At 41.0% G+C, this 113,264-nt stretch overlaps 4 protein-coding genes across 9 annotated transcripts in view; 2 read left to right on the top strand and 2 right to left on the bottom strand.

The window, feature by feature from the left end:
- Nucleotides 1–14,790: 14,790 nt before the first annotated feature.
- Nucleotides 14,791–47,291, top strand: slc41a1 (solute carrier family 41 member 1). 3 transcript variants are annotated; one of them, XM_069171221.1, is made up of 12 exons: nucleotides 14,791–15,099; nucleotides 16,663–17,813; nucleotides 22,952–23,059; nucleotides 29,684–29,755; nucleotides 30,666–30,686; nucleotides 33,022–33,166; nucleotides 34,959–35,105; nucleotides 37,277–37,424; nucleotides 38,801–38,880; nucleotides 39,076–39,210; nucleotides 40,293–40,441; nucleotides 43,202–47,291. In XM_069171221.1, the coding sequence occupies exons 2-12, from the start codon at nucleotides 17,328–17,330 to the stop codon at nucleotides 43,385–43,387; spliced, it is 1,677 nt and encodes a 558-aa protein (XP_069027322.1). In that variant the 5' UTR covers nucleotides 14,791–15,099; nucleotides 16,663–17,327; the 3' UTR covers nucleotides 43,388–47,291. The 3 variants fall into 3 exon arrangements, with proteins under 3 accessions (XP_069027322.1, XP_069027502.1, XP_069027412.1); XM_069171311.1 differs by lacking the exon at nucleotides 14,791–15,099 and adding an exon at nucleotides 16,502–16,522; XM_069171401.1 differs by lacking the exon at nucleotides 30,666–30,686 and having other exon boundaries at nucleotides 14,793–15,099.
- Nucleotides 47,292–48,385: 1,094 nt separating this feature from the next.
- Nucleotides 48,386–57,850, bottom strand: LOC138199560 (EF-hand and coiled-coil domain-containing protein 1). Its single transcript, XM_069151734.1, has 9 exons — nucleotides 57,059–57,850; nucleotides 54,971–55,412; nucleotides 54,751–54,885; nucleotides 52,783–52,853; nucleotides 51,382–51,523; nucleotides 49,990–50,128; nucleotides 49,036–49,149; nucleotides 48,766–48,835; nucleotides 48,386–48,683 (listed from the first exon to the last, which is right to left on the bottom strand). The coding sequence occupies exons 1-9, from the start codon at nucleotides 57,672–57,674 to the stop codon at nucleotides 48,508–48,510; spliced, it is 1,905 nt and encodes a 634-aa protein (XP_069007835.1). The 5' UTR covers nucleotides 57,675–57,850; the 3' UTR covers nucleotides 48,386–48,507.
- Nucleotides 57,851–70,069: 12,219 nt separating this feature from the next.
- etnk2 (ethanolamine kinase 2) lies at nucleotides 70,070–87,318 on the top strand. Its single transcript, XM_069171096.1, has 9 exons — nucleotides 70,070–70,492; nucleotides 76,079–76,216; nucleotides 76,314–76,435; nucleotides 77,376–77,516; nucleotides 79,170–79,312; nucleotides 80,481–80,564; nucleotides 80,821–80,981; nucleotides 81,112–81,185; nucleotides 82,944–87,318. Exons 1-9 carry the CDS (start codon nucleotides 70,346–70,348, stop codon nucleotides 83,014–83,016), a joined length of 1,083 nt encoding a protein of 360 aa, XP_069027197.1. The 5' UTR covers nucleotides 70,070–70,345; the 3' UTR covers nucleotides 83,017–87,318.
- A 6,427-nt stretch (nucleotides 87,319–93,745) lies between these two features.
- Nucleotides 93,746–113,264, bottom strand: part of sox13 (SRY-box transcription factor 13) — a 48,530-nt gene continuing 29,011 nt past the window's right edge. For 3 of the 4 annotated variants that reach the window (XM_069170807.1, XM_069170716.1, XM_069170895.1), the window contains 11 exons: nucleotides 112,883–112,969; nucleotides 111,720–111,892; nucleotides 111,285–111,353; nucleotides 111,003–111,117; nucleotides 108,182–108,258; nucleotides 107,390–107,555; nucleotides 105,401–105,525; nucleotides 102,379–102,484; nucleotides 101,344–101,514; nucleotides 97,810–98,026; nucleotides 93,746–94,320 (listed from right to left, as the gene is read on the bottom strand). In XM_069170807.1, coding sequence (XP_069026908.1) covers nucleotides 94,041–94,320; nucleotides 97,810–98,026; nucleotides 101,344–101,514; nucleotides 102,379–102,484; nucleotides 105,401–105,525; nucleotides 107,390–107,555; nucleotides 108,182–108,258; nucleotides 111,003–111,117; nucleotides 111,285–111,353; nucleotides 111,720–111,892; nucleotides 112,883–112,969 — 1,586 coding nt within the window. In that variant the 3' untranslated portion in view covers nucleotides 93,746–94,040. The remainder of the gene's footprint in view (nucleotides 94,321–97,809; nucleotides 98,027–101,343; nucleotides 101,515–102,378; nucleotides 102,485–105,400; nucleotides 105,526–107,389; nucleotides 107,556–108,181; nucleotides 108,259–111,002; nucleotides 111,118–111,284; nucleotides 111,354–111,719; nucleotides 111,893–112,882; nucleotides 112,970–113,264) is intronic. The other variant, XM_069170979.1, reaches the window with a different exon arrangement.

Raw genomic sequence — 113,264 nt, 5'->3', positions numbered from 1 at the left:
CTTTGCTGGGCAGCAGCATTTAGAGCAAAATATACTTTTCTATGTTTGCAAGGAACAATTTTGGCTTTTATTTGATTATTACATTTACTGGAACCTGGTAGCAGCATGTTCTTCTCCTTGTACTGTTTAATGGCGGTTGGCAGACATCTTTTAGGTGCATTAATGCCATCTTCTGTTAATGCATTGCTGCCAGGCGCCAGAAAAAAACTAAAGAGAAATAAGTCAAAATGATAGTCACATTTCATTTTTAGATTTTTTTTTTTTTAATGAACATTTGAAAATCAAAAAACGTATGACACATCCCCTCCTGGGCAGCAGATTTATTATTATTTATTATTTAATGCTAAATAATTAAAATTGTATCATGCTAAATATCTATTATAAAGGAAACATTGCCACAACACTGCACTTTATTCATTTTAACTGTTTTACACAGGAAGACATTTAAAAATTGTTTTTTGAACCAATTGAAATTAAATAAAGTTCTGAATTTTTGAAGTCCGTCTTCAAAATATTTAAACAGGTTTTGCTTGCTGTAATCATTCTTCTTGTTTATAGTGGCCATGAAGAAAGGGTGCCCGATTAATTTCCAAAGTGTGGGGGCCAAAAAGCACAAATAATTTTCTTTAGCCTACAATACTTTACTTCACCCCAAACATCCCATGCACACGTCATTTTACAAATGACAGGGATTAAGGGTCATTGGACAAACAAATTAGCATTTCCAAACGTGCTGTCTTTCTTTTAATTTTTTGAGAAAAATGCGACCAAATGATATGAATGATAAAACGTGCAGTTTTGGAACTTTTCAATCGAGACAAATAATGATTTATGAAACAGGCTATATCTTTCAAAGCTACAGTTTTTGGTGCAAGACTCATTCTTTTTTCAAAAGTCTGACTGCTTTGGGCTCATATTTACTTCAGACGCCTATCCGAATCCATTTTTACATGACAACCTAGACGGAAACAAATATAAACTTTTTTGTATTTAAAATAAAGTAAATAACTAAACTAAACTCTAAATTATGTAATACTGTTTTCTCTTGTATAAATTCATGCTGGATTTAATAAAGTTTAGTATGCCAATGAGAATTTGACATTTTGAGGATATTGTTACACATCTTTTATCTTTGTTCCTATCTTCTACACATTTTTGGCAGGCAAAGCAAGCCGGGATTAAAGAGGCTGCCGGGGCCAGGTGTTACCAAACCTGCAGACTTCCCCGTCTCAGATCTGGTGCCCTCGACACCAGGTCTGAGGATGGCTCTCCTGACGTGTTCATCATGTAAGACGTACTCTTTTTCGTGGGCAGTTGGCTATGTTAAAGCACGTTACTTATTGTTAGTTATTAAACTAGTTTGTCAATTGGTTTGGTGTTTAATTGTTCTGTAATAAATATTCTCGTCAGCAGTAAAAATGCCGCCATTTTGTTTTTGGTGGAGCCGGAGCTGGTGCAGGAGGTGGAGCGGTACAAGCTGTATATAGTCGGGCTCACCTCCACGCACAGCACTGGGTCTGGAACCGAGCCCCCGGAGAAGGGGCTGGACTTTATCCTTTTCTGGAGTGGCCCAGGGTGAGAGGCGCCGGGCAGGAGTGCGGATACTCGCGAGCCCCCGGCTGAGCGCCGACGTGTTGGGAGTTCTCCCCGGAGAACGAGAGGGGTCGCCGCCATGCGCCTGCGGGTTGCAGGGAGGAAGACTCTTGACTGTTGTTATGCGCCGAAGGGCAGGTTCAGAGTATCCGGCCTTCTTGGAGTCGGCGGGGGGAGTCCTGGAAACGGCGCCGCCTGCCGACTCCATAGTTCTCCTGGGAGACTTCAACGCTCATGGGGGGCAACGACGAACGAACCTGGCAGGGGGTGATCGGGAGGAACGGCCTGCCCGATCTGAACCCGAGTGGTGTTTTTTTTTTTAATTTTTATTGGACTTCTGTGCTAGTCACGGTTTGGCCATAACAAACACCGTGTTCGAGCACAAGGTGGCTCATAAGTGTACCCGGTACCAGAACACCTTAGGCCGGAGATCGACGATCGACTTTGTAGTCGTTTCATCTGATCTGAGGCCGCGTGTCTTGGACACTCGGGTGAAGACGGGAGCAGAGCTGTCAACTGATCACCACCTGGTGGCGAGTTGGATCAGATGGCGGGGGAGTCGGCTGGAACGACCTGGCAAGCCCAAACGTGTACACGAATATGTTGACATACATAGTGCTTTCAAGTTTTTAAATTCAAGTTCATGGGGCCTCCGAGATTTTAGCTCGCTGTCTTCTGCCCCCTTCTCTATCCACTGCCAGCTACAATCACCTCTTCGTGAACATTTCTGCTTCGTGATCAGAAGCCCTCGATGTCAGTGGGTTCTTCCTTAGGGCAGCTGACGTGGAAAGAAGTTTCCAAAGACATTCGAATTTCAGTTGGTACAGACAAACAAAAGGAGGTGAAGTTCTATCTGAGCTATGGGGAGCATTTACCGATTCCGACTGTCTTCAGTTGTAGGGAAGCCGTGGATGCTTTCCCATTCACTCCTCTCCAATTGGTTTCCTTCGCAAAGGTGTTTGAGATGATGTGCTTCATTAAACGCCGAACTGTATCCTTGACATCACTTCCGCCAATCAGGCTGAGGTGGTTTATCTAAAGTATGAAAAAAATAGTGTACACGTGTGCCTCTTTTGTAAGAAAGAATACACACACTCGCCAGTTTTGATCAAAAGTCAGATTCCTGAAGTTGGATTTCAAAACTTTGGCCTTGCTGGTCGAAGACCCTCATCCATTTACAAGTGAGATACATCTTGTTTTCTTGCATGTAGAGTCTTGTAGGGTGTTTATTTGGTGCTTTGTGACTCACAACTACTGTACTGTCTTGTGGCCTTTGCAGGGTCCTTTGATTTTCAGGCTTTTGATGCTCCTGAAAAGCTTTAGTTCACATGAGAAACATGTCGAGGATGTTATCAAAACATCAAATAATGTCATCAGGGAAATGAAGAATAACCATATTTGTGTCAATTAAAACATTAAGCAAGACGCAGTTTGTATAAACACTTACATTCAAACTGTTGAAGCCACTGATCATGATTATGAAGTCTGCAAGCTGTTCCTATGGTATCCTGCATGCTAGTAAGGAGAGCAGGAAGACTGGCATATCAGCTCATCTTCCAATTCGTTTTGCTTTAGGCCAGCATGGGTTCGATGAGAGGTCTTACAGTGGAGAGTTGTCAGTTTTTTTTGGCGGGCTGATTGATGGAGCATCATTTAAACCATTGTTACGCTGCTGTAGTCCCGACTCATCCTCATTATCCGTCAGATAAGTGTTGGCAGTTTGTAAAAGCCGGCTACTTGGTTTATAAAGATATTATATTGAAGACTGTAGTTAAACGTGAGCTGTCCCAACTTTTTTGATTTTGAAATAAAAACTTATTGGAATAAAAACTAGGTAGATGTGCTATTTTATGATGCGTATTTAACTGGCAGTCGGTTGGACAAGACAACATGCATTTTGTGAAATGTAGACGTTGTGCGTCCATTCGGGGCGGGCCGTAGTTAAAAACGTCATTTTCCCCGCCGCACCTCGCAATTAAACAAATGCCGCGTGATTTTGGTGTGGTCGGTTCTGGCCCAGCGACAACATGTGCACTTCACAGCAAGTGGCATTCCTTCAAAGTTGTGGGCCATGACCTATGTAACGACCTTTGGCCCGGTAATAGCTTTACTGCCAAATTATTGTAATGCCAATACCAATACCGATCACAGATAATCTGTCCGTCAGTGAGCCGACACTGGCGGAGGACAAGCCAGAGTTGGCCCAGAACTGACTGCTATCCGGGACGGGACTGTAAGTTTTTGTCATTGTGTTTTCTTTTTCTTTTTGTGTTTTGCACCTCAGAACCACAGATTTTTTTTTTTTTTTTTTTTGGGGGGGTGGGGGGGGGTTTGCATTTTTCTTTTGTATGTATGTGTTTGTTGGCTGTAAATCCTGATTCAGTTCATTCAGTAACTAAAAAAAATATCATCGCTGGACAAACGATGTCTGAATAATGTAAAAATTCTTTGCACGGGTGGAAAAAACACGTTCTCTACGTATTCTTTGTTTCCCCCCGGCGTACTCCTTCTCACCACAATGAGATCAGCCATCTCTCCGCCCGATCGACACGTGCCCTTCAGTCGTACTAAAATACTCACACCATCACTTCTCCTATTTCTACTTTCAGGTTTAGTAAATATCGTTGCGGGTGCTAAATTTATCTAGCCTGTTTACATGTCCTCCTCCCAGTATTTTGCACGTCCAAGTAGAAACGCACAATATTACATACGCATTCAGGCAAACACGCAATATTGTCAACGTCAGTTAAATGCACCTCGTTGGAAGATCAGCTTGGACTTTTTTTTTTTTTTTTTTTTAGCATTTCATAAAGGTTTGAGAAATTGATACACTGCAATGGCCTGGTGCTGTGCATTGACTACAGCCCTGCAGGAATGCAGCTATAGAGAATGATAACTAACGGGTAGTCCTTAAGAAGATTAAGGAGCTAAGAGGATTCATTCTCTTAGTACATGATACAGTGTTTAATGAGCCGATGAGAGTCTTTCTTTATTAATTTCTATCAAGATGACCACGTATCTGCATAAAAAAAAATGTTGATCCTGGTAAGTATAAAAATGATGTTCTAAAATATATAAAAATAAAATGTAGTTATGCACATGTTGTTGTGGCTTTGACTTAGTATATGGCATTTTAATTGTTTACAACTCCAGGTACCCAACTCACCTCCCTATCCAGAGGGGGATTAGCAGGCAACTGGGGAGATTTATCTGCTATTGTTTTACCCTTTACTAAAACAGTAAGTAACGAGTTCACTTAAGTTTCAGCAATTGTAATTGCATTATTTCATCTAAAAAAAGTGTTACATTAGAAGTTGCAGCCAAAAGAAGTGGAATTACAGTAATTATGAAATGTTAACTGATTAATTATCCAATATCATGTGTTACTGGGACAGGAAGTTAAAAGACAAAACAATAAAGTCAACCTGAAAAGTAAACATTTCTGAAGACATTTACACTTTGCTCCCTCCAGCGCACAAAGCACACCTTGTCCACTTTGGAAACCAATTGTAGGAAAACACAAAGAATTATTAGTCTTTGTTATTTTGAAGAAAAACATTTAATAACAATATTGGATGGATGTTTCTTTAGAGTGAAGAAAAAACTTAAAATAAAAGCCATGCCACTGACTGCCAGTGACAACAGAAATAGCCAGCTGAATGAAGATGTGTAGGTCTGGTTACGTTTGAACATACATGTTTAGTATGGGGGTGCCTCTGGTGGTTAATGATCCTACAGCCTCCTATTCCAAACCAGGAAGTGAGGTGAGAACAGAAGACAAAAAGCTGCTGGGCCCCAGCAACACCTCGGCAGAGTGGCTGCCCTTGGCAACGCACAGGCGGTCTGTGCCAGTTTTGGGCTACTTCTGTCCCGGGGCTTCTTTGAGCTCAGAATAATGTCGGTGGGGGAGATTTGGAAACCTTCCCTCAGCTCAGGATGAATGGATGTCCCTTACACGCTCTCCCATCCCATCCAACCTCCCTCATCTACACACAGGAGCAGCAGAAAACTGCAACTAGCTTAAGCTGGAGTGTTCACTTCTTCTCCTCGCTACATCCGATAAGTGAGAGTTGCTGTCACTAACATCATCCAATTATATCATTCCATCAGATTAATTAAAGGGTACAAAGGAAAAGGTTTATCACAACTTGGGTCTTGTTTTTTTTTTTTTTTTTTTTTTTTTAAGTTTTCACCATCATTCCTCCTGTGTTCAAAGTGTACTCGGCAAGTTTATTACAGACTTCTGGAAACCTGGCAAAATTGCTTAACCCCCGTGTTGTCCTTGGGTCAAAATGACCTGCAGCTGTGTTCGACCAAGTTCTATTTTATTTCTATATTTTCATATTTTTTGGGATCATTGGTGACAAGGATGCTGTGAGGGTTTCTTTAAACCAAAAAAAAAAAAAATCCCCAAAAATATAAAAATATAGAAATAAAATAGAACTTGGTTGAACACAGCTGCGAGTCATTTTGACCCAAGGACAACACGAGGGTTAAAAAGAGAGACAATCCGGTTTCAAACATTAAGTCTCTAAACTATACTCTTAAACTTATCTGGATGAAAAGAACTAAGGGAAACCGAAGGTGGAAATATCCTTCAAACTTCCTGTTGTAAGTTACTGTAAGAGATCGTAAACGGGCACAACCATTAGCCGGCTGATGTGCGAGCATATTTGCTGTCTGGAAACCACCGATGGCAGCCCTAATGCCGCATGCCTTATTTGGTTTTTAACATTTTATTCATGCCAAGTCCTCTTCAGATTTAGGTATCGCCTCAGCTAGCCATTGGGTTTTTGGTTTTTTTTGACCTTGCACATCAATTAGAGAGAAAATGCTATGATATTATGTCGATTTTGACAAACTAATGGAATAGATATTTAAATGTTTTTGTTTTTTTTCAAAACGCAATTCATCATATATTTGTTTGTTTGTTATGCTGGGTGTAAGTTAATATAATTTGGAGGGGATGTTGGCATTCTTCAAATATTTGTGATTTACATTATTTTTTGAAATTCATTACTAGGATGAGTAGTTTTAATGGGATCATTTTAAATTAAATACCCTTCACTCAGCTCCTTACATTACATTTTTAAAGAAGAAAAACTAACATAGTGTTAAATTTCCAGGCATTAATGGTTTGAGAGATTTTTGTAGTTTGAAGGCAGACATGATGTAAACTTATTGTGTTTTAAAATATGTCAAGATAAGTCCTGGTTGTTTGTTGAAGCTGTGCTAACCATGATTCAGCCCCTATCCCTGTACATTTGTAATGTAATTTATTATTTTTAGGCATTTCTTAGATAGATGAGGAAACAAAGCAGGGCAATGATATGCAGCACAGCATATATAACTGTATACTACCATGAATCACAACAGTGATTGCTTCTTCTACTATTAAAAACCCTGAATTGGCTCAATCTGGGATCGCAGTGCAGACAAAAAGTCTGTGTCCTGACCTGTGACCATTGGCTCTTGTAATGAAATGAGCTTCAACCTTCCAAATGGGTGTTCCTGCAGTGAAGTGCAACATAAAGCCAGACTTTGAATATGGAAAAATAATGCCAAACCTACAGTGAGCAGTGTGATGATTAAATAAGTTAGTCAGACAAAAGCTCTGCAGACTTGCTGTCAATGGGAGAAAGCAGTTAGAAAGTGACACTCAGCCGTACACATTAACTGTCTTTTACTTGTACGTGGTTCGGTCTGAGTGAGCGTGTGTGTGAGGAGGTATGGGTGAGTATATGGTTCACCCATTATACAAAACATCATCACTAAAAATCACATCAGGGGGAAATGGAAAATTTGAAAACTAAGAAAAATTGTCTCAGGTCAAGAGAGGTGCGGAGTGGGACCGGTCCGGTGACCAGGAGCCTAATGTCTCTTATCCGCTCTTTCTCTCCTCTTCCCAAGTTGATAGGGAAACTCCACCGAACCCTCACCGGATGGGTGTGCTCAGCTCTGGTCCGGGCAGGATCAGGTGGGGCCGTAGACATGGCAGGCAGGTCAGGCAGGCAGGCAGGCAGGCAGCTCCAGAGGTCCTACGAAGTGCCGGAACAGGTCCACTGTGTTTGACGAGTCCGTTATCTGAGGCTATTAAAAGGTCGTTAGTAACTTTCACCAGAGCTGTTTCTGTGCTATGATGAACTCTAAAGATGAAAATCTTCAAACAGATCATTCCTTTGTAAATAATCACAGTTGATTTGCAACAACTTTTTCAAGGATTTTAGAAAGAAACGTCAGGCTGGAAATTGGTCTGTAGTTTTCTAAAACAGCTGGATCAAGAGTCGGCTTTTTAAGTAAAGGTTTAATTACAGCCACTTTAAAAGCCTGCGGTACATAGCAGGTTACAATAGATTGGTTGATCTGATCTAATATGGAAGTATTAATTAAAGGGAAGACTTCCTTGAGGAGTTTAGTTGGGATGGGATCTAACAGACAGCTAGAGGATCCAGATGAAGAAATAATTCTAGTTAACTCAGAGAACTCAACAGGAGAGACATTTCCCAAGTATACATCTGGTCCTACAGTTGCTTTCAGGGCTGCTGTGCTTAACATCACATCAGTGACGGTGGCAGGAAGGGTCTGCCCGATTCTCTCCTTAATAGTAAGAATTTTATTGGTAAAGAAGTTAATGAAGTCATTACTGCTGAGAGCTGAAGGAATAGACAGCTCAACAGAACTGTGACTCTTTGTCAGCCTGGCTACAGTGCTGAAAAGAAACCTGGGGCTGTTCTTGTTGTCCTCTATTAATGATGAATAATATAAAGTCCTGGCCTTACGAAGAGCTTTCTTGTATAATATTAGACTATCCTTCCAGGCCAGGGGAAATTCTTCTAAATTAGTGGAATGCCATTTCCTTTCCAGCTTTCTAGTTGCCTGCTTAACAGAGCATAATTGTGAATTGTACCAAGGAGACAACCTCCTCTGGTTCATGATCCTCTTCTTCAGAGGGGCGACATCATCTAGAGTTGTGTGCAAAGAGGCTGGAGTGTTTTCTACAAGATGATCACACTTGTGTCGGACTAAAGTCAACGTAGCTATCTTCCACTAGGGGAACAAACTGAAGCCGGACTTCAACTAAGCCAAAAAAGAAAAATTTAAAAACCGCACAACACATTAACGTTGCCTAACCACTAGCCAGTAGCACTAGCACAGAACAAGCTGCTCGCTTGCTGGCCTGCAAATTTCTCAATGACTCTCTGGTTGAAGTCATTTATCTCAATCACCAGCTTCTTTTCCATTGACAGCATGGCCAGTCCTGGGTCATGGTGTTTCTGAGAATTATTTTCAGGGTTGAAAATTAACCAAAAGAGTCAAAAGTTGTTCTTAATTCTTATGGATGCTGGACACTAACAGAGTGTGTGTCTGTGTCTGAAGCATGGACTGTGGTCTGAACCTGCAACAGTCTGTACAAGGAGGTGGGGCTGTGTGTGCAGCCGGCCTCAGTGTGTGCACACAGCTAGTGTCTGTTAGAAGCCTTCATCAATACGGATTGACACATTTACTCAGATGATACTCGTACTCGTCAAAAGTACATTATCGGGGCCGGATACTCGTTTCAGCCGAGTACTCGTCTCATCCTTAGAAATAACAGAATTTTCCGCAGTTCCACTTTAAGTTGCCGTTCCACTGCCAGTCAGATAGGAAAGAAACAGGAGTAACCGTGTAATTACGTAATGGCTGATGTAAGGTGACCCTGAAAGACGGGTCGAGAGTTGTCCAATCACGTTAGATAACAAATTTTTTAAACAATACAGATTCTCTGCCAATTAAAGAGGGAAGTGGAAAATCTGGTCCAACCAATTGAAGAGCAGCCTCAGGCCCCATGGCTGCCAAAAGTTGAAGGACTTGCAATCAATCTCATTTGGCTGGCGCCCTGCACCAGGAAGTGTATGTATTTACACAGAAATTAACTATATACAATTTGTTAACAGTTTTTATTGAATGCTTACAGGTGCTGACAGACTACCAGGTGCATTTTATGAGCAAACAATTATAATATATATTTTATATGTTAAAGTAGTATTTATTTCCACATTGGAGGAGGCGGTGCCCCATATAAATCAGACGGACACATCCGGGAACCTTTTCTTTCAGCACGTACTCTCCCCCTCTCGCCATAGACTTCAATGTAAAGAAGAAGAGGGCAATATAGTGCTTTAATAGGCCCAAATTATGTTGACTTTTTGGGTACTTTTACTTTCTCCATTGAAAACAAAGAATGTGTTTATGTTCTTTGTATTATAGTTAAAGTCCTGTACTGTTAATCTTACTCTTACCTGGATCGTTAAGTGGGTGTCACTCGTTCAGGTTGATAACTGTAACCCCTTTGTGTCTCTGCTGCTTTGCCAGGGCAATTACTTTGACCAATTTAATGTGGAAAAAACCTCAACGAGAAATAGACCGGCCACAGAGAGCGGCCATAGACACAAGTCAGCCTCACTTGAATGCAATCAACACATTTTAGACTGGATGATGTCAAAGTGTGTGTGTGTGTGTGTGTGTGTGTGTGTGTGTGTGTGTGTGTGTGTGTGTGTGTGTGTGTGGGTGGGTGAGAGAGAGAGGGAGTCATTTATAGAATAAAATATAATTATTAGTGGGCAGCAGAAAAAGCCTCACAGACAAAATCACCACAGCTATAGAGGAAGCAGTTAATAAGCATTACCTAAATAATGCCGATGAAATGCCAATGAAATGAAATAGACCGGCCACAGAGAGCGGCCATAGACACAAGTCAGCCTCACTTGAATGCAATCAACACATTTTAGACTGGATGATGTCAAAGTGTGTGTGTGTGTGTGTGTGTGTGTGTGTGGGTGGGTGGGTGAGAGAGGGAGTCATTTATAGAATAAAATATAATTATTAGTGGGCAGCAGAAAAAGCCTCACAGACAAAATCACCACAGCTATAGAGGAAGCAGTTAATAAGCATTACCTAAATAGCCCTACAAAGCATTACTAAATCTGGTTGTACCACTTAGAGTGCAGCAATTATTGCTGTATCACATGAATTCTGTATGAATCACTGCTGATGGACCACGACCATTTAGTGCCTGTTAACTTACTGCTTTCAAGCAGTGCCACATATGAAACAGATATACAGTAACGTGGCCAATTGCAAATCTGGAGTTTTCAAATAAAAACCCTTTTCCAATGATATGATTTCAAACAATGAAACTACACGTGAGGAGAAAGCATATGACCATGATGTCAAAATAGTTTTCAGTATTTTTCTAAAATTATAGAAATCACAAAGGTTAAAAAGAATTGGCCAAAAATGAGTTTGGACTACGCATAAAATGCTAGAGGGTTTTTAATTTAAAACAGACACCTGTTGCTGTATTTGGCAGACCAAAGGTGTAAATACATACCCTAGTTCACACCTGGCATTAGAATGCATCTCAACATGCATCCCGAGTGATCAGATATCACTTCCCTGCTCTAAATGAAAATAAACATCTACTTCATAAATAAATAGATAAACAAATATGTGAAAATGCACAGAAATGTGTGAAGATATGAGTCAAAACAATAGGGTTTTTTTTTTTAACAAAAAAATACATCCTTGTTCAGTGAGCCTAATTTTAATACTCTGTCTATGTGAAACTGATGACGTATTTCACACTTGTAAATGTTTAAGTAGTCATGTTAGCAATTCGGAACCATAACCTTCAGCCTTGACTAATTACATCAGTTCAGGGTCTAAAAAGGTCAGGCTCTGCGCAGCAGTGAATAAATGAACTTCGCAAGAGCGTGCCAGCGCATTCATAGCTGTAGGTCTGATGTGTGCCAGGAGTTACTGACCAGGTGAATTAAAAGAAGAAAAAAAACAAACCCATAGTCTTTGGTGAAAGAAGTGTCAGGTAGACAGCCTGTGTTTTTATTCAGAAAACAGCTGCTTTATAGCCAGCAGTTTAGTTTGCAGGAGGTAAATCTCTCCTATTTTCTATACAATTCAGCTGACCTCCACAGAATGACGCAGGATATGTTTTATATTGGACATTATTTCTATTGCCTATGCAGAGGATGTCAATTGAGAAGCAGGGCCTTCAATGTGGCCAAGGACACATTTAGTTGTTGTTTTTTTTTACATTTTTGACACATTTGACCATATGCATATCATAAATGATTGTTAGTGTAGGTTAATATGTAAAACTAAACTATTTTGTAAGGTCTTCGTCTTCCCACTGCACAGAAGCAAAAATTAGAAGATTAACAATATAATAATCGCCTGACACTTAATGAGACATAATAGCCTGCTGTAGGTTCTTCCCTGTCTGACTGAGGTTCACCTGTTTGTTAAAAAATTTATAAAACAGACATGATTTGGACTGTATGACATGAGCATCAGATATTGTTGTATTTATAATTCATAATGAACAGTCCAATGTTGATGTAAGCAAATGTGTTTGTAACAGAGGTCTGTTAGCACGGTGGGTTCTCTCAGCACAGAACGACGACAAGCAGCTCCGGTACTGTTCAAAAGGGTGTTTATTTTACCAACAACAATATCAGAACGGCAGTGTGCTCCCCTGCCGAGCATCCGAGCACACGACATACGTCCGTCCTGCAGCCTCCCTGCTGCTCAGTGTCCGCCGGAGTGAGAGCCGTCCGGTGTCCTGCTTGTGGCTTTTACGGGGCAAGAAAGATAACCTGTTTGTTTTCGTTGTAAAGTCAATCACTTTTGTTGATAGTCTGGCTATGAAATATTATTTGCTTTAAAGGCTAGAAAGTGAAAAAGAATGGACAAGTAGTCAGGAACCACTCGCTCCCGCCACACAAAACTTGGACCTGCGTTCGTGCTGTGCCTAAATTGACCCCAAAAAAAGAGCCCTAAGTGCTTTAAGACCTTCAGTTCAGATGCAAAAAATCTCCCCAAAGAAACTTGAACTGGAAAAAAAAAAATTGGACCTCAGTAAAAGTAACAAAGGAGTCATCTTTAATTGTGTAGTTTGCATGTACAAATGCAAGAATGACCAATACAGAGATTGAAAATCTGAAAATATAATCATAGTAGATATAAATAAATCTCCAGAAGGTGCTTTATGTAGACCATCTCACAACTGCTTATTTGACAATGTAATTTCACTTTCTCACAGTGTTATGCAAACTGTGTGAAGAGAGATCTTTTCCAGGAAGCAGTTCTTCCTGGTTATCGGAAAAGCATTTGCTGATTAAAACCCACAAATGCTTAACTCTATAACGAGGTCTTCCATAAGAGAGAGAGAAAATAAGCCCCAGTCAATTCACTTGAAACCTTTCTGTCATACATCAGGAAATCAGAGCAATATCAAATATTCACTCGTGTAGACGAGTGATTCTTAAAAAAAAAAATAAATGAATAACAAGGCTCAGCTTTCAATCTGTAATGGCTGATAACTTATTACAGGGGAGAATTTCACCTGCATGCAAAAAACCTTGAAATAAAAGAAGAAAAAAAACACCATTCTGGGATATGGCAAAAAAAATAAATATTGGACTGATGTCCCTCATGTCTGCACAAGTATGTAGCAGCAGATTACTTGCTTAGCTTAGCATTCATAACGTCGCTTAACACTAAAGAAAAGAGCAGTGGGAGAGGGGCAGCTACCCCAGCTTGGAGGCACTGATTGGTTGATTTTGTTACCTTTGGAGAGTCAGACTAGCTGTATCCCCCCCCCCACCCCATGTCATCCAATTAGTCTTTGTACTAAGCTAAGTTAGCTGCTAGGCTGGTGGTATACTGAATTTACAGATAGGAGTAGTATCAATCTTCTCATCAAACCGTTACCGTTACGTTGTCAGACAGTCATTACTGGATTTTTACACTGTGTGTAAACAGGCACAGCTCAGGCGTAGGGGGCGGGGGGGGATGGATGGATTGCAGTCTTTGCCCACTGGGTGCTATTGGAGCTGCTAATGCTGAGCCGAGCCACTGCTGTATAGCAACAGGCGAACAGGACAACAAAGCTGCAGGTCCATTGGGGACGTTGTCAGGTGCTGTTCTCGTGGCAACAGCATAAGGAGGCTGAGGTAAATAGCACCTGAAACACAACCATGCTTTGCTATCCCTTGGTGAGAAGGAGTCTTGGTATTCCTAGCCTAAATTATGTAAATATACAAATTAAATATGATCATGGTATTACAAAAAAAGTTGATATTAATTATTATTAATAATAATAACAATAATATCTAAATTCAGTTTTGCTTTTTCTGCTTCCCCACAAGTTACTTTATCACAATCAACTATGCAGTTTTAAATTTTATTTCTGAGGAATGATTTACAGCAGTTTCAATCTGGTTTTTAAAGGACACAGGGTTGAGGAAAATGCCCAGTAACTTTTAAAGGCCTACAGTTTTTTTTTTTGTCTGTGATCAGGTGAACAGAGTTAAGGCAAATCCAGTCATTGATTTGTTAGGTTCACTTATGAAGAGAACACATGGTATTATAGTCGTTAGGTAAGAGACTAATGTAAATTTGAGTGTTAATGTCTGTTTTGTTTGTTTGTTGCCCAAGGATTGAGCCTTTGAAACTACACCGGTGGGTTTATATACCCACTTTAACCACACTGATGCAACAAAAAGTCTGTATATGATTGGAATAAGATTATTGTACAATTAGCATGGTGTTATTGAGCAAGGTCGCTGTTGAATATGGGAGGACTCATCCGGGGTCCTTACACAAATGTTTTAATAATAAAATTAAGTTTAATAAGGACGGGTATCTGTATGGATATTATGGCATTTTACAAATATAAACATTATATTTGTTGATCTCTACTTTAGGTCACATTGGTGTTATTACAAAACGCACACTTGTGTAAGACCTGCATTTATTTGTCCTCCATGCTGGTGAATCAATGACTGAAATCCTCCCCATTTTAGTTAGACTGTACTCTTATGCGTGTGTGCCCATTCATTCTGGAATCTAGGCCTATTGTTAAATTAAAACTTCTATCTCAGTCTTCTTGTAGTAAATTAGTAGGCTTGTGAAGGAGACTGGCATAGCAGGGGCACACATTTCCACACACGATGACAGAGGGAGGGGGCGTGCTTGTGCGCAATGGAGACGAGAGGGGAGGGTGGTGGTGGTGGTGGTGGTAATTGTGTGTGTGTGTGTGTGTGTGTGTGTGTGTGTGTGTGTGTGTGTGTGTGTGTGTGTGTGTGGAGGGAGGGCCCGCCTTGTGGCTTCCTGGCCCCCTGCACCGGACGGGTGTATTATAGATGCGCATCCAAGCAGCCGGGCGGCGGGGGCCACTGGACGGGTGCAATGTGACGAGATCGGGAGAGAGTGGGACGCAGTCTTTACCACGCTGGAGGGTGGGATTAACCATTAACCACCATTAACCATTAAGGCAGCTGTGCTGAACCGGTACCGTACATAAGGCGTGCGCACCGGCGTCCACGCTTCAGCCTGAGTGTGTTACCCAGAGGTGGAGGATACATTCAGCGAGTCACACGGAGTCATTGCGCTCATGCAGACCATCACTCCGGTTTGTCCCCCCACTGGAACAGTTGACACTAAAAGGTAACCAACCCGAGGATTTTATTATGATTACTGACATTTGAGCTGTAATGCCATATCAGAGAATAAGTGAAAGTCGCGTAATGCCTTTTACTGACGGAATGTTTCACTTGGCGACACAGACTGCAATGTCCCAGCTCCTACCCTAGATATATAGCCTATCTGTGGCGGTAAAGAACGGAGAGTTATGGTGCGTATGCATTCATTTTCACGAGTTACATACTCGTGGTGATAGTGGCAGTGACATGGTCTCAAGCCCAGCGTTGGAACAAAAAGCTCTCTGCCCCTGTTTAAATGGGAAGTAGAATAGAATAGGAGGGCTCGTCTATTCAGCCTTGACGAGGGGAGCACTAATTTACGCCTTTGCCATGTTGGGTTCGGGTGGTATTGGTCCTGACTACTAAACAGAGAATTGTTTCAGCGGGGAAAGCCAGAAACTGCGAGTGTCGCATCGTACTGCAGGATAAAAGATGCGTCCAGCTATAAACAATGCAACTGGAAGCTAAGGGATTGATCTTCAAAATAAAAGCCAATTTAAAAAAAAATGTTAATTTATAGTGTTAGGAAAAAGTTGAACTTTTATCTGATCACATTAAAGATCACAGCAGATATCATCCAGGCTCATTATTACCCCCTTAAATTGATTGATCGCTTCATTACCAAACTGTCAATATAAGAAGTGAGTTTTGTTGAGATGAATTCATGTGGTTTCTCCAAGTTACCGGGAATGGAAACGAGGAAAGATTAGAAGCCCTATACACTTCACCGCGAGACTATTACAATTCAGTCCCTCTACATCCTGTGCTTAGTGCCATTGTTAGAAGTTGGAGGACTATCTGTCTCCTGAGAGTTTTCAGCTTGTCAGTTATTGGAATCTATACTTAGTACTTGGCTGAAAAGGGGTCTCTGCTGAAGTTTGTTTTCAAATTTATTATGTTGGTGAATATTTCCTTAAATGAGCCTGATATGTTTGGTGTTGCACTGGATTTGAAAAAGGTGAGAGTGTTTATTTTGAAAGGCAGGACTCAAATTGTTTTCTTTGTGTTGTATTTGCAATGACAGTGGTGTGACACTGCACTTCCAGAGGATGGGCACAGAATCCCTGTTACAATATCTTTAGAGGAGGAGGACATTTCTCACTGGATGAATCGTTCCTCAACGTTGCCACAATGTCAGTGGAGAGTGAAGAGCTTTTGGCTGGGCTTGTAAACTATGATAGTTGCTTGCTATCTGAGTTTCAGCCCTCTAAATTTGTTTTTACTGTGATTAGCTGTAATATTCCAACAACAATTTTACGTTTACCTGTGGGATTTTATTTCTTTACTAAATTCTGATGAGTAAAATGAAAATGCTGCATAAAGAAGTAAAGCATTTTTCAAAGATGGAAGCCTGAGCCAACTTTTGGTGCCGTTAATGCCGCTGTCCTGTAGGCAATTAAGACAATATTGTAACATTGATAAAATCATTGGTGTACCAGGTTGTGACATTTGAAAATAAACCTGAAATGGGGTTGGAAGAGGTTTTAAAATGAATACTGAATGTTTAATGAATTTATTCTCTTCCCAGGTGACTGTCCACTCTGGTTGGAGAGGAACCTTTCCACAGCGGGTAATTCAATCCTTAAACTGCAGACCTTTAAATATCTGCTTTGAAAACCTCCCAGCAGACACGTGGTGTAAGGTGAGACATTCCCAGCCCAGTGCACTAACCAGTCTGACATGATCAGTGGACTGAGAGCATGACCATGCTGTGCTGCAATCTGGCCACAGCAGACCTCTGATTTGACTGTTTCTTCAGCTTGTATTAATCTTTAAAGGACTGTTAACAAGTGACTGAAAGGGATTTTTTTTTTGTACCCCTAGTCCATTGTTTACCTTTCTCTTTTGTTTTGAACCAGTATGCCTTCTTTTTTTTGCCGGCCTATCCTGAGCACCCTGCAGTGAATGGAGAACATACTGGTTCTGCTCCCGAAGCACCGACAGGAACACGGGCTCTGCAGACACACGGCTGCGTGTGCCTTGCTGCAGGTTTTTTCCTACGGAGCAGTTTTCTCCTGGTCTTTAATAGCGACCTTCACTCCCTGTCAGCCTCTTTAATGGGATAAATCAATTGGACTGATCAGGTTCAAAACCAGATCAGGTGGCCAACTCCATTCAGACTTCCCCAAAACCACTACGCCGAGGCACGCTGACCTTTTCTTTTCAAGCCAACTGTCTTCCAAAGGCTTCCGCATGGTACTTTGGTCGAAAGAACAAGACAAAGTCCCCGACATCGAGATGTCCTCCGGGGCCATTGAGATGAAGAAAGAGGGAGGCCCCATGACCCCAGCCTTCCTCAACTCCAACTGTACCGTCCACCCAGTGATTCTCACCAAGGGCCCTGAGGAAGTGAGCCCGGGGACAGGGGGCGAGTTTGAGCTCACAGAGGTCACATCTTTTACAGAGAGGGCCGGTGAGACTGGGGAGGATGAGGAGAGGTCAGAGATTGTGGTGGCGCTGGACTGTCGGGCAAACAACAAAGGTCAGCGGGAGGAGGATGCTCTCCTGGAGAATGCAAGCCAGAGCAACGAGAGCGACGACACCAGCACCGATCAGAGCCCCGAGCCACCAGCACCTCTCAAGGAGACGTCTTTTTCCATAGGCCTGCAGGTGGTCTTCCCCTTCCTGCTGGCCGGGTTTGGGACAGTGGCAGCGGGAATGGTGCTAGACATTGTCCAGGTGAGTGATCCTAGTATTTCTTCTGTATTATATTCTTAAATATATGAAAAGTTGCAGCATGTTTTGCTTATGTTAGATTCTGATCAGCAAATCTGAATAAAGGAACCCAGACTGGTTAATTCCCTTTGATGCAGTCTTGAACAATGTATTTGCAACAAATGGTGCTGTTGGACAAGCCTAAAACACTGAATATGGAGACAGAAATGGCAAGTTCCATGTTTTAGTAGCTTTGGAAGATGATATGAAGTGGGAAAAAGTTTTGGGCAAATATATTTTTATCTTTCATATTTTTCAGGACAACCAAGATTCCGAAATCAAGACATTAATTGAATCAGTTGAACTCCACTCTATTCTGTTTTGTTACAACCCAGTTACCTGTGAAAAACAACGGGAGCTCTGTCATATTTAAAACGAGAGACAAGTTCAACTTCCAAATATATTTCTGACCACAGACGGAGCTCCGGGCAGACCATGTGCACGGAGTCACATTGTGGGACAGACTTGCCCTGGAACATTTAAATAAACTGGTTTAGCGAGGCCTGTTCGCCTTGGCATGTGTCAGTCATTCTGTTGCTGGCCTATTTGGTGGGCTACCTTTGGGGATGGACAAATGGGACAGTTGACACACACCATGGGTTATTTTCATAACCTTTTCCTCCTCTACGGCTGCCTTTCCACAGGGATGGCACACGCTGGTACACACTGTGTCTTCTAATGACCTGTCACACACCCTTCTATTTAAATCTAACATATTTGGATACAATAGAAACACAAATTCAAGGTGTGTACTGTAGTGCAGTGCATAGCCAGGGACCTGCTGGATCCACTTAGCTTCTGAGAAAACAGTTTAACTTAACTTATAATTACTTCTTCTTTTTTTCCCCCCTGTTGACTCACTGTATTCACTGTCTTGCTCTGAACATTTCTAAGAGTGCATTGTAGAAATACTGGCCAAAGTCATCCTGACAGGTCATATATTTCTTTAAAGTCAGCTTCTAGTGCAGATAAAGCTGAAGGTGTCAGGCTGCCAGGAGACCAGTCCGGGCACATTGTGTACACACATATTCATGCCAACATTGGTGGACCCCAGAGACTCGGCACAGAGAGGAGGGGGAGAGCAGGAGAATAAGTTTACTTGCTTTGAGCACCTGAAATGGAGTCATGCTTGAGTCACGATGAAAACAACATACAATGTGGCGTCGGAGCCTCAAATAATATGTAGTTAGGTATCTTCACTAAACCAGGAATGCAGAGGTTTGAGGTTAAACGTTTTCACGCTGCCTCAATTTAGGCACCATGCTGGTGTGCTTTCTCTAATTTCCAAAACACTCACTTCACCATTTCTTGTAGAGGTGAAAAGGGGAAAGAACTCACTTAGAAGGTACAGGACCTTTTAGTTCCCTACCAGTCTGCTGCACTTGTGGCTGTGGGCAAACCTGCTAGAAATCCTTGCACTGTGATGTGAGGTGAGGCTTGTCTCGGACAACTCTTCCAGCTGAGCAGGTTGTCCTGCTGACTAATTCCTCCTCCATGACACTGTGGAATGCTAACTCAGCTAATCCCTCCTGTCTTGCAGGAAGGTAATTATCTAATATAAGGTGTGTATTATAGTGCAGTGCATAGCCAGGGACCTGCTGGATCCACTTAGCCTCTGAGAAAATACTTGAACTTAACTTATAAGTTATCTCAGGCTCTCTCTCTCTGTCACTGGTTTGGTCAGGGTGCACCAGTTCCTCTGCTAAAAGTGAGCTTGAAAACTGTAACATGCTCTCGCCTTTAGTTCCTGTGTCTCCCTGGCCTGAGTTTCTAAGTCTTGAGCTGGTGCATGACTTAGCTTTTTTTGATTGCTTTCTATAAGGCCTCTCTGAAATGTGACCTCGTTAACATTGGTCACTTTAACTATCTACAGCACACACACACACACACACACAGCACACACACACACATACAACCACACACACATACACAGCTTCTGGCCTTATTCCCACACGAGGTTGGCCCAGAAAGGACTGTCCAGGCTGGTATATAGAGGAGTGAGACGTCTGCATAGTTCTGCTCAGTGACTTGGCAGCAGAATGACCTAAAACTGTCAGTCTCTTACTGCCAGGGCCAGAAACTTTGAGGGTGACCGGCTCAGTTGGACTGGTTACATGTGGTTTGTAAAGGTCATATAGTGTAGTTTTCATGGTAATGCCAGAGTCAAAGATCAAATGAGTGCTTTTAAGTCATAAAAAAAGTTGTGATGGGTCCCTCATTTCCAAAAACTAAAAACCAAGAATGCAAAAATCCCCAAAATGTTTGCACAGTATATTATCATAAACATCAGTGTGTGTGTGTGTGTGTGTGTGTGTGTGTGTGTGCGTGTGTGTGTGTGTATGTCTGCTTCCGAGTTTAGCCATCTGTCCTGGACTGCGGTGTCTGTTAAACACCAAAATACAGAAAAGAAGTAGGACACAGCTTCAGCCTTAAAAACAGTCTAAAAATACAGGCACCAGTAAACAGGAAATCGTACAACAAAGATTTTACACCAGCCAAGCCCTCACTGCTTACCCAATACCATTTCGGTCCAACCACAGCCACTTGCCTCCTTTTCACTCAGGAGCCGTTCCGGAATCAAAACATGGGCTTAATTCCCTGAAACTAAATCATGTTTTAAACTACTGGCTTCATACCATCGCACTGCTGGAAAAAGTTGCATCAGCTTGTGCTCAAATGTACATAATTCTGTTCTATTTCTTCCAGGAGTTGTCTCAATAATGCCACTTAAAGATTGAAATATGTGATTTAAGAACACAAATCAAGTATGTTTTTCAAAATATTTAATGACACCATACCGTCGGCATCTCCTGTTGCGCTAATTAACTGCTTGTCTTAGATAATCTGCTCGTTTTGGTTCAGTTTTTTCCATTTGCTCATGATCTTAATGTCCTGACAATCATTAACAACATGTCTTCTCACAGTTTTAAAACCTTGACAATAGCCCAGACAGCTACTTGGTTTGGATGTGAGTGACAGAGGCTGAAAGGATTAGCAGGTTAGAGTACTTTTGTGTTGCCCCAAGTCCTGGCTAATCTTTCACTGTCAAGAATCCCTAGGAAAAAGTCCCAGGTTGATTATTTGTTCTCTCACTGGTCAAATAGTTTAGACTTTACCCTCATTCCATCTTCATCGGGTCTGAGGATGCACCCAGCACAGGTCTCAGGTTTCTTCAGGACTTAGTTTAAAGTTTGATCAGCTTTTTGAGGGAGCTTCAGTGCTTCTTATGATAACTTTGTGTCTGAGAAGTCTTACACATTTTAGCGACTCAAGGAAATTTCAACTCTCCTTAACCCCCAAGACAAAAACTACCTAATCTTCGCCAAAACCATTCTGCTTTGTTCATCCATTTCAGGGTAATAGGGTCTTCTTCTGTTGCTGATGTTCATCCTCGGCTGGATTCCCATGTGCCCTTATATTTTGACCACAGCTATGTCACTTTGAACCTGCATGTATGTGTTTGCACATGAAGCTGGACAGTCCATGCTGCAGCACCAGAAAAATGAAACCACCACCACTTGGTGTATTTTCTGTGACGCTGCTGGTGTTGCATTGACGCTATCAAGGTTCAGTTTCCTACTCAGTACAGCGAGTACAGTTATCACAAATAAAATGGGGCCGTGTTACTCAACTGGGCAACCCGACCCCCGGTGGGGCTTGCATACCAGAGCTCCTATAGGTCTGTACACAGAGGTACTGGGGTTGTCCAGTACAGTTCCTAGAACCGAGGAGGAAGGGCTTGTTTGGCTCAGAGCCAGTCTTCCATGGAGACAACAACATATATCACCACAGGGGAGGCAAAGAGGGAGATAGGGCAGTGAGACAGAAGTAGAGAGAGAGAGAAGGCTTGAAAACATGCGGCTGTGAAAGAAGAGAGGAGTGCTCACAGAGATGCTCACAAGGCTGCTGGACTGGCAGGGGGCAGTGAGCCAAGCCGAAGGCCTTGCTATTGGAAAGGGGCTCTGCTTTGCCTGAGAACTACTAAGGGAACAGAGAAAGGGAGTTTCTCTCATCATTCGGTGCCATACGTATTGATACAACTCATACTGAATTCTAAATGGAACATTTTATCTTGTACATTTGGAGGTAGCAACCCTGTGTAACAGAAATGGAGAGTTTGCTTGTATGAGAAATGCAGCCCAACAGTGCTCGTATGTAGCGTCAGCGTTAGCTGCTCCTCTGTTTACCACCTCTCGTCCAGTTTTCCCTCTTCTTCTCTTTTCTAAACTGTGTCAGCCTCAGTGAATATTGATCCAGCTTGGGGTACGCTGGACTGCAAGTGCTGGGGGCCTGCGAGACCGGCCCCAAAGATAAGCACTTTTACTGGAGCTAGATCGATAGCCTCAGCCTCAGCAATAGCTTTTTTTCTGGCCACAGTAGACCCTAAACCTGCACTCACAGCATGAAGTCTAATGGAGGCAGTAATTCACTACAGTGACAAGCCCCGGGACTCGCATGGATCCCACCTCTCCAGGGCTGGCCAGCAGCCAAGGAGGAGGTTATCGAGGGTCGGGCCTAATAACACCAGCTATTTGTTTAATTCTAGGCCATCTATTGGATACATATGCAGCTGAGCAGAGACTTTCTCTTGTGCATGCGAAATGTTAATTGAAATTCTGGTAAGCCCACCACCCTGCAAGTTTTTCTCTAGATTTAGCTGGTGTAGCTCCTGGCTGAATTTGTTTCAGGCTATGTATTTGGTTGTTGGAGTAGCATATACAGCAAAATCTTGCTTTTTTTTATGCTAAAGTATGAGCTAGCAAGCCAGGCCTATCAGGTGGATGAACCTAGAAGAGGAGAGTGATACATCATTTCAGCATGAAGTCCCACTCACCTTGTTCTTGTTGAAGGATAGGTGGCATGATAAATTGTGTGAAAGGTCCAAAGAGACCAGACTATCTGCTCCATCATACAGGTCTGGTTTCACCACTGAATCAATATTCAAAGAAAGTTGCAGAAACCCAGAGACACTCTGCCCCCCCCCCCCTCCCCCAACTACAACTAAAGCCCATCTATGTAGGCAACAGTGTCTATATGAATACCATTTCATGTATTCACTGTATTGATTTTTTGTTACTGATAGTGCAGTCTTGTCATTGCAGCACTGGACGGTGTTTACGGAGGTGTCAGAGGTGTTCATCCTGGTTCCAGCACTGCTGGGGCTCAAAGGCAACTTGGAGATGACACTGGCCTCCAGACTTTCAACAGCGGTAAGAAACTAATGTGTGTGTGTGTGTGTGTGTGTGTGTGTGTGTGTGTGTGTGTGTGTGTGTGTGTGTGTGTGTGTGTGTGTGTGTGTGTTAGTTTTTGAGACTGTATGGGATTGTCCGTGTGTTACCTTTATCCCTCTCTTCCCATACCAGAGTACCAAATTTACAGTACGTGACAGATTGAATTCTCTTCTATTGTATTATATGATTTTGTGGCATTGATTCTCACATAGTCCCTGAAAGAATCTGTGTAAGATTTAACTCAATATCCACGTTGTTTTCAGTTATATGCAGGGCACAATGCTAACCGTTTTCCCAAGGAGCACATGAAAACGCAAAGAAATGTAGGATCACAGTTAAAAATGTTCAAGTAACACAGTTTCTTAGCAAAAAAAATAAATATATATACATATTTATACTGCACACGCATCTGTGTTTTTGCTTCTTCTCTTTGCGTCCAATTATGTTGCGAAAATGGAGGTCTATGGAAGTGGAAGATTTTAGTATCTACTAACACAAGGCATGGGTCTTAAAATATTGACAAAGCTTTTTAAAACAATTAAAAAGAAAAATTCTCACTGGTGAGCATTTACCAAGGGACACACATCTGTGCAATAATCCATACCACCATTCAGCGTCACACTTAGCGTCACTGTTAGTGGGCCGTCGGGCAGTGTCTGACTGCAGCCACTGTCATCACTTCACACTTCACTCAAGATTAATATCAGTTGTCTGGTGTTCAGCTGATAGGCTACATTACATTTGTAACAAGAGATTATGGGAGGTTTGTCACCTTTACTCGCACACTGTGCTTCTAAATTATTTTTCCAACCCACACAAAGCTATTTTTAGTTGCATATGCGAGTGATTTACTTGCACTGCAGAGCCCTGATATGCTGTGTTAGTCAAGGTGAAGGGATGCCGCAAGTACCTTTAGATGCTAAAGGTAAATCTAACATCAGTCAGTGTTTGCTCCACTGAGCTCTGGGCTTTAACAGCTCTGCCTGAGCTCAGACTACCATTGTCCATGATACAACCTGAGTGGTGACCTGACAGCATTGCCAACCCCAGGTTCACAGCACGCCCATGATTTAGCCCAGTGTTGCTCTTAAGCACACCAATCCTCACATTATTTCCACTGGCCTGAGGAAAACAGGTAACAAAGCTGATTAGCACTGCAAACAACGGCCCACCCAGTACATAGACTACTCATTGACAATAATATTCCTAAGTACACATGCAGACATAGCCTAACAGTTTCCAAGTCACAAAACAAGCAAACACAGAGATCAGATACTGTACATACATGTGTTGTCTTGGAAACTTTCCACAGTAGCCTAATCCCTTTGACTCCAAGTTACAGCTAAATTTCTAAATCCTTTTGGTATCAACTAGTAGTACAATGGTTAGGGCATCATTTTATACCCCATTTACAAAAAAGTTGGGACTCTGTAAAGTGTACATAAACACAGAATGCAATGATTTGCAAATCCTATAAAGTCATATTTAATTCAAATTAGACCAAAGACAACATATCAAATGTTGAACCTGAGAAATGTTATTGTTTTATGAAACATATATGCTCCTTTTGAATTTGAGGCCAACATCATGTTTGAAAAAAGTGGGGATAGGTGCATGTTTACCATTGTGTTGCATCACTTCCTCTTTTAACAATACTCTGTAAATGTTTAAGAACTGAGGAGACCAGTTGCTGGAGTTTTGAAAGTGAACTGTTGTCTCACTGTTGCCTTAATAGGATTTCAGATGCTTAACAGTTCGGGGGTCTCTTATGTCAAATTTTTCATTTTACAATGCACCAAATGTTTTTAATCGGTGACAGGTCTGGACTGCAGGCAGGCCAGTTTAGTACCTGAAGTCTTCTATGATGAAGCCATGCTGTGGTTGTGCGTGCAGAAAACGGTTTGGCATTGTCTTGCTGAAATAAGCATGGCCTTCCCTGAAAAAGACATTGTCTGGGTGGCAGCATACGCTGCTCCAAACCCTGTATATGTCGTTCAGCATTAATGGTGCCTTCACATACGTGCAAGCTACCAATGCCATGTGCACTAATGCCTCCCTATACCATCACAGATGCTGACTTTTCAACTGTGCGCTCATAACAACCTTTTTTGCCCAGAAGACCCAACATCTATAATTTTCAAAAATAATTAAAAAAAAATTTATTTGGTAACAACACAGAACAGTTTTCCATTTTGCCTCAGTCCATTTGAAATGATTGCTGGTCCAAAGAAGGCAGCGTTGTTTCTGGATCGAGTGCTTGGTTTCTTCTTTGCATGGTATAGTTTTAACCAGCATTTGTGGATGCAGCAATAAACTGTCCACAATGGTTTTCAGAAGTGTTTCTGAGCCCATGCAGCAATTTCCACAACAGAAATATGGCTGTTTTTAATGCAGTGCCCTCTGACAGCCCAAAGATCACGGCCATCTTTGTTTTTGGCCTTTTCCTTTACGTGCAGATTTCTCCAGATTCTCAAAATCTTTTAAGGATATTATGTACTAAAGACGATGAAATCCACAAATTCATTGTAATTTTACATTGAAGCACATTATTCTAAATTGTTGCACAATTTGCTGACAGTCTTTCACAGAATAGTGAACTCCTCCCACTTCTCTTCACTGCTGAGAGACTCTGCTTTTTTCATACCAAATTGTACTACTGGCCTGTTGCCAGTTAACCTTATTAGTTATGAGATGTTTCACCATGTGTTTCTTTTAGCGTAACACAACTTTTCCAGTCTTTCCTTTACCCTGTCCCAACTTTTTTTTTGTTGAATAATCTTTTAATTCCAAACAGCAGATAGTGTGTGTCAGCCATGTTACTGAAAGGAGCTGCGTGTAGGATTTTGTGGCATCTAACGATGAGGTTGCAAATTGCCCCTTCCAAGCGTGCTGAACAATCTATGGTGGCTGTGAAATTCAAACTGAAATTCAAGCAATCTCTGCAAAATTTACGTGAGCTTGCAATTTTTCATAATTCCTGCGAATGTCCTTAACAGAAACTCTGCCTAAAATATTATGACATAAAGGAGTCTTTCCAAGCAAAACTCATTTTACGACCAGAATAAACTCATCATTTACAATCAGCACAGCTCAGGTCCCTCTCCTTTCATCACTGAAACAAGCTGCGTGCCAGCTACTTGTGAAAACCAGAACAAGTGGAAAAGAACTTGAGTGACGGGGTTTGTGGGAAATGTGGTCTTATCATTGGAATGAGGAATACTGTATGTTTGATTAGTTTTATGAACACTTCAAGTTGTAAGAGACCGCACTTTTTGTTTTGTGCATACAGTAGGGCAATGTGTTGAATTAATAGTCATTAAATAGTATTTAAGGCTCTTATTTTTACTGCAGATTTAGCCTCTGTATTCTATATAACAGTCCTGAATGTCTGTCTGTTTTGTAAAGCTACGTCACCTTTATGAATGTTTTGTAACTTAGAGTCCTTTGGTTCTCTAAGTGCAACAAGAAAAAAAAAGAAAAAAAAGATACGAAAAAAAAGATTATTATCAAAGGAAGTGATTATATAATACACTTTTTATATTACTTAAAATCCACTGTAAAGTCAAGCATTTTTAATTACCAACAATCACAAAAACACGCCACGAAATCTTGGAGGGACTGAATCATTTACAGTGTCAGGTGAAAATACAGCAGCAAAAACATAATTATAAAAATTATATTCTATTTCTTCCAATATATCCATCTATATCCTACACACTGCACACTTCCGTGTTGTTTCCATAATAATTCAGAGTGCAGCGTGTGATGGTATATGTCAGATTCTGAAGTTGATTAAACAATATTGTAGCAGAGCTTCAACACTTATTGAAACATTTGTCAATATTTATTGAATGTCCGCATTCAAACTAATAAGACTGAATTGCCGCTTACAAAATTATTACTTCAAAATATTATATTGATTTTACATGGAGCTATATGACAAAAAACAACGTCAATATAATACATTCAACTTTTTGAGTCTGTTTGTTTTCTCTTTGGGCTTTTATTGTGAAAGGCAAGTTGAAAATTATATTTTCAGCCCCTGTTAGACTTGAAAGTGCAGTTTTTAGTTCATCACAAAAGGATTCTCACATCCATTGTCACAAAGTAGGCCAGAGTCCAGTGCTTGTCCTGAGACATTACTGTAAGCTCTCTGCTGGCTGCCCCCAGCAGGACCACGTTTCTTTCCATGCCGCCGCTAATTATGAGCAGATTAAGACCACTGTAAATTTCCTAATGTGCTTATTACTGAAAAAAATAATGTAATCCCTAGTACTGGCAGGCCGTAGGAGTTTTCAGTTCACATGACCGCGTTTCCTTTTGCATTTTTTTGCATTGGTCTTTTTTAACCTGTTTGTCTTTCAGTATTTTACTGAGTTGATTAAAGGAAATAAGCAGCTGTTTTGTCAGACCGTCTCATCCCTTCTCGTGTTATTGAGCCTAATTGATTCATTGTATTTGGATCATGATTTATGGTGGATTAACTTCAGCAACTGGATAATCGGAGATTACAACAGCTACAAAAGTCTACTTTATCCTAATTTTATTTGTAATAAAATGTTGAACATACTCTCCACATATTTTCAGGTTCCAATGTTGTAAACAGCAGATTTGCTCCACAGTTAATGACTGAAAGTGAATGTGGTTGAAAAATTTAGCTATGCTTGTGAATTCCAAGGTATTTCAGCCTCTCGTGCATTTTATGTCATCCATAAATCAACGTCTCTGTGATGATCCAAACACCACAAATCCAGCTGCCCACACACACACACACACACACACACACACACACACACACACACACGCGCACACACGCACGCACACACACACACATAGTCAGAAAGTTCAGTCTTTGGCATCGTTATCACAGATCATCACATAACACCAGGCTAGGTTTCTGTGAATTGCTTAGGCTCATCTGCGCTCTAGATCAGTTTACATATTGCTCCCAAAGGCAATTTTGTCAGAAATTGCAAAAGCCTTTCAACCTTAATTACATTAATATATAACTGACAGGTTATATAGCCAAAATCTGTCTTTGAAAACAACTTGATGACTTCCGTTGCATGTGGAGTTCATGGTTGCCCTTTCTCTTATCTGTCTGCCTTAAACCTTATCAGTATTTGTGGCAGTCTGCCCTCTCAAAGTGACAGCATGACTGCCATAGCAGCAGACATCTGGTCACATGCTTACATAGCGCTGAAGGTCGAGAAGTTGACGCATAGGTCTACAAACATGAGGCTTGACATACCGCCAGATATGTTGGATGGTGCTTGAAAGTGCAAAGTGTCAGATGAAGAAATATATTACACACATTAACACTCAGTCATGGACACAAATCCCGTTGTGGCTCTTCATTATTATTCAGTTCCAGGCTTTGGTGCTCTTTAAAACAAATACTTTTAACATTAGTTTGTTACCATGTATGTATGATAGGCATAATGGTTGATTGTAGTCTATACAGTGCTACAGCATGGCGCACCTTCAATGTTTCGCCCTACCTTAGTGTCTCTAATGCTTAAAGTTGCATTTGTAAATTTTGACTCTTCTTTTTTATGAAATAGTAAAGGATTATAGTCAAGTCAGCTAAAACGAATTACTTAATACTTGATTACAAAATAATAAAATACTATAATAGTTTTAAGAGGAAAAAGATGCATTGCAACTTTCTTTAGAGGAATTAATGGAATAGTTCAGCAATATACTATAAAATAGGCAGGTGGTTAAAGACAAAACGAACAATAAAGGGCATTACATATATTACAAAACCAGGAAAATGTTAATTTAAAAAAAAAAAATTTGAGCAATAAAAGCATTTGGAACCATACAATTTGAAGACATTACATAAAAGCCAGGCTAAACATACTTTAGAAATGTCAACACTTTGAAAGGCTGTTCCAGTGGCTCACACGTCTAGGCTGAAAGCAGCATCACCAAAGTTTTTTGTTCTGCTTTTTAGAACAGCTAAATAAAAACAGCCAGAGGATGTGAGGAGCCTAGATTGGTCATATATTAAAAGTGCGACCATGTAGGAATTAGGAATTAATTCTTCTTCCACTGGTATATTAAACCCAAGCATAAAGCAGATATTGTCGCAATCAGTTTTCATGTGTCCAGATGTCTCTCGTCCCTCTGCCTATGTAAATGATAGAGGACAGAAAGGAAGAGGAGATTGTCTGTTTGTGTCCTCTCACTGAGGATGGGCATTAAGATCATTGCTCTAGACACACAGTAGCCCACTGTAGTTACAGCCACTTGAAGCTTGAGACCATCTGTGTGTGTGTGTGTGTGTGTGTGTGTGTGTGTGTGTGTGTGTGTGTGTGTGTGTGTGTGTGTGTGTGTGTGTGTGTGTGTGTGTGTGTGTGTGTGTGTGTGTGTGTGAAAGAGGACAAATGAGATAAGTGGAGTCGGCCGCAGGGTGGGGGATCAGATCAGAATGTCTTTGTCCTGAGAACTGACATCTTATTGTTCTGATGGGACCAAGAGGCAACAACATGTGCCCACGCTCTACCCCCCCCCCCCCCCCCCCAGACACACACACACACACACACACACACACACACTAACACAAATATGATAATGATGTGTGTTTGTGTCTTTCAGGCAAATATTGGTCAGATGGACACAGCCAAGGACATGTGGAAGATGATTATGGGGAACTTGGCCCTCATCCAGGTAATTGCAGCCATTGTTTATCTGGTGTCATGGAGCATATTTGAGCACACTTACAACAAAGCAGAACCAGATCATTAGTTTACACATGCTTCAAATCGGTGGACACATCAGTGGTAGATGAATGATGAGTATCATAATGAGACAATAATGTACAAATACTGCATTACCACAGGTATAGTGATGTTTATTTAAGTACCAGAGTGCACCCGTGATGCACGGTTAAGTTGTAGCTGTTTCTAAGGTTGTGTAACCACCGTTTACTATGGTGGCACGTTTACATTCACAGACATACTGTATGTCTATATTCCCTCACAACACGTTCCTGCAAATGTTTCAAACTAAAGGTCTTGCTAAGAAATGAAAGGTTTCTGTCTTCTAAAATGCTAGATGGCTTTTAATATGAAACAGCTGCAGAAAGTGTCACGTTTGTAACAGTGAAAAGGTCTATGTGCTTGACATTAATATACATTAATACAGGAGACAGTCAGTCAAACCAAAACAACAAAGCTTAGTGAAGTCAGGTCAAGGGTGCATGCCATTTGAACTGCTAAATCAGAATCTCCAAGTTCACAGTGGAAAGTCTCAACCCAACCACCCTCTGAAGTCAGATTTCTTACTCAGAAAGTCGGATGAACCTCAACAACCTTGATTTCAAAATCCAAGAATGCTGCTCCTTACATTAGCAGGAGTGAAAGCTGTCGTGATACTGTTTATTAACACCTTTGTCTCATTAAATCATTGTTACTGGTCATACAGTACAGTCTAACAGCTATCTATCGACATGTTGCTCTGGTGTTTATATACTCATTCTTCGTAATGCGTTTTTATCAACTGTTCTGCTAACAAAGGATAATCTGGCTTTTCTTGTTGTACTGGAGTGCAATAAACTTGGCTGTGACGTTATTCCCAGCTTCAGTATCAGATGTCAAAGGTAAATGGAATGCATCATAAGTGACAGTAGCATGATTTTGTTCCCGGAAATCCTGCACAAAACAAACAAACATGAAAACCTGATTACAGTCAGACACGAACAAATAGTAAGGCTTCTTCTATTCTTCTTAAAACTGATGAATGAAACTCAGTTTCTCTTTCATATGACACTTCAAAGAGTCAAGTTACCTGAAACAGCTGGGTGGTGTAAGTGCACTTTGTGTAAAGTAAACACAGTGAGCAAACATTTTTTGGAACAGCAAGCACACTTGCGTAGGTGATCCCACTTATTGTCTGGTCTGACCGCACCCTCAGAAGGACGAAGTTGTAAACTGCCCCACCTTAACAAAGAATCAGAGAGATGTCAGTCAAGCATGTGGTGTACACTTAATGTCCGTCCACTCACTGCAGCCAGGCAGCATCACTCCTCATCAGCTTCTGTTGTTTCACAGTGCAGTTACTGTTCATACAGTAAATAAGATTATGTGCAAATAATCTTTCCAGAATGAGATGTTGGCCCTGTCCCTGATGGCAAACCAGCTGGAAATGTTTTTCATTTCCAAAAATAAGCGGTTCTTTTGGTCTCCGCGAAGCAGCCCTCTCTCCCGACGATCTGCCATTTGATGTGGGCTTGTGTTATATGTAATATTTGGTGGGTCCATAGTTCCTGGAACACTTTAAACCAGAGCTGTCCAGGTACCGACACAACCTCCTATTCTGGGTCATGGTGCTCTCTCATTGGGTCACACTGGTGCTCAAAGACAGTTAACACTGAAGCTGCTGATATGGTGAAACTATTACTTATTGTGGTAATCGGATAGTTGTGACAAACTACTGGCACTGTGTGTTTAGAGCAGGGGTCTCCAACCTTTTTTCCCTCTGAGAGCTACTTTGGCAAATTGAAAGTGTCTGAGAGCTACTCATGTAGTCATGTCCTACTCCAGTTGCTTTCAGACACTGTAACTGTGAACAATAACAAATTGATACTCAATGCACATATTAACCAGTGTTACTACTGTGGTCGTGTTGTCGTTTTTCGGTGATAAATGCTGTACTGTTCTCTCCATGTGTTTTACTTCCAAAGTGTTCACAGAGATAAACAGCCAGCCAAACTTATTTTCAGGAGCAAGGAATCTGTGCATGCTTGCTCCTTCGATGACCTCATACAACAATAAGTCAGTTTGACAACATTGAATCGGAGTGAAACTAGAAAAGAAAATACAAAAAACGTCTTAATCGACTGCTATATGAGTATCATTAATATAAACAGCCTCATGTTCACCTTGTTGAACACTAGTTGCATAACAGGTAAATGTCTGAAGACTAATAAAGGTCAATTGAGAGAGTAGCAGGATCGTGTTATATACCGATAACACATTACGCTACTATGTTCATATAAAATGTTGAAATGCTTATAAAAGTCACCATTCTTAATCATTCAACATATAAAACACTTACAGCCATTGCTTTCTGAGGAACATACACGAAGGATTACTTTGGATTAAACACCGGATGCCACACAGCTGCGACCGTGCTCCCTGCAGTTTACAACTCTTGCAAATTTCTACTTCCTGCGTCTCACTTCCTGCTTCATTACAGGTGTCAAATAATTGGGCTCTGGGCTGATGACATGCTGCTATTTAAAGTCCAAAGATGATGCAGCTCTGTCACAAGGCAATTACCATCTCCCTCAGAGGCCAACCAGCCACATAGCACACAGCTTCCATTTTCTGTACTTTTTGGTCTTAAGTTAGGTGTTGGAGTTTGTAGGGGTGAGCTGCCATTTACTTTCACTGTTTTCTCCTGTTTCTGTTAGATAGGGAGGTAAGACTTTGTGTTCCCTTTATTGATCTTGGTTTAGGTTATCAAAGTTATTCATCAAGATAGAATTGTTTTGTTGTTTGTTTTGGCCTTAGCTCCCCCCAAAGATATTCTGTGTTCACTCCACTTTATCTTGATGAATATTGTAAATAAATTGCTGTTGGCTGATATCAATTCATTTATTCCTTTGGCTTCTTGGGACCTGGGGAAGATGTTATGTCTTGGCCACCCTTATACGGGGCATAACACCAGAAGCTCGCAAGCGACCGATTTGAGACCCCTGGTTTAGAGACAGTGTATTATATAGTATTACTGTATTTATAGATCGATTATAGATCGACAGGGTGCAGATTGAAAAGTTGTCCAGATGTAAGAGCATAGTCTCATCCATCTAGAGTTTGCTTTAATCAATAGCGACATGAACCATTTTAATTTGTCTCTGTGTGTGTGTGTGTGTGTGTGTGTGTGTGTGTGTGTGTGTGTGTGTGTGTGTGTGTATTTATGTGTGGGTCCAGGTCCAGGCCACTGTGGTGGGGTTCCTGGCCTCCATAGCTGCTGTGATCTTTGGCTGGATCCCAGAGGGACGCTTCAGGTTGGGCCACGCGGTGCTGTTGTGTGCCTCCAGCGTGGCCACCGCCTTCATCGCCTCCCTGCTGCTAGGTACAGTCACCATACAGAAAGTGCAGCATGTTCACAGTGAAAACATCCACTGATCAGGCACATCAGGGTTTAATGTGAGTTTGACTTGCAGGGCTAAAGATAGTGAGCCTGAGTTGCAACTCATGGAAGCTTCAGTTTCAGCTAAATGTTTGGCACAAACATCGGACTCAAAGATAAACAGATTAAACTCTGGTGGCCAAAGGTAACTGTGACTTCACAAACTAATTTTGTGGTTATAACTCAAGAATTCACACACTAATTCTGATCAAATTTCACACCAATATCTACTACTGGCATTATATATCCAAAAGAGTTACACTTAACTGTAACATCACAATGTTTTGCAAAGACACTTTTCTGATCATTATTCAACCCCATAACTCTCACAGAAGGTGAGACTGTGACCATATTTCACATTTGGTCAGATACTGAAGTAGTGACACTCATTTTGGGTGTCCACCTTGAAACTGTGCTGATTGCAAAGATCTTTAGTGCGGTTGGATTGAAGATATGTGTGAAGTATCCTTAGAATTTGCATCTTCTTTGCGGCAACTTCCATAATTGAAGCCTTGTCTACTGCCCAGGCTATAACTATGCTCGATAAGAAACTGCTCTCTTGGCCATACAAGGAATTTGACTCGTTTTTTTTTCGTGTCGATCAGTGTAATCGTCACTCCATATTTATGAGACTGGACAGACATGGATGTAAACTGCAACTTGACTGCTAGATAGAGGCATATAACTGCATAGTGGTGATTATCAACGTTAATGTTAAATTAACTGGTGGAGCTGGTCTCACAAAAGGAAAAACATCACATCTGTTTAGAGCGATAAGGAAACTGTAATCGTACTCAAAGTAATACATGAAATTAATAGAAATGTCTATTTCCATTATGTTTCTTATATTCTTTGTTACTCTTCGAGGTTTGACCGGTACTCTTTCAATTCATCCACTTTTTCACATCACCCAACTATATTCAAAACTAAGCTGTTTTGCTTAGTTGAAGGGAAATGAGTATTAATTTGAATTTCCTCTTGTCCATGTTTTTTTAGAATTGAAATTTGTTGTACACTTTTGACCATAACAACACTAATATACTAATGTTAAACAGGTGTAATGTTTACGCCTTCCATCATAGTTTAGCGTGTTAGCATACTAATATATTAGACCAAGTACAACGAAAGACACACAGAGTGATTGGTCTGAAACCGAAGTTTTGGACAATTAAAAATGTTGGCCTGATAAAAGTGTAGGGGATTACCAAAGTGATGACAGTTCAACTTGATAAGGAATTGTTTTGCCTGTACCAAATTACACAGAAATGGAGCCAACAGATGTTGAAATATTTCAATTAAAACATGTAGCGTTCATCTTCTGGGCACCATGGATGTCTGTTTGAAATATACTATACTGTCAGTCCAGCAGATAAATTCTATAAACATCCAATGCTCATGTCAGACAGGGGGCCACCAGAATCAGTAGGATTTTTCCTCTGGGGACCAAGAATGTTTAAACAAAATTGATTTGTTGACATATTGCAGTCTAGACAAAAGTGGTGGATCGAATGACTTTACCATCTCTGGAGCTGCGCCAGCAAAAATGAATGTTGATCCTAAACTTTCAGCTGAAAATCGAATAAAAATAGATTAAAAAAAAAAAAAAAACTTTAGTACCCACTAACACTGATGATGTTACACTTTAGAACATCATATAGCAAATAAACGATCACATTTTCAAATGTGGCTTCAGGTGTTTTCCATGTTGTGATGCTTCTGACCTGAAATCCCACAGGTCTCATCATGATCGGAGTGATCATCGCGTCCAGAAAAGTCGGCATCAACCCTGACAATGTAGCTACGCCCATTGCTGCAAGCTTGGGAGACCTGATCACCCTGTCTCTGCTAGCCGGCATCTCCACAGGACTCTATAAGGAGCTAGGTAAAACAAGTCACAGTAATGGTGCTTATTAGTGCTAACACAAGTGTCCAACATCATGTCTTTAATATCCTCTGATCTTTCAGCTATTATTATTAGTTGCAGCTGATCTAATAGTTAAAAATGATCTGCAAATCTCTCTGGGGTCTTGGTCACTGTTTTCATTTAACTGCTGCCTTCGATTTTTTTTTACTGTATACAATTTTTTTATAAATTCAGTACTGATATTATCTGATAGTATATTTTAGAACAGAATTTGAATTTATTACATTGTATTTGTTTTCCAACACAAAAAACCTACATTAGTGCATTTTATCTATTGTAGCCCAAAGCCTCATGTACAGTAACACAAGTATCAATACAGCACACACAACCAGAGAGACCCCATTTGCTTGATTGTACTTGAATACTTTTACTTAAAAGATACCTGTGGTTTATTTTACCCTGGCCTATTTCCAATTAATGGGCCAAAAGTAAACAATTTAGTCACCTGAAACTGCAAACTGAAACTTTTAATGCAAAGTTAACATTGTTTGTGACTTCTTTGATGTTTTTGTTACTTAACAGCAACCGATACATTACCTGTCAATTTTCTTTGTTATGTCAACTTAACTAACTATCCCTAACCCCCAACTTTAAATATAGGGTTTATGTATGTTATGTAATGTAAGTTATGTCGTCTTGGTTAATGTCAAGTTGTCATACGTTGTTATCTCAAACAATGTCAACATTTTATTAAAAATGACATAATTGACACTAAATGACAACAGTCATACACATTCATAAAGACTCCTTCATGTTCATGGCAGGTGTCACGTCAGTTTTATGGACACCTCTTTAAGTAAAGTGTTACCAGGGTCTTTAACCAGGGACACCTGCCATTTGACCTAAGCACCTTACATACTCATTCGAGCACACCGGATCAATTCCTTTTCAGTCGGCTGCATACACAACTAATTTAAAGTGAGCTTCTATATGCAGTAGTAACTGCAGATAACAATCAGAGACAGAATCATTTCAAACATAATTTGTGCACCAGCAATTCAGTGATAGTACCGCAGTTGCCAAACTTGTCACGAAGCTTCAAAAGCTCTCACTGATGTTGTAAAAGGGAGCAGCATGTGTAAAATATATGGAATGTGGCTCTACAGTGAATAAGGATGAAGCCGCCCACGCCTAACCTTGCTGCGTTTTAGGGTGCGAAACTCCACAGCTATTTGGCTCTACTGTTTGCTCTATGATGGTATCTTCACCAGTGACACACCCAGCTTCACTGAGCTCCCCACTGCTCCAGCATTTCCACACCAAACACAGACAGGCAAACCTGACCAGAGTGCGGAGTAATCCTGTAACGCCTGTCTGTCTCAGTCAACACACATTATAGTCTTACTTGATTTTAACACCACAGCCGGGGCTCCATCGAGCTTATTTAGGATATTTTGTCCCAGACACACAAACACGGCTGGTGTCTAGGTCTTATAAGTAGTCGGTCAACTTTAATGTTGTTTGTGGTGGTTTGTATCCTGCGGCGTCAGTTGAACTGTAACACTGCCTTCTAGAGGATAGACCAGGCATTTATTGGCAGTCCAAATCCAGCCCTGTTCGGTCCTCATCAGTTCAAGGCTCTTATATTTCATGACTTTACAACATCTAATATGTGTCTACCACATATAATCAGTGACCAGGTTACAAAGTGTTTCACACACAAAAAAAACTACAAATACAGTATGGAATTTCACATATTTCAAAGAAAAAAGAGACATTACAACAATTATTTAACAATTTCTAGATATTGGGATATTGAAGATTTGACTCACCCTGTGATGGACTGGTGACCTGTCCAGGGTCAACTTTGGGCAAATTGCCTTTGCCCAAAGTGAGTTGGGATAGGCTCCAGGACCCCCGTGACCCTGTTCAGGATAAAGCGGGTATAGATAATGGATGGATGGAAGATTTGACTCACTGTTTCTAATTATACTCAAGCCAATAAACCCGAACGCTGTAGGCAATACAAATATATAATCACTAGAATCACTACAGTTAGGTGTTTCCCGACACGTGGATATTTGACTTCTCAGCAGAGAGTGGAAATCATCCACAGATATCTTCATAATAACCCTTCCAACATGTGGTTTGTGAATCCATCTTTCTCTGTTTTTTTCCTTCCCACTTAGATTACAATGACTATGCCAACCCGCTGGTGTGTGCGGTGTTTGTGGCGTTGTGCCCCCTATGGGTGCTAATAGCCAGGAAAATCCCATCCACCAGAGAGGTCCTCTACTCCGGATGGGAGCCAGTCATCATCGCCATGGCCATCAGCAGGTAGGGCTCATTGTCTTTATTTAAACTTTATTTAATCAGACAGACTGCAACACACAGTTTACATACAATACTGTACACATCCTGTCAACACACATTCAGGTTTTTATATAACCTCGTTTCCAAAAAAGTTTAAAGGCTGTGTAAAATGTAAACAAAAACAGAATGCAATGATTTGCAAATCATGTAAACTCATATTTAATTAAAATTAGACTTGGTTAGACAAAACCAAATGTTGAAACTTAGAAATGTTATTGTTTTATAAAAAAAAAAAAAAAAAAAAAAGAATTGCTTATTTTTGAATTTAATACTAGCAGCATATTTCCAAAAAGTTGGAGCAGGGGCTACAAAATACTGTTAAAGTTGTGTGATGCTAAGAAATAGAAATGGTGGAACATCTCAACTAATTTGGGTTAAGTAAGTAAGAAAACATTTTCATTGTCAGAACATTATACCCTAATTCTTAAAATGTTTTCAATATCAAGTTATTAATGTTTCCCAGAATGTTATTGTTTAAAAGAAGAAGAATTTGCTTTCAAGACAATATATACATGAATTGTGTTTATGTTCTTAAATTATTTTTTTTTGGAATGTTTCTAGCTGAGGGAAGCAAAGTCATTGAACAAACAAATTAGCATTTCCCAACATTCCTTCTTCCTTGATAACTTTTGAGCATGAAGCAGTCAATTTAAATAAACCCAAGTGATAATTGACTATTACTACTATAAGTCCTGCATAGACCCCTGAAAGCTTTTGGGCACTGATGTGCTGCACCACTGTTAGATAATATTATATAAGAGTTGAAACAGTTTAAACGTTGTGTGTTTAAAAGTGCCTCCCAAATTCCTACTAAGCTAAGACTGAACTCATGACTAAAGAAAAGACACACACAACAAGTAAATGCCTGTAAATGCCTGGTCCGACATGATAAAGCATATTATACGGTGACCAGTAAGCTGTAGAACAGTTTAAAATACAACACAATACAATAAAAGACGACAACTTGATGTGCAAGAGTCGCAATGTCCTTACATTGAAGTAGACATCCAAATTAAATAGATCAATTTACAGAGTACAGCATTCATTATCAGCCATTTTTAACAATATGAAACAAAACAAACAACTGTGCAACTGATAGAAAAATGGCACAGGCTATTTTGCAGGTTGCATTTCCTGGATTTAACGTATTCCACAGGGTAATAGTTTATACTCAGAATATAAGATATGTCATGGGTCCTTCAGTGTTTTGTATGCTTGCCTGATCACAGTTATTTCATAGACAGATTTGAGGGGTGGGGATAATTTTTCCTCTCTCATAATCATATCCATTTTCATGCAATATAAACAGTTTTTTTTTTTTAATCTTTTCTGTCCTTCAGTGTTGGTGGTCTGATCCTTGACAAGACCGTCACCGACCCAAACTTTGCTGGCATGGCTGTCTTCACTCCAGTTATTAACGGTGAGGTGTCATGAAATTTAAGAGTAGATTGTAGATTTTGAACCATTACTGGTATAAGAAGAATGTAGAATCCTTTATTTCATGTTCGACAACGCCAGAACTTGAAGTTAAATGCATTCATGTATCTACATCGGTTTTAATCAATACTCAGGTTATTTTTAAAGTTTCCATGTTTTCTATCTATGTGTGTACCAGGTGTGGGAGGTAATCTGGTTGCTGTTCAGGCCAGTCGTATCTCCACTTATCTCCACATGAACGGTCTATCCATGGGGGATCCCAACCTCACCCCCAGAAAGTGCCCTACTCCCTGCACCTCTTTCCTCGACTCCAGTAAGTTACTGGGCAGCTATGGAATGTTCCACCATTGCTGTACACGCCTTATCTCAGAAATAGGTCTTTCCATGCATGGATGGTCTACTGATCAGACCCACTAGGCCCAGGGACCCACCTGATCAGAGAGTATATGATGGGTCCTCTATTTAAAATTGACAACAAAAACATGCCAAACAACTTCATAATTACTGCAGATTTTAAATGATCACATACACATAAAAAAAGTACAGATAGATGCAAACTGACTACAATGAATAACAACTACAAAGAAACACAATACAACTGTACAGACAAAACAACTGTACAAAGAAACAAAACAAAAACTGCAAACAGATACAATATAACTATGGACACAAAACAACTACAACGAAACAAAAATAACTACCAAGACTTAATGCCACTAAATTTACAAAACAACTACAACAAAACAAAAAACAACTACAAAGAAACATAAAATAACTACAAAGATACAAAAAGCAACTGCAAAGAGACATAATATAACTATAGCGACAAAACAACTGCAATGAAACAAAAAACAACTGCAAAGAAACAAGTACTTACTGCAGAAACACAAAACAAGTATAGAGAAAAAAAACAAAGACAGAGACACAAAAAACAACTGCAGAGACAGAACAACTAGAGACAAACGACAGCTACGAGACACCGTAACTGTACAATGAAAAAAATACTACAAAGGCAAAAAGCAAATACAATGCCAGAAAACAACTACAGACCCACAAAACTAAAGACATAATGCACAACAAACAAAAAAGACAAAACAACTGCAAAGAGACTCAGTATAACTATAAAAAGACAAAAAAAATAACTTTAAAAATACACAAAGCAACAAAAAAAATTTAACTACAGAGACAAAACAACTACAAATACTCAAAATACAACTGCCAACAACCTACAAACGATACAGCTTTATCTTGTGATCCAGCCATCTTTCCATCATGTCCCTCCCATCCTATATTTTGAGGGCCAGCATCTGTCATAAAAGAGCACAAACTAAGCAACAAACTAAGTTACATCTTAGCAGTCTTTAGTAAATGTTCCTCTCTGTCTTCCTCCTCCAGCTGTGAACTCTCGGTCAGCCCGTGTGCTCTTCCTCCTGGTCGCCCCGGGTCACCTCGTCTTCCTCTACACCATCAATTCCTTGAGAGGAGGTCACACCACCCTGACACCCATCTTCATCACCTTCTACCTGGGTGCTGCACTACTGCAGGTATAAATGCATTTGTCACATACTTGCATCCTAAGTACAACCCCGTTTCCAAAGAAGTTGAGACACTTGGCCCTATTTTCGTTCCCAACGCAACGCAGACGCAACGCATTCTCTAGCGCATTCCTATTTTGGTGACAGATTTTCCACATTTGCACCAAGATGGGCGAAACAGTGCAGCAGGGGTGAGTCATTGAAGATAGGCCGGTGTATTGCAATTTTGGTATCAACTTTTAAGTGGCCTTACGCCTCCGACAGCTCCGACCACGTCTAACTCAAATGACGAGCTATTTATTTAGCTTCAGTGGGAAGAGCGCACATGGACAGACCTGTCCAAAATCCCACAGGCAGGTTTGGTGGATGTCCCATGTATTTCACCCATTTACATAAATAATTAAAACTAGTTGGGTTTTTTTTCATGCAACATTCCGATTCAGTTAATTATATGAAAAGAGGACTTTTGTCTGTTGAATCAGATGTTAATCGGGCAGTTGACGCGCATCATTAAGGAGCAGCCAATCTCAGCCATAAAATATAAAAGACACTCTGGTTAACTACAAATGAATTGTAATTAAATTACACATGAAGGGGTAACAATTTCTTTACCTTTCCATCTACACATCTGGTTTAGTAATCTAGATGGTCCTGGACATCCAGGATCGAACGGTCCAAACACTGACAGACAGCCTCAACACTGGTTACAATCCCAGAGACACTTCAAGAAATTAATTAAAAATTTAAAAAAGTAATAAAACACTGAAACGTCTATGTTTCTTTTAGTGATGTGTTTCCTTCTTGAGATTATTTATAATATATAAAGTATCACACTGTAAAAATTAAATACATTTTCAATTACTAACATTTAATTCACTGCTGTCAAACTTGGAAAGCAAAGCTGTTGTCCGGTCATCATAGTGTTAGTGTCGTGTTTATTCCAAACCATGATGCTTTGTAAAGTAATGAACTTTTTTTTTTCGCATTATGAATTATAAAGAAATATCATCTTAGACTAAATACTATAATATTGTACAAGTGTAGAGTTGAGGACAAACACATTTACCAATTATTTAGGACAAAGATGTCAGCACTCCGATGTGCTTAAGTGTGCTCTCTAGTGCATAGATTTTGTTGTTACCGAGGAAAAACACCCCAAATAAGAAAACATTGGTGAATGCCAGAATCTTCGTAAAAACTGTGGAAGTCGGTTTTGAGAAGAAATTTATTTTTAAAAACGGTTAGTGAATGAGGCCAAATGTTCCTCAATGTAAAATTGCAAACAATATGGGGATTTAATCATCTATGGTACATAATATCATTAAAAGATTCTGAGAATCTAGAGAAATCTCGACACAAGGGACAATGCCAAAAATCAGTGTTAGAGGGCCTTGATCTTCAGGCCCTCAGGCGGCGCTGTATTAAAACAGTCTCAATTCTCCAGTGGAAGTCACTGAATGGAATCAGGAACACTTCCGAAAACCATTGTCTGTGAACACAGCTCATCGCTACATCCACAAATGCAGGTTAAAACTACCATGCAAAGAATAAGTCATGTATAAACATGTATGAACTCCTCCACCTTCTCTGGGCTAAAGCTCTTTAAAGATGGACTGAGGCGAAGTGAAAATCTGTAACTTGCATATCTGGGAAGGCGCCATTAATGCCGAACAATATATGCAGGTTTTAGTGCAATATGCTGCCGCTCAGATGTCTTTTTCAGGGAATGACTTGTTTATTTCAGCAAAACAATGCCAAACCACCTTCTGCACATATTACAACAGCACTGCGCTGTAGTATAAGAGTCCAGGTGCTAACCTTTTAACTAACCAGTTTCAACATTTGATATGTTGTCTTTTATAATCATCACAATCTGTTTTTATTTACATTTTCCACAGCGTCCCAACTTTTTTAGAAACTGGGTTGTAATATTTATTTCATTGATACCCTTTGTATGTCTCTGCATAGAGTTTGACATAATACATACAGTGTAAATGTATAGTAAACGGGGAGCTTGACAATTGATATCTGTTTTTTTTTTATTCTATTAGTCAGATGTATGAAAACACAAAAAAAAGTGTTTGATTCGTTTAGTCAGACCAGCCAACCATAGGAGAGGTTTTACAGTACAGTCTATCTTCCCTCCCTGTCCCCACACATTATCTTACACACATATGGTAATAGAGATAACAATGATTTTTAAAAAGTTGTCAGACTGTTGGAGCCCAAAATTACAGAATTTTAAGAACAAGCTCAGACAAGCTTCATAAACCAAGTGGTTTTAGAAGTTTAAAACAACACGGGTTAACTTTTACTGAAGAGGTGACAAGTGCTGCTTACAGAACAATGGTCAATGTTCAAATCTAGTGAAAAAGCATGCACAGCAATATTTAACAAAGTGCCCCTGTGCCATTAGCTATGGTCATACCAGACCAAGGCAAGCTGTAGGTCAAGGTATGTTTATTGCTCATGAATTTAACTTTTTATTTGTCAAAGGAAGTCTGTGTTATTTCATCTTTCTAATGTAAATGTCAGCATTGTTCCAGTTTAACCATTTGCAGTGGAAAAATCGCAGAGATGTAAAAAAAAAAAAAAATAAAAAAAAAATTGCAAGATTGGGCAAAGTATTGTCAGATTGGTCAAATTACTTTTCATTGTAAACACTATGATTAACTGTAAAAACTGACTAAACTTGCAAACAAGAAAACCTTCAATCTGCAGTCAGTTTTTGCTGTAAATAAAGTTTGCTTCTGCTTTGTCTTCTTCCAGGTCCTAATCCTCCTCTACCTGGCAGACTGGATGGTCCACTGGATGTGGGGCCGAGGCATGGACCCCGACAATTTCTCCATCCCCTACCTGACTGCCCTTGGTGACCTGCTGGGGACTGGCTTCCTTGCCCTGTGCTTCCACATGCGCTGGTTCCTCGGGGACAGAGACACTAATGCGGGCAACTAAACCCATGCACAAAAAGAACCCTTCACAAATACTATATGCTTACACGCACGGACAGTGATAACCATCACCCGTATGCCTGAACACTATCTAAAAGTGGACATCTAGAATAAAAGGGCTAATCTCTTGTAGGGCTCTCAATGATGGTATAGTGCACATAGCATTTCCTCTTTAGGATATCAACACTCTGTTGAACAACATCAGTGGCTCAGAAATCCCCTACAGCCCCCCATCAAAACTATGATGGATCCAGCCCATAAGACGCCTCTACTTCCCCTAAATTTTACTTAATAACTGAGTCCTACTACTTTTGTAATTATTATACTATGGACAATGATTATTTTTGTTGGTAAATAATGCATTTGATATGAATCAATATCTGTTCTATGTGCATGGCCAGTCCTCATTATTTTCAATGGGGACTTTAGCCCTCCTGTTTTTAAAGATCAACTTTTAACACTTGAAACCACAGGACAAAAGACAGCAAAAAAATATATCCAAACAGGCCTAGAATGCTTAATCACTAAGTGCTACGTCATATAAAAAGAATGAGTATTATATGAAATCTAATGTCAGTTCAGATTTTGTAGAATGCCTAGGTTTTGCCTTTGCGTGGAGGGGGGGTGGGCAAGGGTACGGAGGACTGGACCATTGAGCAAAATACTTCTTTTTTTTGCGCTGGTTCCATCAGTGGATGACTTAATTTGTGTCAGAGCAGAAACAGGAAGTTACAAGGCTGTACAAGATTGCTTGTTCCCCTCACTTCTGGGATCTAAGTTAAGGAATATCAGATCTGAGGTCAGTCCAACAAACGCTTTTGTTAGCTACTACAAGAACAGATTTACCTCTGATTCTGAGAATTTTAAGCATCAGCTCATTAGTTTCTGTTATTGAGGATTGTGTTTAATTGAGTGTGTTCATTCAGCCCTCTAGAACCCACTGAGGTTACACTATTTCTGTTTTTGGCCCAAAATCTACTAAATGCGGCCGTTATGAAACGTTCTCATTCAGAGAAAAAGTAAGCAACACATGAAACTTCGGGGATATAGTATGTGTAAAATGGCCGCGTGACAGTTGTTGTGTTTTTGTATGTCGCCCACGCCTGACATACAAAAACAGATCACACTGTTTGCTGCAGCTCACTGGTGGATGTCAAGAGGTTAGGGAGGTCTTATTTTGCTGTGAGCTGCCCCCCTGCTGAAACCATCTGCCAACCCTCTACTTTAACAGGCTGGGTGTTATGTTTCCCAATCCCGGTTTACAGTAAGTGACAAGAGGCTCAACATGCTGCAATGCATCAGCACAGAGCTCAGCCAGCTGAACAGCACTTGTGTTCGCACAAAATACAGAGTGTGAAAGTGATTCACTAACTCAAGTCCATCTGACACAGTCGGACGCCGGATTAAAGGTACTGACGGGTGATACTTTGTGTGGATGTCGCTGGAGCACAGAATTCTTCCAGTGAAAGAAAGACAGGCCAACGGCATCGTCGGGTCACAGGAAGCCTCGGCAGACCTTCTTCAGCATTCTAGTGTTGATTGAGATTCATCAAAAGATCAGCGTAGTTCCTCAAGCTGTCCAAGATCCCGGTCACACCAGCAATGACTAAGACCCAACATACTTCAAAAAAAAAGTGTTACGCCTTGACCCGGGCACTCAAAAATAGAGGTAGCCCAGCTACCATAGCGTTTTTTTTTTCTTTGCTGCGCCATCTAAATACATATGATGTACAATCTAGAAAGATAAATTCCAGGGAGAAGGAAGAAGCAAAGTACATAAAGCAAAAGAAAGAGAAGCCAGCCGCACATGCAGCTTTTAGATGACGTATAAAGAATTTTGGTACGTAAATTCTCCCCGTCCTAACAGGGCTGACCATACAGGAAACCAGCAGTTTTAACTGTGCTGGTTAGTGAGACGCCCAAGTTTCCACCACTTTCTCGAGGACAGGTGAATTGATTTTGCTGTTTGGTGTGACCGGGGATTATCACGCCAATTTCTTTTTCTTTCTTTCTCTTTTTTTTATTTTTTTTATTTTATTGGGAAAACTGTGATTTTTCTTATCTTCCCACTCATAAAATGATAGGTGATAATAATCGCTCTAAGCAGGAAGGAACCTGAAATTTTGTAAATGAACGACTGGATGATGTTTAATCAAGGGGTAAAACCTCAGTGACACAACCACATAAACTGTCTGGCATCGATCAGCTGACTCTTCTTTGAAGGCTTACAGGTGAGGAGGAGATTGAAAAAGTAAGTTGTGAGCCATTTTGACAGACTGTACTGAGTACATACGATATTGGCCGGGGAGATACTCGCATGTGATGCTTGGCTTATCTGGCGTGTGTCTGTTTCAAAAGGGGGCCAGCAGAAAGCATTTGCAGGGCACATACTGTGAACATGCAAAACTTGATTATTCTATCTCTTAAAAATGGTTTGTTTTTGGTCTTACTGATGCTTTTTTTTTTTTTGTATTCATTAATTATGTTCAAGTTGTGATTATTTGTTTTTCTGTGTTCCTTCTTCCTTCTCCTAATCTTTTTAACGTTTCCTGATTATTGTTTTGTGTCATGAATATAATCCAGCAAACAACCACTGTAAACATGAAGTAACTTCTCCACGCTGGTCAAATGCAACAAAGTACTGTAATCTGTGAAACCACCACCAGAGGGCGGCGCAGGGATTCTGTTAACTGTTCAGCTTCTGTGTGTGTTCTTTGGATCAAACCCACACATATCACACTAGAGTGTCAATTATCATTTTGTCTGCTTTTCTACAGCGTTTACCTTGTTGTAAAAGTTGCATCGTCCACCTCGTCACTCTAAGTGTGTATCCCCCACCCTTTTACTGACCAGGTGCCAGCGTTGTTCCTCTTAAGTCAGTGGAAAGTTGTGAATACTTCTATAAAGGGGCAAGTAATGCTTTTGTATATTTATTTTGAGAAGCACACAAAGCAAATTGTACATACTATATATTTATTCTCTATATAAGGTTGTTTATTTTGTCATTTAATTTTGGCTCTGTTTCTTTGTCACCATGTTGTTTTAAATTTTCTCTTCTCTTTTTCATTGCAAAAGGCCAGTAGAGCTTTTTGGCACTCGCCTCAATAGAATGGTGGTGAGACTAGCGCGGTGCCTAATACCAGTCTTCACACACCTCACACATATGCACACACACCCTGTCTCATACAGGGAAAGCATACTTATAAGACATAGAACGGCCTTAATCTGTCAGAGCCAAGCTCAACTCAGAGTAACCAATCAGGAGCATCTCTTTAATTAGCTTTGATTAATAAAAGATGTACAGTATGTTGAATAATGATGTGTAATGTAATAATGACTTTATATGACGTGGTAATGGAAAGGAGGGCTGGTAGCTTCAGTTTTTGTTCCAGTGAATCAGCAAAAACAAAGATTGGGAAGCTGGAAACCCTTCAGCAGGCTGATGCGTAGGGCGTCTCGGAAGTCTGGATTCAGGTTAGGCATTCGTAGAAGTAACATTGAAGTTGAAAAATGCACCAGAAAACCTAAAAGACCTTATGATTCCAGATGGTCCCTCCCTGTATCTTACATACCTAGCCTTTAAAACCCGTTACCCACCTACTGCCTTGTTAACCTCAGTGCTGCAAACCCTCAAGCCCCTGAACTCGCGGGTACCACGCTGACTCTCAGGCCGCCAACTTCCATATTGAGATGGAGCCTTTGACCCTTAGCGTCCCAATCAGCTCTGCTGCTTTGGAGGAAAACTGATGTAAACATGTGTACAGTCTTACTGGGGCAGAGGTCTCTGCGTTCCCTGTGTGTTTTTCTTGTTAAAGCCCTCCCTCTGTTAGGCTGGCGGGAGGAAGGTATTCTTGCTGCAGAACTTGGTAAATTGCTGGAAATAAAAGACTATATTATTTCATACCATTCCTCTGTCGTTATGTTGTTGTTTTTCTCTTGTTTGTTACCTGCTAAACGTTGGCCAACCTCCCTTTAATTTGTAGACAGCTTTTTACAGGCTGTAAAAATCCAAAACTGAAAACTCTTTGATAAAAGTAGTCCCCAAAGTCTGTTCAGGTTTATCCTGTTTAAAATGCACTTTAATAATGCTGGAGAAAGGTATAGAACTTGATTGGAGTCCACTTGTGGCAAACTCGTTGAGTGGACAGAGTTTAAAAAGGCTCACATTTGTGCATGAAAGTACCCACATTTCAGTGCATGGAAGGACAAAAACTAAAAATGTCCGGATTTGAGTTTGGCTTTAGTTTTTTTTTACAGGGTAACTGTTTTAACTGTTTTGCAGTCTATCTCACATAGTCATGGCTTTAATTTATACAATCACTGTGTTGCTGGTTTTTATACTATAGCTGGTTTAAAGTTGTAGGTATTTTTTGTTATAATGGCCTTTTTTTTTATGTGAAGCACTTTTTAACATGTGTTCAGAAAAGTGCTGTTTATTAGATGATGATGATTATTATGATTATTATTAATCTTATTGTCATTTTCATCGAGCCCTGGGAAATGTTTTTTCTAAATTGGAGTTCCAAAGGTCCAGATATATAAAAGCTTCACAGATACATAATATCACAAACTTTGGACACATATCGAAAATCAAGAGTATTAAATATTCCACAAACATGGCAGGAAAACGTGGCTTTAAATATTGACGTTGGCCGCTGAGATTTGCTTGGCGTATGTGCGTGTGTAGTAGTGTGACGGTGCTTTAGAATGGTTTAAATCAATACATATTTTACACGTAAAGCTGAGAAACAGATCCACAGTGTAGATATTCCTCATGGCAATATGTGTGTGTCTTCAAATCAGACAATACAAACACAATACTTGTGCTCTGTGCATTGTCCAAATACAGACACTGATGGAACACCCAGATTCTGCAGTGAAATGTTGCTTCATCATGTCACACCTCTCTGTATTATCTATTGCACAAGGGACAAATAAGGCTGGATGAAAATATTTAATCTTTGAAATTAAATAGATAAAAAATAAAACTATAACAGCCTAAATGAAGTTTAATTCATCTTTGAATACAATTAACTATTTTCTAAAATGGGAAATTTACATGGGTGCAAACAAGCCAAAGATAGAATACAGATTACCTAAAACAGTAAGTACCACATTACTGATCTAACAGGAGATGAGCTGAGGGTTGATGTTGCTGGTTTTACGCCTCGGAGGAGGAAGCAGAGCTTTCTCATCGCTCTCCCCTCCTCCCTCATCATTCCCTCCTCCGTCTCCAAGGAGCTCGCTGGAGGACAGGCGGACGCAAAGGCCATCAGCAATATGCAGGACCTGGGATGGACCTGGATCAGGAAACATGTGATAAGAGTGCAACATGAGCAATGCTAAACTGTGAACATCTGTGAATACGGAGGGTAGACATACCATCTCCACCTCTGCTGCACACATCCAGAGTGTCCATCACTATTTTTTCCAGGATCCTGCGGGGCACGTTCTAGAGGAAAAGACAGAGCTTTGTTGCTGTTTTTAATGAAAAATATGAATGAAATATGTGTGAGGTCAACTTATAAACAATGAATGATGGAGACCTGAATAAAAAGGTATGTGTGTGTGTGTGTGTGTGTGTGTGTGTGTGTGTGTGTGTGTGTGTGTGTGTGTGTGTGTGTGTGTGTGTGTGTGTGTGTGTGTGTTTACCTTTTTGTGAATCTGCAGCAGCAGTGAGAGGGAATCTGCGAGTTTGTCCTCCAGCAGAGCCAGACATGTCTTCTCTTTCTGCAGTCTTCTCCTGTCCTCCTCTTCCTTAGGCCTCTAGCAAAAATCAGGATAGAAAGAAAGACACCCCAATAAATTAAAAGCCTCTTCTAGTTCAGTGTTTTTTTTTTTTATATACCTCTGTTAATCCTGACACATTAAACACTTCTCAGAAATGTTGATTGCTGATAATGCAGAGGTCTCAGAAACTGAGGGCTTCCACCCATCCATTATCTATACCCGCTGTATCCTGAACAGGGTCACAGTGGGGCTGGAGCCTATCCCAGTTCACTTTGGGCGAAGGCAGGGTACACCCTGGACAGATCACCAGCCTATCACAGACAGAACAGACAGAAGCAAAGACCATTCACGCTCTCATTCACACCTAAGGGCAGTTTTTCAGAATCACCAATTAACCTGACATGCATGTCCTTTGGACGGTGGGAGGAAGCCGGAGTACCCGGAGAGAACCGACGCAGGCACAGGGAGGACATGCAAATGCCACACAGAAAGGCCAACGGCCAAGGGCCAAGGTTCGAACCCAGAACTTTCTTGCTGTGAGGCAACAGTGTTAACCACTGAACCACTGCGCTTGAAACTGAGGGATTATTTTTTTTTTTTTTTAGTTTAATTTTCTGTATTTATACAAGTAAGTTTCAAGAAAATATTTCCTTTATTGTTCTTTTTATGTATTTTCTTATAAACACAAAATAATGTTTCTTCTAAAATCAAGACCAGAAATGCGCAGATAGTCAGATATAACATATCAATAAATAATACAAAATAATTTTAAAAAATGTCATTCCGGCGATATTATAAACAATTTCATGCATTCTGTTATAGTTGTGATCACTTTGAATGGAAAACTGATGAAAATCCATCTTCTCTTTCCCTCACCTTCTCTTCAAAGCCTCCGCTTCCCTGTGGCTGCTCTTGGTTTGCTCCCTTCCAGCTGCAGCGCCTCCTGTTGTCTGTAGAAGGGCTGCTGGTGTTTTTGTCAAGCAGGTGAGGATGAAGAACTGCATGGTTCTCACATCTAGAGTAAGAGACAAGAGAGTTAAGGCCTCTTTGCATTGTGCAATTTTTGGCTGTCAAAGTATGACGTTGACGTATATATGGTAAATTCTGTTTGTCAATTCAGAACGGTTTTCTAAATGCACAATCATCCATAAACAGCTGATTAAGCTGTGGTGACCAAAGGAAGTCCAGGGAAACTTTAAAGTAAACCACCTGTTTGAATGTCATTACCATCCACATTTATGTCTAGAAACATGATTAGATAGTAACATGCAATAAAGTCACATGCTTGTTATTATCACACAGTCTACAGGCATCTTTAAGGTGCCTGTGTGTGCATGTGTCGGTTTGTAATGCTATCTTTGTGAGGACCTATTTAAGTTTTAAAAATTTTGATTTTGATTCATTTCTGATTTTCCTTTTTTGAGCAATGGGAACCAAATCGATATCATTAGCAACAAGCTTACACTGCCCTACAGTAAATATTGGAGCAGTGCAGCTGAGAAATAAAGCATTTTCAGACTAGAAGCAAACTGTACAATAGACACATAGGTTGTATTGGCCTCTTTTTATGTTGTTTTTTTTTCAGCTGGCATAAAAGTCACCAAAGAGCTTAAAAAATGCTGATACTGCAATCTGCTTTTGGATAATCTGCAGAATGCTCAGAGAAACTGCATCATCTACCAACAAACTGTTCTCTAAGCTCTCTGATCCAGTTTGTTTAAGATGATTAACTTCAGCTGTTATTAATTGTCTGTTGATTATAGGACGTGTTTCTGCTTCTCTGTGTTTGTATGAGTAATTGAAAAAAAAAAAAAAAAAAAAACATATACATATACATTTACAATCAAATACATGGAAGTTAATTTGATCTGCTATGATCGTCGCTCGCCGGCTTTTTTTCTTCTCCACAATGAACTGATTTACCAGCTGCCTTATTTAATTATGTGGAATAAAAAAAAAAGGTTCCATGGCAGAGCGCAGTAAGTGTGATGATGAGCACTGCAAATTTAAAAAGTTGTTTTCACTGCATGTATACATTTCTATGCCTTAATATTTTCATAAAGCAAAACAGGTGTCAGATAGATAGACAACAGCTGTAGCTGTATTTTGCCTTTGTAGGGCAGAGCAGATATTCACTACCATCCAGGGTTGATATGTTACAAATACCGCACAGGCAGATGAGGTTACAAAAGTTACCAAGAAGGGTGATGTAGGTTAGATTTTGATGTAAACAAGGAAATGAAATGACTGTTGTAGATGTTAACTAACCCTTTGCCGCAGCAGTGCAGTCGACCCATGTGCCTCTTCACCTCCAAAAGGCAACACTTCCCCTCTTCCCTCTTCCCCCTGTCCTCCTCCTCTTCATCAGACGCAGCTCTTCCTTCCACTGCCCTCTGAAGACACTCGGCATCTGCAGACAGAGAAGCTGCATAATTTACTGCCCAAAGACACATTTGTGCATGAAGGTCAAGTGTGTAGGATTCAGAGGGGGGGGGGGGGGGGGGGGGTAGAAATAAAATGTAATATTCATAATTCATAATAATTATTTTTAGTGGATAATCATATGAAACCAGGGGTGTTGTACTGGAGCACACCTGTTGTGTCTCATTTCTAACTAGTTCAATAGGGTGACAAGTTCACATAAAATAGTCAAAAAATTATATTTCCAGTGCTTTCATTTGATAAAGTCCACAGTATAATCACACTATTGTCATGGTAGTTCTGGATTACTCATCTAAAGTGTTATCATCGAATTTCACTGACAGATATTCTTGCAAGTGTTTCACAGTGACAGCCTTCTTAAGAAATGAAACGTTTGTGTCAGTGTAATGCAGTAACAGGACAAATGGGGGCAAACCCAAAAAACTGCAAACATTTTATTTCCTTACTTTGGACTAAAAATGTGTCAGACGGTCATTGCAGTGCAACACCACACCTAAGAATGGTTGTGTTTTGGTTACCTTAGAATGAGCCCTTCATATTTACTGAGAGAGCGTGCCAGGTTTGCACCACCATGTTTCTACAACAGCCCTGAAAGGGACAAACCAAACACTGGCTCTACAGAGAGCCTTTTTGCGTTTTTCAAAGGTATTCTTAGACACTCGGAAGAGGAGCGTGATGAGAAGAGTGTTCTTTTGGATGCAATTTTCAATCTCACCATAGATGTCACTAAATCCTACTCACTGCTTCTTTAAGACTCCACCTGTGGATTGGTACTTCCTTGTAAAAAAAATAATGGTGACTTAGATGTTGTGTTCCAAAGAATTGTTGAATGAATGAAGTTCTTTACTATATGGACCCTTTTCACAGCAGATATTTTGGCATGTCATAGAAGGTGTAACTGATAACATTAACTACAACTGCATTCTATTTACATGAACTAGCTTCAGGGTTCTGGTGTTGAGACACTTAATAGGAATCAGTCATATTAATTAAAAAAAAAATGTCACCTATGATTGTCCTACTGTGACAAATTGAAATGTCTGCCTTGAAAAGGGGTCTACTGAAAAACCTTGAATCAGGTTATGTCTCAATAATCCCTGACAAACATGCCAAATGGGCACAAAAGATGTTCTCAAAGGCCTAAAATGTTGCTCAACTTTAGAAGGAAAACTAGTTCCTTTAGAACACAATCCTGAGCCCTCTTTCATGAGTTTTCCAGTCACCTACCTGTCTTATTACAGGTGTCTTCAGGTTGAATTTGTTGACTTCCAGGGTCAGGAACACAGGTGCAGTATGTTCTGAGAGTGGTAAAGGTAGAGAATATACCTTTAAAGTATGGCCAGTCAGTAATACTGTGGACAGAGACTCCCGTAACTCTGTCTCCTGGAAATTACTTTATGTATATATAAATTGTTTTCAAATTACGTGACAAACGTAATCACTGGCTCACTGCAAACGTTCCTTAACCTTAACCAAGTGCTGCGAGCACATACATAAACATAATTAGTTAATAATATTATTTAAAAGTCTAATAACACAGTAGTCACTAGAAATATATATTGTACTGCAAGATCTGCTATTTTGACATGTACAAAAAACTGCGAGGAGAATTTTACTGGTACGTTCGGTTTTAACATATTTGTGACTTGACAAATACGTTAATTGTTACAATAAAAAATATGATCCAGGAGCAATTACATTTCTTTTACTATATATTTGCTGTTGTAAATTATCTGAATACAAATTTCATTTCTAGAAGACAGTGTTGCATGAATTCTCACACACACTGGATCCATTGTCTTGGGATAAAATATTTTTTTGCCCATCACTTATTTTTTTTTCCCTGTTACCTCCCTTGTTGGATTCAGGCCCTTTTCCAGTCAATACTGTGTGGGTATTTTATTGAGATTTGTGTGTGTGTGTGTGTGTGTGTGTGTGTGTGTGTGTGTGTGTGTGTGTGTGTGTGTGTGTGTGTGTGTGTGTGTGTGTGTGTGTGTGTGTGTGTGTGTGTGTGTGTGTGTGTGTTTTTGCCTTTAACTGACAGCCAGCAAACTTTAAAATGAGGGGAAAGAGGGGTATGACATGACATTACAGTTCCCCAAGAATCAAACACTAATCATGTAGTATGGGGCCTAACCATGCAAAATGGTTGTTCCAGGCGGCCACTATTTGTTTTACTTTCAGGCAGACCTGAAAAAGAAATGTTAAAAATGATTAATGTAATAATCAAATTTTATGGAGGTGGAGCTGCAGGGAGCTTGTGCGAGTCGCACCAGTAAACACTATTTACATGCTGTTTTGTATGAATCCTTGTTTTTATGAATGCAGAGTTAGCATGATCCACAGAGCCACAACAGCCACACATTTTACATATACACTAGGTAGAAATAAATCTGGGTTATCCTTTAGGTGGGATGCAGAAATTATAGCCGGTGTGATGTAGTTCAGGCGACTCAAAAACTGAAACGTCAAGGTCTATTTTTGTGATTCCATGCGCACGCGACCCTGCAGTCTCATGCCCTTTTACAGGCATTGGCATTGGCAGGGCGTTTATCTATGCTAATTAGAAACAACTGACGTGCGCTCTCAATTTACGAGAACTGTGGGATTCATCAATATAAGAGTATTGCAGTTTAAGAAAACATCAAGAGTCTGACGTAGACTTTTCTTAGAACTTTTCCTAAGAACAAATCTAAAAAACATTGGTGAATGAGGCCCAATTACCTGAAAGGCACCCATAACATGCTGTGTAGCTGAGAGGAACTGGAGTCGGGTGACAATTCACACACACGATCACAATATAGTCATTTGATTAATTTCTAAATACAAAAATATTGCTTATTGCAGCTTTAATATTTGTGCTTTATTCTGTCATTTATCTCTCAGAGCAGGTCCGTGTAATGTCGAGCATCATCGGCACACATGAAAATGATCTGAGTACAATCTGTCCACCGAAGGAGGTTTAAAAGATAGTCTTTTAAAATCTAACACAGTGATGTTGGCTTTGGAAACCCGTTTTTAACAAATCTGTTCAATTCAGATCAAGAGAAATTTGTTGCAACTTAACCTGTGGGCTTTAGTGCATTGAATTTCAAATCAGCAAAGCACGGAGGCAAATGATGTGTAAATGGATGCACAAACACACCCATGTACTTAACTCCTTCGCTCACTAGTGAGCACACACCATGTTCGTACCTGTACTGGTGCAGTTCAGTCTCCAGCCGGGTGATCCTTGACTGGAGCTGCGGCACAGATTGAGCCTGCTCCTGGATCATCCGAACCCTCTGCAGCCCCAAGCTCAGGGCCTCTCTGGCCTCCTCCGCCCGCCTCCTGACGGAGATCATCAAAGATTCATGACATAATTTTCCCCAAATCATTCAAACATCATACAGTTAGTTTTGAAAAAGCTTCCAACCTGATCTGAGCATTCTCCCTCCTCAGTGCAGACTCCATCCCCTGCAGTTTGCGCACCTGCTGGTACGCCCACTGCAACTCCTCCTCCAGACGGTTATTGAATTTGATGGCCTCCTCCAGCTGTCCATCACGCGAGGAACGGATCAGCTTCAGCTCCCTCAGAAGGGGGTCTCTGATGTCCCGTCTTCCCACCACCCTCCTCACTCCATCTCCTGCCGCACCACTCAGCTGTCCTTTAATTCTGTGAGTTGGCACCAGTTTTCCCTGTACGAGGGTGATGGAGGTCACATGGTTTGAAACAGCGGAGGTGTGGTGGGACAGAGAAGGGAAGGTTCTGCTCCTCTCCCGTCGGAGCGCCACCTCCAGGGCCAGGCAGCGAGCATCGCTCCCCTGCAGTGCTGAGCGGAGGTCCTCCACCAGCTCCCTCAGAGCTGCTACCTCACCTGAAGAAGTCAGGAGAGAAGCACAGAAAGTGAAACCAAATTGCTGCTGAGTTCTAGTGTATGGATCATTTTTTTTGTCACTTAAACACGGACACACCCACAGGAACACATAGTTAATACTTCACTCATTATATTTTAAAGAGAAGTATTACCATTATTAGTTATTTTTTACAATATGTAAAAGACAGTGAAGACAGGTGAAGTTGTTTATTTTCAGTGTGGTAATACAAAGTAGGCTGTGGTAAAAAGTAACTGAGCCACACGATATGACACCAAAGCATTTAATACCCATGTTAGTGTCTGTCACACTTCATGTTGCCTAGGCGTGAAAAGTGATGTACCTTTGGTTTAGGCACCCAAAAAAAACAGTTTGGGTTAAAGAATAGATCGTAATTTAGGTTAAATGTTACACAGCCACTATTTGGTAAGGTTTAACCACCAAAACTAATTGGTTAGAGAAAAAAAAAATCATGATTTTGGTTAAAATAAGTAACTGTAATTAAGATTACGTAAATTACATGAAGTTAAATAAATTACATTATGTACATAATTTACTCACTTTACTTGAAAGAAATGTACATTTGCTTTTTGCTTTTTTTGAACCACACCTACTTCCTCCCTATATGGACTTTATCACTCTTCGTACTTGACCTCCCTCTTAGACACTACTCACACATGCATGTACTTTTCACACCTAAGCGAGACTAAATGTTTCACTGACACTGTATCCTCTATCGTGCACAGACAGGTGTATTACACTCTTTGGAATGATGCAGAGTTAATCTGAGAATGTTGACATACACATTCTTTCACTGAGTAATTCCTTTTCATGCTGCTGTATATTTCTGTTCCACTAAATTTCAGTGGAAAAGATCAATTTTTACTGCATCTATTTGACAGATTTACAACAGACAGGTACACATTTTACATCAAAAAATATGTATCTACAAAATACAGATTAAACAATTTCTATCCTTTTTGGGATGTGAATTTTACAAAAGTTTCATGTGCCAAAGAGTTGTTGGCAGTTCCACTAAAATTATGTCATGGTTTTATAAGTATTGTTTGAGGCCTAAAGAGGTCAAATGTTCCCATATTTGACCACAAAAGCACAGAAAAGTCCAATAACTGCGCATCTAGTATTCAAACTTAATCAGTTTCTTCTTTGCTGCGTCATTATGACTCCTCAGATGATCTCGTGGCCACCTGGAGGGGCCCTAAGCCATAGGTTTTATGAAGTAGGTCACACTATAGCTCCACCTAAACCAGTGCTGATTACACATTGACGCACCAGTAAACGATCTAATATCACGCACATTGTTCCGTTTTCTCCATGATTTCACACTTTAAGTGTTTAGCTGAAAATACTCGTAGGCTTTGGCTTGTAAAAGTGCGTTTTTACAGTAATTACAGTCAGTAAGAGAATGAATAAAACAGGCGAGGGAAGAGGTGGAGAATGATTCAGCAACGAAAACACCAAACACAGTGAAGTGGGGAAGAAAAAAAAGACAAAAGGAAATGTTATAACAGCAATACGGCTCTATGTCTCTCTGTTCAGAGATAAGTGAATGGCGTTCTGTTCACTGTAATAAGTTTAATGTGTAACAAGTGAAATATAAGGGCTTTAAATGCACACTCTGCTGTACCTGGCTCTTGGTCTTCCATGCTTCGAGCTTTTATCGATCTATTAATGGGTCCACTCTGATCCCCCGTCAGATCAAAACTGACACACTTTCTGCGCCTGACACGGGGCCACCTGAGCCGGATCTGCCTCTCCACCAGCTCGGTATCCTCAGTAATTGGGAGGCGCCACGCCATGGGAGTACCCCCAGTATCTCGACGCGCACTATGCACACGGAAATACCCGCAGAGTCGCGAGTGAAAATCTTTGAAAGATAGCTGGCAGGGGAGCCCAGAACACACATCCATAAACTCTTCAATGTCCTCGTCTTTTTCTCCATCTCCTGCTGCTTCCTTTCTTTTCATCGTCCTCTTCCCTGTCTCGGCTACGGTGAGACCCATCACGGCGCAGAGCGCAGTGAAATCCTCCGCCGACACCGTATCGTCCTGATTAGGGTAGGCCAGGTGGTGAAAAACCTCCTGTAGGTATTGGTCTATCCCAGTGGCCAAGACGACGATTTCGTTCTCTGTGCCGGGATCGGGGCACTGGTGGTGAGCCAGGGCGCTTCGGAGCCACTCGCTTTTACGCGCTGCTCGCGGCGAGGGCAGCACGCGTCCCGGGGCCAGTGCGGTTCGCTCCATGACTGTACATAAACTAGGTTGTTCGTCTGGATGTTACCAAACAAAAGCAGGACTGAGCATCAGATATGACTTGAAAGAAAAAAGTGACTAAAAGACATGGCGGTGCGGTTTCAAGCTGCGCGATTAGCCTAGCTGGAAACCTTAGATTGGAATCTTTACCGGGAATGAAATAAAGATCCCCGGCGTTGAAAAAAAAAAAAAAAGCTTCCAAAGCACCGACTCCACCCTTTCGTGTGCACACTGTGAGCGCATGTGTTTTTGTTTGTGCACATGTCTTTCTATAGCTGTGAGGACCAATTCAGGTAAAAGAACAGCAACCACATATTTATGAGGAAAAACACACGAACTTAAAAGTGCAATTTGAGAGTTAACTTTGCACCGCTTTTACTTAAATATGCAATAAAGTAAGCTGTGGGTGTTTGACTAGGGTTACAGAAGTGGATCAAATGTCAGTTTCTGCCAAAAAACAAACAAACAAAAAAACAGTTGAAAATAATGTCAATAATCTGTAATTTCTCATCTTCTTACAAGTGAGTTGGCAAATTTTGGTAAATGATACGATCTTCAGGGACTTGGGACATGTGGCTATATGCCATCCAGTGGCTAAAACGAACAACAAAGCTCAGACCTGTTTCAGTTTACAGCTTTACAATCTGACTCACCTTGTGTGGCAGATACAACAATAAAGAAAGACAAAATGACTCCTGTTACCCTGCACCTTATGTCCACTGTTCTCACTAACATCAGGCTCACATACCTTCCCTTGAAAGTCAAATGTGAATTTGTTTCCAGGGAACTGAAGAACTCTGAGCGGAAATACCCTTCCCCGCTCTGACCTCACCACTATCACACACATCACAGCCAAAACAAAGAGGACTTCTTGACTTCACTCACCTGCATGGGCAAGACTAGGCCGAAGGCCACAAGAAGTACATATTAATTACATTCCACTGCAGTGTGTAAATGGAGATTTACACACTAATAATTAGTCACACATCAGAACTCAATGTCAATTGAGAAAAAAATACCAAAAAGAACACATGTACAATCTAATGAAACCCTCCACCCATCTTTATGAAGCTCACATATACAGCGTATGGTGACTTTGTCAGAAATGTATAATTGCCTCTGTTTTAAAGATTGTTTGGTACTGTACTGCATTTCACATTTTACATAAACATTTTCAACATTTCAAAAACCTGAACATGATGAGCTTTGTAAAGATAGATGTTTTGGCAAAACTATTGCATCACATCGCATTAGATTGTCAAGGTGTTTAGTGGCCAATAAGTGTAAATTAATTAATTAAACATTATTTGACTGTAAAATAGACAACAATTGAGTGAGTCAGCTGAGCTCATACCTCAGATCTTGTTTAGTCTTTGTTTTGGTTTCCAGTACGAATCTGAATAGGGGCCGAACGGCAGTGCTCGCCAGTGATTCCTCTGGGACTTTGAACTTAAGGTGTGTTAGGGCACAGTTTCAGTCAGCGCCACTTAAATACTACAAATCTTACACTTCCACAAGACAAACAAATGTATTCTCTGGAATGCACACTACCCATCTTGAAGATATATAAAAACACTTATCACCAGGGTCCTGTTTCGTGGACATGTGGTGGCAGGCAGAGAGGTAGTAACCAGTGATTGATAGATCAAGCTCTTTAATATGTATTATTATTTTTATTAATTTTATATAACAATGTGTTGGAAGCAGTCTGTGATAAAACAGTCAGTGTTAAGGCATGCACTACAAATAGAGCCTATAGAAACAAACATATATTAATGATTATTAAAAGCACCAATGCACTGCATTGCAAAACTACTGTATAACCCCTCGTTGGTGTTTCTCATGCAAACACTGGCTATTTTAAGTAGAAATCACAATGCACACTGTCCTAAAAAAGCAAAACACACTACATATCTGGGCAAAAATGACTTACAAGCCTGTGTCTTACACCTATTTTCCTATATAGAAAATATTGCCAGAGAAACTAACTAACTACACAGCTAAATACATAGAGAGAAAGCCAAAGGCTTTAACAAGTGACAGCTTACTGCTGAAACAGCTGCAGATAGCCGCGACTAAAACCAAAGTTAAGTTTAGCGATTGATTTCCCCGCAGTTGTTTATCTGTAAATTAGAAATATCAATGTTTATGCACTTTTATGACATCTTGGTTATTTAATATAATATCCAATATCATTTAAATAAGGCAGCAGCTCAATCAGTTATTAATGAAAGGGAATAAAATAACAGCTGATGTCCTTCTAAAGGTAGCTAGCTAGCTTAGCATATCTTAGCTGTCACCTTTTTTTTTTTTAAATCACACTGCTGGGACAGAACATGAGAGAGAATACAGTTTGTGGCAATAATTTGGTTGTTGTAGTTGTTTTTTTTCATAACAAAAAACTCAAACTAAACAAAACAAAATGACAGCTAAAATGAAGCTACTACATTCTGCTTTTTTTTAACCAGTATGGTTCTATCGTCTTGAGTAAATAACGGCCCCTTAGTGCTGTTATTGCAAGTAATTATTAGCTGTCAGACTCTCTCCAACTTGCAGCCACACATCCATACCCAACAGCAACAGGGAACAAAAATAATGGGTTGTGCAGCTCAGTCGTCATAAGGGTTTTCAGAAAATTTCATTTAAGATGTGAGAGCCTTCCTCTGTCTTGACTGGAATTGCTTAGGAATTAAAGGACTAGTTTTTCCATCAAATATGCATACAAGCAGACTAGTTTGCCTCAGTCCCTTTGTTCAGTCTCCCTCTGAGAGACAGTCCTCCATCTGCTGCCTGCTCAGGGTGAAAGAACCTCATCTGAAAATGAAAGGATGGGAAGCATAAAGAGGGTGCTGTAAATGAAGAGGAGGGTGGAGGTCTGGTGCCCTGTGTGTGTGTGTGTGTGTGTGTGTGTGTGTGTGTGTGTGTGTGTGTGTGTGTGTGTGTGTGTGTGTGTGTGCTCACCCAAGTGTCCTGTTGTTCACCTTTGAGAGGAGGAGTGAGGCAGTATTAGTATTGACAGGAATTGGGTTTAGCTTTGTGTTGTGGTGCCATATGCTCCTCGGAGGGTCAACACAAAGACAGCGCCATACACTCCCAACACATACACACACACACACACACACACACACACACACACACACACACACACACACACACACACACGTATCACATCTTTGAAGTGGTGACACTGACCAATATAATGTGTCCAGCATAGTATGTGCGTCTTTGTGAGTGGCTGTAAAAGGTGCATTATCAGATGCTACTTCGATATTCCCCTGGTCGCAAAACCTTCGTTCAGAACAGTATGATGTTGAGGTCAAATGAAAGCAACTAAAGCCTCAAATTCCAAAATGTGTTTGAATCCTGAGATAAACACTCAAGCAAAGTTTCTCCACTCAAAGGAAGTTCTTCATTAATTTTGTTTTCTTTCTTTCTTTTAGTAAAAACAATTAAATGTATAGTCAGTAAAAGTTATCTTTGCTGAGAATAGAAGTGTTTTCCTGTTGTTTTGGGGATTTTCAGATTAGTTGAGGAAGGAAAGAAAGTAAAACATGGGAGAAATCAAGAAAAATAGTCTCTAATGATTGGACATCTATGTTGGACTCACTGAAGAGTTTATTAAAAAAAATACATCAATGTAGTAGAATCAGTATTCGACATAATCTTCTTCCTTGACAAAATCTTTCGCCTACATTACCCTCAATACAGCTCAATTTATACATCTTTAAATTTAACCCCTCGGACATTGAGCATACTGTGCACACCTCGTCTCTGTGCACAGGCTGCTCCATCCACCAGAGAGACAGAGTGCCAGTGGGACATCATGCATAAAGTCACAGAGAGGTTGGATGTCAGTGGGGAAAAGAACTGCAGCCACAGGACTGTCATACAGAATACTGAACACCTTCCAGCGAGTGGGCGGAGCTTCAGCTCCTTCAGGCGACACGCCCCCTCAGACAGAACCAGGCTCAGAGAGAGCAGAGAGAGAAAAGGGCAGCATAGTGACCCAAAACATGAACTGTTGGTGACGCCGACAATCAGAGCAGAGACGTGCAGTTCCATGGCCAGGGACGTCTGCAAAAGAAAGAACAGAAACTACGTGAGCGAGGGAACTGAACGGAGAGGCAACAGACAATAAGCAAAAACTATTGGAGAGAAAAAGCATGAAGTTAATTAGATGTAATGGTGAGATATGAGTGTATAGAGCAGGGGTGTCAAACTCATTTTAGTTAAGGGGCCACATATTGCCCACTTTGATCTCAAGTGGGCCAGACCAGTAAAATCATAGCATACATAATGACAATATTTCTCTATGTTTAAATCACTGGTGAAGGTTTTTGGTTGATAAACCCTATTTTAAGGTCTTTCTACAATAAACTAGAAACATAAAGACCAAAAACTCAGACATCAGCCCACTGTTTATCTGCCTGGGCTCTCCTCTGCAGATTCCCTCGCTTTGTGACGCGTTTGACGTCAAACGCGTCACAAAGTGAGCAGCGAGCTTCTGCCTGTGGCAACAAGCGCTTCTGCCTCCGGAGCAGACATCGCATTTACGCTGTTTTTGAAGCAATTACTGGATCGATTAAAAAAATTACAAAACGTTTGTACTCATAAACCTCCATATTCTCATAGAAATGCAATTTATGTCTTTCTGTAATTTTCACACTTAGCAAAGTCATCCGGCGGGCCGAGCTGGACCCCCTGGCGGGCCGGATCCGGCCCGCGGGCCATATGTTTGACACCCCTGCTATAGAGAGTGAAAAAGTGAGAGGAAAGAGGCTTAGTGCATCACGAGGTCCACCAGCAGCCTCGGCCTATAAGGCTCTCCCTCCCATTCTACTTTTGGAAACTCTGGGAACCACAAGCAGGCCAGCATTCTGAGAGCGAAGCGCTCTGTCAGGATTATATGGTTCTATAAGATCTCTGAGATAAGATGGAGCCTGGTCATGAAGAGCTTTGTAAGTCAGCAGGAGAATTTTAACTTCTATTCTTTATTTAAACGTAAGCCAATGAAGAGAAGCTAAAACAGGAGAAATATGATCTCTCGCTAAATCCTGTCAATATTCTTGCTGCAGCATTTTGGATTAACTGCAAGGTTTTTAATGAATAATTTGGACATCCTAACAACAAGGAATTACAACAATCCAGCCTGGAAGGAACAAATGCATGAATTAGCTTCTCTGCATCACTCTAAGGCAGGACTTTCCTGTTTTTATTAATATTACAGAAGGCAGTCCTGGAGACTTCCTTTATATGGTGTCTAAAGGACAAATTCTCATCAAAGATGACTCCAAGGTTCCTCACAGTGGTGCTGGAGGCCAAGACAATGTCATCTAGAGTAACTAAGTGATAAGAGAAAGAGTTTCTGGGGTGTTTAGGACCAAGTACAATAACTTCCATTTTGTCTGAATTTAGAAGCATGAAATTTTGGGTCATCCAGGTCCTTATGTCTTTCAAACATTCTTCAAGTTTTACTAACTGATTTATTTTGTCTGGTTTTATAGAAAGATATAGTTACATGTCATTTGCATAACAATAGAAGTTTATGCAGTGTTTCCTGATGATATCTCCTAAGATATCTCCTTTGTAAGCATGTACAAAGTGAAAAGTATTGGGCCTAACACTGAGCCTTAAACTGTACTTAAGCCTGTACTGAACAAGTACAGAGACAAGTCCTTTGTCTGAGACTATTAGAAGATCATTCAGTAGGTTTTGAAGATTCACCAGTACTGTATCTGTGCTATGATGAACTCTGAAGCTTGACTGAAAAGCGTCAAACAGACCATTCCTCTGTAAATGATCACAAAGTTGATTTTCAACAACTTTTTCAAGGCTTTTAGAAATAAATGGCAGGTTGGAAATTGTCTGTAGTTTCCTCAAACAGCTGGATCAAGAGTCGGCTTTTTAAATAAAGGATTAATTAGAGGTACTTTAAAAGCCTGTGGTACATAGCCGGTTGAAAGAGATAGATTGAGCAGATCTAATATGGAAGTACTAATTAAAGGGAAGACTTCCTTGAGGAGTTTTGTTGGCCAATCCAAAAGACAGGAAGATGATCCAGATGAGGAAATAATTGCAGTTAGCTCGGAGAGCTCAACAACCTCGATGGGGTATTGGACGTTTTGGGCAAGTGACAGTTCTAAAGAAGCTGCAGAGGAGTGTGTAAAACTGTAACTCTGCCTCCTGGCCTCAACCCTGGGATGTCATGTTTTAGGGGTGTAGAAAAAATAGCTGCACCATCCATGGGATGGATGCTGTCTCTCCAGATCAGACCAGGTTTTCCCCAGAAAGTGTTCCAATTGTCAATGAAGCACACATCGTGAGCTGGTGGGCTTTTTATTAAATTGTGAAGTATTAAAAGTCTAAGAGCTTCAATCTTTGATAACAGAAATAAACCAATTTTCTACTTATCCTGTGTGAGTCAAGTTCTGTAAGATGCAAAATAATATTTAAATACAGATATCAACAGTATTTGATGTGAGTAATACTCAGCCGCAGCCAGGCTAGAAATTGGAGTGGAAATTGTGATAAAAAGTCTTTATTACATGGGTTTAAACACATTTAGTTGTGATTATGTTTACAATGTTTTTAACAGGCTTCACTACAGAATTACATGTAGCCATATTTTTGCTTCGGACATTGATAAGAGAAAACAGTAAGAAGACAATAGGGTTAAAAACTGACCAATAATAAATATGTCCTTCAGTCCAGCGAGTTAAAAACTGCCCAGATGGTCCTTGAATGACCTTCCCCTCACTCATTCAGTTGTAGATCATTAACTGTACACATTGTTCACACACTCAAGAGACAACTGTAAAGCCAACCAACATCGGTGTGAGTAAATGTTATGAAGCTGTATATTAAAGTTAACACTTCTCACATGGAATGGTCACTCTTTCCAACCTGTCCCAATTCACTCTAACCATGCAATCTGTCAAAAACGAGGAGTGTGTCAACATGAGCCTTGACATGACAAATTAGGTTCGACAAGAGAAAGGCTCAAAGTTCACACCCACAATGGCGATGTGATTTATTATGTGTGGTGTGTGTCACTTTGTGGAAAGCACTTCAGTGTGTGGCAGTGTAAACATTTCCTCATTCCTGAGATATCGAAGGAGCGGTGGTCTATCTTTAAGCTGTCCCACCTTCATGCAAGGTCATGGCATACAAATTCAACCACCTAGCCACTACGCACCTACTGAACCGACCCTCAAAAAACACGCACACAAACACACAAACACAAACACACACACACACACACACACACACACACACACACACACACACACACACACACACACACACACAGACAAACATGCATGCACAATTTACCAAAGGCATTCCTGAGAACCAGCGATGAGCCTGACTGAAGGTGAGTGAGAGCAGACCAGGCATGTGGCTACAGGTAGAGCTGCAGCTCTGAGCTGCTACATTCACACTGAAACAACAGTGCCTTAAAGTGACCATACATCCCACTGTGTCCTGTAACAGCTACAAGCTATTTGTCATTTCTGCACCTTTAGTTTGGTTGCTCATTATGTTTTGGTGTTAACAACTTTTATATGCACTGCTTGTTGTTTTCATTCTCACTGTTGTCTCTTACGTCCACATTGCATGAGCTACTCTGTCTCACACCAGTTTGAATCATCATCTGGGCACAGGACTTTTTACTATTTCAATTATTTTGAATTTTATATTATTTGGATCTAATTTGACAAGTTTTGAACTTGTACATCATTAGGTTGGGCCCCTCATCCTCCAACTTGTGGCCTTGGTCCTAGAGGGACTCTGCATTAAGTGTAAACTAAACCATTAATTTTAGTGTTTATACTGAGCTCATTTGTTGTAAAGTTGTCATATAAATAAAATACAGAATACAGAAAGTCATTCGTAGCAGAATTGTAAGGCTGCAATCAAGTTATTTTCATTATCAATTTGTTGTTAAATGACTAAAATATCAGAAAATAGTGAAAAATGACCAATTAACATGTCAATTCTATTATGTTTTATGTCTGACCAAATTTCAAAAAACAGATTTTTTTTTTTTAATTTTTTTTTTTTAATTTTTTTTTAATTAAAACTTTGGCTGAAAAATGACTGAAACTAATCACATATTGCCACAAACACAATCATTGAGCCAATCCGTAGTGCTGTTGCGAAATTTTACGACTGTACCTTTCTGTGCAGGTCAGCTCCTCCATCCAATTCACCTCCAAGTTCTCATCAGCACTAGCATCCATGGGTCCTTCCACTGAGCTCACCAGAAGTCCTGCTTCACATCACATCAGTCCAGATCTTCAGAATCATTCTTCACCTTCAGTGTCTAAACTCAATCAGGGGATATTCCCATAGAGCTCACAGCTGTCCCCTTAAGAATAAACGACACCAAAAATGCAAAATACTCACCTGCGAATATTTTGAAATACAATTATTTATAAATTTGCAACAGTTATTCACAAATTATTTTTTTTTATCTTACATGATTGAAAGCAAAGCTTCCACAGCTGTTTCAAACAGGGGATCTTTGGTCTGTAGTGGATCTTTATTATTTATGGTATATTTCATAGGTCACTAACAGGCGGACCGTGGTCCGGGTCCGGACCCAGAAGCCGTCCCATACGGACCCGGACCTACAGCCAAAACAGAAGGTTATGATTTAAAACCTGACGGGTCGCTTCTATTTTAACCAGCGCAGCTTTTGTAGTCTTTACGGTAGTGGTTCAATGGACGAGGAAACTCAGGACAATTGCGTGCGAGTGAAACCAGCCCACGTGATGCCACTCAGCCAATCAAGTCTGTGTATTCCATTGCGACTCTACAGTGCAAACAGATGAGAGCGTTAGAGGCTCGTTACACATGAAAAGACGGTAGAAAGAAAAAGAAAGATAGCGATACATGTAGAGAAAACAAAAGGAGAGAAAAAGACGAGTGAGACGGAGAAAGAGAGAGAAAAATAAAGAACAAATGGCGCTCTCCAAAAAAGAAAAGAAAAGTGGACAACGAAAATAGAGCATTTAATCCGGAAAGGACAGACTCATTTCTGTTCATACTTCCCACTGGGAGCACTAAACCAGTGTGTCTCACGTGTTCAAAAACCGTGGCACTTATTCAAAGTGTACCCACTCAAATCTGAAGTGAGATCACAGAACATATGTCTCAGAGCCCAATATGACCAGCCCACCAGGATCCCTAGCCACACATCCACCCAACAACGTGCTCATGAGTGTTCCCTCCTGAGTTGCTTGGATTTTGGGTTTCAACACAAAAAGCCATTTACTGATGGAGGGGTTTGTCAAAGAATGCATGAGTGCAGTAGCTGAAACACTACTTGAGGGAAAACAAAAACAAGAGCTTCGTGATCAAATAAAGCAAATACCTATGTCAGCATCATCTGCCACAAAGAAAAGTGAAATATGAACTCAGGACGTGCTACCCCAGCTGGATGAAGCCATGCATAAGGCACCATGTGTAGGCTGAGGTGTGGATGAGTCCACTGACATGCGTGACAATGCTCAGCTGTTAGTGTATGTCAGGTTTTTCAACACAGACTAGAAAGCATTCTGTGAAGACCCGTTAGGGAATTCCTCAGAGAAGTTGATGCCAATGCTGATGATCTTTTGCTGCACAACAATGTGAGATGGCTCAGCAAAGGCAGGGTGTTAGCGCGCTTTTTGGTCCATCAGGAGGAAAGTAACATCTTTTTTGCCCAGGTTTAAAATCCTGGCAGGACAAGGCTAGAGCTCAATTCTCTCACTGAGCAAAAAAAAGCGGGGGAGTGGGATATAAGAGGGGAAGAAAGTGACACTCTAAAACTGTTCAATTGTTAAGATGTGTTGAGATTTATTATCTGTAAATTTGGTTGAGACTGTTGAATCAAGATGTGAAACAGAAAAGGGGGAATTCAAGCTTTTCCTCCCTTTATTAAATGTTTCTGAAGTTAAGCACTTTATTTGAACATGCACAATTTTCACATTTTATTCATTTTCTCTTATTTTGAAATGCAGCCCTACTTTTATTTAGTTAATGAGAGAACATTATACATATCTGCAGTCATACATATATGTTCAGTTCTATGTTACGTGACAATAAATATTGTCAAAAAGTTTTTGAATCGTACTGAATTCATTTGATTTGACAGTCAGGTATTGATTACATGCAGATGTTGATACAACTACTAGGCTACTTAAATATATATCACAGTAAATAGTTAGACATTATGATCTTCCGGACCTTTGCTTCAAGAAATTTTCTCTAACTGGACCTCTTTAAATTTTTGTTGAATACCCCTGGTATATTTGATAAATTCTCTCAAGCAGCATCCATGGTGACAGGCAACACTGAGTCACCATGACAAGTAAATTACTCGACGTATAACTGATAGAAGCTGATCAAGTAGTTACTGTACCCTAACTGATACAATTCCTCTCTCCTCAAAGCCATCCCTCTGGGTTACCTTTCCCCATGTTCACAGCCTATTTTTATTACTATACTGCCACCATTTGGCTGAGAGATGTTACCACGAGAGGGGAGGCCTTTTCAAGATGTCCTCTGCCCTTTCTATCAGGGTTTCCATATGTGCAATAATCAGTCTGTCAAACAGTAATTTACTGCTCAGTGACTTGGATCTGGATTTGGTGTTTTGGGGAAGCTTATATTCATAGTTCATGTAAACTTCATGTTGTTTTTTTGGAATAGATAGTAGAGATGGAAATGATCAATGTAGGTTTAAACTAGTGTGGAGGGGTAATCTTACAGATTATACTCCTGGGCATTTATCTGCTGGCTTCATTAGCATTCATACCAGCTACAATATATATATATATATATTTATATATATATATAAAAATCACCTCTTTGGAGCACCCTTAACAGCCCACAGACTACCTTCCCTTTGAGTTTTATTTAGGCTGTTTTTGCACTCACTACATCTATTCACATGTATTTTTTTTGTATACTTTTATGTGCTTCCTTCACTTGCTTTGTATGGCTTAATTTGTAGGCTAGTTATTGTGGCGCTCTTCTTATGTGTCATTTCCTTTCCCTACTCGGATTCGTAAAATCTTTCAGAATCTTTTGGTCTTGTCCCGGTCTGTCTCACTTCATCCTTGAGAATGAAAACACTGACCCTAACCTAAACCTACCTGAACCCAAACCTAACCTTACTTTAACTTGAAACCAGATCTCCAAGTTCAAATTAAAAGATTTTCCTTATGGGGACTAACTTTTTGTCCCGAACAGATAGGTATGTGATTGTATAAATAGATCTACGACGCCATAACAAGGAGTATTACACACACTTACAGACCCACTTTAATGCCTCCTGCATTCATTTAGAAAAAGGAAAATGTACAGAGCACAGACCAAGATATATCTTACAACTCCATGTTTTTTTTTTATACAACTGTATTTATATAGCTTTGTAATTACAGCACCTTATCTGTTTTAAAGTACACATGACCGTAAAACAGCTGCTAATTCCAGTAAGTGTAGATAAAAATCTCCCCTCAGGGATTAATAAAGTAACTACCTAACCTAACCTAACCTATAAGGCCTCCTCAGGACATTTACAGTCTATAGCAGGGGTGTCAAACATACGGCCGGATCCGGCCTGCCAGAGGGTCCAGCTCGGCCCGCCGGATGACTTTGCTAAGTGTGAAAATTACAGAAAGACATAAATTGCATTTCTATGAGAATATGGAGGTTTATGAGTACAAACATTTTGTAATTTTTTTAATCGATCCAGTAATTGCTTCAAAAAATGTAAATGTGATGTCTGCTCCGGAGGCAGAAGCGTTCATTGCCACAGGCAGCAGCGCTTGCTGTTAGGGAATCTACAGAGGAGAGCCCAGGCAGATAAACAGTGGGCTGATGTCTGAGTTTTTGGTCTTTATGTTTCTAGTTTATTGTAGAAAGACCTTAAAATAGGGTTTATCATCCAAAAACCTTCACCAATGATTTAAACATAGCGAAATATTGTCGTTACTATGCTATGATTTTACTGGTCTGGCCCACTTGAGAAGAAAGTGGGTAGTATGTGGCCCCTTAACTAAAATGAGTTTGACACCCCTGGTCTATAGTATTTACAAGTTATTTATAAACCCATAGAAATAGAAGTTGTTCAGTAAAATTACGGTCTGGTCTGGCTGCTTTAGTTATTGTCCTAAAATCGGCTACTTCTTCACGTTATGCTCTTCTTTAAAAAAAAAAATAATGAAAAAAAATAAATAAAAGAAACTATAATTTCCAAAAGCGCCCCCCCATCCGGTCAGCAGGTCGACCCGCCGTCGTTCGGCTGAATTCGGCTCCCTTCGTGCCCACGTCGGGAAAATAATGGGCGTGCTCGGTTGTGGTTGCGTCTCAACCGGCGGTACAATCGGATGATCCCGGGAGGGCGGAGCCAAGCAGGAGGAAACGGTACAGTTTAGCCGACAGCTCTCAAGAAAACCGGCGACGAGCATCCTCACCGCTCTCCGCTCACCGCAGATAGCTACTAAGAAAGACACATTTCTGAACCCACGCTTAAGTATTTCACACAAAAAAAAAAAAACAACAACACCGTTTCGCTACTTCTAAAAGCCGAAGCAAACACTTTTTATGTGCTGCAGTTTCTCGACCTGTCGACGAAGAGCTCGGAGATTAACGCGTCAGAAACCTGCTACAGAATGGAGACGCAGATACACGTGCCCGTCGGGTCGCCGGTGATCAGGAAGATCCCGGTGTTCGTGGACGAACACGACGTGACGGAGGGGGCGATGAAGCTCATCAAGGAGCTGAGACCAGCGTGGTACACGAGCCGTGTTAAGACAAAGGTAAAATAAAAAAAAAAATAAAAATAAATAAAATAAAAAGGGTTTGAGCCTCCAGCCCTGTAGCTGTGCAGCCTCGGCTAGGCTAGGCTAAGATTGACAGCTCTGCAGCATCACTTCGGGACTTCAAAGCGCCCGTGAAAGGAGGGCCGCGTTGGCTTTATGCGTTTCACTTCCGATCTCGCTCCTTAATTTATGAATGAAAACGACTGACGTTTTTGGTCAACGTTTTTCTTGCGGCTTTGACGGCGAAAGGCTGTGTTGATGTTCGCTAAGATGGCGCGGTGCTCTTGATTATTAACCGACAGGCAATCGCTGCCCTTAAAAGTCCCCAAGTGTTATCTGTGCAGATATCGAGGTTGTGGGAAACGTTGTGTCCAAAGTACAAGGACAGATAGGGCAGATTACAGCGTGAAAGCCAAGTCACGTTGTCATCTTGGTGTCGGTGGCCAGCTGGTGGTGACGTGATGGTCAAGTTGGTTGAGGAACATGGAGATGGCTATAAAAGCAGACACACAGCAGGGTGTGTGTTTTATACCGTCATATGTACTGCAGTTTACAACTTATACAGAGTAGAGGTTGGAGGCTGGGCAGTACACGCATATTATATTGTATTGTGTTGTTAGACTAGATATTGTCTTTTGAATATTGTAATATTGTGATATGGCATAAGTGTTGTACCCCCCCCCCCCCTGGTTTTAAAGGCTGCATTGTATAAATAGACTTAATTTTCTGGACTTCCCACTATTTTAACTGTTCTATTAATGACCCACTTAGTCATTAAATCCATATTGCTGATGATTCTTTATTAAAAATCTTATTGTGTAAATATTCTCTGAAAGCAGCAGTGGCCATCCCTACAATATGTCCACGATATCAATATCAATGTCAAAAATATTGTGATATTTGAATTTGTCCATAATCGCCAAGCCCCAGTAGAGGTGTAACAGTTAGCTTATACATGATATACAATTTACAGTTTGATGCACTCAGCTTTTTTTTTTTTTTTTTTTTTTTTTTTTAAAGATAAGAAGAAATTGCAGTTTCTTAACAGGTTTTCTCAGTATAGAAAGAAATTAATTCATCTCCTTAAATGAAAAACAACAACAACAACCCTTATACACTATCTGTTTGAAATTGAATTAGATGGAATGCGTTTCAATCTCGCACACATACTCTTGTTGTCACAGCAAATTGCCTTGAAAGGTTATTTGAAGAGTCACACTGTGAAGCCAGTCCTGGGTCAAAGGGAGCCAGATATCCAAGTTTTAAGTCAGAGCTCCCACAGCAAAATACGAATGAATATAGTCACAAGGTCTGGGACCATATGTTTATCTCCTAATTCGATGCTATTGCGATAGTTGGATGCCAATTTGATTCAGTCAGTCTTTCCGAGTTTAATTCGAGCGGGATCATTGCTACAAATAACCCTGACTCTGCCTTAAAGCCATGCTGGTGAAAAATCTGTCATTAGGAATACCAGTGAAGAGGTCAGTAGGCCTACATAGAAACCTTCTAAATGTCAGGTAAATATTGTGCCATTGTAATAAACGACCCCATTTAAAAAATAAAAAATAAAAAGTTGGCATGCTATGTAAAATGCAAATAAAAACAGAATGCAATGATTTGCGAATCATGTAAACCCATATTTAATTGCAAATAGACCAAAGACAACATAGCAAATTTTGCTGAGAAATTAAATTGTGTTATGAAAAAAAAAAATGCTTATTTTGAATTTGATGCGAGCAACATTCCTCAAGAAAGTTGGGACAGGGGCATGTTCACCATTGTTTTTTCGCGACGCCTCTTCTTTTTGACACTGTGAACAAATGGGGACAAAGTTGTTGGCGTTTTCAGAGGGAGATGCTGTCCCATTCTCGCCTGATATAAGATTTCAGCTGCTCAACAGTTGGGTGTCTCCTTTATCGTATTTTTTTTTTTATTTCGTGATGCGGCAAATTTTGTAAATAGATGACCGGTCTGGACTGCAGGCAGGCCGATTTAGTATCGTTCAGCATTATTGGTGCCTTCCCAGATGTGCAAGCCACCCATACCATGTGCACTAGTGCATCCCTATACCGTCACGATTGCTGGCTTTTGAACTGAGCGCTGATAACTAGCTAGATGGTCCCTCTCCTCTTTAGCCCAGAGGATAGAACGTCCATGATTTCCAAAAATAATCTTAGATTTTGATTCGTCAGACCACAGGACAGTTTGTCTGTCATCAATGCAAGACCCTCCAGTGTTGATTTTTGGCCTTGTCCTTTGCGTACAGAGATTTCACACATTCATAATTGTGTACCGTGGATGATGAAATCTCGAAACTTCTTTGCAATTTGAAGTTGAGGAACATTATTGTTAAATGTTTGCACTCTTTTCCAACGCAGTCTTAACAGAGTGGTGAACCCCTCCCTATTTTCACTGCTGAGGGACTCTGCTTTTTTGAGATGCTCTTTTTATACCCAATAATGTTACTGACCTGTGGCCAATTAACTTAATTTGTGATGAGATGAGACTTTTTTAGTCTTTTGTTGCCCCTGTCCCGACTTGTTGCTGGCATCAAATTCAGAATGAGCATATATTTTTCATGAAACTGGAAAATGTCTCCTTTCCAACATTTTATATGTTTTCCAATTGAATATGGGTTTATGTGGTTTGCAGATTATTTCATTCTTTCTTTTTATTTACATTCTACAGTGTCCCAACTTGTTGGTCCTCACAATTTCAGTTTGTTGTAAATTGTCAAAGATCTTTAAAATGCTTGCACAAACAAGACTACAATGGCAATACATCAAAGGAAAAAGGCTTCATAGACATGAAACATCAGTTTGAGTATTTCACATTAAATATCATATACACTCCACATTTTGTTTCAATAACAGAACATTTTGAAAAGACGCTTTATACGTTTATGCTCTGCTTGTTTAACGACTGTTGGATAAATTGCTGGTACCATCTCCCTTAATTGAGGATTACCTCGAACCTATTAACAAATAGCATTTATTTTCGACTTGTAAACAGTCACACAAAGTCGGTGTTTTAGCCTCGCTGATGTATAAACAGGCAGCAATACAGGGTACAGGGGAGGAAGAGAGAAAAAACACCTCAGAACAGGGTTTAAGTAGATAACTCTGCAGCATGCTTTGCGTTATAATGAGAAAATGATCAGCTGAAATGCCACACAATCTGAATAATTCCAATTTTCTTTCTTTTCCTGCCAACAATATACCAGCATTCATTGATGATACTCTTAATAAATCAATAAATTTAAAAAAACAACAACAGATTATTAAATACAGTATGTTATTTTAACAATCTCTGGTACACATTTTGAGTTCCAACCACCATGTGAAGCCTTAGTTTAATATGCTTTCGCCACGAGTGTGTTGTTAAGCAGTTTGTTTTAGACACTTGGGCTCATCAAGGAAAGGAAATGCATAATTGATTCCTGGTAAAAGAATCAAATGGCTGATGTGTCATGGCAAGGTCAAAGGTTTTGCAGGAGCTGACAGTGGATTTTCCAGTGGCACAGTGTGAACCCAGCTGCTGCAGCAGTCGGTTTACACCCTGTTGTCTAATCTGCCCGGAGCCGACGCCACACCCACTCCCACGCACCTGCAGCGGAGAACGGGACAGTGTTTACCTCGGTCTCTGCAGGCCAGCGGGGCAGAGCTTTTCTCAGTGACCACTACCCATAAAGACCCCGTACAAAGAGGTACAGGCAATGCAGCTATAAACTAGGTCAGAGCTGGTTACAGAGTGTGCGGTAACAGTAAAAAAAAAAAAAAAAAGCATTTGCTTGAGCTCGGGAGGATGTTCTGAAGCAGCGGCACCATTGTTTTGATGGGAGCGGAAAGTGCGAAATGTGGTGAGAAGTAGAAGGGCAGCACGGTTCACAGAAACACCTGATTGACCCCGCTACCTGGGCAGGAAGACTTTTACTGTAAATACACACGGTCCATTTCCAAGCACACGGGAGTTCCTGAAAACAGACGCGTGTGCCAACAGCAACAGATCAACACTCTCCTCTTACTACTTTCTCATGCTAAAGACACAATGATCAATCTCTGCTAAAGGACGCCGGCCCCGGGCCACGCGGTCTGACCGCCCAACAAAGATTCGATAACGGGAAAAAAAAAAAAAAAAAAAAAACCCAAAAGACGCCGCCATCATTGTCCCATGTAGGCAGTATATGGCGGATTGTTTACCTCTGTCTGAGTCCAAGCTTATCGCTGTCTGTCGATGTATTGATTGCCGGTCTTAGTGGCGTATTGTGTGGCGGAGGGAAGGGATCAGTCATGTGGTAGCAAAGGCGTGTACGCGTGTGTATGTACAGTCATAACAGGGATGCCTGCACGCCCATTTTTTGTGGTCAGCCACGTGTGGAATGCCAGATATGTGTGAGTGAGCGTCTGGGTCGGGGGGGGGGGAGATGTGTGTATGTTGTTATTGTGTTTGCTGCGGTGGGTGGGGGGGGGACGGACGGACAAGCCCGCCGGTTTCCACCAGAGTGATTCTGTCACTCAAATATTTAAGGCCTTAGACACAGGGGGCTTTTTGCTTACTCTTCATTTACGAAGAAACGTTGGGAGTCAACTTGCTGGCAGCGCTTAAAACTCACTTTTGTTGCATTGATTTTTATCTTAATGAAATGAGTTTAGATATGCTACTGAAATCAACTGAAATTAAATTAATGTTTAAATTAAACTTGATGGAAATGAACGTGCCATTATACGGAGACAACAGCTCTTGCTCTTACAACCCTGTTTTCAAAAACGTCGGGATGCTGTGTAAAATCTCAATAAGAACAGCACGCTACGATTTGCAAATCATGTAAACTTAATACAACAAAGACAAAATATCAAATGTTGAAATTGAGACATTTTATTGTCTTTTGTAAAGCATATGCTCCTTTTGAATTTGATGCTGGCGACACATTTCCAAAAAGTTGGGACAGGTTTCCGACTGTGCTGCATCACCTTCTTTTAACAACACCGCAAATCTTTGGGAACTGAGGAGACCAGTTGCTGAAGTTTTGAAAGTGAAATGTTGCCCCATTTTTTTTTGCCTGATGTAGGATTTCAGCTGCTTGGCAGTCCGGTGTCTCCTTTGTCGTATTTTGCATTTAATGACGTGCGTAATGGTTTCAAGCCATTTTTCTAGTTGTTGCTGTATAAGTACATCACACCATTTCATACCAGTGTAACAAGTAGTGGTGCAACTAGGTTGATGACAAATGAGCTAAAAAAAAAATTGCCGCGTCCTACACAGCTCAGTGCATAAATGTAGCCCTGATTTTGTCAAATAAGGTTTGTATTTTGATTTACATGAATACAAAAAACAGAATGTCTTTTTCCTCTAAATCCTGAAAGAAGACCGAGCTAACTTACTGTGGGCCGAAGACTCGTGTGACACTAATTCATCGGAGGATTTTGCTTTTTGACACATTTACGTCATGTAGGTCAAAGCTGCATGGCGTCTGCAGTGCTGTTGATGACTGATAGCTTTGTGAAATGGAACCATAGCTCTTTACACTCTGAGGTTTTCTGTTAGAGGTTATAGGATTTTTTTTTATTTTCTGCCTTCCAGCTCTTCACCGATGGAACCACCAACAAGCTAGTGGGGTGCTACGTGGACGACAGTCCAGAGGACGTAGTCCTGGTCCGAGTATACGGGAACAAGACGGAGCTGATTGTCGACCGAGACAACGAGCTCAAAAGCTTTCAGGTAGTGTTCCCATTTTTCTTAAGTTTGCCTCAGTTCATCAGTATGCGCTTCAGACTTGTGTCGCCACTGTAATTCTTATGTTTTCTGTGCCCTCTAGGTGCTGCATGCTAATGGTTGTGCTCCCCGCCTCTACTGCACCTTTCAAAACGGCATCTGCTATGAGTTCATACAGGGGGATGCTCTTGGGACACAGGATGTCAGGGATCCGTCCCTACTCAGGTCAGGACATGGTAGAGGCAAGGGACTGCTCAGGACTTTTACCGACTTACTGTTTTTCAGAAATGGTCAAATTACAGCATTGTATTATGATGGTGAGGGGCCTCTGTCGGTTCTGCTTCCTGCACTGTAGATTTTACAATGCAGAAACGCCTCGTCAGGAAAGATGTGAATGAAGTAAACCATTTTGAGTCGTGTGCAAATAAAGCTCAAAACACATTAACCTTTAACTAGCTCCTCTTGAAGCTCCTTTGCCTGCACTTGAACTACCACGCCTTTAAAATGCATATTGCTTTATTTTATATTTTAACTCTTATTTGTGTTTCATTTTATGCATTTTATCTTTTCTTATGCATTTCAATTCAATTGTATTTATATAGCGTTTCATTTCTTTTCTTTACTTTTAAATGTTCCTTTATATCTGTATTTATGCGAAACACTGCATGTCATTTTATTGCTGTGAAGCACTTTGAGCTGCATTTCTTGTATGAAAGGTGCAATACAAATATAGTTTATTATTATTATTATTATGCAAATAGTTAGTGGAGGATTTTTACTGCAACAACAGATGATGAGACAATTCCAGATAGTTTTGTGCCAAAGAGCCGCTCACATGCAAAGCAGTTAGTGTGAGGTCTTTATGTGGAAACCATGGTACCTGTTGTACTGTTTGATAGCCCATTGTGGAGGTCAGCCAAGTGTATGTTACATGATATATTTGCACGTTTTAATTCAGCTCTCTCCAGGAACTCTGCAAAGGTTATTTGTCCTCATCTAACCTTTCAAATACAAGTACCTTTACCCTGTGTGTTGCTCTCTGTCTTTGGATTACAGGGATTCTTTGTAACCGGAGCCTAATATAGCGTAGTCAACAACAACATAGTCATTTCATGTTGAAATCTAGTCTAGTGATGATAACATTGTTCCTTCTTTCTCCTGTCAGACTGATAGCCAGGGAAATGGCTCGTATCCATGCCATCCATGCACACAACGGCTGCATCCCCAAACCTAACCTCTGGATCAAGATGCGAAAATACTTCTCCCTCGTGGCCATAGAGTTCACTGAGCAGGCCTCCAACTTTAGGTGAGTTCCTGCTTCTTAGCCGCTCACTTGCAGTTGGCGCATGTTGCTCTACACACACTGCGATAACCATGCAAATAGTTCATGAAGTGCAGCCCGATTTGCCTGTGAAATTCGTCAACAGAGGCAGTTTGCCCTGAGCCTGGTATCATCTGAAAGCACTCAGCGGGGCAGTTTGGTGTGGTTTGCATCTTTAATTACAAGGGTAATGTTGCACTGTGTTGCACTCAGTTGTTTGTATAAAACGTGACACCAGAACTTCTGCTAAGAATTTTGACCAAACGTAAAATGTAACCCTCTTTCCAGGGGTTTTAGGCAAACAAAAGGCTGTTGATATAGTGCGGCAGGAGCAATGGCAGTCAAGGCTAAATGTAGTACATAAATCAGACTGTAAAACCTAACATTATACACCTCCCAGAGCTTGTGTAAGTAACTTGTCACTCCTGGACTGAGACACTCATCCGCTAAGATGAAGCATTTGAAGTGTGTTTTATGGAACCGTGTGTTTATTTCTGGAAAAGCAGAAGGATTCTAGGCTGAAGGTGGTTGGCTTTGTATCCTGCAACTGGACCAGTGGAGCCGCCAGAGGTCTCATAAGCTGGTTAGCTGCCCAGTCACAGCTGATATCTTTGTTCTCCTGGCTGTTAGATTAAGTCCAGCATGTGGCTTATATAACTGTAACAATAATAGCAGACTGGATTAGGGAGTCTGAGGTATGCAGTGGGCCAGCAGATGTTTGCTTAGCTCTATGTAGTAAGTCACTTTAGTCCCTACCTTGGTAACGCAGACAGCTAGTGTCCTGGTCCTGGATAGTGGACACTTGTTGCACTGCAGTTTATTAAAGATCTGTGTAATATTCTAGTGGAATGCAGTATTATTATGTGTGTGTTGTGTGTTGTGTGTTGTGTGTTGTGTGTTGTGTGTGTGTGTGTGTGTGTTTGATTCAGCCTCCTGCCCTGCTTTCTCTCATCCCCTGCTTTCGGGCCGACTGTGTATTAAGCCCAATAAGCACATTACTGTCAGGACAGGGGTCTCTGTTCAGGACCCCGTTGGCTCAGACACTGACCCAGTGGCTTAACTCTTTCTCCACCATCCAAGAATACCACTTTCAGACCACTTTCAATCCACGTCTGCTGTTGATCCATTTGGGTCGAAGTGCGTCATTTGACCTGGCAGAGCACTTCCTGGATACATGAATGTTCATCAGGCTTGTGTCATATGCATATATATATATATATATATATATATATGTATATATATATAAATACAATTGCAAAAGATGCATGAAAGCATGACGAATCAAAAGAAGGAGGCCTGGTAGTATATCCACAGTGACTGTGAAACACTCCATTAAAGTCCACCGAGGATTTGTTTCTCTGTAACTGTGTTCCCTGCAGGCCAGGACCCCACAGAGCTCGTCTTTCCTCCATGAAAGCCGGTCTCAGTTGTTTTCGCACCACATGTATTCCCACTTCACAATGATACCAAAACAAGGAAAGACGGTTTATTTTGGTTCATGAACATATTCCTGCCGCTCTCCCTCACCGTCCGCACGGAATCACCATTGTGTTTGCAGACACTCGGCGTAGTTGCCACAACGGGCGAGAGAGTGTGTGTGAGAAAGCTGACCTTTGGTTTGTCTCCTTCCCTGTCCAGAATCCAGCAGGAGGTTCCCAGCAAGGCAGTGCTGGAGCAGGAGATAGTGTGGATGAAGGAGCATCTATCCACACTGGGCTCCCCTGTGGTGCTCTGCCACAATGACCTCCTCTGCAAGAACATCATCCACAACAGCAAAGAGGGTAGGTTCCCCCTCCTTAAACCGAGCATGGCCCCTTTTGTTTGTCGTCCCCTTTTGCGACCATAATGATCAGTGTCATTTCCCTGACTTAACTCGCCACAAGGCTCCCATCCACATTAACCACCATTGGCCGCATTGACAGTGTTTTTAGACTGCTGTAACTGTCGTGGAAAAACTATTAACTGTATTCAAGTATGTTGGGGGCAGGAAAACAGTTTTTAGCACTCAAGGCTGAAGAAAAACACAAAACACCTGTTGTGGTTGTCTAAAATTTTTTATTAATAGTATGTTGATCAGCATAATATTTCTGCAACGAACCCAAAGTTAATGACAAAAATATACTTGCTTATATAGAGTACAGTCTCCAAAAACATCCCATTCCAATAATCGGTTGTCCGTAGTTCCACGGTTCCATCATGTTCCTGAACATGTACTGAAGATTCTGAAGCAGAAATTCCACAGTAAGCAGATAAACCTCTCATCTGTACAGTTTGACCAACGGTCGGTACCATCATGTTTAATAGTCACCCGATCCCTTCTCCTTCTGCTCTCTCAAGGTGACCATCAAAAAAAAACCAACAATCTCTTATTTAACAAATGAAAACTGAGGAGAGCTTACAGAGCAGCTCTGCATCAAAAGACTCTCTACGAATTATTACAACCCGCAAGACAAGCGTTACCTGACCGACAGGGTAGCAGGCTCTGATGACTGTAACTCCGTCTGTCATGTGACCCTGCATTGCACGTGAGCGTGTCGCATATTGCTTTCTTTGGCTTGGGCATGTTTGTGCAGTTCTACCAGCTCTGCTCTCCCAGTCTGACACACGTGTTCGGACGTCATTTATATACAGAGTCAGGCCCCAACAGAACCTTGACGAAATCACATCATGTATTTCAAAGCAAGGCGATCACGGTGATGATTTCTGATAATGGCTGCACTATTAGGACAGCTGAACCTCACCGGTTGACTTAAGTTCTTAAGAAATGTGACTAGCTTCTTTTAGCTTTCCATTTTCTGCTTACGAGCGTCAAAGCAGCAACGAGCTGCACTTCTCAAACAATAATGCCTTGTTCTAGCGGGATGTTTTGGGGGTAGAGAAAGAACAGCCGCTTTTGAGAACGTACGCCTTGTCCACTGTGATATTGTGATGCGTCTTCTCGTCTCTCAGGTCATGTTCGCTTCATCGACTACGAGTACTCCAGCTATAACTACCAGGCCTTCGACATTGGCAACCACTTCAACGAGTTTGCAGGTTTTTAAAATTCAATTCAATTCAACTTTATTTATATAGCGCCAAATCACAACAGAAGTTATTTCATGCCACGAAACACGTTAAAGTCCTTACAGCAGAACTTTACAACATTATACAGAGAAACCCAACAAGAGGGAAGGAAAAAAAACTCCCTCTTAACAGGAAGAAACCCTCAGTGTGATTTGCACGAGAGAGTTATTGTTATGTCCACGCAGTGTTGCTTATTCCACAGCTGCGTGTTCATGTGTGTGTTCAGGCATGACTGAGCTTGACTACGGACTGTACCCCAGTCGAGAGATGCAAATGGACTGGCTCAAAGTGTACCTGCAGGCGCACAAACTGTTCACCAAGAATACAGAGGAGGTCAGCCCGCGGGAGCTTGAAACGCTATATGTACAGGTCAACAAGTTTGCTCTGGTAAGGATGTTGGCGCACGCACGCACACGCGCACACACACACACACACTCGATCTCTTACACATCCCACCTGCAGTGTCTTGTGTTACTTATGTTACCACATCTGATACCTAATTTGTTTTTTTCTCAAGGCTTCCCACTTCTTTTGGGGCTTCTGGGCTCTCATCCAGGCCAAATACTCTTCCATTGACTTTGACTTCCTCGGGTGAGTTTGTGTGTGTGTGTGTGTGTGTGTGTGTGTGTGGTGACTCTTTTTTTCCTGTGAAGTGATAGGAGTAACATCTGCGCGGGCAGGTACTGGTGGTCCATCATATTACTATGAATCCAAAGGCTGCACAAGCAGTTTTACAAGCGAGGGAGCTGCCATCGGTAGCTGTTGCTTAGCCTTGCCTATAATGTGATTACTCACCTCCGTTACTGCGAGTCAGAGGCTTAGTTATTCCAAGTCATACACAGAGTTACGTTAAAGCCGACGGGCTGCTCATTTTTACATCAACTCAACTGGACCCAGGAGAGGCAGCTAACGGTAGCTCGGCTTGACCCCCCCCTCTTTTTTTTTGTGCAGCAGCAGGTGTTGAAGTTATATCAACAAAAAGTAACGCATTTTAGGTGTCGGTGCTGATGTTGGCAAGCTGAGCAAGCCTGCTGTGCTGAGTAGATACCAGCTTCCATTTTGAAATGCAGATTTTGATTTACTAATAAGCTCCACGGAAAGAAAAAACGTCTTGTGTCTTCTGAACGTCAGTCAAGCCCTTTCACTGGAGACACTCAGCCTAATGCTAAACTGAGATGTTTCCAGAAATATGTCCAACATTTGTCATGTTTGTTCAACCAATTGTAAAATATATACAGCAGTGTCTCGTGTCACTGTAATTTGTACAAACCCCTTTTCTAAAAAAAAAAGAAAAAAAGTTGGGATGCTGTGTAAAATGTAAATGAAAACAGAATGCAATGATTTGCAAATCATGTAAATCCACGTTTAATTGCAAATAGAGAAAAGACAACATGTCAAACGTTGAATCTGAGAAGTTCTATTGTTTTACGTAAAAGAGATGCTCATTTTACATTCGATGCCAGCAACACGTCTCCCAACAAGTTCGGACAAGGGCGCGTTTTACCACTGTGTAGCATCGCCTCCTCTTTAAACAACACTCTTTAAGTGTTTGGGAACTGAGGAGACCAGTTGCTGGAGTTCTGAAATTGACATGTTAGTTTCATTCTTGCCCGACGTAAGAGTTCAGCTGCTGAACAGTTTAGTATCTCCTTCGTCATATTTTTTCATTTCACGATGCACCAAATTTGTTTAATGGGCGACGGGTCTAAACTGAAGGCAGGCCAGTTCGGTACCTGGACTCATATCCTTCTGGTCCCTTCCCAGATGTGTAAGCTGCCCGTGCCGCGTGCACGATTGCATCGTCATACTGTCATGGATGCTGCCGTTTGAACTGCGCGCTGAATAACGAGCTGGATGGTCCCTCTGCTCTTTTGCCCTGAGGATGCAAGGTCCATAATTTGCACACAAAAAAAAAAAAGAATCCGAAATTTAGATGAACTGACGTTAGAAGTTTTAGATTAAAACGGCTCGGGGGCCCAGAGAAAGCGGCGACGCTTCTGGATCATGTTGATACGATATTTAATTCTTTGCGTTGGTCGAGTTTTAAGCAGCGTTTGCGGACGCAGCGACAAACTGCGTTCACAGCTAATGGTCTTTGGAAGGGTTTCTTAGCCCAGACAAGGATTTCCCCAGTGGCCCCTTTTTAACGCGGAGCCGCCTAAGAGCCCCAAATAGCCCCAAATAACGGCCATCCAATATTGGCTTTTGGTGTTGTGTCCCCTGCGTACACAGAGTTGTATTTTTTATTTTTTTTTGGTCAAAAAAGTGAGACTACTTCCAATTTCAGCTGGCCTCTCCGGCTGGAGTCCCTCTGTGACGTCACCTCTTTGTTGCTCTTGTTTCTTGCAGGTACGCTGTGCTCCGTTTCAACCAGTACTTCAAGACCAAACCTGCGGTGATGGCCCTGCAGATCCCAGAATGAGAGAAGACGGAGGAAGCCAGAATAATTAGGAGTAGAGTGTAGCAGTTTCAATTGTGGGACATCCTATAGGGTGAGGACTCTTCTCTGTGAGCCAGTTGGCAATAGACCTCTGCTTGGTCCCCTTTGTTGCAAAAAGCGCAATTACTCTTTCATTCCTCTAAACGTAGCTCCACGTCTGTTTAAAAAAAAAAAAAACTTCCGTGCGCGCATGTATGCGAGTGTGATTGTTTGTGTCCTTAACTTTGTCTCGATAAACCCCGAATGTCTTGCTTTTTCTCGTAGGGCAGTTTAACCAGGCGTAGTGAGCACAGCCGTCTCTGTTTAGGGTAGGGCTCGCTGACCTTAAACTTGCTTTATTGTCTGGTACACTGGTGCCAAACTATTCCACGATGCCGGTAATGAAGGTCGTAGGAGGGATGAGACCGTTCAGGAGGGTCTGATGATGACGACGACGACGACAGAGTCATCGTCAGACAGTTTGTCCCCGTGTGAACTGTGCGTACGGCCCAATGCCATGGCCTCGCGATTGAAACTGACTTCAGGGGCATTTCTCCTGGTATTCCTCACATCATGTTTGTGGCGAGACCATTCCTCCTTCTATCTGCAGATATTTGAACACTTGAAGCTCTAATCCGTTTCACCTTTCCTCTTTTTATTTCTCGATCTTCGGTGCTAAGGGCTCCTAGCTGCTGAATTTCTGGACTGAGCTTCCAGAGAATAGCTGTGCATGAAAGACAAGGGACGTCTCTGTCCTCTGATTTTCTCGATGCAGTCTGAGGTTCGGTCAGTACCTCTTCTTCTAGTTATTCCCAGCAAACCGCTGATTCTGCTGCTGCTAGAAACGGAAAACTAGACTGCAAGTGTGTGGAACAGCAAATGAAAAAGCTTTTCATGATCTGGCTTTACGTTCAATCACTATTGTGTTCTAGCAATCGGTGAAAGAGAGCAAGCTGAACGTGCACGTATTTATTTGTGAAGGGGCTGTGGGTCATTTAATATCTCAGGTTACCAACTCTTCAGTTTGGGACGTGGGGAGATAGATGGTTAAAAAGAGGAGACCTGTGGAAATGGGACTCTAAACTCTGTGTGCATTTATGTCCTCAAGCCATTTTTTCCACCTTCTTGACTTTTATGGTTACAGCAAATCGCTCCGTTAAACTTTCCATTTAAACTTTCCAGACCTCTTGGAAAATCACAACCTCCGTCACCCCTCCATGCCAACCCCCTCCTCCCACATTTTATGCCCTCCCGTGTCAGCTCCCTCCGTAACAATTCTATCTTTGATCTCCACCCAGCTACCGGTTTTGTTCCCCGTCTCCCTTTATCGGTTGAGGCAAGCAGCACCTGTTCCACAGGCGAACTTGACGTCAAAGACTCATCTGTCACTTTAATCCATTCCCATTCCCGTCCTAGATGTGAAATCCAATTTTATTACATAATCAGACGTTGCATAAGATATATCTACGGTCAGCTCAAGTCTAGAGTTCAACGAGAGGCAGGAACTGGGTATCTGGGGCTGCGTGACTCATGAGATCACCTGTTGCTGTCATGGAAAAAGACTGGCATCCGCGTTCATTAGGAAGGACAAACCTCATCGACCCTCTGAGAACCTGCTTACAGAAAACCACACAAAAACCTTCTGAAGCATCAGCAGGATTCTTCAAACTGTGGCCACTCTTAAGCTGCATTCAGACAGAACGCAGAGGAAATCCTTTCATGTTTGTTTGCCCCAAATAGCTAATATACCAACTGTACTGACGTGAACTGTAAGCTTGCCACGCAACGGACGAGCCAGCTTTGTCTGTGAGATTTCGTGCGCGTGTTTGTGTTGGGGCTAACCCCGGACTGAACCCAGAACTCGCCGCGAACGTCTCTATTTAGGGCCAACACTTTCAAAAGATCAGCTTCGAACTACTGAGAGTCCTTTTTTTTTTGTGCAATCTCTTCTAAGTTTAAATTATGTCAGCGGCAGGTCAACAGTTAATGTTAAAAGTGCCACTTGCTGAACTACAACCGAAACTACTTCAAACAATCCGATGCCCTAAGACTACTTTTGGAATCACAATGCCCCCCCCCCCCATATTCAAATGAATGTTCAAATTTTGAGTAAAAACTGACAACTATTTCCTTTTTTTCCCCCCTCTTGTCTCTGTGTATGTGTGTATGAAGCGCACACACGAAGGCCTGGGATACATGTGAAACATATTCCGCACATCTTCCCCTCAGTGAGCTTCACCACGGGCACGCTTTCCCCGCTTTTTTTTAAATTTTATTTTTTTTAACTCTCGCACAATATTTACCCCCCCTCATTGGCTCAGCAGGGGGAGACACCGAGCTCTGACCTTTGTCCTCCACTGCCGGTGTCAAGTAACTGACAGGATTAATAATTCACCAGGTGAGCAGCAGAATAGACAGACTAACTGATGCTAATGGCTTTGTCAGTCAGGGCAGTTCACCTCCAGAGATGTTTTCAGAGGAAGTGCAGATAGGACTGAAATGCGGCAGTGGAGCAACACTACAAGCTGCTGGTGTAAATCAGAACTCTATTCGGGGGGCAGCGTTCGGCAAAACGGAGTTACTTAATGATGCCGCACATTTGGGAGCAAAAGCACTGGTGTCCTTTTATAAAACTCAAATTAGCCACATTAGAGTGGCGTTTTTTTTTTTTTTTTAATTTGAGAATAATTTAGATGCCCGAGTGATCGGCTGATTAGATTTGCAGACGGAGGCCAAATTAGTGAAGTCGCTGCGTCAACGCACGAGCCCAATACACTGGTCGGCATTCAGCCGGGATAAAAGGGGCATTTGCATTCGACGAGCACAGTGAATACGTCCTTCACTGACCTGAGCGGACTCACCTGCTCACGCCGTTTAGGGTTTTTGAAGAAAACATCAGTGTAGTTTGATTTGGTTTAATGGAAAACAACATGGAATACCCCAGCAGAAGCTGATGCCAGAGCTGAGCAACAGGGCGACGAACTGAAAAACATTCCATAAAGAACCACGGCTGTCTGAAAACTTTGCTCTCATTCAGCAGCTGTTTGGTTTGTTGGCCACCTTTTCCACCGTGTTGGTTTGCACTTGTTCGATGTCAACATTGTCTTTTTTTTGTTTTCCTGAAATAGTTCAAATTAGTGCGTATTCTAAAGGCCGACGCAAAGAACCAACTTTGAAGGTACAGTGTGAATCAAACGTGACCCCCACCATCAAGAATCAAAACAGAAGCCTGGAACTTCCCGTCACTCTCAACGTGAGAGTGACAACTCCGCATATCAATTTTAACCTGAGGAAAACTACAGTTTATGAGGTTGAGACCTTATTAACTGCAGTTTTGGTTCCAACACGGTTCAAAAATGGTTCCGAGTCTTAAAGTTTGGGAGTATTGTTCCCCCTTCATCTACAAAGTCTTTAGTTAACGACGTGGATATACCTAACAATACAAGTCCGTGATTAGGCCTCGAAGTGACCAGAGGCAAAATGGTGTGGAGTGATGAAATGAGACCCGTGATCAATACTTTGTATATTATAAAAATGGAGCTGAAGATTTGCACTATTGCATTGACAATGAAGTTTGACAAAACAAGACGCATAGAGAACTTCTTATTCGATGGCGCTGAGTAAGGTGACAACAAGCCAAACAAGACATTCTGGTGAGCACTGAGTGAAGTTCTTGACAACGTTCCCTTTTTTTAAAGACCAATACAGTCGTGTAATGTGTTTCTCTGGTGACCGCTGGATCCCAGACAGGCTGTGTGAATTTGCTGTTCCACACCGCCCGTCAGAAAGTTTCACTTAAGCTCTGTTTTAAGTCTTGTTTTGGTGTAATTAAAGCAGTTAATTTATTGAGTGAATCTAGCATTTGCATTTCCCATCTTTTCTTTTGTTGTTTTCTAACAATACCAAAATGGTTAACTTCAGGCGGTTTGCATTGCAGTTCATTTGAGATTAACTATTTTTGTGTGTGAATGTACTAACTTAATTTTAAGAAACACTGTACAGAATTATCATTATTATTATTTTTTTTTCTTTGTATGCTGATATTTACTTTTTGTAAATGCTTTGACTTGAAACATAGGCCGCTGTGTGAAAGGAGCCAGCGTTTGGCTTGCAGATGTGACCGTCAATGTGCTCATCCATTGCTAAAGGAGATGCTGCGTTGATATGTGCGGAGATGGAGGATGTAAATACTGTAAGAAATACTGTGAAAAGCTTACTGTACAGTGATCCTTCACACCTCCGTTAAGGAGTGGCAAGAAGAATTATTTAACAGTTGTCAGTAAATATTTCCATTAAAAAGTCTAAAATGATGAAATGGGTTCAGTCGTTTGATTCCTTGGGTTTCACAAGTGTTGAGAATTCACGAAACTACCAATTTAGGACTTGTGTTGACACTCTAGTTTCCCCCGGTGTTTGTTTCTGTAGGCCAGCTGACCCTCGGCCCCCGGCCCCGACGGGAGGAAGGAAGTACGAACACTTCTTCTGTGAAACAGCCTGGCAAAACAAAACGCCGGGCTTGGCCGTCTAATGAATCCCGACATCCCTCCACATGCAACATTTCGTGTCTCCTTTCTAAAACATACTCACCATCTCCCAGTTAAATGGAATAGACCCCGACTAAAACTTATGCGGCTCCTGCAGAAGATTAAAACTAGCAGTCGAGATGACGGTGTTTTTACGCTGCTCAAGGCATGAGGTTTGTTGGTGGACACTTACCTCATAAAATCCAAAGGGAATTTTTACAAACTTGGACACAAACTTGTACAAACTCGGGAGTTGAGGAGGAACTGATTAGAATTTTAGGGTCAAAGGTCACTGACCTCAAGAATTCATACACTAATTATGACAAAATTTCACACACATGTCTTAACAGTAGAAAATGGTGAAGTGCTGAAATCTCATGTCCAAAAGGTCACCATAAGTGTCGCAGTTCTGCAAAAAAAAAAAAAAAAACACATTACTTGCCATCATTCAACACCATAACTCAGGAACAGACTGGGAGATTGTGAACATATCTCATATCTGGTCCAGATACTGAATTGGTGACTCTTATCTCGTCACCCTGAAAACTGCGCTGTTGGTACTGATCATCTGTGCTAGTCGAGTTGGAAATATCTGTGAAGCGTCCACGTTTTAAGAGTTTGTAGCTTCTTTGCGGCAACATCCATACTTGAGGCATTGTCTACTGCCAAACATGTAAACACATACGGATCCATTTACTTCCCTACATTTTACTATAGGAGTCTCTACAGACATGGATGTAACCTGCAACTTGACTGGTTGGCAGAGGCATATAAACATGTGGTTAACAACTGTAATTATAAAATGTCATATGTACACTGATCAGAGCGTTCGTGACTTCATGATCAAACCGGTCATGATTCATGTTTAAAACTAATGAAGAAAATGATCCCTCATAGTTCATCAAGAGCCCCGCAAAGCCCCATTCGTCTGGCTTAAAATTGTGCATATTTTCATTCCACGGAACAAAGCGAGAGAAAAGTCCACAAATCTACTCGCAGTTTTTCCATAATCGCTGTATATTGGCAAAGTGATGTACCGACACATCTGCATAGTAGTACTGGAAACTTTCAATGACAGAAGAAATGTTTACATGTTCTCTTCTCTGAATCTCTGGATTGTGGTGGACAACGTATGCTGATGTCGGGTTGCATTCTTTGTCTTGCCATCCTCGGTGCCTTGCCACGAGCAAGGTCGGTCTTTTACAGTAGCTTGTGTTTCATTAGAAATTGCCCTTCCTTAACCCCGTCCTTTTCTTCCTCATACCCGCACCTCTTTATCTTCCCCCGCCCATCTGATAGTTTCTGCCCATCGTCGACATGAACAACCTGTGAACCTCCGAACTGGCTTATAGTGGTTTCGCAACAAGTGTGATGATCAGTTTTGAGTTGTTGAGTCTAAGCTACGACACTTGTGCTTTAATTGTGTTCAACTATTGCTACCTGTGGTCACCATTGTGCATCACAAGTGCATCACGGCGGAAAATGTGTTTTAGCAAGTGAGAATGCGTTTCGAGTTTTTGCGAAAAGAGTCAATGAGATTTGCAAATTCTGTCTTAACTCAGTGAAAATTGTTGACGGTTTTGCCCCAAAAAGAGTGTAATTCAATAAATGTGTTCACGCCACCAATTATTTGGAGAGAATGAGGTTTAACTGTTTTAGCAATTCTGAAAAAAACGGTAAAAATCCCAAGAACACGCTTCAGAAATCATCCAGTTACAGCAGTAAGTACAACTCAGGCTACATTACAAACAAACTGCTCGCACTTAATTTGGCCATTTTTTTTTTTTTTTTTTTTTTTTTTTTTTAATGGCACCAGTTGTAAAATGTAAACTGGGCTCAAAAGAAAACGGCAGTATCGACCTGCAGCTGACGTTACAACAACCTGTAATGTTAATGAGCTTACAGTGGGTGGCTCTCCTGTTTTAGGATTGTTTTATCGATCTTCCTCTAACTCTGGGATGTACGCGATGGAACCCTGATCTGTTTGATGCCAAAAGTTTGAACAGGTTTTGGTTACTTCAGATTTTCTCTGCTCTTCTCACCGGCTTGAAGATGGCGTGCCTCAGCCGGAAAAGATGATGGTGTGTATTTCTGTACATGGATCAGGCTGTTTGCTCATGTTACCGGGGTACTGTTCGTGAAATGTGATCACATCATACCAACACAGTATTTAAGAAACAAAACGAGTACAGTTTTACTTTTTGGAAAATGAAAAATGTGTTTCTTATTTCATCTTAAAATATTTAACGTGATTGATATGGAATTTAATATTGTATCTAATACAAGGAACCTAATGTTTTAAACTGGGCAACAAAGCTGTCCTAAAAAAAAATGTTTTTAAACTAAGACGTGTAAACCTCACAAAAGTACTCGACACTGATTACAGTCAAACTTTAATACAAATTTTTGTTTTATGTAACTTTAAAACAACATGGAAAAAAAAAAATACACTGACGTGATGATATGATGTACAAATGCAGGAATGAGGTAAAAAAAAAAAATAGCTGAGGTGGGGAGTTACCAGAACATACTTTAATAAAACCTGAATTAAAGAGCAAAATGACTACATAACCAACTATGAGGAGAGTCACACCAGCCTGACTCAGACACACACAATTTAAAAAAAGACAAAAAAAAAAACATGCCAACACATTTAACACAACCAATTTATTGTCTTTCAAAAAAACAACAACAACAACAAAAAAAACACAAAACTCTGAAAACATAGAGAAATGTACACCTTTAAATTACACAAGCTTGTATAAACAAAATAAAGTCTCTTTCTATATTTACATCAGCAGGGGTAACGACAGGTGACCTTTCAGCGCGTCTCCACTTAAAATAAGATAAACATTTTTCTCTGATATCCATCTCTGTACACAAAAACTAGCATCTTTACGATGATCTCCCACCCACCCACCCTGCGGTCGAAAATGGCCTTTCCCACCATTTTGATTTGTCAATTGCAGTTAGCTGATGATGGTGGATTGGCCGGTGTTATTTAGGCATGCACATTTTTTTGTTTTAAGTTGTCCTGTTGGTGAACAAGGTTATACCGAGTGGAGAGAACAAAGACACCAAAAATGATTCAGTCCAAAACTGTTAGCCAGAGAATCTTACATAGCAGGTTTTTTTTGCCAGCGACCTTTTTTTTTTTGTCATTTTGTTTAAATTGGGATTTTTATTTTTTTTTTTTTTTACATCACAGTACATATTGAGCTCATTTAAATGACTGCACATTTGACTTTAAAGCTTATGAATAATATCATTCAGTCAATTCAGGCACCTTCAGTCACTTGACCCCAGTGTATGCTAAGGTGTTAGCCTCATGAACATGGGGCTTACAGTGTTTTATTGATGGAACTGAGTTTCCCATTTCTTGCACACAAAAAAAAATAAAAAAAATAAATGAAATCACTATTTTTGGTGTTCCTGGTCAGGAAGAAGGGTGTATTGTTGTCTACTGCTTCAGTAACAAGCGCTGTATGCGTTTAAAACTCTTCCAGCTTTGTTTTTAAGTGTTATTTCTAAATCAACTACAAAACCAACAAGAGTTAAGCAAACATCAGTGAAAGCAGACTATCAAAGTGCTTTTAAGTGCCGAACATCACTTAGCAAATTAAACCAATTAGAGGGAGGATTTTGGTGTCTTTGTTCATACTATTAAATTGACCAGCGGTTCAGTAGCCCCTAAAAAAAAAAAAAGTTGATTTATTTCACTTTGGGTGATACTATCATATATAATAATCTAGCCCAGTGTAAAAAAAACTAAAAAAAAACTAAAAAAAAATGCCAGTCCACTAGAAAACAGTGTGTCAGTGTGATTGTGGGCTTTGCCTCAGCAACAAGTCACGTGACATAGGATGTGACTAACATCATGTGACAGCAGTCATTTGACAAAAGTCCATAAATGCTGAATTGGGGGGGGGGGGGGGAGTGGATGGATGAATGAATGAGGCAACTTTCACTCAGGACACCAGGGTTCAAATCCAAAGAAAGAGACGTGGATTTCTCTCAAGAAATCCTTTCCTAACCATCCATCCGGTTTCGTTTTCCTGAACCTAACCCCGTGGGTTTTCACGCCTAAGTGAGGCAAAAACCGTGATGTTGACACACCGTCCTCTAGTGATCCAGCAGGTGTACGACACACTTTTTTTTTTTTCCGCTCTCTCTTTTTAAATCCACCGTAAGAAGTGGAGGTGTGGGGCGTGAGGGGTGAGGGTTACGTACGTCAGCATTTCCCTCTCCGTGTGAGGCGCAGGCTGCGTCTGAAATCACTCAGGACGTAGTGCACTACGTTTACCCAGGGTTGACACCGAGTGTGTCCATTTACCCACCGCGTGTGCCTTTCAAATTCCACTGGGAAAAAGTAGCGTCCATGGCATGTACACCACTGTGTATATGTGTGTGTGTGTGTGTGTGTCTGAAATCTCACTTTACTACTCACTGTTGATAAGATAGGCAGTAGTGAATGAGTGATTTTGGACTCAGCCACACAGATTGTAAAAGATAATGAAAGGACAATACTTTAGATGGGAACTTCACCTTTAAAAAAAACAGCAACAACAATAACAACAACAACAAACATAGTAATAAAAAAAAAAAAACATGTCTCTCGTGGATATTTTCCTGCAGTGCGGAGCATGCACCTCAAGAAAAACACAGCAGACATTTGGCTACACAGAAAGGAGGCGCTTAACACCACAATCAATTAACACTCAAAGAAGCAAACACGGGGTATAAAAAGAAGAGGAAAAAAAACGGCAAGGCTGGGTTTGGAGAGGGAACTGATGGACATACAAATACAGCATGTACAGAACAGCTCAACTGAACAGTGGGATGTGGGAGGGCGAAGGAGAGGAAGGTTTGATTGTTGATTATATTACAGGGGGCAGCAGCAGAAATTGTATCTGACTAAAAACAAACACGTCACTGAAAGGTAGGTTCGAGCCCTCAAAAAAAACGTCCCTCTTTGTGTACACCAAATGAAGTCACTTTGCATCTGCACACGCCGGTTTGCTAACATGTGTAACTTTCTGAAAACTCATCAGCTACGAGCATGGCCTGTAGACCACGATGAGGTGGAATCATCCTTTAAGTCCGTTTCCATTGTTGCATCTTCTTGTGTCGATATGACAACTTTCCCACCTCACCCGGGCATAAAAAGTATTAAAAAAAAAAAAAAAAAGTCTGTTTCCAGCCCATTTTCAATTTGCACACTCTTGTAATCAGGGATATCTCAGCTTTGGTTTAAGAGGCTAAAAATGTTTAGAACAGAAATAATTTGTTATGTATGAGGAGTGTGGAGTTTGACACATGGCCTTTTACCAGTCAAACTGTAAGAAATATAACATCAAGTGGCATTGTGAGTATTTTTTTTTTTTGGGGGGGGGGGGGGGCTTATAACATAAACGTAGGGACTAAAGGTCTGCTGCTTCAAATCAAACCATTTGTTTCTTCACAGTCTCGGACACTTTACGGAAGTGCAATGACAAAACTGCTGAAAAATATCTTTAAATCTCACTTTTGAATCCCTCAAAATCGAATTAAATGTGGAAGGATCTGAACGGCATGTGTTGCAACAAGCAGCCTATGTCACAAATAGCAGAGGAGCTCGACTTCTCCCGAGTGATTCCATCAAGTAATAAACAGCCTTCACCAGCAGGGGGCAGAGCTGACTCGCTGATAACATACACAGGCCTCGGTGGGCCTCCTCATCTGTTAACAGATTAAAACAACAAAAGGTATTCTATTGAACTTTTACGATTCTTTTCAAAGTTTCCTGCCATGATTCTGATCCTTGCGGATGCAAAACATGGGAGGAAAACAAGAAGCATTTAGGGGTTCAACGACAAACCTTTCTACTTTATACAACCCCGTTTCCACCCCCCCCCCCCCCCAAAAAAAAACCTGCTGTGTAAAATGAGAACGCGAACAGAACGCGATGATTTGCAAATCATGTAAACACATATTTCATGTAAAACATGTATATAGTGTTGCTGGCATCAAATTCAAAAAAGAGCGCACTTTTTTTTTTATATATATATATATATATATATATAAAACAATAAAAATGCTCAGTTTCAACATATTATATGTTGTCTTTGGTTTATTTTCGATTAAATATGGGTTTAAATGATTCGCAAATCATTGCATTCCGTTTTTTTTTATTTACATTTTAACACATCGCCCCCCCCCCCCCCCCCCCCCCCCAACGTTGTTTGAAATGCGGCGGTAACTCCAGAGCTCTGACGCAAACCAGGTCACGTCATCGTATCTTTAAGAGTGGAAATGTGTGCTTTTGTAAACGGGGCAGGGTTTCATTTTCAGACCCGTGCTAATTTACACGTTCACTTTTCATCCTCCATTCTTCCTCTCTTCACTGTCGTCTAAACAAAAGAGCACCCCTCCTCGTCCACCTCAGCTGCACCTCGCCTCTCTTCCTCCCGCGTCTCAATCGTTTAGTTTCCTATTATTCCCTCTGCCAACCCGTGCCGGCCTTCTTCAGTCCGTCAGGAGCACCAGTTCCCCCTCGCTCCTCTCCCCTCCGTCACTCTCCTCTCCTTCGCTGTATGTGGGTCGCTCCCTCTCCCTCTCCCTCTCCCTGGCCAGAGAGGTGGGCGTGGCCTGGCCCTCGGCTCGGCGCGGGGCGGGCGGGGCTTGCGGTAGGTAATGCTCCAGCAGCGCGGGGTGGAAGGGCATGGCTGCGACAGAGACCGAGCTGCCAGCGCCCGGGTATGGGCCGTCGCTATGGGAGTAATGGATCTGCTGCGGTTCTGTTTGACTGAAAAGACAGGAAGTGGGCAAGCGTACACTCAGACTGTTTATTCGGAAACCCTTTCATACCACGAATAAGGTTCGACTGAGGAACCGCGGTGCACGCCGGTTGCTCTTAACCGTTTTTTTTGCCGCAATCGTCAGCAGGACGGCCGTTTTTAATTCGACAAACACGACGTCGATTTAACTTAAGAAACCCGCCAGTTTAAACCGAAGCAACGAGATGGGACGATGTAACGTCTCTCTGTACTTCTGTTTTAACTGACTGTTTTTCAGACTTTTTTTTTTTTTTTTTTTTTGTAGCTGGATTGAATTTGTGGTGTCTTAAAAGTTGAACGAGGATAGTGATCAAGAGTCATGTTGAAAACTGCATAAACATTACAACAACAACAACAAACAAACAAAAAAGCATCGAGGATTTGGAGCACCCGTTAGTGCTTCAAGGGAATTTATGCCGTGATCTCCAGACAGGAGATCTCCCTTGTTTTGTCAATTTGTCTTGCCTTTTTTTTTTTTTTCCAGAGCAGTTTTCTGCTTTAGAGGAGTGTTAACAGAACGAACACTGACTATCGTCCCACTTGCAACTTCACGAGCTGAGTCCCTGGTGACACCATCAGCTGGTTTGAGTCGAGCCGAGAGGGGCCAGTTCGCGCCGCTGCAACTTTTTCCCCCCGGCAATGTTTTAAAACAGTTGCGTCACATCACGAGTCCTTGGTCTGAACTTGGCTACACAGGACTTAAAAGATCTGCTGCAAACATCTTGTCGAATCCACTCCTTGACAGGTCGGAGCTGTTTTCACCTCACTTGAAGGACCAACAGCACATTACCTAGTGTGTAAGGGTTGTAGGGATGGGCGATATGGCCTTAAAATAATATCAAAATATGTTGGTTTTTTTTTGCGATAACGGATATTTTTTACGATCTGACAAAATCCTAAAAATATTTGATTATTAATTTTGATCACATAAAATTTAAACAAAAGTGTTATAGATTTGTCAGTATAAATGTAACATTGCACCTTCAAATATTCATTTAAATCTAAGCAAAAATGAACCGTTAACACTTCAGTTTGTAAACAACAGTATCTCGGTGAGATTCAGATCCTGTAAACAGCGCCGAGAGAGAATCTAGGGGTGCAGGAGAGCTGCTGCTCTGCCAGGACGACGACCACGATCACTTGCAGGGCTTCTAATTACCTCCTCACCGCCGTCGGCAGATTCAGCCATGTTCTGAAGTTTAGGGTCGACGTTTGTCCATTAATAACGTAGTTTTGGGCTTTTGTAGCACTTTTATTTTGTAACGAGTCGAATTGTTCACCTGAGCGTTCTGCAGTGCTCCGTGTGTGTGTGTGTGTGTGTGTGTGTGTGTGTGTGTGTGCAGCTCTGTGTGTGTGTGTGTGTGTGTGTGTGTGTGTGTGTGTGTGTGTGTGTGTGTGTGTGTGTGTGTGTGTGTATGTGTGTGTGTAGCTCTGTGCGTGTGTGTGTGTGTGTGTGTGTGCAGCTCTGTGTGTGTGTGTGTGTGTGTGTGTGTGTGTGTGTGTGTGTGTGTGTGTGTGTGTGTGTGTAGCTCTGTGTGTGTGTGTGTGTGTGTGTGTGTGTGTGTGTGCAGCTCTGTGTGTGTGTGTGTGCAGCTCTGTGTGTGTGTGTGTGTGTGTGTGTGTGTGTGTGTGGAGCTCTGTGTGTGTGTGTGTGTGTGTGTGTGTGTGTGTGTGTGTGTGTGTGTGTGTGTGTGTGCAGCTCTGTGTGCGTGCGTGCGTGCGTGCGTGTGTGTGTGTGTGTGTGTGTGTGTGTGTGTGTGTGTGTGTGTGTGTGTGTGTAGCTCTGTGTGTGTGTGTGTGCAGCTCTGTGTGCGTGCGTGCGTGTGTGTGTGTGTGTGTGTGCAGCTCTGTGTGTGTGGAGCAGGGTGGAGCTGCCCGGTGTGAAACATCAGCGAGGACAGCGGAGGAACGGAGGAAAAATAGCGCGACCGTCAATTAAACTCACACCAAGTTGAAAACCCTGAGAATACAGCGGCTCTCGGCCGTGTTTGACGGCCGATAAGCGGCAAGCGTATGCCGTACGTTTCCGGTGCGTAACGGTGTGACGTCGTTACGCCAGGAGGTCGGAAAATTGCCTTCATCACGATGTACATTTTTTTTTTATATCGTCTGAAAATGATACCGGTATTATCGTGAACGATTTGATACGGCGCGCTTCCGAAGGGTAGATCAATAAGCTCCGGGACGGCCGCTTGTGCGGACGCATGGAAGCACAGCAGCGTTGACGTGAACGGAGCAGGAGAGAGGTGTAACCCCGATGAGTAGCTGGTACACATTTTATCGCTTGATTATCATCGGTACCAGAGTTACCCACATTTTTTTTGTGAGCAGTGGACCTGGGGGGTGGGGGTGGGGGGGGGTGGGCATCTGCAACGGTTTACGCAGCTGGAACTTGAGAAGAGAGCACTCGTCAAAGTTTGACAAATTATCGGCGAACAGAAAGAGGCGGGAGGGAGCCACATTTGGCGAGCAGGAGACGTGGGGAGCGACGGTTGCGGTTGCGTTCTGGTGGGCGAGAAACTTGTGCATTTTCGACAAGCTGTGAACCTGGCGCCCTGTCGTGTTGGAGAACCCAAGCGCCATTGCGCAACAGTTCGGGTATTTTGAACGAACTGTTTTTCCTCAAGACGCCTCAGAAAAAAAAAAATCACAGAATAGCTCGGTGGCGAGAGGTTGACCACCATGTCCACGGAGACATTGCGGACACACAAGATCCACTGCTCACAAGAATGTGTGTGCGACTCAGGAACCGATGACGATGAAAGCGACTAAATTTGTACCGCTTTACACGTTAAGTGTTGTATCTTCCTTCTGCTTCTGTGCACGTCGTGGCGCTGCGCTCTGCGCTCGCGCACGGTCAGCAGCCTCGGAACTTATTGATCTGCCCTCGTGTACTGGTGAGCAACAACATATCCAACACATCAGGCTGAACCTACCATCTACCAGAAATAACAATTGCTGTTATCCTAGTATATCCTAGTATATCCCAGTAACTCGCCCCAAAACCAGTAAAAACTTTATAAGTAATTAAATTAGAATTCTTAGCTCATTGTGACATTTTGATATTGATGTTTTAGTTCTAACAGAGTTTAAAGGAGAAAAGATGTGGCGAGGCGGAAGAAGCACTCAAAACCAACCGCTGTTAACAGTTCCAACCTCCTCCTCCTCCTTCTCCTCCTCCTCCTCCCCCTCTGCCATTATTGGAGGAGTTCGAGGGACTAATGGAGAGGGATTCCATTCATTGTCGAGGACAGACTAAAAAACAGCCCAGCTGCCATTTTAATACTCCACTTTTGTTTGTGTCTTCAGAAATAATAATAATAAAAAAAAAGAGCTTCAAGAGCTGCTGGCATTGTCTACAGTGTGTGAAGGTGCAGCGCACACTCTTGTCAGTGGAGTGAATTGCGGGTGTTGTCTGTCAGGGACAAATTCTCTCACATTATCTCGGTAGTTTCTACCTGTGTGTGTAGGTTGCTCTCTGCTCCTGCCGGCGGCTCTTCATCATGGCCTTGTACTCGCCCACCCTCAGCCTTCGTCCCTCCACAATGCAGGTCCTTTTGGGCCGGGGTTTGTATTTGTAATCGGGATAGCGCTCCAGATGCTGCCTGCTCAGCCTCGCCTGCTCCTCATAGTAAGGCTGCTTCTCCTGGTTGGACATGCCCTTCCACCTGGACCCTGCAGACATACACACATTGGCACAACGGAAGGCGGGTTTACAGACCATCTATAGCGACTAAAAGTCAGGTATGCTGCAAATGCCTTTTTGGTCTCCAGTTTAAGTGTTAGTTTTAGTCTTATTCACAGATTTAGGTTTTTAAGTCTGATTTTTGGCATCATGTAATTTGTTTTATGTAAAATGTACCTTTCACAAAAACTGAAATTTGTCATTCAATAACAGCTTTTTATCTTTTGGTTAAATTCTTTTCGAGATGTGTCCAGACCCTCTTTCCTGTTATTATAACAAAGGTTCTCATGCGAGAAAAAGTTAAGGTGTGGTTAATACACTTTGATTTCCTTCTTGGTTTGAGAAAATGGGATATTAATGTCACCGTTTTTAAACATTAAACATTTTAATCAAGTATCAATCAAGTATCTTTGGAAAATGAAACACGCTGAATTAGCAAATTACAATTCCATTTTTTTATGTACCACTGGATGTACTGACCATTATCACTGAATTGCTTCAATGAAAACGCAAAAACTTGATGATTGTCAGGCAAGCCCTGAAGCTTCTTTTTTCTGAGATTTCTAAGTGTTTATTTGCAGTGGACAAAAAAAGATAATCATATTCTCAAAAAGTTTATTTAACACATCTATAAATAATTATTCCTTGTTGTTCAGAACTGACTCCTGATATTTGACTCTAAAACTAACTTCGCCTGTTGCTTTTAGAGGCGTCTGGGCCTCCAGAATATAGACCAGCTCTGTGGTATAGAAGCAGCACTAATAGTACAGAAAGTGACTTAAATTATGACGAGATTCCAAAATCATTTGACCAAAATCTGTAAATACTCCCTCCTGTACCATTATACATGATCTAATTATGAGATCTTTTCTTGGAATTATGAGAAAGAAAAGTCACCGATATGAAATGTCTCTTCTTTGTTGCACACATCTGCTACGATTAACCTCAGGTATATATTATATTTAGTCTATTTTTGTTCATAGTTTGATAATACTCTCTCCTCCTGGTGAACAGAAGGAATGCGGACTAAGAATTTTATTGCACAGTGAAACTGACAAAAAAATTCATTCATCTTAAAAGGTAAGGCGGGCAGATTTTTGAAATTTAAGTAATATAAATCCGACTGACTTGCTGGCTTGCCTCGTGAGCAGACCGTCATATTTTCAGAAATGTTGGGAGAACATTTTCAAATTGCATGAGACTGTATAATGCCTAATTTTCTAGTACCTGAAATTGAAGTAATCTCTTTCAACTCTTGGTTCATAGAGATCACCTCACAAAGCATGTCAACATTAGCGAAACACTTTCAGCCAACAGGCCTATTAGTGATGCTATTTCAAAGTTTTACTTTTGCAGCAAGAGCATTCAAATAACAGAACTACATAACTGACAAGTCAAAACAGTCTGTAAATGTAACAAAAGTTGAAAAAAGTCAGAAACTGTCTAATTAAAGTTCTACAGCAACGATGAATGGAGGATATGATAGCTTCCCAGTAGTCAAGCTAAAACATTTCAATTGCCCCCTGGTGGCTGGCAATGTGGGTCACAGCAGCTTGCTGCGGGCGTAGGGATAGACGTGCTTGACTGCTAAACATATGATGATCTTATATAGTAATGCTTTAGATTAAACTACCCAAGCACATAGTTATTAAAAGTAGCACAACCTTAAACATCTAAAGCCGTAAAATGCATCACACACAACAATAATGCAGCAGTAATCTTCACCTTAATACATTTCATAATAGTAAACACTGAACGGAACCATTTTACTGCACAGTGTTCACTTGTACTTGCCATACTACATACTATTACTTAATTAAGGTATTAAATGCAGGGCATTTACTTGTAAAGCAATATTTTCCGTGTGGTATTGGTACTTTTTACTTAAGGATCTGAATACTTCTTCCACCACTGAAAGGATCCCTGAAATTATTTAATATTAAGATGTGATTTTGTTATGAAATCAGCAAACAAAGATTGAGTAGACAGACAGGCTTAAACCTTATTCAAGTTCTCCACACTAAATATTTGTTTATTTAACAGTATTTCTTCTTCTTTCCTCAAACCAGCCCAGCCAGCTGTAGCTATTTAATGAAAAACTGCATTTTTACAGAATTTTAGACTTATGATTACTAATGATTAAACCGTCTTTGGTTATGCTATCCATAGGCGACTCTTATCAGTCTGGTTCTTTATCAGTACTCTTATTGGTTCTACTACCTTATATTTTAAATATGACAATATATTGTTTTAACAGCACAGACATCAGTCATCACTATCAGTCACCCTACAATCCATAGGTCACTTCTCTGTCCTCCTGCTCTGCTTAGGGAGTATATGCTGGTTTGTGAGGACAGGAGACAGTGTGACCAGTTACTAACTAATTTGAACTCGGTATTTGTTCCCACCTTAGGGTCTGTCCCTTTCGGTGTCACGATCGCTTGTCAGTATTCTGCTTTCTAACACCCTCTGTCTGTCCTCCCCGCTCGACCTCGCCACGGCCGTAGTTTTTATTCGGCTTCGGTGCAAAGTGAAAGTGACTTGGTGTTGCTCCTAAGTGTTTTAATAGTAGGACAAATCCTGCTTTTAATTAGGTTGAAGAAACATTGGACTACGTCCACTTTCGTGCTCTGCGGACCTGCTGCTGCATCAGAATGGGGACTCCGCCGACACTTGCAGAAAAAGTGGGTTTCCAAGTAAGCAGACTGGGGTTGCAAAGTTTGCGGCTGCCTTTTTATGAAAATGTTATAATATCAAAAGTGTTGCGTGTCCAAATTACATTAAGTTCACCAGTGCATCCCCTCGGGTCCCCAGCAACACATCCACCGAGTTTGAAGCAGTTCTTAAGCTATTCAAAGGACAAATGTACATAAATATGCACAAGACAGATATCTGTAGACTAGTAGTACAATAAGTACACCTCAAATAAATTTTTCCCAAATATGGTTTCTGTCATATTAAATACTACTACGTTTCATGTTGATTGCAAAACCCTGCGATGGATTGAACGGCGCAACGTGTTTTATTACTTCTGAATTCAACTTTTAATTTACCTGTGTCTTAATCATCCCACTATTGTAGTGTTTTGGAATAAACCATGCTTCATACAGACGTGAAGTATTTAACAAGTAATTAGTAATAATATAGTATAAGTATATATTTATTTGTGCAAAATTGGTATGCATGTGTGTATGAGTGTGTGTCTGGTTGGAGAAGCAGGTGGCTCTTCATGTCCTCACATGTGCCAGGCAGCATCTCAGAATAGAGACACAGAGAGAAACCCACCACTACCCAGTGCTGGGCTCACCTAGGATCTTGCTGATGGAAGAGTTGTGCATGTCAGGAAAGGCCTGCAGGATCCTCCTGCGCTCGTCTTTGGCCCACACCATGAAGGCGTTCATGGGCCTTTTGATGTGGCCTGAGGAGGGAGGGGGTCGGGCTTCTGCGTAGCTGCCTGGGACCGAGACAGGCAGTGTACCTAGAGGAAACAAGGTTACAGGTTGGGTTTGGAATACAGTATTGACAGACTGTCACGATCATTAATTTTCAATTGATATTAATTTAAAAAAAAAATTTCCATTTTACTTTGACCGCCACTTTTTTGATGCAAATATGGCAAATCTCCTCTTTCAAATGATCAGATCTACTTTTTTTATTTGGCTTAAAATGAAAATGTGCTGAAAGCAATGCTGCGGTGTTTGGGTTCGCATATAAACCCATGATGTTAATGTCAATAGATGCTCATAAAAATGCAACAGTCTAAAGTTAAGGGCCTCTACATAAACAGTCGGCACCACTAATTCTTCACTCATGTGCCATTAAACCAAGATGCAATAAGATGACATATTAAAAGGGCGCCAGTTAAACCTCAAATGGTGGACAACAACAAGAAAATATGACATTTTGGTTAGCTCCATCGAGGCATCAAGCTCATACAGATGAAGGGAAACGATTCTAACAATTCTGCGAAATGATTGCGGGCAACTCAAACAATCGCAATCAGGCGATTATTTGAACCTAACAGTATCATGCCTCAGGACATCCCCATTTCTTTCTTCCTGAATTGGAAGTTCTTGATCATAACATTTTCTTGTTCTCCCACAAACATCAGCGTTCACAAACAGTTACGATTTACTTTCCACACCTACACTCTCGACCCTGAGGTTTGAACCACAAAGACAATGGAAAGGTAAAATGAAGGTCGTGGATACTTTTCGATGTTCAAATGTAAACGTGATATTCAGATGAAGCAATAATAAAACATGTTTGAATGATAACATTTCTGGTTGGCAGGTTATCGAGCAATGCCGAGTATTAAACAGGGTCCTCCATGGCCACCTACCCTCCGAGTCACTGCTGAGGTGGTCCTCTGCGGACGGCAGGCCGTGTCTGTCTTTACTCCGCTCACAGCGTGAAATTCTCTCGTTGTGGGGAGAACCTTTATACTCCTGCAGACATAAAAAAAAAAGACAAAGACAGATCAAGTCAGACATGCCGTACAGTCACACAACTATTCGCACTCCTGCACAAAGGGACGATTTGAATTTGGACTGCAGTAAAAAAGATGACCCAATGTTCAAGGGGTGCGTTCAGAGCATGCATGTGTTGCACAGAGCTCTATTTAAGGTAAAGACATGGCACGCTCGCCATATCAGCTGCTGTTTAAATGTAGAGCTGTAAATGCAAAGACAGGAAACCATAATGCTATGGACGAGGAAGAATGGTGTTTATCGTTGGACGAAGGTAAGGTGAAGGAGACGGGCAGAGATGGATATGTGGCAACTCTAAACTCAAAACTACCACACCATTGGTGTATTATCTATCACCCGTTCCTGTGTTGTAAAATGTTTTTTTTTTTTATCCCCATGCAGCGGGGTGGAAAGTAATACTAAAATAGGTTAGTCAACAGTATTGGTATTAATGCAGCAGGGAAGGCGAGATGGAGCAGGATAATGGAGGAGCAGGAGGAAAGGAGGAACACGAGGAGGCGAGACAGAGAGTACAGTATTACTGTGGACAAAGAGAGAGGGCAGGTGGCTCAGTCAATGCCACACTGAAGCCTTTGTGGTATTGTGAGGCTGCAACAGCTGTTGCTCAGGACGAGGCTGAGACCACAGCTTCAGCCACCTCAGAGAATGAAAACCAAGACCAGAATAGAAGACCATTTTTACAAGAACCAAAACAAAAAATAACAACTGGGTGTTTTTAGAATCAGGCTCCCAAGAAAAATCGGCAGTTTTCAAAAGTTTTAATAGCACTTACAGCAAACTCAATCTCTGACGTTTTACTTTTTCAATGCAGCACGTGACGGTAGAATAACTGTTTACTTACGCCGAGCTGTAACAGGGTAGGTGGGTACACCACAGCTGTGGTATTTGTCCGTTGATTAAATGCTCAGGAGGAGCATGACTCCCTGTAACTCTAAACCAGACTCTGACCCACTGATTAGACCGCTAGATGTCAGTCAAAGAAAGAGAGGCAGACTGAGACTGCTTCCTCATTTGCAGTTTGATCAGTGAGAGGGTATCTGCATTCCACACTCCATCTATTTACATTATGATTTGGCGATATTCTTTGTTGATATACTGGCTCGTCACCCCCTCTCGCTCACTCTGTGGCTTCTTGTTTCCCGACGTGAGCGATATGGGAGGGGGGGGGGGGGGGGCGCCTGGGCTTCTCATCACCCCCCCATCCATGGCTGCAGACCTATCCTGGCATTGGCTGCTGCCAGAGAGGATTGGCGGTTGCCCTTGCAAGACCGGTGTTAAAAACACAACTCAAGTCTGGGCCTTGCTTTCGACCGGACAACCCCGTGTCCAAAAGAAATTTTGGCGGCCTGCTCCACGGCTGAAAGAAATGATGTCGGGGTACACGAGAAAGTGACACCGGGTGCCACTCGATCCAGGCATGCCACTCGGAACCTCAGCGCATTGTGGTGGCTTCACCCTGGACGCCCGTGCACCACAGAAGGATGAGAGTTAAGTGTCTCCTAGTTGTTGCTAGTGTGAGAGTAGCCTTTAAATCAGGGTTCATATCTAAAGGGACATGCATGCACATTTGTATCTGCAGTATTTTGGCCCACTGGGGCAACAAAAGACAGGAAAAGTTGTGTAATGCTAAAACACACTTGGTGGATCATCTCACAACTAATTAGGTTAACTGGCAACAAATCAGTAACATAATTGGGTATAATATCATTAAAAGATTCAGAGAATCCACAGAAATATCTGTATGCAAGGGACGAGGCTGAAAATCAACACTGGATGGCAGTGATCTTCGGGCACTGCGTTAAAAACAGACAATTCTATTGTGGAAATCACTGCATGGGCTCAGAAACACTTCTAAAAAAATATTTTCGGTGAACACAGGTTAAAAGTCTTCTACACAAAGAAGAAACCATACATAAACATGATCCAGAAACACTGTTGCTTCCTCTGGACCTGGGCTAATTTAAGATGGACTGAGGCGAAGTCTAAAACTGTCCTGTGGTCTGACAAATCAAAATTTGAAATTATTTCTGAAAATCATGGACACCACGCTCTGCGTGCTCAAGAGGAAAAATACCAGTCAGCTTGTTATCAGCTTACAGTTCAAAAGCCAGCATCCATTATGGTATGGGGGTGCATTCGTGCACGTGGCATGGGTAGCCTGCACATCTGGGAAGGCTCCATTAATGCTGAACATTATATACAGGTTTTGCAGCAACAAATGCTGCCATCCAGACAACATCTCTTTCAGAGAAGGCCTTGCATATTACAGCAAAACAATGCCAAGCCACATTCTCCACGTATTACAACAGCATGGCTCTATAGAAGAAGAGTCCAGGTGCTAAACTGGCCTGACTAAGGCAGGAATTGGACAATATTTCACTTTCAAACCTCGAGCAACTGCTCTCCTCAGTTTCCAGATGGAGACGGAGTTGTAATAGTAGGCCTATTTGGTAGAGAAAGTTCCCAATAGCAAGGCCTGGAACAAAAATAAGCTACGTTATCTGAGGTGAACTAGGAAACCTGGAGTGCTAAGGGACAAGACTGCACAGAAATGAAAAAGATGTAAAAATATGTCAGGTAAGAGTGTGGGAGAGTTAAAAATAGTGATAAATCACGTGACCAGTCTTAAGTTTCTGTCTGTGCATGTTTTATTTTGTGCTGCTATACCCTGTAAGATGATCTTAAGGCATTTAGTCTTTGCAATTTTGTAAGAGTTAAAGGTTTAGTCAAACCTAACCTAAAAGCGTCTCAGGAGCTTTTTCAGAAATTAGAGCAACATATAAAATTACCGTTACATCTCCAAAATAAGGCCGATGTCAGAACAGACCTCAAAACAAACTTTGGGACTACTGTGTAGTGTTAACATCAGCTCACCATCTTTCGACTGCCATCTCTCCCCCTGTCCCTCTCCCTTTCTTGCCCACCACTGCTGTGACTCCGCAGGAGCTGCTGGGCATCGTGGATGGCCTGAGTAACCACGTCACCATCTCCCAGGAAACCTGAAGACAAAAACACAGCAAAGGGGAGGAGAAGAGCAAACAGTGAGGAACACGGAAATCATGGTGATGAAGAAAAGGAAAGGAAAAATATAGCCACAAGTGGCAAAAATAAGGGTCTGAGTGGATCTGAAGCATTTGGAAGCTAGTTTCTTGTTTCATTTAGAAAAACAAACCTATAAGATTCTAGGTGGGGAACTCCTCTAAATATTAAAATGGGGTTAAACCCCAAGTCCCTTCTTGATCTAACCCACTAATTCATCCTATCAGACTGGTGAATTATCAAGACTACAAGCTAGGTAAACCATATTGTGGTGATATGTTGAAAATGCATTGGCGAGACATACAATATCTATTGTACTTTGACATTTTGATAAAGAATCATCCATTAAACTCTACCGTCTGAGCCACAGCCAGTCTTCATAAAGATTCATTGGGTTGTGTAATTTCAAACAGTTTCTCTTGGATGTTTTCTTCACAAAAGTACATCAGGAAAGTGTGTAGATGATCTTGGTAAAGTTTCATAATTATTGTTCCAGCGGTGACTAACACAATGTAAAAAAAAAAAGGTTTTCAAGAAAATGGAGAAAAAGTTACTTGACATTTTTAGAGCAGAAGACCAGTGAAACAAAGATGCAGATGAATTCAGCGATTGACATCAAGAAAGAAATTTGACCATATGCCACACTGCTGAGCTATGAGGAAAAATGCAAACTGAATTTTTAAAGTGCCAATTATCTTTTGGGACTTGGGTAGTGGGGGAAATTACCAACACACTGGCTGATTTTGGTGTTTCGAGGCCTTACGTTTTTTGCTGTCGAATCACTTTTAGCGCAGAATAAGAAAAATCAGAACAAAAACAATACATTTTGCACAGCTTAGCTGCTTGTACCCCTAATGAGACGGAGAAAGGTAAGTATCAGTCATCATCAGGAGCCCTCCTATAGAAAGACATCACGGATATTATCACCAGTCACCTACAGATGATGATTTGTTTCATATCCTCTGTCTGGAAATGCCAGAAAGTCATTAATGCTCAGTTTTTCATATGCAAACAAAAGTCCAGACTGTGGTCCTTGTTTTTGAAGTATGATTTTAAAAGTGCCTGCTTTAAATTTAACTATGTTTGTTGCCAATCAAACTCTATAGGCAGTTCTCTCTTTGTCTATTTATTCATATTAGCTGTCGGTGGCTGTTGGATTACAAGTGACAAGGACTACTGTATGTCACTCCTTTGAATTTAAAGCTACTGTGTAGACTTTTAAAATGGTTGACTTTGGCACATCAAGTAGTAAAATTAAAAATGTCAGCACCGACAGTTGCCCTTAAGCCACAAATTATGTCATCACCATAATTTGAAAGAAAGGCTACACATTGTGACTTTAAAGTACTCAAGAACGAATAAATGTTCGAAACTGATTTTTGTGCATGTTTATATCCATGCAAGTCTTCTGAGCTGTTGCTGACACATTGATAACTGGTGACATTAAGTACTAAGAACCATATCAGTGAGTGCAATGGGTGAAAAAGAAAACACCCCCTGCTCACTGAAAGAGGGCTCATGTGGCTAATAAAGAGGCAGTTAAACTCTGTTACTGTGACAAACCTGAAACTCAGAGGGTGATTTTCCACTTCCCGAGATTTGCAAAGCTTTCCAACCGGTGGGATGCTTTTATTGTGAAGAATTTATATATATATATATAGTATATAGTTGGAGCTTCATTACCATTTCAGGTAAACTACTTTACTGCTCTGTGCAGTGCATGGGGTAAACACTCGTAGCAAGACAGCGCAGCTCGACTTTTTTCAGCTTTGCGACCACAAATTCCCCACCTATGACAGCACTGTAACTGTCTGCATAACTTACTGAGGGCAGATTGTGGTGGGCTGTGGGACACCTCTCTCTGGAGATCTCTGGGTCTGTAGGCCCCATGCAGCACCAGCGATCCCAGCTCCAGGCCCTGCGGACTGGGTGTTTTCCCCAGCTCCAGCCCCTTTGGCTTGGAGGTCAGGTTCAAGGGCTGACTGGCTTCCTAAACACACAGTGAGAGCAGATGAGCAGGGGTGGGGCTACTTGCACACATTCAGGCGTAACCACCAAGGGCAAGGGTGTGCGTGTATTCCGGTTATGCACGGCACATTTGGCATGTCAGAGCGTATTTGTCACACCTTTGTAGCATTTTTGGTCTTTTGTCATCCTTTCTTCCCTTTTGTTTATCTAAGCTGTGTTGGTCTATCCATGCTTGAGAACCTGCTGTGCAAATATAGTTTATGCTACACACACACACACACACACACACACAAACACACACAAACACACACACACACACACACACAAACACACACACACACACACACACACACACACACACACACACACACACACACACACACACACACACACACACACACCTATACCACACATCTTAGACCTTTGAACAAAGGGTGTGGTGTATTCCTAAAGCTTTTCAGCTTCCCAAATACCAGAGAAGAATATTATTTGTTCAATCCAGAGAGCGTCACTTTCTTTTCTTAAACCACACGTACACAAAACATCACACACACACTACAGTAAACCTTCTCACACCCTTTCAGTAATATGTCCATTGAAACAGTACAAACTGGCTGATATTTATTATATACAACAGCAAAATTGTACCTGTCGGAAGGCACCACTGTTCCTCTTCAGAGGGGTGGAGTGAGTGTTCGGCATCAACTGGATTGGATAATCCAGAGCTGTGAAAGGTGAAAAGCATTTTCACTGGTCGCAAACCATAAATGCATAGATTCAAACATAGCTTAAGATGTAAAAAAAAAGAAAGAAAAGGAGCATCACAGAGAATCTAGTTTAAACAATCTGCTGTTGAACAAAATGTTTGGTGACTATTTGCAATAGTTGCCAACAGTGAAATGTTAGTGACCTCTTAGTATGTCTTTAGTTTAGAGTATTAGGCGTGCTTTCACTTTTCCTATAAAGTTTATTCCGACCTCCTGCACAACACAAGAACAATGCAATTAAAAAAAAAAAAAAAGAGGTGATTTTAGTTTGGACTTCCAGGAAAAGTCCCCAAAATATAAACCCCCATTGCCAGTGAGGTTATATGCAAATGTACAACCACAAGGAAGACACTACCAAAATGAAATAGGCAAATAGCACACTTTACTCTGCTTCACAGCTTCACTCTGTGCATATCTTGAAAGGGCTTTCTGGCTACAGCTGACCTCTTCTACAGAACCGTCTTTTGAAATGTTTCTACATTCATCTGTCAAAAACATTCTGAGGCACTCACATGTACACAAGCATTTCTTGAAATAAAGAAAATCAAATAAATGTCTATCTTTAAATTACGCCTACACTGTTTTAAAAGCTTGCCTTGTGTCTCTAAGTTTGAAAAGACAGACAAGACAAGGTCACCAAAGAGCACAGCTTTTAAGACTTGTGAAAGAAAGACTGCACAAAGCTATGGCTTTCCAAGCTGTGCCCTCTATAGCCTGCTAACTGTACAAGCATACACGTGTGAAAAACCATATTGTTTGACTGAAGTCTCCTGGATACCTTTCCATTTCTATAAAATAGGCGATTGAGTTGAAGCACATACATATGCTTAAGCTTCTCTTCCAAAAACAATCATGGATGGCAACTTATGGAGCTGCACTGATGGCAATATTTTTACAGCACTAAGTTCCAGCCTTCAAAGCCTATTCCAGCTGACTTTGGGCAAAGGTTGGATACACCCTGGACAAATAGGCAGTCTATCACAGGGCCAACACAGAAAGACAGACAGAAACAAAGACCATTCACTGTCTCATTCACACCTATGGTAAAACATGTTTGAATCACTAATGAACTCAAAAACTGATGAAACTTGGCACACGCGTCCAAAGTGGTGACAATTTACATCTGATATGGCTTTTGTACATGGATTGGTAGCCCACCCTAAATTGCAGCCCCTTTGGCTACTTTCACCAACATGTACAAAATTTGGTAGGTATGTGTATCATATCCAGATCTACAAAAAAAAAGTCTCTTGGCACCATAACCTAAACTCAACAGGAAGGCCACTGAATTTCGTGTCCATATTTTGCTATTTCCACATGTTGTACTTTAATGAACTTCTCTAAGACAATTTATCCAACCGACTTGAATTTGTGTATAATCTTAAGAACTTTGTGACAACACTTTTTTTTTTTCATAAAGCTTCTCTTTTGTTTGAAAGATGGGTCCATGTCATGATGGCCATAATGCACATTTTGCCATTAAACTTTAAGTTGTTGCAACTTTATTGTCCATTGTTTAATATTTTCCAGAATATTTGTTTGATTAAAGTGCTAGCCTGAGGACATCGATAAGCCTATATTTGGTCATAGTCGTAGCACCACCTACTGGCAGCAGGAGATGTTTTATGCTTTCATGTGCGTTTGCAGGTTAACTAGATCCACCTCTTAAGACCATGATTATGCTACACATAGTGACACATTGTGGACACAGGAAGTGATCGAAAATGTGCATTTATGTCCATCATGTACACCGCCATGCACACCACGCAGGACAATGTCTGAAAACTAAAATGCATAACAATGCAAAGCCGTGCCTACCAACGGCCAAGGGCATGCGAGGGCCCCTTCTTGCAGCTTTATTTTTTGATTTGTTTGAATTTTCATTGCCTCTCACCTGCCAATCAAAGCAATGTGCATTGCTTTTAGAAATCACACTAAGGCAGATGGTATTGTCGTTGGACAAAATAAAGAGAATCATTTAGGAACCAGTGTCAAAACCTGTGAACGGTAGCCAGCTTTGTTGATAGTTCTGTCATCACTCAGCATGGAGCTGACCGCCATGTATGTTGCAGATGTTGTTTGAGGTTCTGGGAACATTTTTCCTTTACTGCAGTCAGCTGTGATCTACATAGCTGTGACTTGTTTTCCTTTTTCTGCTTTAAAATCAAAACATTTCAGTCTTAATTTAAGTTGTATTGAAAACCTGTTAATACAAGTTTAACAATAATCAGTGTTGAGAACTGTTGTCAAAGTTTTGATTAACTAGTTTAGATTTATCTTTTTGGGGATTTTGTTTAAGCTTTTTTTGTCCACTTTGAAACATTTGTCAGAAAAGTAATAAAAACAAATTCTGAAGAAGTAATGAACAGTAACATTACTCATTACATTCTGCACAGGGTAACGAGTAATCTCTAAGCTTTCACATTTTGAAAGTAATCTTCCCAACATTGATTGTATCATTGGTTCCTGAAACAACAACTTAAGCTGTTTTAATGCTGTTTTGTTTAAAAAAATAAAAATCTAAACCCAAGATTTGGTTTTATAAAGACCACAAGGCAACAGAAAATGCACTATTAAAGATGGGTCTGGACTTCTGATATCCATTGCATGTTTTGTATGCTCTATATATTTATTTTACTTACTGGGAACCATTGTGTGGAATCCGACTTTTTCCAAAACTGATACTTTACTTGATGACTCACTTGGTTTGCAGGGGATTGGTTGCAGTGGTAAGGTCATCTGGGGGTCAGAGGTGACCGGGATGGTTTGGGTGTTGGCGTGGAAAGCCGGTATCATTACGTAGGGCATGTTCACCTGCTGGGACAAAGCAGGACAAACATACTTTACATAAAGGTTCCAGCCTCATTTGTCCGACATACTAATTGCCAGACCTGCAGTGAGAGCTTCTTGTAATGATTATCCCGTTCTAGCGCTGCTTGCTATGACATATGAGGACACGGTGAAAGGTCTTGAGAGAAGCTGACCTGGATCTGCTGCTGAAGGAGGTTGATCTTGTGCTGCTGCTGGATCAGCTGCTGCTGCTGCTTGGCAATCTGAAACACAAGAAATGTTCATTATCTGCTTCTAGCACAGCACTGTATGCATGAGTAGCATTTTAGGTAGGTGCCAGGATTTACAAGGAAGAGGAATTCTAAAAAAAAAACAAGCTGATGACACTGTGCTCTTGTGCATGAAATGACATCTCAAACAAAGATCGCCTTTGAACTCGTTCTTTCTAATTTGCCTTCATATACACTATACACAACACAAACATCAATGGAAAGAGGGGTGTTTGTCCATTTGGCTAGAAAGGCCCATTATAGTTTTCATCAAGATAATAAACAGTAAAGACACAGAAATTTGTTTTTAAATTAAAAGTTTGCATGTTCTCGTGAGGATATAGAGATTCGAAGAGATACCTGTTCCTGTTGTTGGCGAGCCAGCTCCATCTGCTGCTGCTGTTTTTCCAGGAGAAGGGCAGCCATGTTCCTCTGCTCAGAATGGGCTCCCAGTAGCTGCTCCCTTAGACCGCTCAGCTGGTTGATCATCATCAACAACTGGAGCTCCTTCTCTGCTAGAGACTCAGGGGTACCTGGGAGGAGTCAGAGCACCAGCTTACTCTAAAAACTGTGAGCACATACACATTTATATATATATATATATATATATATATATATATATATATATATATATATATTTATATTATAATTATATATATAACTTACAAACATGTTATGGCAAAAAGCCCTAGCAAAAAAATTCTCCGTTTTCTTGTTTGGGAAAACTTATTTTCGACCACAAAAGTTCTTGTTGTAACGAGATATGTTTCATATTTTTAAAAGAAAGTTAGAAAAAATTTTATCAAATTTGTACAGGCTCCGTTTACATTAAAATTCGATCAATTTATAATTTTTTTTACAAGAAACATTTCTCATTGTAACAACATATCCCTTTCTTTTGTTACATTATAAAAATGTATTATTTCACAAAACCATCATCACGATATAAGAGATACTTTGATTTTACATTGTTGTGTTGAGTTATATATTGTCATAAGATATTCTTGTAAAACTGAATAAATTGTTATCTTGTAATCTCATGATAATGAGAAAAAAAATGCTGTGACAGGAAACGGAAATGTATTTTTGTCACGGTGGCAGCAACGCGCTGCTCTACCAAACTCAAACTGTTTAAATGAAAAATGGTGGATTATGTTCTCTGAATGGAAGCATTCTCACTTTATATATGGATTTATGTATCATAATATACTTAGTATGTTTCATCAATTGCCAAAACTAAAGGCAAAGACTATAACTAAAAGGGGGAAGAATTTTGTGATTAATTCTGAGATACTCAGATTACGGCCAAATTAGCACCAACAATTTTGATTGCACAATTGTTCATCTGATGGAGTACCAAACTAATGTATGCGGACAGCTTTGCTGCATGCTTTTGAAATGTGTGCTATATAACATTTGACATTACATTTTAAAACGTAAACGGAAAAATAAGACTGACATATGTATAATCTCATATATATGGTACATAAATGCTATAAAGTTGGTATTGCCTGAAAGCTGACCTTTCAGTTGTCCTGCCCCTGCTGTGCTTTTATCCAGAAGTTTCTCCTTCCAGTCAACATTCAGCAGCTTCTCAATGGTGGGCATAACTGTTAACAGGATACAACAGGTACTCAGCAGAATCGCACTGGGCAGCACTAGACGTTGTGAAAAACATATTCTGTCAAATTAAATATGTCAGACACCAAACTACTTTCTGAGCGTTTCTCCTGCCTTTCTAATGGCATTGATCGAAGAAGACATTTGAGGTGTCGAAGGGCAGAGGTTGTTTGTGCATCAGGGAGAAGTTTTGAGTGTTTGAGTGGATCAATATTTGGACTGAGAACAATCCAAGGTCAGCGAGTGGAGCAAATTTGAGAAAGATTTTAAGGCGAGGAGTGCAGG

This window comes from Embiotoca jacksoni, unplaced genomic scaffold (genome assembly GCF_022577435.1).
Source record: "Embiotoca jacksoni isolate LCO1_2020_lvr unplaced genomic scaffold, fEmbJac1.0.p SCAF_1, whole genome shotgun sequence".
NCBI classification, from domain to species: domain Eukaryota; kingdom Metazoa; phylum Chordata; class Actinopteri; family Embiotocidae; genus Embiotoca; species Embiotoca jacksoni.
This window is presented reverse-complemented; position numbering and strand designations above follow the sequence as displayed.

Bases quoted from the DNA above. Each gene is read 5' to 3' on its own strand.
- slc41a1 (XM_069171221.1), top strand. From the start codon at position 17,328: ATGGTACTTTGGTCGAAAGAACAAGACAAAGTCCCCGACATCGAGATG. The intron at 38,881-39,075 runs GTGAGGTGTCAT...TGTGTGTACCAG, and splicing joins CTTCACTCCAGTTATTAACG to GTGTGGGAGGTAATCTGGTT. The intron at 40,442-43,201 runs GTATAAATGCAT...GTCTTCTTCCAG, and splicing joins TGGGTGCTGCACTACTGCAG to GTCCTAATCCTCCTCTACCT.
- LOC138199560 (XM_069151734.1), bottom strand. From the start codon at position 57,674: ATGGAGCGAACCGCACTGGCCCCGGGACGCGTGCTGCCCTCGCCGCGA. The intron at 54,886-54,970 runs GTTGGAAGCTTT...GATCTCCGTCAG, and splicing joins AGGGAGAATGCTCAGATCAG to GAGGCGGGCGGAGGAGGCCA. The intron at 50,129-51,381 runs GTTAGTTAACAT...CTCTTACTCTAG, and splicing joins CTGCACTGCTGCGGCAAAGG to ATGTGAGAACCATGCAGTTC.
- etnk2 (XM_069171096.1), top strand. From the start codon at position 70,346: ATGGAGACGCAGATACACGTGCCCGTCGGGTCGCCGGTGATCAGGAAG. The intron at 76,217-76,313 runs GTAGTGTTCCCA...TGTGCCCTCTAG, and splicing joins ACGAGCTCAAAAGCTTTCAG to GTGCTGCATGCTAATGGTTG. The intron at 80,565-80,820 runs GTTTTTAAAATT...GTGTGTGTTCAG, and splicing joins CCACTTCAACGAGTTTGCAG to GCATGACTGAGCTTGACTAC.